Consider the following 144,179-nt stretch of genomic DNA (forward strand, 5'->3'; position numbering starts at 1 on the left):
CAGACCTATACATACAGAGAAAAACTGGTGGCTGCCAGACGGGAGATGTGGGGGGATGGGCAAGATGGGGGAGGGGACGGGGAGGCACGTGCTCCCAGCTGTGGAATGAATGGGTCACGGGCATAGCAGTCACAACACAGAGAATACAGTCAATGGCGTCGTATCGATCGTGTGGAGTCACCGTGTCGTACGTCTGAGATGAACGTAACTGTGTGCCAGCTGTAGTCACAGTTAAAATTTTTTTTAAATAAACAAATAAATAGAAAACGCAAAGTAACTGATGTTGTAAACGCTAATCACATCTACCAAACAGCTTCCAGATAGCATCTAGACGAGTGCTTGGCCAACAGCTGGGCACCACAGCCCAGACGGGCCAATCCAACACCACCCGGACCTCCAATACCTCCGCGGAACCCGTGAAACAAGGCACGGAGGCCACGCACCGAACAGGTTCTCAACAGCATCACTTCCTAGCAGAACACGGGTTTTATTTTTTTTTTCAACGTTTTTTTTTTTTTTGTTTTTGTTTTTTTTTTTTTTTATTTATTTTTGGGACAGAGAGAGACAGAGCATGAACGGGGGAGGGGCAGAGAGAGAGGGAGACACAGAATCGGAAACAGGCTCCAGGCTCCGAGCCATCAGCCCAGAGCCTGACGCGGGGCTCGAACCCACGGACCGCGAGATCGTGACCTGGCTGAAGTCGGACGCTTAACCGACTGCGCCACCCAGGCGCCCCTGAACACGGGTTTTAAAGTTGATGCGCGGTCACAGAACGTAGAAGCCCCGAGGAACTTCCTAATTCCATCATAAGTTTCCCTGAGGGCCCAGGAGGCACCCGGCTCGCTCCCCTGCCTCCCGGAAGGTCCCGCTCACCATTTCTGAAGTCCTAGAATCTCCTCCCTGACGCCTGGGAAAGGGGAAGGCGGGGGGGGGGGGGGGGGGGGGGCCTCAAGAAAAAGCGGAGTTAATATCCAATAGGCACTAATAGTTTAATAAGCTGAAATAAATTGATTCTCCATTATAAGCCAAGAGGCAACAGTCAGGCTAAATAGGCCTCCCCTTGCTTACGGCCGGCGCACGCGGTAACATATAGATGCAGCAAGACTTAATTGGTTTCCTCGAGACTGCGCGGAAGAAAGAAATCACCCAACCCAATTGCTAACGCTAATGAGACTTTCGGAAAGCTCCATTGTGAAAACAGATTACCCTCTTCCCTGGTCACTTCCCAATCTTCTGGATCCAATTTATGTACCCAGGCTCCCCGCGGCCTCCCCGTGGCCTCCCCAGCACACCCCTCCACCAGGGAAGTAACCACAGATTCTCGGCTCCGACTGACTGGCAGTGAGGACCCGGCCAGGGCGCAGTTCCGTTTGTGTGGCTCTGTGGCTCCAAGTTACAAAGGCTGCTTGAAGTCTCTTCCCCTTCTTCAGCCAAGGAGCCCACGCAACCGCACGCCGTGGTGACCCCCGGGGCCCCCGGCCCGTGGCATCATTCGGCGCTTCCGGGTCTGGCATGGGGCGCGGACGTCCAGTCTCCGAGTCAGAACGGCAGACGTTTAGAAGACTCGGCCACACGTCCCGTCCTCACGGCCAACAAACGCTCCAAGAGTGAGCCTCCCTCCCCTTACGCAGACGTCTGCCAAATGGAAGCACCACTGGGACAATGCGACTTTGCAGATGGCCGACAAAGGCCTCTCACACGTCATCCTGGCTGATTCTTCAACCTCCCTGCGAGGGAAGCTGCCAGAGTCTCGTGCCGTCGACCGGGGGACGGAGATCAGGCCATCAGTCACACAGATTGAGAACACCCGCGTGGGGCTTCAACCTACAGAATCCAAGCTCCGCTCTTGCAAGGAAGCCGCGGGAACGTGATTCCCTTCCAGCTCCTGAGTGGGTGGGAAGGGGCGAGCACAAAACCCCCACGCGGCACAACCACAAGTAACCAGAAGCTGGCCAAGATGGGCCCCCGGCTTCCTCGGCCCCTCTCGCCACAGGCACCTCACTGTCCCCATCCGCCTGGAGGGAGGACGTTGGTCATTTGTCACCTGAGTCCATAACCTCAAGCTGACTGCTTCACCAAAACGTTTGCACTTTACGTCAGTTGTTTCTAATCGTAAAACCTAAAACTTTGGTCTATTAGACATTCATCCAGAATGTGGGTAGTGTGCACCCCTTAAGCTTACACGGTGCATTACGTCAATTATGCTCAGTAACTCCGGGGGAAAAACAACAACAAATAAGGAGTCGATTTGCGGGGTGCCAGTCTGTGGGGGTGCGGAATCGTGGGGCACCTCCCGGGCCCCTCCTGGACCCTCAGCCCCCCACACCTGTCCATCGCTCTTCCCCAGGCTGGAGGGCCCTGAAAGTGCCACCAGCGATCACGACCGCTCTGCTCCTCTTTGGCTGACACCCTCGGGTCAGGAGGAAGGAAGCACCCTGCCCTGTCCCTCACCGCGCTGCCCCGATGCAGCCTTCTTCCCGTCAGTCACCATGAGAACTTCTCAACCAGTGAGCCAACAGCCTTTCCGGGTTTAACCAGGGACCGGACTTTGCTAGAATTATCACGGCATCTTAGATTCAGGCTCTCCCTTCCTGCCTCCTCCGCTCTACCCCTCCAGGCCTGTCTCCCACGTTTGACTGTGCGCACAAATCACGCGGGAGCCTGTTCAATGCAGGCTCAGACTCAGTGGGTCTGGGGCAGGACCTGCGACCCCACATCTCTGGGACACGTCGACCCTCCGGGCCACGGAGCACCCTGCCAGTAGCAAGGACCCAGTCTTCTCTGGACAATCACGCTGAGGGCCGACTCTTTTCTTCCAGGCCTCACAACCTATCCCTTTCTTCTCCTTCCCATTTTTCAAGACCCCTGAGCTACTGGAGAATTTAAAAGCTCGGGGGCCTACAGGAATGATATTGACCTAGCTAGCGCAGCAACTGGGTCAGTCAGAACAGAAGCTGTCCACCAGCCACCGTGCGGACTAGCGAGGGCACTGAACCCCTGCCACCAGCGTGGACTTGGCCGTTACTGGCTGAACTGTGTTCCCCAAGAAGCTGTGCTGGATGTCTTACCTCCCAGAACCTAAGAACAGGACCTCATTTGGAAACGGGGTCTTTGCCGATGACGTTAAGATATAAGTTAGGATGAGGTCACACTGGAGTGGGGTGAGCCCCTAACCCAATATGACAGGTGTCCTCACGAGAGGAGACACAGACAGGAGAACGTGCAGACACACAGAGGGAAAACGGCGGGACTGGAGGGACACAGCTGCACCCCAGGGCACCCCAAGGAGCGCCAGCCCCCCCCCAGACGCTGGCACAGGGAGCGTGGCCCTGCAGACCCTTGATTTCAGACTTCCAGCCTCCACTCCTCCCCACCACGTCCCCTCCCCGACGTGCCAGGTTGTGCCAGCAGCCCGGGAAATGCTCCAGGTGCGTTATTTTGTTTGGTTTGCCTTAAACAGTAGTCAGAGGGAGAGGGGGGCTAAGGAAGGAGACTGAAACTATGAGGTTGAAATGAAGGATTCTTCCCCTTCTTTCTTTCTACGGCCTCGTGCCTACCCTCGGTGAGCCGAGGAAGACAGAATTGGCTGTGTTCTCAGGGAACGAAAAGCCAGCCGTGAGCACCATCTAAGTGTTCTATTTCCTTAAGGTCAAAGGAAAGCGCCATGGAAACGCATCCGTGCACCTCGAGGCTGCCTGGACCGACTCCTGGGTAATGGACTCGAATGTCAGTACCTGTGAGACCGCAGGGCGGGCGGCCTGAAGCGCAAGGCCCAGGAAGGAGGCTCAGCCCACCCTTTTTAGAAGGAAACCTACAAACATTGATCCTTCAACTGAGCTGTGGCCAGAGACCGCTCATTACTGCCCGACGTCCACTCTCGTATTCCTTAATAATAAAACACGGGTTCTTAGCTGGGCCCGGGGCCACCGGGCTAAATGACTACATTTACCGCCATCCCATGTGACCAAGTTCCAGAAGGTGCTAGAGGGTGTGTCTGTGAGGTAACCTGAAAAGGGACAAGCATGCTCTGTTTGCCACTTCCTTCACCAGCTGGCCGGAATGCAGGTGTGTCAGCTGGAGCTCCAGCCACTACTTTGGGCCATGAGAACGGGGACCACAGTCTCGGGCTGGAAGGCCAGAACATCGGAGGAAACATGGGCCCCTGATGTCTTCACAGAAACTGTGAGCGCAGCCACAGATAGCCACATGAAAAAACAAAAAAGATCAAAAGCCCTATGTATTAAAACTACTATCGATGGTTTTCTGTCATGTGCAAAGTAAGAAGGTTCTTTCATTCACAAATGAAAATTCCACTCTTACATCAGCCCAATAAATACATGGAGGGGAAGAATTTAGACCAATTAACTATCCTCTATCCATGGAAAGCTTCTTTGAAAATAATTAGCTTCATTAAAAGGGAATATTTTCCTACTTGCCTGACAGGAAACATTACTCACCCTCAAGGAGAGGGTGCAGAGTTTCCATAACAAGAACTGTTTAAATTATTCCTTTTTTTGTCTTTTTACTGCTCTGATTCTTGGATTCGACTTACACTTCAATCTGACCGTGAACTTGGGACTCTGTCTTCCGCTGACCTAGGTAGTCTCCCCTCCAAACTCGTAGTCACTGGATAACATTTTGATTTCCAAAATTATTCAAAGAATTTGATCCTACAAAAAATACAGTTTAACTAAAGTTGGAACTAGCATTCAACCGTGTGTCGCTCCTGACAAAGGGGACAGGTGGGCCGGCTACTACCTGTCTCCTGTCCTTCCAGTTCTCTCGTCCCTGCCTTTAGACCCTGCCCTCATGTGCTCCTTCCTGGAGGAACTCGATTTGCTTTTCACTGCTTCAGAGTTCAGATGCACTCACACAGGAAAGTAAGCAACATGTCTGGAATTAGACCGGTGACAAATGAATGTTAAAGAAAAAAATAGCAAGGGTCTGAGAAAGCCTGAAGCACACTGGGCATTTCAGATGCCTTCTTCAAAGGGGGAAGTAGCAATCTACCCAGGAGATACCATCACGCGGGGGACATCACCACCCAGGGGACACCACCCACCCAAGAGACACCACCCACCCAAGAGACACGACCTACCCAGGAGACATCACCACCCAGGAGACATCACCACCCAAGGGACATCACCTACCCAGGGGACATCACCTACCCAGGGGACATCACCACCCAGGAGACATCACCACCCAGGGGACATCACCACCCAAGGGACATCACCTACCCAGGGGACATCACCACCCAGGAGACATCACCACCCAGGGGACATCACCCACCTAAGAGACATCACCGCCCAGGAGACATCACTGCCCAGGAGACATCACCACACGGGGGACATCACCACCCAGGGGACATCACCTACCCAGGAGACATCACCACGCGGGGGACATCACCTACCCAGGAGACATCACCACCCAGGAGACATCACCCACCCAAGAGACACTACCTACCCAAGAGATATCACCTACCCAGGAGACATCACCACGCGGGGGACATCACCACCCAGTGGACATCACCCACCCAGGAGACATCACCACCCAGGAGACATCACCCACCCAAGAGACACTACCCACCCAGAAGACATCACCACCCAGGAGACATCACCACCCAGGGGACATCACCACACGGGGGACATCACCTACGCAAGAGACATCACCACCCAGGAGACATCACCACCCAGGGGACATCACCACACGGGGGACATCACCACCCAGTGGACATCACCCACCCAACAGACATCACCACCCAGGAGACACTACCCACCCAGGAGACATCACTGCCCAGGAGACACCACCACCCAGGGGACATCACCACCCGGGGGACATCACCACCCGGGGGACATCACCACACGGGGGACATCACCTACGCAAGAGACATCACCACCCAGGAGACACTACCCACCCAGGAGACATCACTGCCCAGGAGACACCACCACCCAGGGGACATCACCACCCGGGGGACATCACCACCCGGGGGACATCACCACACGGGGGACATCACCACACGGGGGACATCACCACCCAGTGGACATCACCTACCCAGGAGACATCACCACCCAGAAGACATCACCACCCAGGAGACATCACCACCCAGGGGACATCACCACACGGGGGACATCACCACACGGGGGACATCACCACCCAGGAGACACTACCCACCCAGGAGACATCACTGCCCAGGAGACACCACCACACGGGGGACATCACCTACGCAAGAGACATCACCACCCAGGAGACACTACCCACCCAGGAGACATCACTGCCCAGGAGACACCACCACCCAGGGGACATCACCACCCAGGGGACATCACCACACGGGGGACATCACCACACGGGGGACATCACCACCCAGTGGACATCACCCACCCAGGAGACATCACCACCCAGGAGACACCACCCACCCAAGAGACACTACCCACCCAGAAGACACCACCACCCAGGAGACATCACCACCCAGGGGACATCACCACACGGGGGACATCACCACCCAGTGGACATCACCCACCCAGGAGACATCACCACCCAGGAGACACCACCCACCCAAGAGACACTACCCACCCAGAAGACATCACCACCCAGGAGACATCACCACCCAGGGGACATCACCACACGGGGGACATCACCACCCAGTGGACATCACCCACCCAGGAGACATCACCACCCAGGAGACACCACCCACCCAAGAGACACTACCCACCCAGAAGACACCACCACCCAGGAGACATCACCACCCAGGGGACATCACCACCCGGGGGACATCACCACACGGGGGACATCACCACACGGGGGACATCACCACCCAGGAGACACCACCCACCCAAGAGACACTACCCACCCAGAAGACATCACCACCCAGGAGACATCACCCACCCAGGAGACATCACCACCCAGGAGACACCACCCACCCAAGAGACACTACCCACCCAGAAGACACCACCACCCAGGAGACATCACCACCCAGGGGACATCACCACACGGGGGACATCACCACCCAGTGGACATCACCCACCCAGGAGACATCACCACCCAGGAGACACCACCCACCCAAGAGACACTACCCACCCAGAAGACATCACCACCCAGAAGACACCACCACCCAGGGGACATCACCACCCGGGGGACATCACCACCCGGGGGACATCACCACCCGGGGGACATCACCACACGGGGGACATCACCTACCCAGGAGACATCACCACCCAGGAGACATCACCCACCCAGGAGACATCACTGCCCAGGAGACACCACCACCCAGGGGACATCACCACCCGGGGGACATCACCACACGGGGGACATCACCACACGGGGGACATCACCACACGGGGGACATCACCTACCCAGGAGACATCACCCACCCAGGAGACATCACCACACAAGGGACATCACCGCCCAGGAGATACCACCCACCCAGGGGACACCACCTACCCAGGAGGGCAGGTAGAGGAAGCTTCTTCCTGACACACTTCATCACCCAGGCTGACACTGAAGCCTCAAGTCCAGGACACAACCAAATATTTTTGGCAACAATAGAGATACGTAGAGACGGAAAGTTTTATTCCCCAGAATGGCAGGGAGCGTCTCCCCATAACAGCAAGATGGTGTGGGCACTGGGGCTGCACCTCCAGGAGGTAAGCAACAGCACGTAGGACCACTGTTGAACACATACATGTGGTAGTGGGGGGGGGGGGGGACAGAATGGGGGGCATGTGACAGACAGGAGAGACTTCAGAGGTGTGCTTGTGGAAATCACCGCAGGGGACACACTCGACTCCGTGCCAAGCACATCTCTGTGTGTGTCCCGCACAATCGGGACGGGAAAGCTAAAGCCCGTTTCCCAGCTGGCCTTGCGGTGGGGACCAGGGTCCATCAGGGCAGGAGTCAGCGGTGGGCAAGGCTCACACCAGGAAATCTGGCCCCGGGCAGCTCTCGGATGGCAGCTGTGGGTTTTGGCCCGAGAGCCACGTGGGGGAGGGGGCCGGGGCGTTTCCGGCTGGATCCCTGACCCTGCTCCTGGCAAGCACGTCCCCGGCTGTCCTGGGATTGTGAAGCCACCTAACACTTGCTCCTTTAAAAAGCTGACGTGGAACCCCCGATACGCGGGAAAGCGGCGCTCGGAATGCAGGGTCTTGTATGCAAATCTCTGCCCAGCTCCTTCAGGAACTCCATGCTAAACCTTTCTGCAGTTGGATCTTACTTAAACCTGAAAGTATCGACAGCAGAAGAAAGCCTCGGGGCAGGTATTTCTTAAAATCCCCTTCCAGCCTCACTCTGTTGAACGGACTTTGTGTTTCCAGTGTATTCTGTTCTATCTGTGGCCAACCGAAAGTTAGAAATGATCGGCTCTGGAGGACCACCTCAGCGTGTACCAATGCACTGTGGCACAACTCCAACATGAATTAATTAACAGAAGGCTCTCTGGGGATAAAAAGACAACCTTGTGGAAGCAAAAGGTCCGTAAATGTTGTTTGAATTGATCGATGTATGGGGCGCCTGGGTGGCTCAGTCGGTGAAGCGTCCGACTTCGGCTCAGGTCACGATCTCGCGGTCCGTGAGTTCGAGCCCCGCGTCGGGCTCTGTGCTGACCGCTCAGAGCCTGGAGCCTGTTTCGGACTCTGTGTCTCCCTCTCTCTCAACCCTCCCCCGTTCATGCTCGCTCTCTCTCTGTCTCAAAAACAAATAGACGTAAAAAAAAAAAAATGAATTGATCGATGTTTGCACAAACTGTTGCCTGAAATCTGTGGACACAGTTGTTGAAATCCTGTCCTTGTTTCGTTTTACGGAGACAAGTCTCCCCTTGTAAATGAGAGCCACGTTCCATGACCACGGGGTGCACTGCCAATGCCATTTTTATATACTCATTTTCACGGAGTTGTTTAAATTCTGCACTTTCTCGCTTGTCTGATACAACTGCGGGTTTCCGCTGGATAACCGACTTGTACTTGACCAAAAGGAAAATGAACTTGAGTGAAGAACCGGTTGGGTCCATCCATCGCTGGGAGTGGCTCCATGCCCGATGCGGCCTCTGCCCCTCAGTTCGACGCCATCGACTGGTCCATAAGCTGCATGGTCTGCCCTCCCCTTTAATCTCCACCCTGGCTGAGAATGATTCTAGCGGACTCTTAACCACAGAAAACACACTGATGGTTACCAGAGGGGAGGTGGGGAGGGGGGGTAGAAACAGGTGACGGGGATTGGGTGATGAGCACAGGGTGCTATAGAGAGGTGTTGAATCACCCTAATATACACCCAGAACTAATATTACACTGTATGGTAACTAACTGGAATTTAGATAAAAACTTGCAAAAAAAAGATGATGATTCCAGAGAACAGGGACTGTGTACCATCCACCTCTCCAGAGGCCACGGGAATTTGCCCATCATGAACTAACACTAAATATGTTGTCCTAAATGAATGATTCCAGAAAGAGTCACCCGCAGGCGGTGATAATTTGCATTTGACAAAAAAGCAAGCCGTGACATGCCTCCTGGCCCCCTGCATCAAAAGCAAATCCTGACAGAGGTGAAGTCATTGCTGAGGGCTGACATCGCCCCTGATGTGTGCGTACCAAGGTCTAAGTCCAGCTAGGGGCAAAAGGAAACCCAGGATGTGTGTGGGAAGCGAAGAGACAACTGTTTGCCCGTTATATCTGCACGTAGGGGCCGCTCACAGAGGCAGTGGCTTTATTTAGCTTAAAAATCAGGGGCGCCTGGGGCCTGTTTCAGATTCTGTGTCTCCCTCTCTCAGCCCCTCCCCCACTCACACCCTGTCTCTCTCTCAAAAAGTAAACATGTTTTAAATGCCTTAAAAACTTTTGAATATAAATATAAAAAGTAAATAAAAATCATGGGACACCTGGGTGGCTCAGTCGGTTAAGCGTCCGACTTCGGCTCAGGCCATGATCTCACGGTTCGTGAGTTCGATCCCCGCGTCAGGCTCTGTGCTCACAGCTCGGAGCCTGGAGCCTGCTTCGGGTTCTGTGGCTCCCTTTCTCTTCCCCGTCCCTCCTCATACTCTCTCTCTCTCTAATAATAAATCAACATTAAAAAAAAAAATTCTTTTTAATAAATAAGTAAATAAAAATCGAACTAAGCCCCCCAGTGACCAACAATGACAACGTCCAGAGCGTGACCGCTTCCTTTCCTGGGCCAGGGCAGCTCAGGAGCCCATCACAGCGGAGGGCCCCATCGTCCGCAAGCCTGGGCTGCCCGGCTCCGCCCTCCGGACTCCCCCACGGGACCCCTCCGGGCGCCACGGCAGACACGGTGACCTGTTTCCCCAGCGGCAGCCCGGCAAGGCCCCCGCCACGCACCCCTCACTGCCCACAGCGTGGCTCATCTGCTCGGGCTCAGGGACTCCCCTACCTCGTTCCAGAAATGTGCGGAATCAGACACCCTGAGGGACAAACTTCACCAGCGGGGCCAGGAGCGGGGGGTAAGTGCTTCATCCTTACCCGCCCCGTGTGTGATTCTGACACAGGGCCCAACAGATTCCTGGGAACTCTTGGAATTTTGACCCAACAGCTCAGTCCACAGTGAGTGCTTGCAGGGTTTGGGGGGTCCCCACGACCAGCCTCGGGCTTGATCATTCACTGGAAGGACTCCCAGAACTCGCTGGAATCTGTTATGTTCGTGGCTGGGGTTCACCAGAGGGAACATCAGCCACGGGAAGAGGCTCACTGGTGGGTCCGAGAATGTTCCAAGTCGTCCTCTCCTGGGGGAGCCGTGGGCGGTGCCCACTCCTCCTGGCATCCACGTGCACACAGCACTGCCAACCCGCTCACCCAAGCCCTGGTGTCCAAAGCCCTGGGGCTCAGGGACGTGGCCGTGACCTCCAGTTGAGCACTGACCTTCAGTCACCAGCCACCCTGGGGGTCAGGCTGACACTGTGTGACCCAAGGCCCCCACCCGATCCCACTGTCAGCAAAGACCATCTGGCGTGGCCCAAAGCCACAAAGCATCCCACCGGGCACGACATTCCAGCGGCCAGAGACCCGCCGGAGGGTTGATCCTCTGCTGCTAGACAGGACACGGACACGGCGTGCCCCACGTTGTCGTGCAGGTGGGTCCAGCGAAACGCTGCCCCTGAACTTGAGGACATCTGAGCAACCCGGGCAGGAAAAATCTCCCAGGCAGCCCCGCGGCCACTCTCGCTTACTACTCAAGTGTGAAAGTGCGATGGATCCACTTAAGAAATTAAAACGTGTTTTTCGGCACATAATTGTTTCTCTTCTCCTCTGCTTTACGGGAAGACTCGTGAAATCGATAAATAGTATTTATCCACAAGCTGTTGGTCTCACTGCCTCTGCTCCTCCGAGGGGTCACAGCACTTTTAACAACAGGCATCATCAAGAAGGAAAGGAAAACAGAGCGTCAGAGCAAAGTCACCTTCATCTGGGGCGGGACTGCCTTTCGTGGTGGCCCCCCACCCCCCACCCCCCACCCCCCACCCCGAGGTGAGAGGCCTGGGCGGGCGGCACCAGGCCAGCGTCTCCCGTCCTTCGTGCATACTTCTGCGACCTGGGAGGGAGGTCACGGAACTTTGTGTGTTTGTTTCTGGGGGACTCGGGCGTTAGGCGACACCAGCCAGGGCCGGAAGGTGCACGAGCGGCCATGTGATGACACAGGACTCCACACTCAGGCCAAACCATCCGCTCTTGCCGTCTGGAAATTCTGAATAATTTCCGCACCAGGGGCCAAGCAATCGGTCAACGGATGCCAAGGGGGCCTGGCGAAGGGTCACGGTGTTGAGTGCGTGGAGAAGACTCGTACAAGGCCCCGCCCTCAGGCACGGACCCGGGGAGGGGACAGTCCCTCTGGGGCAGCAGAGGCACCAAGAGGCCGCCCCACGGCCGTCAGCCCGCAGGCCCGAGAGAACGCATGAAGGCTGCAAACTGCCTGGTCAAGCGTGGCCTGCCCTGACCTGCCGTGTCCGTGGCTTCCGAGAGGCCAGGACACGTGGTCTGCGCCCTCCAGGGAGATCAGCGGAGGAGGCGGAAGCAAGTCTGCCCTGAACCTAGACACCCACACCCCTTTCTCAGACACGCACACCCCCGTCTCCCCACGTCTACCCCAGGGGGCCCTGGCTGCATTCCCAGCAGCCTACAATCGTAGGGTCATTGCGTCCCAGGAATCGTGCTAAGCCCCGTCCATGCAGTCCCGCCCGCGTGAGGTGGGCCCCAGCGCCCTCCTTTTACAGGACAGGGTGACGGGGCAAGACCTGCTCACCACACCATCAGGTCGAGGAGCCCATGGGGCTTGCGTGGCCGGGATCAACCACATGTGTTCCCGGATCTTGCTGTGGGTTGGACTGCCTTTCCCCAAAATTCGTATGTTGGACTCCGAACCCCCAGCGCCTCCACACGTGACCTTATTTGGAAACGGGGCCATCGCAGATGGGATTCGGCAGGTTAAGATGAGGTCACGCTGGAGCAGGGTGGCCCTAATCCAATGTGACTGCTGTCCTCATAAGAAGGGGAATGTGGACACCGACAGGTGCAGGGAAATACCACGTGGTCGAGGGGAGGGGAAGGGAGAGGACGTGAGCACATCCTTCCCCAGCACCTGCGGTGGACCCGGCCCTGCCCCACCTGGATCTCAGACGTCTGGCCCCAGACTGAGAGACAATGAACTTTGGTTAAGCCGCCCTGTTCGAGCGCCTTTGCCCCGGCAGTCGCGGGAAGCTAACCCAGGTCTCCCAGCCGTTGTCCCGGGTTTCCGCGTTATCATCACGTTATCATCACAATATTCCAGGAGAGTCACGGGGTGGCCCTCATCGTATCCATTCCAACCGCACCTGAGGCCCGAGGAAGTGAAACGGTTCCCCGAGACCATGCTGCACGCCAGGAGCGGAGCGGGGGACTAGAACCCGGGGACCTCGTCTTCTCTGAGGCTCTTTCACGGTCTCACGAGGCCAGAGTCGGGAACCCAAATTGTTTTCGGGAAAACATATATTAGAGATCTATATTAGAAGCGCCTCAGATGTTTCATAAGTAACAGCAGCATCACAGCGCGGACGCAGGGCTGGGACACCAACCTTGGTATTTTGAGTGATGAAGACTGTAGACTGGCCCAACCATCCACACGTTTTTCAACATGTCACTTTTCCACCTGGGGGACTAAATATATGAACAGACAATAGCCAGACTGTATGTGACCACAGCTCTGACCCCCAACCCGCGGCCACCAGTCGGGGAAGCCAAGCCGTGGCCTGCAGCAACCAGCCCCAAACGGCCAGGCCTTGATCAACACCCGCCAGCTTCCCTCGCTCTCGCCCCCACCTCCAACTTAGGACAGACGGGGAAAGCCAAATATGTCCCCCCAGCCAACCGCGTAGGATCCTGCTCCTGGTCAGCCCTCCTGACTTCCCCACGCCCACGGCCCCCAGCGGGGCGCACCTGACCCCCTTTTCCACGGTGCGGCTCCCCTCTGCCAGCTCGGAGTCCCCACCCGGCACGGGCGATGGCGGCTGAGCCCCTCTGAAGAAAACAGCCATGACTGTTCTCATTTAGTTCTTCATTTATTTCCACACAGCAAAGCTTTGCCTTCTTTACCACGAATTTTTTCTTCCAGAGCCAAAAGGAAAGCAGATTTCATTTTATATTTTCCTCTACATTCTCCACGAGAGATGCCACCACATCACATGGCCAGAGGGCAGGCAGCCAACCACCAGAGTTCTCCCGGGCTGAGAGACCCTCCGTCGTCGAGAACCGACCCCAACCTCCAAAGGTATGAATCAAGAAAACTTCTGAACGTAAGTGACATCTAGAAACTCTTTGCCCTGACCACAAACATGATGCCCACCGAAACTACTAAAATGAACAGAAATTATTTTCCTCTTTAAGAATATTCCCCAAACTGGGGCGCCTGGGTGGCGCAGTCGGTTAAGCGTCCGACTTCAGCCAGGTCACGATCTCGCGGTCTGTGAGTTCGAGCCCCGCGTCGGGCTCTGGGCTGATGGCTCGGAGCCTGGAGCCTGTTTCCGATTCTGTGTCTCCCTCTCTGTCTGCCCCTCCCCCGTTCATGCTCTGTCTCTCTCTGTCCCAAAAATAAATAAAAAACGTTGAAAAAAAAAAAATTTAAAAAAAAAAAAAAAAGAATATTCCCCAAAGTGGGGCGCCTGGGTGGTTAAGCGTCCGACTTCGGCTCAGGTCATGATCTCATGGTTTGTGAGTTCGAGCCCCGCATCGGGCTCTGTGCTGGCACCTCGGAGCCTGGAGCCTGCTTTGGATTCTGTGTCTCCCTCAATGTCTGTGCCTCCCCCTCTTGCACTCTGTCTCTCTCTCAAAAATAAATAAAACATTAAAAAAAAAAAAAGAATATTCCCCAAAGCACAGAACTTCTAGAACACTGGCGTTCTCACTTGAAAACAAAAGATGAATCGACATAGCATCACATCACATCATTTTTATTTTTATCCTACTCATCAAAAGGGGTTGTTTTCACTAAAAACTAGAAATTAGACATCACAGCGATGACCACACCGTCAACTGCCACGCGGATAACACTGTAGGAATCACCGCCCCCCCCCCAAAATCCCTTCCCTTTGGGGCATTTTGTTTATATTTGAAATTCCAGTAAATGAAAATTGTGCCCTTAAGGAACAAATGTCTGCCTAAACGCGGTCTGAGGAGAGTAACAGACTGAACATCTGCGTTACCTCGGAGGAGTATGAGCCTAAGAAATGAGCGACCACAAAAAGAAACACGAGACAGCCATCTGTCCGTCTTTCTGCAAAGCACCAAAATAGCCACTGGAACTTAATGTCCCTCACTTACCACCAGTGACTACAAGCACCATTATGAGTTCTCTTCAGCTCACGATACAAGTAATATTCCGAAGAAAAAAGGTTTTAATTTTTTTAACTTTGTTTTGAGAGTGCGACAGAGCGGGGGAGGGGAAGAGAGAGACCTTTTTTTTTCCCCCCTAAACAAAGTCCTTTTTAGAAACCTCATCTTCTCTCTCACAGAACAGTCTACCAGGGGCGGAAACACAGGCGTCCCTCCACCGACACCCCCTCGTGAAGGCAGCTCTTCCGGGGGACCCCAAGTTCCCCGGTGGTCTAGTGGTTAGGATTTGGTGCTCCCTCTCTCCCGGGGGGACCCCACATAGACGGGTGTCCCCAGCTCTGGCCTCTGGAGCCTGGGGCTGAGAGCCATCACCCCTGTAGGCTTCCCAAGTGATTAAGAGCTCTCGGCCCTTGAGTAAAGAGACACCCTGCACCTTCGCAAGAGGTTCCCGAACATGTCTGGCCCTGGAACTTGCTCCTTCCTCTGCTGCACCGAACACGCTCAGAAGCAATCGTTTCCTAGCACGCCATGCACGGCTCACTGCGAGCAGGACTGCATAAGTCGCTGGTCTCCTCCAGGGGTCGCGGGTGGGATTCCCGTGTAGCCCAGCAGGCCTGGCACTGTCCCACGCACAGACTGGAACCCTCACGCCCGTAAGTCAGGCAGCGCAGGTCCTCAAGGGGACGAGGTCACCGGCGTCCCACAAACCATCTCTGGCACCGGGGTGCGAACACCAAGCCCCTTTCCTGCTCTGTTCAAACCGGCCACGAGCATTCACTTCTGGGAAGGAAATGAGTAGACAGAATTCCAGGATTCACAGCTGGAGGCTTTCCAGAACCATCTATGGTGAACAGAGGAGTTTAAGATTTCAAGAGAAAACTATACGCTTAAAAACGGATAGCCTTTTGTGTGAATGTATCAGTGACTTTTTTTTTTTTTTTTTAAGGAAAAGCAAAAAACAAAAACCCTGAAAAACTGTTGTGGGTTGTGGTTATTAAGCCCTATCAATATTGTTACCCCACGTCATGAAGTGAATTTCCTAAGGTGTCACCGCAAGATCAGGCACCCACACTTAACTGCGTTGTGAATGTAACTTTTCAGGACGCTGGCACCCAAATTCATTACACAGGTCACCACGCGGGGTTGGGTGACCACGCTATGTTACAGGGCACGATCCCACCTGGAAACAAGGCTGTCCATTGAGTCTGCACGCAAGAGCTTGTCGGTTCTTTTAGAAGTTAATGATCTGGGGGCACCTGGGTGGCTCAGTCGGTTAGGCGTCCGACTTCAGCTCAGGTCATGATCTCCCGGTTTGTGAGTTCGACCCCCGCATCGGCCTCTGTGCTGAGGGCTCGGAGCCTGGAGCCTGCTTCGGATTCTCTCTCCCTCTCTCTCTCTCTGCCCCATCCCCACTCATGCTCTGTCTCTCTCTGTCCCTCTCAAAAATAAACTTTAAAAGTTACTCAATTGTCGAAATGAGTCAGAGAAATGCCATGTGATTTCACTCGTATGTGGAAATTAAGAAATGAAGGAACAAAGGAGAAAAGAGAGACAAGCCAAGAAACAGACTCTTAACTATGGAGAACAACTGGTGGTTACAGGAGGGGACAAGGGTGGGGCACCGGATGAAACAGGTGGCAGGGACTGAGGACACTCGTGATAATGAGCAGGGAGTAAAGTGCAGAACTGCTGAATCACCAGACCGTGCACGTGAATCTAATGTAACACCGCACGTTAACTACACTGGAATCAAAATTAAAAACTTAATTAAAAAGGGGCGCCTGGCTCACTCGGTTGGGAGAGCATGTGACTCTTGATCTCGGGGTTGTACGTGTGAGCCTCACGTTGGGTGTAGAAATTACGTTTAAAAAAAGAATCTTCGGGCGCCTGGGTGGCTCAGTCGGTTAAGCGGCCAACTTCGGCTCAGGTCATGATCTCTCGGTCCGTGAGTTCGAGCCCCGTGTCGGGCTCTGGGCTGATGGCTCGGAGCCTGGAGCCTGTTTCAGATTCTGTGTCTCCCTCTCTCTGACCCTCCCCTGTTCATGCTCTCTCTCTGTCTCAAAAATAAACGTTAAAAAAAAATTAAAAAGAATCTTAAAAAAAGACTTAATTAAAAAAAGTTACTCAACAGTCAACCAGGACCATGAGCCGCGTATTTCTAGAAAGTTTATAATGCTGTTAATCTTTGCCATTAGGGGACATTTAAGTTGTACGTCCTACTGCAATAACCTTCTTAAACTCTAATTCAGAGAGCTGTTAATTATATCACGCAATGATGTTTCGATTACCTATAAAGTTTAATTTACTGCAGGCATAAGACCTAATAATACATGTGAAAACCTACTAATTTCGTTCAAGAAAATGGCTACATAATCAGAAATGCAAGCACACAGACTAGCCCAGCTGAGATGGGAAACATCAGTGGAAAATATCACTTAGTCGTTTGTACTTTTACAGCTCACTACTTATTTCCCTAGATGGCTTATTTCTAATTATTATGAGGAGTACTTTACATCATGCTGTTATCCTAAATTCTTTGACAGTTCTCAAGTGTCACTGGTAATGGGCAAATCACAGTCGCTCTTTTTCTGCAAAAGAAATAAAGCACCGTGCTAAGAATGCAAAAGACCGACTATTTCTAAATACAGCAAGAGAAATTATCTTTCAGTTTTTACGCTGAAAACTGCATCCTCAATTTCAAAACGTCTATTCCCTACCTTCATCGAGAGATCATAGTATCCGATTGTTCTGATTTGATTCCCCTCTGACACACCTCATCGACTTTGCCCGCTGTTTTACAGAGTAAGACATCAGACTCTGACCTTCATGCATACGTTAGCCAGCTCCAGACGAGCGTTCACGTCCAGCCGACTTCACCTCTCCTGTTCCAGGTTCGCTCAGTGACTCCAGAAAAGCTACAGCTCTGGGCACAACCTCCCAGGCGTGTCTGTGCGAATCTCATCATCCCTCTTCACTTGCTTAAGGGCTTTATTCTTAAGAGAAAGACCTGTGCTCGCTTCGGCAGCACATATACTGAAATATGTTAAGAGAAAGACCAAAACTCTCACCCCAGCCCCATCCTGGACACCCTTACGTCCCCCCTGCCTTCCACACCAGGCGTTAGTGCTGCACTGAAAACTGCCCTTGTGACCTGTTCCCGGACCCCTTCTCACCGTGGCTCACAGGCCCCTAGACAATGTGCAGTCACAAAATGGGGACCTTAGCGGAGCACCCGGAACCCAGCAACCATCCACAGATGATGGCTTTTCCCGTTTTAAAAACACCATGAGGGGGCGTCTGGGTGGCTCAGTCGGTTAAGTGTCCGACTTCAGCTCAGGTCATGGTCTCGTCGTTCGTGAGTTCAAGCCCCGTGTCAGACTCCTCACTTACAGTGCAGAGCCTGCTTGGGATTCTCTCTCTCCCTCTCTCTCTGCCCCTTCCCTGCTTGCTCTCTGTCTCTCTCTTTCGAAATAAATATATAAACTTAAAAAACATAAAAACTTGAGGCACAATGGATGGGCCGCACAAACAGAGGCTTCTATAGCCGGTTTCTATAGCCGGCAGCCTGAAGGGGTCCCCCTGGAGTTGTGAGAGAGCAGCCCCACACTCTCGTGTCACTTCCTTCACACGACAGTGTCCCCCACGGCCGTCTCTCACTTCTCCTCTTTCCAGCAAGCATCTCTTCTGGGATGTTCTGCACCGCAGGGCGCCCCGACCACGGGCTCCTGGCCGCGTTGCCGTTGGCTCACGGCTCATGGAGGCAGAGAGGGAGGTGAGCATGTCCCAAGTGGCCCAGCCGCCAGTCAGGCGCTGTGCCAGGGCGTGAACTGGGGATCTCAGACGACCTGCTCTCCGCCTTATTCTCAGCCCCGCCGCACTACGATGAGCAAATGACACAAAGGGCACCTCGCCGAAACACTCCATTATCTGGTGTCACTGCCAAGCACACACCAGAAGTGCGAAGAAAGATCACTCAAGGCCAAAGGGTATCTGGTAGGAAACTACTCAGAATACATCTGCAGTAAGTGTTAACGTGGCCAAGAGGGAGTTAAATGGAGCTCTGATCAACTGTGACGGCTGATCTGACCCCTTAATACTGAAAATACAGCCAGGACATGTCATTTCTATTTTGACACCATAAACCCCTTAGGTTTTTAATTATTAATTTTTTCATAATTTAAAGTTATATTCATTTTTTTTTCAACGTTTTTTATTTATTTTGGGGACAGAGAGAGACAGAGCATGAACGGGGGAGGGGCAGAGAGAGAGGGAGACACAGAATCGGAAACAGGCTCCAGGCTCCGAGCCATCAGCCCAGAGCCTGACGCGGGGCTCGAACTCACGGACTGCGAGATCGTGACCTGGCTGAAGTCGGACGCTTAACCGACGGCGCCACCCAGGCGCCCCATAAAGTTATATTCATTTTATCAATTAAAAAGTTCTCAAGTTTTCAGTAGCAAATACCATTAAACTAATATATATTTGTGCATACACACGTAATTAGAAATCAGCCATGGCACCCCCCGCCGAGCTAAAAAAAGGGTAAAAGTCAACCAGGGAATAAATAGCCGCTTACTTTTGAGACGTAACACAGGGCAGAAGGAACTAACATCTTAACATGAGAAAAATCTTCCATGATACCAATATCAAGCTATAGTTTCTTTTCTCCTTTTTAAAAAGATTTATTTCCATCTGACCGTGTAAAACTGACGTAATCGCCAATTAGAGCCCCACGCAATTATTTTCCCAATCAATTTACATTGCTCCTTAACAAGCCTGACAGCTACTTTTAAACGAAACATTATGAAATATTCTCCAATTAAGTAAAGAATTATTTAACAGATAAATATTCTTAATGGGGCTCTCTCGTGGTTGTAAATGAGCTGTGCACCTGATTAAACCCCACAAGCTTGTCTGCACTAGTGTAATTTTTACAAATGAGATAGAATGGAGGAATCGTAAAGAATGAATTAATCACGAAACGATCAGGAGTTCGGTCACACAAGAGCTCGTTATTCACATTGGTTAAGTTGGAGAAGGAAGTATTACTACCGTACAATATACCAAGGTCTTCAAGGTCTGTGCGGGGCAATTTCCTCCACTGGACCCTTGTCGATTCCAGTGCAGGCGGTAACCACCGTTCAGGGAAGCCCACCTTCCGAGACATGTGACAACATGACATACCCACCTTTCGGCACACGGCACATCTACCGGAGTCTCCATCCGGAACGAGATTTTCTATCGTTACAAGTCCTAAGGTCAAGGGGGGCCTGGATGGCTCAGTAGGTTAAGCGTCCGACTCTTGGTTTTGGCTCAGGTCATGATTTCACGGTTCATGACTTCCGGCCCCGTGTCCGGCTCTGTACGGACAGTGCAGAGCCTGCTTGGGATTCTCTCTCTCCCTCTCTCTCTCTCTCTGCCCCTCCCCTGCTCTCTGTCTCTCTCAAAATAAATGAATTAAATGAAATCAAAGGGAAAAAAAAAAAAGAAATCTTAAGGTAATGATAGTGAATGTCCCAGACGCTCGAAAACCAGGTTTCATATAAGGTCACCCAAACACAGAACACTTGTCAGTGCAGAGCACGCACAGCCTGGAAAAACCAGGGAGGGAGTCTCCGTGTGAACGGGAATTTATCTCAAAAGGTACTGGGCAGATACCGTGTGCCAGGTGCTGGAAGGTCCCTGGGGGTACAAAGATCAGTCCCCTATTTTCAAGGACCTCAGTCCAGGGAGGGCCACAGGGCATCACTGGAGCATGGAGAGGCTGGCCCGACGGGGGAAGAGGCTTCGTCCAGAGGGGATGCCGGAGCCCTCCGAAGGAAGGGAGCCCTTCTGGGGGTCGCTCACTCCAGGGCACCCACACCTGCCGCCGTGACCACCCAGTGACAGCCAGTCTCGGTGCACTCACCTGAGGCGTGCCTGTGGAACAAGCATAACCCAAACCAAAGATGTCCTCGTGCTGGTTATGAAAGAGAGGCTCAGAGCACAGAGCTGGGCAGGGGGACAGCAGCAGTGCAGGCAGCGGTGGCTTTTGTACGGATGTTAAAGTGATTCGATTGTATCGGCAGTGCGATGCTAAGAAGAGACCAGGTGACGTTTAGATCCTACAACTCTACACGGAGATCTTTTTTTAAAAATATCTTCTTGGGGCGCCTGGGTGGCTCAGTCGGTTAAGCGTCCGACTTCGGCTCAGGTCATGATCTCATGGTCCGTGGGTTCAAGCCCCGTGTCGGGCTCTGTGCTGACAGCTCAGAGCCTGGAGCCTGTTTCAGATTCTGTGTCTCCCTCTCTCTGTGACCCTCCCCCGTTCATGCTCTGTCTCTGTCTCAAAAATAAATAAACGTTAACAAAAATATATATCTTCTTACTGAAAGTTCTGAAGGCCATTGAATGCATGAACCGAAAATTCCCTTCCCCCACCAAAACTATTTTTTAATGCAATTGTGACGAGTAGGGCTCTCAGGACACAATAACTGCTTTAAATTTTGTTAATGTTTTTTTAAAATTTATGATTGAGAGACAGAGACAGAGCATGAGCATGGAAGGGGCAGACAGAGGGGGAGACACAGAATCCGAAGCGGGCTCCAGGCTCTGAGCTGTCAGCACAGAGCCCGACGCGGGGCTCGAGCTCACAGACTGCAAGATCGTGACCTGAGCTGAATGCGGACGCTTAGCCGACGGAGCCACCCAGGCGCCCCTCCGATAATTGCTTTATAAACAGAATAACAATGGCTAAAACTTACTGAACACTTACTGTGGGCCCATTATGGCTCTAAGTGCTCAAACTCGTTTACTTGCCTTGTGAAATACAACAAAGTCCACGCACATGATGAAACAGTATTAGCGGGGCGCCTGGGTGGCTCCGTCAGTTAAGCGGCCGACTTCAGCTCAGGTCATGATCTCGCGGTCCGTGAGTTCGAGCCCCGCGTCGGGCTCTGTGCTCACAGCTCGGAGCCTGGAGCCTGCTTCGGATTCTGTGTGTGTCTCTCTCTCTGCCCCTCCCCCATCCATGCTCTGTCTCTGTCTCAAAAATAAATAAACATTAAAAAAAAAAACAAAAAACATGAGCAAAACGTTACGAACAAAAATGAAAATAACGCAGCATCAAAACATGCTGTAAATCCTGTGTCAGTAGCTTCCTAGAACATATTCCATATCAAGGGATGTCGATGAGAGGGGGAATGTTTTCTAGCTCCTACGGCTGTCTCCAAACTCTTTTTATTCCAGCATCTCATGAAATCACTGCCCAGGCTCACGCCATCGGGTTGGACCCCCGCTCCCCCGGCTGGTCGCAGTTCTCCTCCTCCTTTTACAAGAATCAGGAAAGCACACTTTACATCAGTAATGCCTTCTCTGCTTCCTACCTGCTGGTAGGCACGCACTGAATTCTTTTCAGCCACGGTTTCCTATCTGGAAAATGGGGAGAACAGTGATGCCAATTTCCAAGAGCTGTTGTTAAGATTAAGGAAGGTCACACACGGTCCCCACTTAGCAAAGTTCCACGTGGAAGGACATGTGGCGCTCCTGCTGCCACGTGTCGGACGCAAGGGTGTGCGTGAAGGCAGACAGACCGGCCCGGAACTCAGTGCGACAGAGTGGCTGGAGAAACCACACGAAACCAGAACAGACCAGAGGTCCTGAGAAGTAGCAGGCCACCGAGGGAAAGCAGAGAAGCTGTTTGTTTGGACAAAGTAAGAACTGAGTGGTCTGAAAGTCCCCAGTGAGGAGACGAGGGTCTGAGGTCGCTGACAGTTAATCAGGAACCAGGCAGGGACGGCCCACGGCCATACCACCCTGAACGCACCCGATCTCGTCTGATCTCGGAAGCTAAGCAGGGTCGGGCCTGGTTAGTACTTGGATGGGAGGAACCAGGCAGGGATGGCCTCGGGCAGAGGAAACTCAGATTTCACCACGCTGGGAACTTACTGCTGTTCTCAACCTCGTTTCTAAACTTAAATAATAAAACTAAATGTTTCTTTATGAAGGCTAAGTTTCAGAGAATAAAACCTACTTCGTGACTTAGAAGAAGTACCATAACAGTGTCAAACGGAACGTATTACATGAAGAACGGGGCAACACTAAATCTCTTACTTTTGCCAAGTACCTTTTAAGCCAGCAACCTACTCAGCAAACGTCAGAGCAACCACTCAAAGCTCAGCGATGAGTTCTGGGTTCCAAGGAAGGGATGCTGGAAATCCGCAGAAGCACCCTCCCCGCCCCGCATCCAGAGCCCCTCACGTGAGCATCCGGGGCGCCGCTGGTGACCGAGTGGCCACTGATGGCAGGCGGTCCCCGTCATTTTGGGAAACGTCCTTCCGCGGACTTGGTACCGATCACCAAATCCTCCGGTGACGGGAGACAAACTGCAACACCCTTTGGAACAAGCATGAGCCCAAAGGGGAAACGGAAAGACCAGCACAGCACGACAGGAAATCTGTATAAAGAGTCTAACCGCTTTTATTACAACGGTGCACGGTAGCATTTCATCCAACACTCCAACGGCAAACCAGCGTCTTCTATAAAACAGTTCCAGAAAGGTCAAATAGGAAAATGAAGAGATACATAATCTGTAATGATTCTCGTACAACAGCGTTTAGTGTTGAAACTTCATGTGACGCCAGTAAAGCGTGATCATTTTCTAGCAAACATGTGGCAAAAAAGTTTGCTGTTTTGTTTTGTTTGCCTACAGACACGTCAGAACATGCCTCACAAGTAGAAACGTTTTTACAGCAACTCCAAGACACCAAAATCTATTCGTGCTTAGGCTCGGCCAGTTGTACCAAATACCAGGAAATACAAAATAATAGGAAATATAAACATCAATTTGTATTTCAAGTTTATAACGTTTTATTTACAAAAATAGGCCGGGAGGGAAAGGGGGTGCAGCCCCATATTCTTTCCCACGGGGACCAGATTGCCATCTTCTGGGGGGATTTCCTCACCATTTTTAAAGTCGCAGGTGAATTCCTTCAGAATTCTCCGCGGACTAGAAGCTCGGAGGCGGGGAGGCGGGGAGGCGGGGAGGGCGCGGGGAGGGAGGGCGGCCGTCGGACGGCAGGCACACGGGGGGCGTGCACGGAACCGCCTCATGCATTCGGCGACGCAAGCACGCTTCTCGACATCGACACTGGACGCCACTATGTACAGGAGCTGCAGTCTCAGCCCGGCGCCGCGTGACCAGGAGACGCCGTCGACGCGAACACTAGGACATGACTCCGAAGACGGGGTTGTGGCGGCAGATGCTGGGGCCATACTCCTCGTAGTCCTTCTTGGTGTGGCACACCTGAAAGAACTCGGGCTAGGGGAGGCAGCGGTTAGGAGCGGTACAGACATCTTCCGGAAAGGAACAGGGCTAGTAAACCGTCACGCAAAGGAGACCCCGGTGGTGAGGTTCTCGCCCTCTGAGGCCCGACTACGGACGGAGGTCACTTCGGTTCTTGAACGTGTTCACCCTCCGCTCGAACCAACCACACGCTCACCCTACAATGGCGACTCACTAGCTCGTCACCGAGTGAGGAGAAGACTAAAAACTACTTGGGGCAGTCATGGGAATCAATGACTGACGCAAGGTGTGTGAGGTTATTTTGGGACCCCGCTTACCCACACTGCCTACAAGCCCTAATTAGGAAGGATTAGCCGTGCGACGGACGTTACCATTAAGACGGTTCTTATATGTCACAGAATTAAAAGTGCAACTGTTGAGAGCCACACACCATTTAACCTTCACAGGGCAACGTTCATCCCAACTCAACAGAGAACGCAGAAATGAAAACAGACAACAATCTAGAAAAGGACTTACAGTCGAGGCCAGCATCGAGCCTCCAAACCACACCGCATAGCGCTGCATATGATGCGTTATCACCTGAACCTCCACGGGCTTAGGCTGCGAAAGAGAGTAAGGGACGTTGAGTCACCAGGGCGGTCGACTGGTCACCAGCAACCGCTCAGCAGGCAAGAGGACAGCTCCGCCCTGAGTGCTGACCGTCGAGGGGCCTCCTCCCAGCTGACAGCTCGAGGCCCATCCCCGATGTTCTAGTGCCTCGGTGGTGGCATCAGCCACACACAGCCTCTGACAGGAAGGGTCTCGGCCAAACGCCCCCAGCCCCCAGCCCCAGTCCCCAGCGGGGATGGTGCAGAGAACAAAGCACCCACATCAAGGAAGGGTTATTCTTTCACGAAACTAAAGGCGTTTGAAATAGTAAGAAATCCAAGCAACTAACCCAGTTGATTTTTTTTTTACTAATCCAATTAGATGTTTCAGCGTCACAGAACTAATGCCAAGCGTCCCGAAAACACCGTGAGAAAGCTGCCACCAGTCACTCCACCAGGCCAGAGGGTGTGCATTTGCTCCCGTCTACACCGAGGCCCAGCCCTGCCCGGAAGCCCAGGGAAACTCAGCAGCTCGTCAATGATTACCTTCGGGTAACACACCGAGACTCCCCGCTAAGGGTGCTTACTTTAGTTTCGTGAGAACACCTCCAAAAAAACATAAAAGACCCTCACTGTCAACTGGTCCCAACCCGGTAGATCCTGGTCATCACAAAGAAAGCGCCGGCAGGGGTGGGTCACAAAGTGGTTGGTGCCACCCCAGTAGGGACACCAGCCTTAACGACACTCTTGGGATGAGTTCGGCAGCAGTGACCCTCGAGTGTGATCTCACGGTGTGGCTGGGGAAGGGACTTGAACCCTGGTGCGGGCTCCCCAGCTGGCCGGCCGGCTCCTCGGGCTCTGTGGGAGGCAGCACAGCCAGGCGCGCTCGGGGCCTGGAGACGCCTCCTACCTTGATCCGGCCACCGCTGAGCTCTTCGCTGAGTCTCAGCCTGGCATCGACCACTCGTTTTAAATCTCTCTGCAGTCGACGTCCGAAGTCCCTGAACATTGTGGAGCCTCCTGAGAGAACGACGTTCTAGAAGACACAAAGCAGAGGGTTTCCTTTGATGAAATCACCCGCCCACACTGTTCCGTAACCTGCCTCGCCGCTTCTGTAACACCCTTCGACAACGAGAGAGCTTCACAAGGACCAAGAGGCTCAAACAATCTATAAACCCCCACACTGACTTGCTAGAATAATCTAAAGCCAAATTAACACTGGATCTTTAGCTATCTTGCCTTAATAATTACTGGGGTGGGGGAGTCTTTCGATTAATACTTGAAGCTTCCTGGAAGGGTGAGGCTGGGGAGAGAGGGTTCCCTAGGAGATTATGCGGAGAAATGACACCCTGCTGCCCACTCCCCCCATTACTCTCAGATGTCCCTAAGGGGCCAGACAGAAGCCTGTGTGGGAGGAGGAGGGAGGGGGAGGGAGGGGGAGGGAGGGGAGCTGTATTAAATCTCTTATCGGATGTTGATGAAAGACAAATACTGTGTTCTTTCAGGACACAGGATAATATTTACGACAATGAAGCAAGAATCAGGATAGCCTGACAACTTTTTTACAGAAAGTATCACTTGAGAAAACTGTGTGCAAGAAAATAAAGTAATCCTTCCCGGAGCCAGAAGCCCCGCTTCAAGACCATCTGGCGACACTAAACATTAGACCTAACCCCGCTCTCCCCGAACTCCCTGAGTAACTGCAGGAACCCCCCACCCCCACCCAAGTCCTGTCTGAACGTAAATCCCTCACCACACGGAACAGAACGGGGAAGCAGGCCTTCCTGTCGCCGGTGACCCGGGTTACAGGTCGCCTGACATGACGGTAGAACATGCCCTTCCTGACACCTGCCGCCCTTGTGCTGAACAGAGAGACCGCCCCTTCTCGTCAACGCCCACAACAGCCACCAGCACCCGCTTAGCCTCGGGGAGAGACACACAGGTGAGCTCAGAGACTGGAGGAGAAGGAGCAGGTGCACGAGAGGCCACCAGTGATCCTGTCCCCTTCCTGGGGATGTACGCCATCTCCACCCGAGCGTCCGCAGAGGGAAATGCCACATTCGCGACCTGTCCGTGGACTGCCCACCACCCCAACGCGGCCTGGGGTCGCCGGGCTGGACACACTGCCAGAGGGGGGTCTCTGAGCAGGCCATGGCCGGGGGGGGGGGGGGGGGGGGGGGGGGGGGGCGGGCCGGGGGAAGCGTCAGTAAGCAGCCAGCAGTCCAGCTAACGTTTCTGTCACCGTCAGAAGTCTCCGTCCGGCCCACTGACGCCAGCCGATCGGGGCTGGCGAGGCCGGGAACTGGGGCTGACTCTGGGCTGAGACGCCCACGGCCTCCCTGGGGGGAGAAGCGCCGTGCAGCCCAGAGCCCTGAGCAACCGCGGGGCTGCCCCCCCCGCCCCACGGCGGCCCCTTTCTGCTGGAAGGAAAGCAACGCTGAGCGCCGCAGACCCCGGAGGGACCCCCCTCGGCCAGAATCTGCGAATACACACCAGAAACAAGGAACCGGAAGGCCTTCTGCCACCAGAAGCACCCCTCACGGCCGGTCCTCACCTGTGCGCTTCAGTGTTCCCTGAGCACTGTGGCCACGGTCCCCAGGGAGCCCAGACCGCGGCCCCTTCCACCTCTACGGACGCCCCTGCAAGAACCTTCTCAGGGCGCCCCTGCCCACACGCAGAGAACCTTCTTGGGGCGCCCCTGCCCGCACGGTGAACCTTCTAGGGGCCCCCCTGCCCACACACAGAGAACCTTCTCGGGGCGCCCCTCACCACACACAGAGAACCTTCTTGGGGCACCCCTGCCCGCACGGTGAACCTTCTAGGGGCCCCCCTGCCCACACACAGAGACTGTGGGGCAAGCTGCAAACCTAGATCTTTCAAGCAACATCTTGTCCCAGAACCAGCGTCATGAATAATCACTGTTATGCTCCATCACCTTGGGGAGAAATCTCCCAGAAACAACAAGAGAGAGTCTGGCTCCTGTCAGAGGCAGGGAGGAGGGGCATCCCCCACAGCTGCAGCTTCGGAAACACAGAGCTCGGGGTCGCCCTGGGTCTGACGCTCATGCACGACAACACCCAAGGGTGAGACCTGCAGGAACCAGTCCTGGACAGACCACAGGGAAATCCTAAATGAAGCAAAACGAGGGGTTCTGACTCCATGTCCTTTCAGAGAGGTGTCATCACCTGGTGACACACACAAACTGCGCATCTGTTTGCTGTTACAGATCACAACACAGGAGGCCTGGGCGGCTCAGTCAGGTAAGCGCTGACTTTAGCTCAGGCCACGATCTCGCAGGTGGTGAGTTCGAGCCCCACGTCGGGCTCTGTGCTGACAGCTCAGAGCCTGGAGCCTGCTTCGGATTCTGTGTCTCCCTCTCTCTGCCCCTCCCCTGCTTGCACTCTGTCTCTCTCAAAAATAAACATTTAGAAAAAAATCACAACTCAATGGGGCCCCTGGGTGGCTCAGTCTTGGTTAAGCGGCTGACTCCTGATTTTGGCTCAGGTCATGATCTCATGGTTCTTGAGTTCGAGCCCCACATCAGGGTCTGTGTTGACAGTGTGAGGCCTGCTTGGGGATTCTCTCTCCCCTCTTCCCCTGCTCATGCCGTCTCTGAATGAATGAATGAATGGATGGATGAATTATGACTCAAAAGTATTCTTGAGATTTTGGTCATCGTATCCTAGAACAAGCCTCAAATGGCAACTGATCCCACTTTGTAAATGCTGGTCAGAAAGGATACAAAAATGCTGACTCAAAGAGGCACATGCACCCCAATGTTTACAGCAGCGCTATTGACAACAGCCCAAGTATGGAGAGAGCCCAACTGTCCGTCAACAAATGAACGCACAAAGAAGATGTGAATGGAGTATTACTCGGCAATTAAAAAGAACGAAACCTTGCCACTTGCAATAATGTGGATGGAATTGGAGGGTATTATGCTAAGCGAAGTAAGTCGGTCAGAGAAAGACAGATGTCATATGTGGAACTCGAGAAAGCCAACAGATGAACACAGGACAAGGGAAAGAAAAATAAGATACAGAGAGAGAGGCAGACCGTAAGAGACTCTCCAATACAGAGAACAAACTGAGGGTTGCTGGAGGTAGGGGGTTGAGAGGTGGGGAAGATGGGTGTCGGGCATGAGGAAGGACACCTGTTGGCATGAGCTCTGGGTGTTATATGGAAGCAATGAATCCCTGGGTTCTACTCCTGAAGCCAAGACCACACTGTATGTAAACTAATTTGAGTTTAAATTAAAAAAATAAATATAAATGCAGGTCAGACCAACCGACTATTTCCTGGAAAGAACTCAGCTTATACTGAGGAAGAATTAAGCAGGAGCTAGGGGAGGGACAAGGACCACACCTGTGTGAATGAAATCTGACACTTTGAAGTGTGCTTTTAACGAGTTGCTTTGTTTTTTGCTATTGTTTTTCACTTACTTTTATTTCTTAAATCCCACCACACACAACTCTTTTAAAACCCTTCCAGGGGCGCCTGGGTGGCGCAGTCGGTTGGGCGTCCGACTTCAGCCAGGTCACGATCTCGCGGTCCGTGAGTTCGAGCCCCGCGTCAGGCTCTGGGCTGATGGCTCGGAGCCTGGAGCCTGTTTCCGATTCTGTGTCTCCCTCTCTCTCTGCCCCTCCCCCATTCATGCTATGTCTCTCTCTGTCCCAAAAATAAATAAAAAAAAAAAAAAACGTTGAAAAAAAAAAAAACCCTTCCAGGCTAAGACTACCACACAGCCTTGCTCCACGGCCGTGTCACGGCATGCCCTGAGGGTTCCCGAGGAAGCCCGGGTCTGTCCATGGCTCCCCTCGGCCCACCTCAGTGTGGCCAACATGTTACAGTGGCCAGCTCCTTGAAAGTCCCAAGAAGCCCCTGTGAGCCTATTCTCCCCTTAAATGGCTGTCAAAAGATATGAACTGCTTTTAACTGAACACCCAACACGATCAACCAAGAATCTTCCGCTGCCGAATCTCAAAACTGGGTGCTTGTTATTTTGAAAGATAACCTAACGGGTATATGGTGTATATTCATGCTTCTGAGTGATCTAAATTTTATTACTACGTCACAACAGATGGTCGGAAGGCTACCCGTGTGCTCGGTGTTCTCTTGGGATCCACCCAAGGGACTGTGCGTCTGGGCTACACACTCTCGGCACAGGCCGCTCTCATAGAGACGGCTGGAGAACGTACTCTCGGCGAAGGTCTGAAGCGGCAGCTTCTCTTAGGTCTCTGTGTCAGGAAAGGCTGCACCTCTCAGGAAAACTCACTGGTTGTGATCGCACGTCTCAGAGGCCCTGTGACTTCCACGACAGATTGAGGCCTCCCTCGTTCCTCTGGCTAATGGGCCTTTCGTGAATGGCGGGCTCTGCTCTGTCCTCGTCCTGCCCTGCCATGTTAGTCTGCTACCCTGTTTTCCCTGCCCAGACGCCTTTTACATTAGACGTATTTTCCCAACCGCCTCAAACTCCGCACACCGAGGGTGGGCAGGTAGATAGCGGAAGTTTCTAGGAGCCGACAAACAGGAAAGCTGAACGCGTAAGAACCAGCTTCACACAAAATAGCTCAATGAGACTGGAGCTTATGAAAGAATGCTTCGTCTTACTTTGGACTTCCTTCCTTCCTTCACTCCTTCCTTTGTCGCACAGCAGACCTCGACAGCCTGAAGTCTGCTGTAACCAACAGTCAACTTCCTATTCCCTTTCGTGCACTTGTTGTGACAGGCGCTAATGCAAAGACCTTGCGGAGCACCGAAGAGCAGAAATCATAACCTGGGTGCTGGAAGTTCATTCACAGGCTTGAAGAAGCTGTCTGAATCCCAGGAATCCAGAGATTCTCAAAGGGGCCTGTGATCTCAAAAAAAGTTAGAAAATGTAAAAAAGTGAAACTTTAAAATGCAACTTTCTGTCATTGTGGCAGCTGACATTTTAAGAAGTTAATGTTTTGAACCTTCTAAAAGCATTTTAAAGTTGTTAATTTCATATTTTTCTCTAAAAGGAGCTGTTTGTTTCTTCCATTAAAAAACAAAACAAAACATTCTGTGACTGAAACTTTGTTATCATTGAGAGATGCCCAGCAAGGTCACTGCGCAGGGAAGCTGAAGGTGCACTGATGTGGCAGTGATTTGGCTCCGGAAGCAGGGTCCCTGGACCCCTGGTGGACCCCCCACCTCCGAGGTGCCCACTCACCACCGTTAATGAGAGCTACGTAACAGGCCCCTGAAAAAGAGTTGAGTCCTTTCAGGAGCAAGCATCCATATCAGGAGAATCTATGAGGCAAGGTCACAACCCAATGACAGGTAAAAGACAAGACAACCCTCTTTTCCATTGCTTTGTTTATTATCTGGAATTAGGATGTCCTCATTGGGAAATAAACATGAGCTCAAAATCACGGTTTGGAGCTCCATCCACATAGTCATTATGTTCTGTCTAGATCAACCACAGTTAATATGGTCAAGAACAGTGAACTTTAAAACTATGCTACAGAGGGAATCCTGAAGAAAATACCGCACGAATAATGGCAAGATTTAAGATAGTTCTATCCATCAAGAACATTCTGGAGAAGTCAGAAAATTCATATTTTCAAATGCATAAGCTCAAAAGTAATCAGCAAATGACAGAAATGTGCAACAAGACAGATAATAAAAAAGCAGAACTGAAAAGACTAAATTAGGGGTGGTCTGGATCCAGGTTGTAATGAGATTTACTGAAGTAGAATATACTGTGTGTAAATGTGTATTTAACTTCACTGTAGGACTAGAAATGAAGAAAAGCAAGTCCCTGAACTAAGTCAATTAAGACACTAAAAGTGACAAGTGGTGAGATAAACCACCAATGGGTCCCCCCTGTGGACAAGATGGCTCTCACTGACCATGGCAAGTGGACGACATGGGTCTCACTGACAACAGTAAACGGACACGATATGGCTCTCGTTGACCATGGCAAATGGATAGATGGCTCTCACTGACCGCAATTAAGTGGACAAGATGGTTCTCGTTGACCATGGCAAATGGATAGAGGCTCTCACTGACCACAGTTAAGTGGACAAGATGGCTCTCGTTGACCATGGCAAATGGATAGATGGCTCTCACTGACCACAGTTACGTGGACAAGATGGCCCTCGTTGACCATGGCAAATGGATAGATGGCTCTCACTGACCACAGTTACGTGGACAAGATGGCCCTCGTTGACCATGGCAAATGGATAGATGGCTCTCACTGACCACAGTTACGTGGACAAGATGGTTGTTGTTGGCCATGGCAAATGGATAGATGGCTCTCACTGACCGCAGTTACGTGGACAAGATGGCCCTCGTTGACCATGGCAAATGGATAGATGGTTCTCACTGACCGCAGTTAAGTGGAAAAGATGGCCCTCATTGACCATGGCAAATGGATAGATGGCTCTCACTGATCGCAGTTAAGTGGACAAGATGGCCCTCGTTGACCATGGCAAATGGATAGATGGTTCTCACTGATCGCAGTTAAGTGGACAAGATGGCCCTCGTTGACCATGGCAAATGGATAGATGGCTCCCACTGACCGCAGTTAAGTGGACAAGATGGTTCTCGTTGACCATGGCAAATGGATAGATGGTTCTCACTGACCGCAGTTAAGTGGACAAGATGGCCCTCGTTGACCATGGCAAATGGATAGATGGCTCCCACTGACCGCAGTTAAGTGGACAAGATGGTTCTCGTTGACCATGGCAAATGGATAGATGGCTCTCACTGACCGCAGTTAAGTGGACAAGATGGCTCTCGTTGGCCATGGCAAACAGACAAGATGGTTCACATTGACCAAGCCAAGTGGACAAGATGGTTCTCATTGATGATGGTAAGTGGACAAGATGGTTCGTACTGACCATCACTGAGTGGACAAGATAGCTCTCACTGTCCATTGCAAGTGGACAAAATGGGTCTCAAAGACCACAGTCAATGGACAGGATGGCTCTCATTGATAAGGTGAACTAAGCATCACTTTATGAGAATGTACTGGCTATACTGATTTCGCCCTGAATCCTTTCCCATTTCTTCCCTAGAACAGATCATCTCTATCTTGCAGATTATAAGGCTTCTTCTGTTGATTTTGTTGTGGCAGAAAAGAGATTAAATACAAAACAGTACTTGGTAAAACAAAGTTGGATTGACATTAAATCCCTGGAGTGATGCCTGAACTTAACAGTGATTCCGTCTTCCTGTCTAAGACATACAAAGGGATCTGGTGCACAGGGCTCTGTAATAATGTTAAAACATGTCAATCAAACTAGGTACTTAAAGGTACTGTAAGGAAATAGAAACTATCATCAGAAAATTTCAAATAGGCCAGTTTACCCAACAGAACTCGAAGCTGGATTTCAGAGACAGAATTTGTAACATAAGCCATCATCATAAAATACATAAAAAATTTATGGGGCGCCTGGGTGGCTCAGTCGGTTAAGTGTCCAACTTCGGCTCAGGTCATGATCTCATGGTCCATGAGTTCGGGCCCCATGTCAGGCTCTGTGCTGACAGCTCAGAGCCTGGAGCCTGTTTCAGACTCTGTGTCTCCCTCTCTCTGCCCCTTTCCCACTCACACTGTCTCTCTCTCAAAAATAAATAAATATTAAAAAAATTTTTTAAATACATAAAAAATTTGGTAGATTACATCTAGAATGACCATTTATTTTTCAAATACATTTCTATTTACATTTCAACCCAGATAAGCACAGTAACCTAGCTTTTTAAAAAAAATTTTTAAAAATCAGTTAATGGCTATTTTAATACATTTAATCCTACTTTTTTAGAAGAGGCAAATATTAATCCAACAAGTCGACATAATGGATTTTTTGTTTGAAAAGAAAAAACTTATTTGAAAATAAGTAATTTCAAGGTAGCAAAGTGGGACACCTTCATTCAGATTTACCTAACACTTTACCACATCTGCTCTATCATTTGCACTCAAAAACTCTCTCTCAACACACACACGCTTTTTTAATCATTTGAGAGTAAATTACGTATATCATGGTCCTTTACTCCTAAACACTTAGGAATGTATCTATTAAAAACCGGAATATTCTCTTACGTTACCACAGTACTACTGTCAACTTCATAAACTTGCATGAATGCAAAACTTCTATCTAATCTATTATTCCTATTCCAATTTTGTCACTTGACCTATTAATAGTCTTTATAGCATTTCTATCCCTCCAGTCCCGGACCTGGTCTAGGGTTACTGCAATTATCTGTCATATCTCTGTAATGGATTTTTTAATTAAAAAATAATCCACCAGAGTTTGAACATGAATGTTCATTATGATACTTTAGAAGCACTGCGAGGTCTTGAGTTGCCTTCAGAGAAATAATACGTAAGATCCATTTTTCATTCACACAATAATAAAAATGGCACCGAATATACGCGGTCAAATGATTTTAGACCAAGTTGCCAAGGACTTCAATAGGGAGAGGATGGTCTTTTTCAAGCAAGAAATGATGTTAGAAAAACTGATGCCCATAGGAAGACGTGAGCACTTGCTCATTACTGCACTTCACGTGCACAGAACACACAATGGATCAGACTTCAACGTAAGAGCTAGAACTATGTAGAACCTCCAGAAGAATTCTGGCCTTTTCAATCTTCATGGCTTTGAGGTAGGCAAACATTTCTTTCATAGCACATAAAAAAAGCATGATAAAAATGGGCTGGACTTCATAAAATGAAAAACTTTTGTTCTTCAAGGATACCACTAAGAGAGGCACGTGGCCGCCTCAGTCAGTGGAGTCTCCTGATCTTGGGGTCGTGAGCTTGAGCCCCACACAGGGGTACAGGTTACTTAAAAAAAATAAATTAAATTAAATTAATAAATACAACTAAGAAAACAAAAAGACAAGCCACAGAGTAGGAAAAAACATTTGCAATACATATATCTGACAAAGGACTTGTATCCAGAATATAAAAAGAACTCTTACAACTCAATAAGATAAACCAATAAAAAAAAAAAGTCAAAAAATTCACACATTTCACAAAAGAAGATCTACAAATGACCAATAAGTCCATGAAAAGATAATCAACAGCACTTGTACTAGAATCATACGAAATCATACTTAAATACATTACACACCAAGTTCAGATTAAGATATGAACGAATGAAACTTCTACATTGTCAGTGGAAGTGTAAACGACGGCACAACCACTTTGGGGACCATCTGGCAGTCTTTATAAAGTTAAACAGGGGCGCCTGGGTGGCGCAGTCGGTTAAGCGTCCGACTTCAGCCAGGTCACGATCTCGCGGTCCGTGAGTTCGAGCCCCGCGTCAGGCTCTGGGCTGATGGCTCGGAGCCTGTTTCCGATTCTGTGTCTCCCTCTCTCCCTGCCCCTCCCCCGTTCATGCTCTGTCTCTTCTGTCCCAAAAATAAATTAAAAACGTTGAAAAAAAAATTAAAAAAAAAAAAAAAAAGTTAAACACAGTGCCTGGGTGGCTCAGTTGTTAAGCATCTGACTTCGGCTCAGGTCATGATCTCACAGTTCCTGAGTTCGAGTCCCACAGCAGGTGGGCTCGAGTCCGGCTGCGGGTGAGCACGAGCCCAGGTGAGCCCCACTTCTCTCTCTCTCTCTCCCTGCCCCTCGCTCACTTGCCACCCTCTCAATAAATAAATAAATAAAGTTAAACATACATTTATCATATGATAAAGCAATCACACTCCTGGGTAATTACCCAAGGGAAAGAAAACATATATCCACACAGACTTGTACCCAAATGTACAGAAGGTTTTGTGGCAGCCAGAAACTAGAAACAACCCAAATTATATCGGGGGGGGGGGGGGGGGGGAGGGAGACACATTGTAGTGTATCATACAGCAGGTGCTAATTGGGACAAAAGTTATGAACTACATTAACCTGCAACTTAAAAGCACGAACCGAGTAAAAGGAGCCAGAAACAGAAGACACGCCAGTAGGAGTCCACTCACACTCGTCCCTGGGAAGTCCAATCGGATCTGCAGTGACAGAAAGGTCAGTGCTCTCCAGCAGCTGGGGAGGGACAGGGATGGCCGGGGAGAGGACAGGGGACCTTGTACAGGTGACGGTCATGTTCTGTATTTTAACTGTGGTGTTGACTATACGGGTAGGTAAACATGTCGAATCTCTTCAAACCATACTTAAAATGGGTTTATTTTACTGTAAGTAAATTAGATCTCCAAGTAGAATTTTTAAAAACAGGGCAACAGCACGTGATAGAGGAAGGGCTACGGTGAACTGAGGACCCACTGAACGGGCAGCCCCCTAGATGCACGGAGCAAGGAAGCCAGAGGGGGGCGATCCCACTCAGGAGGCCCGGTGTCTCTAACCCCTCACTGCCCTAATGTACTCCGCCCACATGAGGAAGGAGGCGTAGAGCCAAATCCAAGTTTATTGAACATGTAACTCCCAGGCGCTGCTGTGGACAGCAGAAACACGGGCTCTGTGGCCCAGGCCCCGAGCAAGCTCCAGGCCTCACCCCGGTTCCACGCCGTGCTCGGAATCGAGAAATTCTAATGTGACCCAGTAATCTCAAGAGACTTACAGAGGACCAACCCTGGATCTCAACCCGCTCGCCTACAAGTAACTGCCCACCCTATCCTTCTGCCTCTGAACACACACCTGTCATCCTCAACCCCCGCTTGGATGCCCCCCACTAGCAAGCACCTTCCTTCACGGAGACCCACGACAGAGGGGCCGGGCCGCAGGGGGAAGTGTGCAGTGCCCCGGCCAAGGCACTGGTCTCTCTCTCGTGTTCGGCTCCTGCCTAGGCTTCTGAGCACCGAGCTATTGGGGGCACGTCCACACGTATGCTCCACGCACGCGTGACGGGATCGGTGGGTCCCGGAGCCCGGCAACGACTTGGGGTCGGTAACACTGCACACCCCTAACCAGAAGCTGCAGGCCCAAACTGGAGCCTTACTCTGCCTGGCGACACTTCTAGGCTGCTGTTCTCGACTCTCTCATTCTAGCAGGCTGCACTTCTGCCTATGACTACGGGTTTCCCTGGGACATGAACTCTACCTCCAGGCTAGAGAGGCGTCACATGGACATGGGAAGGCACCGCGTGGACACGGGAAGGCGCCGCGTGGACACGGGAAGGCGCCGCGTGGACACGGGAAGGCACCGCGTGGACATGGGAAGGCTGCCGAGTGGTCATGGGAAGGCCCCCACGTGGACATGGGAAGGCTGCCATGTAGACATGGGAAGGCCCCGTGTGGACATGGGAAGGCTGCCGTGTAGACATGGGAAGCCTGCCGTGTAGATGTGCGAAGGCCCCGTGTGGACCTGGGAAGGCTGCCGTGTAGACATGGGAAGCCTGCCGTGTAGACATGGGAAGGCTGCCGTGTAGACATGGGAAGGCTGCCGTGTAGACATGTGAAGGCCCCGTGTGGACCTGGGAAGGCTGCCGTGTAGACATGGGAAGGCTGCCGTGTAGACGTGCGAAGGCCCCGTGTGGACCTGGGAAGGCTGCCGTGTAGACATGGGAAGGCTGCCGTGTAGACGTGCGAAGGCCCCGTGTGGACCTGGGAAGGCTGCCGTGTAGACATGGGAAGGCTGCCTTGTAGACGTGCGAAGGCTGCTGAGAACAGAGCTGCCCGGCAGGGGCGTCCCACTGATGCAGCCTCTGCTGCCCCTAGATGGCCGCAGCCTAACAACGCCCACCCACAGCCCCCCCATGCCGACCCCGCTGCGACGCCTTCCCCAGCCACACTGCCTGCTGCCGGGTGGGACGGAGGGCACAGCTTTCAAAGGAAGACACACCAGCCGCTTACACTACACAACGCAGAAAGCCGGGCTCTGCATGAACCCCCGCCCCACAGGAACAGGAGGCAAGAGCACGAAAACAGCATCCTAAAGATAAACACACACTCATGTGAGCGACCCTGTTTCTGGAGCAGGCAGTCCAGGCCCTTCCCGGTCTGAGCGCTGGCCCGTGCCCCCTCCACTGGAGCCAGAGCGACAGCCCCAGTGGGGCTCACACTCTTCTCTGCTGGTTTTGAGACCAACAAGCAAATCATCTTCTCCTGAGGTCTGTAAGGAAATCGAGGAAGGTAACACACGGGCAGCACGTGGCCCGGGGCTGGACCCAGGCATGGGCGCTCTCTCGCGGAGGCCTCACGACACCAGTGGGACCATACCCCCACCCCCCGACACACACACTGGGGACTGAGCAGGGCAAGCCCGCCCACACTCTGCGCCGCGTCACTGGCACAGCGCACGGCCAGCGGCGGCTCCCCGGCGAACATCTGGGGCCGTGGGGGCAACAGTGAAGGATGTCGCTTTCCTCGGCTCTGGAACAAAGGGGGAAAGGGGAGGAAAAGACTCCAGCAAGTAATTCAGGAGCCACAAACAGGAGTGACCACTTCCACGGACTTCCTGCACGGCGGTCCTCTCACGTCCCCCCAGTGCACAGGTTCTCGACCAGGGACGATGCGCACGCAGGGGGCACCCGGGACTGTCCGGAGACGTCTGCCGGGGTCAGGAACGGGAGGGTGGGATGCCCCTGGCACCCAGCGGTAGACTCCCGCGGTCCCCGCAGGACGGGATTCTCTGGCCCAGCATCCCTGGCACCGAGACTAAGAGCTCCGCTCCCGTGTTAAGAAACCCAGAGAGACGTGTGCCCCTCTCAACCCCCAAAACAGCAGCCGCTGCAACGAGAAAGCACAGAAAACTGGGAAAGACCCCTGGGAACTTTAACTTGAAGACGAGAAGAGGCCACCAGCGGGAGCCCACCGGGGCACGAGGCGCTGTCCACGGGGCACAATGTGGAGCGGCACCTGGAACACTGCCGGCAGTCACGGGAGGGGCGTCCGCCGAGTTGCAGGCCCCGCACCCGGCCCGCAGCAGCGTCACTCGGGGACACTACCGCCCCGCTGGCCCAGCCCGAGAGGACCCTGAGGCCCCGAGAGGTGGAGCAGCCCCCGCGGAGAGGGCTCAGACCCAGGGAGCGCACGGGCCATCCCTCCCTCCCGGGCCCCGCGGGACGGTCCCCAGTGCCCCACACCCCCCACTGGGCCTGCTCCAGCCCTGGCACCCATCTGCACAAAAGCGCCAACAGAGCTCCCTACTGGGTCTTCCCTCTCAGGTCACACAGCACCACTGACTGCCCCAGCCTTCCGGCACACGGGGCTCCCCAGGACCCGGCGACCCTGCTCCGGAGAGGCCGCAAGATTTGATATCAAGCCTCTAACAACGTGCCCACCACACACAGCAGAGGACCACCCCATCGACGCAGGGTAAAGAAACTCTGAAGGGGAAATGGAGTCCTGCCCGGGGCGTGGCGGGAGGGGTGGGAGGGGCGGCAACCAATGTCAACCAACAGCATCTCCTAACAGCAGAGAACAATGGTGGCAGGAAAAGCACCACACCCACGGCAGCAGGAACTAGAGGAAAGCTCTGGCACTTTTCCGGCCCCTCGGGAGTTGGCAGATTCTTATAATCACCAACCAGGTTGTACGTTACAAAGAGGAAATCAAAAATTCAGTATTTCCCTAACTAACCCAGGAAACCTTTCTCAACATTCAACTACAAAAATACACCCTTCCCGTCACCCCAGGCACAATTCGAATGGAAAAAGCTCTTTTATAAAGAGACCAGAAGGCCCACCCCGCCGCACCAGCAGCCCCTGGGCCGTCCGCACTGTCCACAGGCGGGGCCTGTGTCGCCCCGAAGACGCCAGAGATGAACCACGCGAGGAGCCACAAGGTGCCACCGCAAGGCTGGTCCTCGGCCCCTCGGCCAGGCCTCCCCCCCCCCCCCCCCCACCATTCCTCCGCGGGACAGCATCCTGCTTACCGACATATCACCCACTCTGCTCTGAGAAGTGGCTCCCGACACGTGTCAGGCAGGACTCCTGACGACAGGCCAGACGCGAGATGCTGGCCGGGAGAGGCGGGGAGCCGCCGGCCGGCCGGGCGCAAACAGGACCCGTCTCCTAACTGGCGTTACGAGAGAGGTACAGTGTTACCCAGACTTCCTATTTTCAACCCAAGTGAGTGCCCAGAGAGCCATCCTGACATTTATGTCTCGCTCACAGGCATCATCTGTTTGGTTTACTACTTCTTTCGCTTTCAGAGTGAGAGAAAAACAGAGACAGAAAAAGAGAAATCGGTGAAATGACCGATAAATACAGTCTCGCCATCTCATTTCAGAGTGAAGCAACAGCACCCATTACAATGAATCTGTGCCTCAGAAACACCAACATTTACCTCAAGGATCAGAAACCAATTCCCACTTGGAAGAGTGAGTAAACGCTGTTCTAAGGGCACCAAAAATAATAAAACTTTAATATTCTAAAGTCAAACCCCTTACAGAAAAGAAACAGACCCATGGAACAAATTATCGTAACACACGAGCAGGGACAGAAGGCTCACAGCCGAGCACCAAACACAGAGAAAGCATCTTAATGTGCCCTAATTATCTAATATCGTATTCGAAGTTACAATAGAAACAGTGTAGACCACTACTCTCACTGTAAAGCAGTCAACAGGACCTCTTAAAATACAATTTTGAATTTAGTATAAGCGTTTTTTTAACGTTTATTTTTATTTTTGAGAGAGAGACAGAGACAGAGTGCGAGCAGGGGAGGGGCAGAGCAGGAGGGAGACACAGAATCTGAAGCAGGCTCCAGGCTCCGAGCGGTCAGCACAGAGCCCGACGCGGGGCTCGAACCCATGAACCGTGAGATCATGACCTGAGCCAAAGCCGGACGCTCAACTGACTGAGCCACAAATACAATTTTGAACTTAATGTTTCCTTTAACAGTTAAATATTTACTGAGCCTACTTCCCTGAGTACTTTTTTCACTAAGATTCTAGATTTGGTCTTAATTGAGCCCAAACTCCTTAGGAGCGCACACCAAACCCCTCTGATCTCACCCCAGTGTCTGCCCTGCCTCCTCGTGGTCACGCCCGCACGGCCTCCGCAGCTCTGTGATCTTCCCTGCCTCCACACAGCGGGACCTGTGCCAGAACCCCAACGTGCCTCCCTCCGGGTCCGGCAGCACCCCCTTCCCTGCCTCGGAGCTCCCCAAGCTCGACGTACTCTTGTGCTTCGCCCGGCAACATTTACTGAGAGCCTGCCATGGTCAGTGTTGAACCTGACAGGTCAAAACAGAGAAGACAGCGGCCATACACACGGAGGAAAGTAACAGGCGCGGCAGAGGTAGGTGGTGCACAGGACACATTAAGGCAAGGGAGTGTGAGATGGGGTTTAAGGGACAGGGCGGAGACATGATCTTTAGCAGGCTGGTCAGGAAGTCTCGTTAGAAGAGAACATTTAAGAGAGGACTTGAAGGCACCAAAGAAGTGAGTCAAGTAGATACCTGGAAGAATTTCCCAGGCAGAAGGGGCAGCAGGTACAAAGGCCCTGTGGTAGAAGTGTGCTTGGCGTGTTTGTGAAACAGCAAGGAAGGAAAGGAGGAGTCCAGAGTGAGGCAAGGCAGACAGGAGGAGCGTGATGTGAGCTCCTAAATTAACGGGCCAGGTCACCTGGAGCCGTGCAGCCCTTCCAGGGCCAGCAGCTTGGACCCCGAGTGAGCTGGGAAGGCTCTGGAGGGTTTTTCTCGCAGGGCCTGATCTGAGACGTCAACAGTATCACTCTGGCCACTGCGTTGACAGTGAAGTCAGAAGGGAGACCAGTTACGGATACTATTCTCGTTGCACTGGCGAGAAACGACGGTGGCTTGACCTGGGGCAGCAGGGGACGCGGCAGTGAGAGACGCTTCCACGTACCTTTTGAGAACAAAACCAGCGGAACCTGATGACGGGGTGAATGTGCAGTTGAGAGAAAAAAGGAACCAAGAAGCCGATTTCCAAAGTTTCTGGCCTGAAATCCAACTGAAAGGCTGGAGCTGCCGCTAACTATGGTGGAACAGGTCTGCAGGGCCAGATGGGGCGCTCTGCTCAGGGGACCTGGAGTCCGAGGGTCTGCCAGACACCCGTGGACATGGGAGAGGACCTGGTCTGGGCTGCAGGCACCGAGCGTGGAGTCATCAGAGAATAAGCAGTGAGGAAGGCAGCCGACAGACACAGAAGGGGAGGGTCCAGGACCACCCCCCCATCTTACCCCGCACAGGAAGCAGTGGGTGGCGAGGCAGAAGGGGGTGGGCCACAGAAGGGGAGGGTCCAGGACCCCACCCTCCCGCCCCCTGCACAGGGTCAGCTCGGGGAAAGCCACGAGGGTGAAGTTCTGTCTGGAGGTACCAAAGTGAGAAGGTGAGGACAAGTACACAGAAAAGCCGCACAGGACTTCTGTCAAGGAGAGCGGAGAAAGGAAGGCTGGGAGGACAGAAGCGGGGTGCAGAGGGCCTCTTAAGGCAGCTTTGAGAAGTAACGGCCTGTTCTAGGCTGTTACTGGACGCCATAGCGAGGGGGGACGGCAAGAGTGACGTTCAGGCGGAGGCGTCCTCAGGTGTCCAGGGAGGGCGGCTGCAGGTAAGAGTGGGAGGGGCTGCTAGGGCAGGAGGTCTGGATCTCGGTGAGCCACGCACCCCTCCCCACAATAATGTTGTTGTGTCGTTTGTTCTTTAGAGGGAGAGAGAGTAAGAGAGAGCGTGAGCAGGGGAGAAGGGCAAAGGGAGACGGAGAATCCCCAGCAGGTTCCACGCTCAGCTCGGGGTCCAACACAGGGTTTGATCCCACGACCCTGGGATCATGACCTGAGCCGAAACCGAGAGTCGTACGCTCAACCGACTGAGCCACCCAGGTGCCCCCACGATAATATTCTTAAAGGCATAAAATGTGCAGGATTACAAAGGAAACCAATTGGGCTGAAACACAATTATCAAAACTCAAAACTATCTGGGGCACCTGGGTGGCTCAGTCGGTGAAGTGTCCGACTTCGGCTCAGGTCATGATCTCGCGGTCTGTGAGTTCGAGCCCCGCGTCGGGCTCTGTGCGGACAGCTCGGAGCCTGGAGCCTGTTTTGGATTCTGTATCTCCGTCTCTCTCTGCCCCTCCCCCACTCACCCTCTGTCTCTCTCTCTCTCCTTCAAAAATAAAAAAACATTAAAAAATTAAAAAAAAAAAAAAAAAAAAACCCTCAAAACTATCAAGAGAACTCTGCAACCTGTGGCAGTAACTCCTGTCTCCCGCTGCGCAACCAGAGCCGCAGGTCTTTGGAAGGTGCGCATAAAACAGCAGGTCACGGAACCCACCACCACCACTGGAACGTGGCAGGAAGCCCTCCTGGATGTGACTGGCGATGACGCCACGGGCACTCCGCCTGGTTCATGACAGCGTCTGCTTCTGGTTGCTGAGTCACGCCTTCACTGCTCTTCCTCTCACGTTGCACTTCTACTTCCCAAAACCCCGATGGCTCCGCCCCCAAAGTATGGCCGAAACCCGACCACTCCCCACGACCCCCATGACTGTGTCCAGCTGGGTGAACCTCCCAGCTGGTTCCTGACTTCAGTCCGGACCCCCATCCCCCGCTTCCAACATGGCAGTCATGACCGTCAAGTTACAACATGTCCTGTCGGGTCACTGCCATGCCCAAACCCCTCGATGGCTTCTCAGCTCTCTCAGGGCCTAAGACAAAGCCCTCCCTACACTTCGCAAGACCCAGGCTGCTACGCAGGTTGCGCGCTGCATAATTCCAGGGCGACCACTGACTGAGACCAGGGGTTGGCAACTCCTTCCGGGGCCAAGACTGGGCCACCGACTCTTCTGGTACAACCTATGAGGGGAGAATCGCCTTCACATCCCTAAAAGGTTGGGGGGAAGAAAACAAAAGAGCAATACTTCACAACACATGGAAATCGCAAGTCAGGGCCCCCACGGCACCCACCCCCTAGTGGAGACTAACTCCTCATTCCCCAACTATTGCTAGGCCTTCCTCCTTAGCACATATGCATTTTACCCGTTTGGGTTTTTTTTTAATGTTTATTTTTATTTCTGAGACAGAGAGAGACAGATCGTGAGTGGGGGTGGGTCAGAGAGAGAGGGAGACACAGAATCCGAAACAGGCTCCAGGCTCTGAGCTGTCAGCACAGAGCCCGACGCGGGGCTCGAACTCACGGACCATGAGATCATGACCTGAGCCGAAGTCGGACGCTTACCCGACTGAGCCACCCAGGCGCCCCTACCCGTTTGTTTATTTTTGTCGAATGCCCCACAAGAGTGTAACCAGCATGACGGCAGGGAATTTCTTCCTGTTTCGGTCACAGCTGACCCCACAGCGCCCAGAACAATGACCAGCACATAGCAGCTGCCGGTAAGTACTGCTCAACGAATGGGTCCTGGGTCAGAGCCCCCACAGCCAGCTCCGCTCTGGGGACACCTTCCCAACCAGGGCCTCCTGCAGGCCCACGCAGGATTTCAACTGAAAATCCAGGAGTGATCCCAGACCCGGTGACCCAGACGGGCACTGCCGCCAGGCAGCACACACCCTCCCGTCAGAACCGGCCTGCTCAGAAAGCGTCACCGGCGACCCACCACCCGGAATGTCAGACTACATCCTGGGAAGAAAGATCTTGACCTAAGCCACAAAGGTATCAAAAGCTTAATGCAAGAAAAGAGTCGGATACTGACAAAAACAAAGGATGGAGCATTAGGTCACATTAAAAATGTTTTGGGGGGCGCCGGGGTGGCTCCGTCATTGAGTGTCAGACTCTTGCTTTCAGCTCAGGTCATGATCTCACGGTTGTGGGATCGAGCCCTGTGTCTGGGCTTGGGATTCTCTCTCTCTCCTTCTCTCTCTGCCCCTCCCTCACTCACGCGTGCTCTAAAAATATAATAATAATAATAATAATGTTTTTAAAGAATGTTAACTTAAGAAAATGTTCACAACATAATGCACAGGATACAAAATATAAAGGCAGCATAATATATCTACCTATTCACATTTCAAAGATATAAAAAGGAAAGGTAGTCAAAGCAATAAGCAATGATTACAGAGAACTGACTCGTTTTATTTTTTTAATATAATTTATTGTCAAATTGGTTTCCATACAACACCCAGTGCTCATCCCAGCAGGTGCCCTCCTCAATGCCCATCACCCATTTTCCCCTCTCCCTCACCCCCCATCAACCCTGTTTGTTCTCTGTATATTTAAGAGCCTCTTATGGTTTGCCTCCCTCCCTCTCTGTTTGTAACTTTTTTTCCCTTCCCCTCTCCCATGGTCTTCGGTTAAGTTTCTCAAGATCCACGTATGAGTGAAAACATACAATATCTGTCTTTCTCTGACTTATTTCACTTAGCATTAATACCCTCCAGTTCCATCCATGTTGCTACAAATGGCCAGATTTCATTCTTTCTCATTACCAAGTAGTATTCCATTATATATATAACCACATGTTCTTTATCCATTCCTCAGTTGATGGACATTTACGCTTTCCATAATTGGGCTATTGTTGCAAGTGCTGCTATAAACATTGGGGTACAAGTGCCCCTATGCATCAGCACTCCTGTATCCCTTGAGTAAATTCCTAGCAGTGCTATTGCTGGGTCATAGGGTAGATCTATTTTTAATTTTTTGAGGAACCTCCACACTGTTTTCCACAGCAGCTGCACTGGTTTGCATTCCCACCAACAGTGCAAGAGGGTTCCCGTTCCTCCACATCCTCACCAGCATCTCTAGTCTCCCAATTTGTTCATTTTAGCCACTCTGACTGGCGTGAGGTGCTATCTCAGTGTGGTTTTGATTTGCATTTCCCTGATGAGGAGTGACGTTGAGCATCTTTTCATGTACCTGTTGGCCATCTAGATGTCTTCTCTGGAAAAGTGTCTAATCATGTCTTCTGCCCAATTCTTTCTGGATTATTTGTTTTTCGGTTGTGGAGTTTGGTGAGTTCTTTACAGATTTTGGATACTAGTCCTTTATCCATTATGTCATTTGCAAATATCTTTTCCCATTCTGTCAGTTGCCTTTCAGTTTTGCTGATTGTTTCCTTTGTGGTGCAGAAGCTTTTTATCTTCATGAGGTCCCAATAGTTCATTTTTGAACTATTCATTTTGAACTATTCATTCCCTTGGCTTTGGAGATGTGTTGAGTAAGAAATTGCTGCAGCCGAGGTCAGAGAGGTTTTTTTCCTGCTTTCTCCTCTGGGGTTTTAATGGTTTTCTGTCTCACATTCAGGTCCTTTATCCATTTTGAGTTTATTTTTGTGTATAATGTAAGAAAGTGGTCTAGTTTCATTCTTCTGCAGGTTGCTGTCCAGTTCTCCCAGCACCATGTGTTAAAGAGGCTGTCTTTTTTCCATTGGATCCTCTTTCCTGCTTTGTCAAAGATTAGATGGCTGTACATTTGTGGGCCCAATTCTGGAGTCTCTATTCCATTGGTCTATGTGTATGTTTTTGTGCCAATACCACACTGTCTTGATGATTACAGCTTTGTAGTAGAGGCTAAAGTCTGGGATTGTGATGCCTCCTGCTTTGGTTTTCTTCTTCAAAATTACTCTGGCTATTCGGGGCCTTTTGTGGTTCCATACAAATTTTAGGATTGCTTGTTCTAGCTTCGAGAAGAATGCTGGTGCAATTTTGATTGGGATGGCACTGAATGTGTAGATAGCTTTGGGTAGTATTGACATTTTAACAATATTTATTCTTCCAATCCATGAGCACGGAATGTTTTTCCATTTCTTTGTATCTTCTTCAATTTCCTTCATAAGCTTTCTATAGTTTGCAGCATACAGATCTTTTACACACCTTTGGTTAGGTTTATTCCTAGGTATTTTATGGTTCTTGGTACTACTGTAAATGAGATCAGTTTATTTCTCTTTCTGTTGCTTCATTATTGGTATATAAAAATGCAGCCGATTTCTGTACATTGATTTTGTACCCTGCAACTTTGCTGAATTCATGTATCAGTTCTAGAAGACTTTTGGTGGAGTCTGTTGGGTTTTCCATGCAGAGTATAATGTCATCTGCAAAAAGTGGAAGTTTGACTTCTTTGCCAATTTTGATGCCTTTTCTTTCATTTTATCGTGTGATTGCTGATGCTAGGACTTCCAACACTATGGTAAACAACAGTGGTGATAGTGGGCATCCCTATTGTGTTGACTTGTTTTCCTTATTGAAGATTTTGGTATTTTTCAAACTTTCTAAATGCATGTTAAGTTGGAAATCATAATCTCTGCTCATCTACAGAGTGTAAATTTTCTAGACTGAAGTTGTATGCACGACGCAGGCTCGACTTGCTAAATGGCCACGAATCCTAGCTGCACAGCACGCCTCTCACTCAACGTGACCGCACGATCCATTTATTCAGCTCACTGTGTTGCCTGGATTTTTCAGGAGCCCTCAGCAATCATAATAATGCCTTACTTACCTGGCCGCACAAATGTTTGTTTCATGATGTCAAATAGAAGTCTCGATTACACAATACCTCTAAAAACAGAAAGGCCCTGTCTTTATGCTAGGAAAGGCCACTGCAGCACATGCCTTATAACACTGCACGTAACCGGTTAGCCACCTGAAGCCTCAGTCAGAAAGATGGAAATACGGTATGTATTACCAGTAAGTTCCATTAATTAATACCTAATATGGCATTAACAATGACAAAGTTATGGGGCTCCTGGGAGGCTCAGTCGGTTGAGCATCCAACTCTGGCTCAGGTCATGATCTCGTGGTTCACGGGTTTGAGCCCCACGTCGGGCTTTGTGCGGACAGCTCAGAGCCTGGAGTCTGCTTCAGAGTCTGTGTCTCCCTCTCTCTCTCTGCCCCTCCCCTCTCACGCTCTGTGTCTGTCAAAAATGAATGTTTAAAAAAATAATAAAATTGGGGTGCCTGGGTGGCTCAGTCGGTTGAGCATCCGACTTCGGCTCAGGTCACGATCTCGCGGTCCGTGAGTTCGAGCCCCACATCGGGCTCTGGGCTGATGGCTCAGAGCCTGGAGCCTGCTTCCGATTCTGTGTCTCCCCCTCTCTCTGCCCCTCCCCCGTTCATGCTCTGTCTCTCTGTCTCAAAAATAAATAAACGTTAAAAAAAAATTTTTTTTAATAAAATAAATAAAAAAATAATAAAATAAGATAAATAACATAACATAACATAAAATAAAAAATAAAGCATGACAAAAACTCCCATTTCTGTCATGCTAGCAGATGCCATGCTAGAGACTCTAATCTCATCTTAACTCAGTTTGACAGACATACACTGCCACCTACCCACCATCCTGTGTAACTTTAACCCACGTTCCCAGTTCATTGGGTTTGCTGCAGCACAAAGTAAAATGTTCCCAGGGGAGTCTCTGCCCGGCTGCTCACTGCAGGTGAGAAAACTCCATCAGAAGCTCCTGGGAACGACCCCTACACTGTACTCTTGAAAGGCTGGCCCTCTTTAGGGACAAGAGCTTCTGGACTCAGATGGAACCCAGAGACTGCAATCCCAGCAAAGTCTGAACAAGCCTGTTTGTGAAATATGGAAATAAGGGCTGCAGGATGCCCCCCAGTATCCTCGAGAAAATCCAAATGCCTCTCCGGGGTTGGCTCTAAACAGCTGCCTGATCTGGGGGACGAAACAACTAATGACAAATGTCTCACAAGAGTGTCTGCACATCCTCTCTCCCCCTTGTGAGCCCTCTATTCCCTGCAGATGCTGTCATCTGGCCTCTGCCCAGCTCCTCCCGGCCTCTTCTCTGAGAGCCCAACGGCCACCTCTCCACCTTCATCGGCGTCACCTGACCAGGCTGATAACAGCTGTCTTCCCTTGCCTTCCACAGTTTTCTTTTTTGAGAGAAAGAGAGAGAACGCACATGTGCACGCACAGAGAGAGAGAGACGGAGAAAGAGAGAGGGAATCCCCAGCAGGCTCCACACTGGCAGCACACAGCCTGACACGGGGCTGGATCCCACCAACCGTGAGATCATGACCTGAGCCGCTCAGGCACCCCCAGAGTTTTCGTTCTTTCTTCAGCTACTCCCTCTACGCTTCTGTGATGGTTAATTTTATGAGTCGGCCCGGCCTGGCTACAGCACTGGCGACTTCATCAGCACTAGCCCAAGTGCCGCTGTGAAGGTATTTCGTCGATGCGGTTAACATAACGAGCACCCTCGGTGACATGCATGGGCCTCACTCGCACGGATGAAGACCCGCCTGAAGAGCAAACACTGAGGTTGCTGGAGTGGACGGAAGCCTGTCACTAAGGCTATGGCGTCAACTCTTGCCTGGGTTTCCAGCCTGCTGGCCTGCCCTGTGGATTCCGGACCTGCCGGTCTGAAAGCAGGACGGTTTTTCACAATGAATCTTATAGAGAACTAAAGCAAGATCAGATAGATGATTAGGTAGATATAGATATAGACATACAGGGATAGAGATACAGAGATATAGACATACGGAAATATAGATATATAGAGATATATAAATACAGACATAAACATATATAGATGATTAGATAGAGATCTAGAGATAGAGATATTGAGATATATAGATTACAGATACAGAAATATATAGAGATATAGAGGTATAGTTATAGATATATAAGCATAGATATATTAGCTATAGATACACAGATATATATAGATATACAAAGATAGATACGCAGATATAAATACAGATAGATATAAACACGTCTAGACACACAGACAGGTATAGACACAGATATAGAGATATATACAGACACAGACATACAGATAGAGACGGAGGGGGGATATCCTATTGACTGTCCCTCAGGAGACCCTGACTGATGGCCTCATTGGCCCCCCTCCTCTGCCCGCCCCTTACAATCTGACCTTCCTGTCTTGTCACCGGCACTCTCTCCCTTGGTGACACTGATGATCCCCGAAAATCTCAGGTCTTCTTGATCCTCCACAGCCCATGATCCAAGTCCACGTCACTGGAAGCTGGAACTCGTCTTGTGACCCCTCAGTGGGCTCCCCTTCTCCTGCATTTGCTACCCTGGTAATGATATCCCCGTCGTCCCAGATGTGCAAGAAACCGGCCTCATCGGAACATCATCAGACACCGCGGAGCCCGTGTCCTCTCTCTCCACCCGCCCGCCCGCCCTCTGCCCTGTCTGCCACCGCTTGCTTCCCCAGCCTGGGTGCCGTCCCACCCGGCCCGTGGCCTTTCTGGCCCCATCACTTCTTCACTTCTAAAACCTGAACTGGATTGTGTCTCCCCCCTCGTAAAACCGTCAATGCCCTTAGGGTAAGCTGACTCCACACGAGGCCCCTCCCTCCAGACCCACCACACCACCCTCCAACCCCGCTCAGTACCAGCCGCCCGCAGCGCCCCCTCCTGTGGGCCCCGCGCGCGCAGCCCCCACCCTCCAGTGTCAGGTCGAGATGCGGGAGGCCCTCCGGACACACAAATGCCCTGCTGTCCTTCTCCCCTGGCCCCGCGAACAGACTACGTCCACCAGCCGAACACCCTTCCCGCCTGCTGACCAGGACGCCATACCAGCCTTCGGGACACAGAGGGAGTCCCAGCAGCCAGCAGCCATGCGTGGCCGTTTGTGCTTAAATTTTAAGTGAACAAATTCTAGATGCTGTTCCTCAGTCGCACCAGTCACGTTCCAAGGGCTCAGCAGCCACTACAGCCAGTGGCAGCTGCGCGAAAGGGCACAGATACAGAACGTGTCCACCACGGCAGAAAAGTGTGCTGAGAACACGGGCTCAGACGCTGCCCACCAGGAGCCTCCCTCGCACCCCGTCGGGGGGAGTGCCCCTTGTGCCCTCACAGCCCACCGCACCCCGCGATGGCGGTCTGCCCATCTGTGTCGCCAGTGGCCTGGCCTTGTGCGGGTGCTGGGTGAACACGCACTCAGCGCTGTCCGGGGGACACCGTCACCCATTTCTCCCCCACTCCAGTCACAGCGAGGTACTCAAAGTCCGGGGGTGGGAGTCGCTGTCTCTCCCGGGTGACACCACAACCGTGCACTTCCGGAGACGTCCGCAGGAGACACCGCTGAGGGTTATGGGGGATACAGGCACAGAGTCAGGGCTGAACCAGCAGAGCTCTGGAAACTTCTCTGCCCACCGCCCTGCCCCAAACACAGCAGCTGCCTTTTCTCTGTTCACGTGTCAGACTTGAATCAGGACTTCATCTGAATAAGAGGCTTATTTTGAAAAGGGCTGGAAAAAAAACAGTATCCTAAAATATGTATTTTTCTCTCTCTCAAATACTAAAGATATTTGAACTGATTCAACATTAAGAACGAATATAATAAATATAATTCATTTACTCTGCAACGTGCCTCCTGATTTAAAAGGCCGTACCATAATTAAAATACATATACCCAATTCAAACAGTTTGTTACAGAAAAATCATTCCTTGAACCGTTTCAAGATGTATTCGCACCTGCCTGACAAACGTAATAAGACTTAACAACTCCCAACCCACCGCTAAGGCACGTTTAACAATATCTTGTCACTAGCCCTGCCTGCCCTCCCTCCTAGATTGGTTTCTGACTGCCTTCAATACCACCTGAGAATCCACCCAAAACAGATTTCTTTTTTTAAGTTTATTTATTTATTTGGGGGGGTGGGGGGAGAGAGAGAGTGCATGAGCGTATGCACCCATGAGTGAGGGAGGGACAGAGAGAGGGAGAGAGAGAGAGAATCCCAGGCCAACTCCACGCTATCAGCACAAAGCCCAATACAGGGCTTGAACTCAAACCCTGTGAGATTATGACCTGAGCCGAAGTCAGACGCTTAACCGACTGAGCCACCCAGGTGCCCCGCAAAACAGATTTCCGAAATACGTGCCCTGCTCTCCCACCGCAACCTGTTTAGTGCCCTCCCCCGCCGGCCTCCCCGCTCATCTCCACAAGCCGAACCTCAGACTCTGCTCAACTGCCACCTCTGAAGGCTTTCATGATCCCATCTCATTAAATGCAATCTGCCCCTTCCCTCAATTACCAGAATTTGCATGACTCACTTGAATGACATTTAGCTTGCAGGGGTTCCATTCGAATTGTCTCGGTATTATTTGTGGCTTTTGGAAGCTCTTGAAGACAAGAACCACCTCTCATACACACCCACATCCTCTAACTGAACGACAATGGAGTCCTGCAGTTAGCAGGTACCCAGATACCAGATACACAGAATTCAGACGTAGAAGACACTTAATTGCACTACAAAGCAACTCAAAGTGGCTTTGCCCTCAAGTAAAGCATAAAAGTCACAAAACACTGACTAATCCAGAAGAGAACTAGTTGCTAACAGTGGTTCTCATTTCGCTGAGCCTTAGAATCATCTGGGAAGCTTTTACAATCCAGATGCCCAGGCCAATTATATCAGAATCTCCGGACAGAGACCCAGGCATGTGTATACTGTAACGCTCTGGAGGTGTTGGCGTGGTGGCCAGGGATGAAAACTTGTTTCCAGAAGCACCTGCTCCTTGTCATAACCTGGTCTTTGGGGGAAACCACGGGACTACCAAGACTGGACCCTCACACGAGCACCCCTCCAGCCTCCCGCCTCCATAACGTAGCAGCTGAACTAAAAAGGGAGGCAGGTAAATACCTACCCTTCTACTCTACAGGCCAGAATGAAATAAAAACTTAGGGACGCCTGGGTGGCTTGGTCGGTTGAGCGTCCGACTTCGGCTCAGGTCACGATCTCGCGGTCGGTGGGTTCGAGCCCTGCGTCGGGCTCTGTGCTGACAGCTCAGAGCCTGGAGCCTGTTTCAGATTCTGTGTCTCCCTCTCTCTGTGACCCTCCCCCGTTCATGCTCTGTCTCTCTCTGTCTCAAGAATAAATAAACGTTAAAAAAAAAAAAAAATTTTTTTTAAAAAACTTAGATTACGACTACTTTTGTCTAGAAAATTGTCTTGCCTTTTTAAAGATTCTAAATTGTCAAAGCCACCTATCATTCTCATTCTTCCACCATCTCTGCTTTCTTGTCTACTAGCCCGAGCAAGGTACTAGCTCAATGGCCAGCACTGTCTCAGGTGCTTCCAACAGAGCCCAAAGTAAGCCTCTTCCTGCTCTCCTCCTCCCCAGAAACCACCGGCAGTGACCGAGGCTGGGCCTGGTAAACATCAGTCCTGGCCTGGCCGGTCTAGACAGCCCTGTGAGGAGCGCGCTGGGTGAGGGGAAGACGGCCTCCCCTGAAGCCAAGGGCAGACCCTCAGGGCACCCAGAGTCCTGCTGGGTCTCCAGGGTCCCACAGCCGCCCGTGTGAGGCTGTGGGGTCTGCAGGGACGACGCACGGCGGCCACGTGCTCAGGAGCCCAGCGCCCACACCCCGGAGGGGCAGCGCACCCACACGGCTAATCCTCCAGGGCTCGGCACACGCACCGCCTCCTTCCCAGTCCTGAGTTCCGCGGTCCGGACCGTGTCTCCTACTTGTGTCCGGGTCTCTCCGTCCTGCTGGAGCCGGGGCAGGTGCAGGGGCCGCCGGAGCTGGCCGGGCGGGGAGGCAGAGGAGCAAGAGAGCAGGGAAGCGCGCGTGGCCCCAGACACTGACCCGGCAGCTCCCTGGAGCGAGGCCACCGCGTGCTCCCCTCAAGTTTTCGCAGCGTATCTTCCAACTGAGAGATTTCAGGCAACTTTCGTAAACCTACAAGCCCACACGTGTGCGTGCTTCCCCAACACAGACGCCGGCTGGCGGCTCTCTACGTGACAAGGCCACGGCCACCCTGACGAGGAGGAGGAGCAGTGGAGGGGGACCAAAAGAACAGGGTGAATCTGAACCACAAAGCCCCAGGAGAGCCCTTCACGGCCCCACAAGGGGTGACAGCGGGGGAAAGCTCAGCAAGCACCGGCCGAGCAACCCGGAAGTGAAAAGGGCCTGACAGTCAGCTTCCCGAGGGCAGCAGCGGCCGCCGGTAAGCAAACACGCAGGCCAGAGGGCCCATCGGCCGGGCTCCTGGCTCTCTCGTGCCTGCAACGGACCCAGCTCCCAGGACACAGCACCTTCAGTCGCTCGCGTTGCCTACGGCTGCTGGGGCAGGACCGAGGAAACGCAACACAGACCGAATGGCCTGAAAAGCCACAAGTATTCACCGTCTGGCCCTTTGCAGAAAAGTCCCCATGAGGGAGAAGCGCTACGACAGCCAGTGCCTGGCAGGTACCCCCAGGCCTCTACACGGAGCTTCAATGCCCATCGAGCCCTGTGTTCTAGAAACAAGTTCCTTTCACGGTGGCCGTGGCAGAGGCACTGGTGCCCACAGACCCTCCATCGCCCTGCCCACCCCCAGTGCCTGGCGGTACAGCTGGCCACGTCACTGTGCTGCCCGTGGCCTGCCACCCCCCACCGGACATGTCCCCTGAGCAGACATAGATATCAGGGTTAAGTTTTCCGGTAACATATTCTAGTCCACCCTGATATCTTACAAAGGGACAAGGGGGTGCGGTCCCATCTGTGTCCCTCTTTTCCCCACAGGGCATGGAGCCTCCCCCTCTCAACCCTACCCGAATCCTAAGCCAACTACGAGGCCGCGATGACACTGCAGAGGCCACGGAAAAACTCGTGTGGCTCACAGAGCGCAAGACGCACTCGGCACAAATGTGACAACCACGGCCGACTAAACCCTTCCCAAAACCACAGGGGAGAAACGACAAGCCCAAAGGTGACGTGGTCAGGGACGCAATTTCTCTTTGGAGGATCATCCTGCGTCACGTGATGAAACACGCGTGAGTTTTCCAAGATGTGGGACACAGCCTGGACTCCAAACCCAACTGCACCACTTAGCAGCTCGTGACCTCACGTGCCCCCAACTGCTCTCAGAGCTCAGTCTTCTGATCTGTAAAGGAGGATATCATCGTCCTCCAGGGATGTGTGTGAGGAGGGAAAGACCAACAGCCTGCGCGTGACGGGCCCCACCAGACACAGCAGGGCTGCCTGGAGCCAGCGGCCACCTCGGGTCCGTCTGCGGAATGGGGAGAGAAACCGCAGCCGCCCCAGGCCACAGCTGTGAGGAACATGCTTAACCCAGTTCTCAACGCGTATCAGCGCTCAACAAAGGAGCCGTGGCTATTTATTAAATGATCATTTAAAGTCTGCAAATAACATGATTTCTTCGAGAGAAACCTGTTCAGAGATGGAGACGCCCCAGGCTGTTTCTGAACAAGGTAAGGGGCACCTGGAGAACAAATTAACCAAAAAAAGGAAATCTGAGATTTCCTATCATTTAAAAAATTTCACTGAGAAGCTCAATCACTTTCTCCAACTTCCTGAGTACAGTGCTGACAGAAATCTGAGATTTTAAAACGATGTTGGGAGGGGCGCCCAGGTGGCTCGGTCCGTTAAGCGTCCGACTTCGGCTCAGGTCCTGACCTCACGGTTTGTGGGTTTGAGCCCCGTGTTGGGCTCTGTACTGACAGCTCAGAGCCTGGAGCCTGTTTTGGATTCTGTGTCTCCCTCTCTCTCTGCCCCTAACCCACTCGCATTCTGTCTCTGTCTCTCTCAAAAATAAATAAACATCAATAAAAAAAATTTTATTTTAAAACAAATGTTGGAAAACACAAGTAACTGGGCTAACGCCCTGCTTTTGTCCCGCTGCCGGTCCTGACCCTCCCCGGGCCGCATTGCACCCTCCACATCCCATCACCTGCCCACCCCTTGACCCCGGGCTCTGTGCTCACCTCCTCCAGGCTGCGGCCCAGGGAGTAGGTGTGCACGGCTACCAGCACCAAGGGAAGCTCTCCCCACGGCCCTCATCCACCACGATGACCCTGAAGCGATGAAACTAGCCAGTACCTCCTCTCACTCTGTGTCCCCAGGCCGGACCGGCCCGCAGCTACTGGTGACAGCAGAAGGACCCTCAATTTAGGAGACAAAACGTAAGCAGCGACTTGCATGTGTAGCTACTGTGATGGCTACAGGAAAGTCACGTGGAAGCGTCCAGAAAGCATCGGAAGTGGAGGCTAGATCCCCCTAGTGGTGAGGAGGCAAAGTGCCGGGAGCTGAGCCACCTCTGCAGACTCTCTCGTTCCCAGCCCCCAAAACCTGTTTTCCCTCCTCCACTTTGGAAGTGATATCCTCTCCAGCTTCTAATCCTCCTTCGCTCCGATGACTCTGTTATTAACCACTTAAAACTTCCACGCCTGGAAGTGGCATCCCAGTGCAATTACTGGTCAGAAGAGAAGGACCAGGCACCCTACAAGGGAAGAGACAAGAGGCCAACCCCTTCCGGTGACCCCGAGCAGGTTAGCGTGGTAAAAGGAAAGACCGTCTTATCTTTTTTGTCACTCCTGCCCAACCTCGCCAGTTCAAGTCACAGAGATTAAGGAACCTGTCCTGGGACAAGACACACAAAGCAGGACCAAAGAAAGCCTGAGACCGATTTGCTCCAGTTCGCCCAGGTACCTCCTTCTCCCATGTCTGGGGCTCAGTCCACACACTCTCCAAAGGCCATTTCTTCTTCGAGAATCCTCTCAATCCACCGAATGTGAACTAAACTGTGCAGAGAAAAATCTCGCCCCGTATCTCGAGCGACCCGTAACTGCTGCACGACTTGCATTCCCGTTATGGTGCAATGAAGACTAAACAGTGGACACCTGCTCCTCACTTTCACGGATGAGAAGACACAGCTAGTGTGGGGGGAGAGTAACAAGTGGGAAGAACGCCGCGTGCTACTCCAACAATAAAAAGATGAAGCCTCAATACTGCCATCTGTCTTGTTTCCCTTTTCTTGCACACTTTACTGGAGGAGAGAGATGTAAAGAATATGCAACAAATAAAAATAGAATTGTAACTTGTTTTTACCCATAAAAAGTTGTCTATATAGTGAATTTTTCCAAATAATAAAGATAACATCTGTTGGGCCACCTTGGTGGCTCAGTCGATTATGCGTCTGACTTTGGCTCAGGTCCTGATCTCACGGTTCATGAGTCTGAGCCCCGCGTCGGGCTCCGTGCTGATAGCACAGAGCCTGCTTGGGATTCTCTCTCTCTGCCCCTCCTCCACTGTGTGCTCTCTCAAAATAAATAGACTTAAAAAAAATTTGTTAACCATAAAATTTCTAATAATTTTAAACACAAAAAGTAGAAAGTACAATCCATTCCTCACCCCCAGTATTGTGTAATCATTCAAATCCTTTTCTCATATGCAACTAAGAACTCCATTTTTACATAAAATGACATAATACTATACGTAAATTTTATAACTTGCTTTCTCACTAAACAATACACACTGTTGACATCTTTTCATTTGAACTGACATTGATTTACCTCACTCTCTTCAAAGACTGCAGATGAAACAAAATTTAGCAATGAGCCCCCTCGACTGAGCCTGATTCCCTCCTCTCTCGCATGCAGTACTGAGCCTGATTCCCTCCTCTCTCGCGTGAAGTACCAGAGTCTGAGGAAGGCGGGATAAAGTGTGAGGCAGTGACGGGGTGACACACTCAGGCAGATGCTGACACTGAAGGCCACCCGACCACCACCTTCTGCTCCCAGCATGCGGCTGTCAGCCATATTTCTTTATCCTGTAATCACACGGGCTAGCTTTTTGTCATTTCAAGTTTCAAAACTCCTTATAAAACAGAACTTTGGAGAAAATATTACATGAGCATTTTCTCTTTGTTTCGTCTCAGGCTCTACCTTCTCCCGACAACACCTCATTTGACACCGAACTAAATATGCATGAAACAAGACGAGTGGAATTCACGAAAAGCATGAGGGGAAGTATCGCTTTTATCTTCCCATCAGTACATGTGGTTAAGACTGTCCAACTTAACACAGCTTGCCAGATAAGAAGATACTAGAGTATTCACATTAACTATTTCTGGTTAATGAGCCTATTTCCAGACATTTAGGTCATCCCCACTCCTCTAAGAAAAATATTTTACTGCCACAGTGGCCTTGAACAAAGCCTATCGAACAAGAGTGAAATGGGGATGTGTGCTGAAACGAGGTCAAAGCACCTTACCCAAGCGGCTTATACCTTATACAGCGGGCGGCGCACGTCGATGGGGCAGTTCTGTATTACTTCATCAACGACATCCGAGATGGACTCCATAAAGTCTGGGTTGGCAAACTAAATTTCATACAAATGTAAAAGAAACATTATACATTTCTGTCAACAGGACAAAAGAAAAACTCTTCTCAAAAAGTAACTTTAACAAATACAGAATTCACCATTCCTTTAAAAACTTCACTTTGGAATGTTCAATGTGTCAAATGAATCCCATGTGACTGTGTGTAGTGATGATGACATATGTCCCCTTAAGAGATGAGACGTGTGATGGGGCGCCTGGGTGGCTCAGTCGGTTGAGCGTCCGACTTCAGCTCAGGTCATGATCTCACGGTCTGTGAGTTCGAGACCCACGTCGGGGTCTGTGCCGACAGCTCGGAGCCTGGAGCCCGTTTCGGATTCTCCGTGTCTCCCTCTCTCTCTGACCCTCCCCTGTTCATGCTCTGTCTCTCTCGGTCTCAAAAATAAATAAACGTTAAAAAAAAAAAGATGAGACACGTGGGTTTAGTGAGGGAAAGTGATCAGGCTGACAAAGAGACCAGCTTTGCATTAGGAGCACACGCGTGATGTGTGGGATATGTAACAAGGGACACGGTGAGTACATAGTAACACTTACGAATATTCATAGTATGAAAAAATCAGCCAAGATATAACAAAAAAAAACACAAAGAGCAGAGTCAATGAAAGATCACTGCAGCGGGCTAGAAGATGGGGGGAGGGGTACATCTGTGATGACGGTGGCTTTAAAATGACACAATCAACACGGTAACAAGCAAGCTGAGTGAACAGCCTTAGATTTAATTCTACAACTTACGTAAGGTGAAGTATAAATAACTCGGTTACATTGCATTTTAAGCATGTTTTAGAATCAAGGAAAGCCCGAATGTACAACAGTCTCAGGGACCCAGGTGCTCAGCGGCTCACCCGACACTGTCACCTTTATGGCTGTTCTAAGTTGGTGTCGTCAAAGGCAGGAGGGAATGAGCATGATGTGACTAGATTGTAGGAACTCGTATGTGTGTGACATCCCCCTACACAACAGTCATATACACAACTAAAAACAGGCAGCAGTTTGTAACCTAGGGAACATAAGCTGAATTAGGCAGGAAAACAGACCAAAATACGAGTAAAATGCCTTTCTTTTAAACCTTAAAATGCTGCCTCATAATCACTGCTCCTGCAAAACTAGTAATTCTTTGTGACTAACAGTTAAACTGATGACGTGTGTAATTCTCAAGCACTACGTAACGACAGACAAGGCCAGCCCTCGGGAAGCTTAACCCGCCCTGCAGGATGGACTGTCCTGGGCTAAAACCTGGGATTAGGAAGGATGGTCACGAAAGAGGGAAAGGCCACGTGCACCCCACTTTTAAAAAGAGGCAACTTTTTGGGGCGCCTGGGTGGCGCAGTCAGTTAAGCGTCCGACTTCAGCCAGGTCACGATCTCGCGGTCCGTGAGTTCGAGCCCCGCGTCAGGCTCTGGGCTGATGGCTCGGAGCCTGGAGCCTGTTTCCGATTCTGTGTCTCCCTCTCTCTCTGCCCCTCCCCCGTTCATGCTCTGTCTCTCTCTGTCCCAAAAATAAATAAAAAACGTTGAAAAAAAAATTTAAAAAAAAAAAAATAAAAAGAGGCAACTTTCACTTGGTCCCTGAGAGAAACTACTTTCCGCAGCAGCGTGAGCTCGCTTTGAATTCCATCACCTTCTCTGCTCTCCCCAACCGCCTGCAGGCCAATTGGTCACCGGCTTTTCGACCACAAGGTCTGTGCGGAGGCAGAGGGCAGCAGCCACGCAGGCGGGGCGGCCTCCACCCACACGACATGTCAGTCCTGCCACGCACGCCTCGCTTGTGCACTCTCCGGGAGCAAACCTCTTACCTCTGGGTGAAAGAAAATTTCAGGCCCCAGGAATCTTTCGTAGCCAACGTCTATAATGAACTTCTTCTGGTTGATCGCATTAATGCCCGTGTACTGCTTGATCCACTTCCGGGGATCCACGTCATACTTGGCAAATTCCTTGACTATGTCCGGGCAAATGTAACAGTATTTCTCCTGGAGACACGAGCACAAAGACGTCACGAGGCATTAACCGCGCAGTCTCGTCCCTCCAGCAAACGCCCAGTGAGCCCAAGCACTGAACACAGCAGGACGCCAGTGTGGACGTGCCATCGGGCCTCACACTCGGTCACCTTTCACCGCAGACACGACTACGCTCCTATGTCGGACGTGTAAATCTGCTCTCTTTGCAACTCAGCTATGAACCAGTCTCACTCCAATAGATTTTGTCGCCATTCTGTCTGGAACCATGTCTACACGTGTCTACTATGCGTCCTGTCTCCCGTCTCCTCCTCCCTTATGCCTCTGAGGCCCCCACATGGCCCTGGCCCGGGCGCTCCTGCCGTCGGCCTCTGGACCAGCAGGCCCGCGCCGAGTGCAGGAGACTGATCCTGACGCCTGCCATGATCAATCCGTTGGTCGTTGACCTGCCGTGCAGTCGGACACGGCCCGGTCATGGGCCCCGGGACGAGTACTTCCCGAGTGCCGAGGCGTGCAGGACGTGCAAGGGATCCCTGGCCGCCAGAGCACACGCGCTGGCTGAGCGCCGCACAGTTCGCCACGACCACAACAAAGAGGTCAATGACACAGTATGTTGTGTGGTGGCAGGTGCCGCCGAAAAAAAGGCAGACGCGGATAGGGGGACGGGGGTCCTATGCGCCGCCGCAAGAGAGAACCGCGAGCGGCCTTCCCCCGGCATCGACAGCCAACCGGAGACGCGCAGTCGTTCCCTCGGCATCTGATAAGGCCTGACGGGGAACCGCCGGGTGGACCATCGGTCCTCAGAGCCGACCTCAGCACACCAGCAGGTGGCACTTGGGTACCAGCTGCCGAAAGGAAGCTTTCTGTGGGCAAGAGCCAAGTGGGCGCTGCGTCAGGCACGCAGCTGGCGCTCATCACGGATTCCGGAAGGACCTGTGCAGGTGTTTCCCTGACATTAAGATCAAAGTTTCTCAGAATCCCTGAAACGTATTCTAATGCCATCCTTGATATGCCCTAGCAGAATTTTCAGACGGGACGGCAAGATCTGCTACACATCCCTGTTCCCTGATGACAGAGGGAGGGGGCGTCAGGCAACACGACTTTAAATCCACCGGGCTGCGGACAGAGACACCGAGCTGTCCTCAGAGCCTGGTCCGTTTCTCGCGGCATCTGCCCTGGCTTAACCGATGGCGTGAAATGCCTCATAAAGCTGGGCGGAGTGCAGCAGTCTTCATCTTAAATTCTGGACCCAGGCTGCAAGGACGCTGTGTGCCACGATCTATGCAGTCTCAGGCCTGCTCATGGCCACGGGAGATGGCCACAGTAGCACCACGACACTGGGGCACCTCTCAACCAGGATCTCTTGGGGTACCTCTCAACCAGGATCTTTCCAGGATCTCTTCCTCTACACAAGCAGAGAGGAGGCGACAGGCAGCAGGTAACCCACACGCAGGGCCAGTACGGCTCATCTGGAGGGTCAGGGAGGAGTCTCCTACTCCGGCCCTCACAGCTGAGCAGGACATCATCATAACCTGAATGGCCCACTCCAATCTCAGGGTCTGGACCCCGCATAGCCTGTGAGTAAAGCAAACACCACCACAAGGACCGGGAAGGCACCAGTCACCACACTCAATAATCTTTACGAGAAACGGAACACTCACACCCCCCAGAGGGACCCCTAAGTGTCAGGGACAAGAAGTTCGATTCTGATTCACATTAGCAACAGACTTGGGATGGCGAGGAAGCATGAATCAAATACCCAAATTTCCTTCATTGAAGACAGGCAGGGAAAGAGGGAAAGCCTTGGAAAATACTTTAGCTTAAAAAAGAGTCTTGTGAGACTTCTGTCAATTCTGCCCCCAGGTCTGCCCAGAGCTGTCCTGTTCTGGCACCAAGAGCACTGAATCCCGGTCGCTCGTTCCCCTCAAACGCCTCTGTGGCTCAGAAAGTGTGTGTCCCGTGAGGAAGGAGATGCTCAAGGTCACACATCCCACCTCACAACCTCGCTCCTCTCCAAAAACAAACCCTTCCCTCTTAATCCATGTGATAACTATCCTTGCATCACTGAAATCTCTTGCATTTGACTCAAACAATAATTTGTTCTGATTCTGAAACGTAATAAGGGAAGTTCCTTCTAAAAGGATCTTTTTTTAGAAGGAACACAGACGAACCGAAGGGTTGGGCCCAGCGGACACCTTAAGTGAGGACCCATGAGCCATGTTTCTTCCAAGCTTTAAAACCCCCCGTAACTTCTCCAGCGTGGTAACTAGAGGCCAGAAAATACAGATGGGTTTTAACGATTCTGGACCCTAGAAAGGCCTCAGTCTCCACGTTATTCTCAGGGCAAGGAACCTCGCACAGCAATACCCGACAGGAGTCCGAGCCCTGGCTGGCTTCGCAGACTTCCTAACACCGCTGTGGCTGCTGTTTGCTGCTCATTCCAGACGTGAAGCACATGCACTTAATTGAGGGTTCCATCTAATTAGGCTCCAATTAAATGATGCTGTACTACATGCGCCTGTGCTCAATACCCGTTATCAAGCTGTTCTCATTTACAGCTGGAGCTTCCACAGCATTTATGCTCAGAGGAAAAGGCTGAGCTTTTGAGGCTTTCTGCGCCGCAACTCAAGTGGTAAACAGAACCGGAGACCCACGTCCTCGGGGAGAGGAAGGAAAGCGGGAGCAGGGGGATGGTAGCAAGGGGAAGGGTCGGAAACACCATTTCTCCCCCTCCCATTCCCCCCCACCCCCTCCGCCCAAACCAGCCCATTTCCCATCTGTTTTTACCTTGATGGCTTTTGCGGTCTCCAATGACTGCTCGGGAGGGATTCCCACCTCCCTCTCCCTTAGCAGCTGCTGAATGAAATAGGTAATATCTCTACCTGCAATCGGGATGTGTTTGATGCAGCTTCCAATTACATAACCTTCTGCCTAAGGAAGAAAAGAGGCAGAAGGACCAGAATGAGTAACTCCAGTAGGGCAGAGCTCCCCGGACCCCGTGTCCCACCCCCTCACGGCACACCAAGCGTTTACTGAGTCCCCACTGTGCACAAAGCCCAAGACTGGAGGTCTTTTACAGTGACTGCATGCACAGTTCCATGAATATAACCTGAGACTCTCTGTAAGCAAGCAAAATGATGATTGTGTCAGGAATGTGAAAGGAAAAGCCGGTTCATTTCCAATAAGTCATGTTGTCAGAAGAGGAAACTGTTTTATGTTCGTCTAACAAAAAGGAAAAAGTTTTACCTATGAACTATTAAACCAACCATAAACCTACTTATATTTAAGAGTCAACAATTTGGTTAAATACACGGGGCTCAGACAACCTGCATTCGAATCCTGGTTCCACATCTGTCAGCTGGGTGACCACGGACCAGTCTGTCACCACGTTTCAGCCCCATAGTATGGGGTGAACAAGACCCCACGGGGGTTTACAATACAGACTTGAGGAAGGCAAGCACATAGCACTGTTTCTGGCACGTACTCAGGACTCAGTAAATAACCCCATTTATTGCACGAAGAGCTACACTCGCTGGGAGTAATTCTGGCGAGTTACCCCCCAGCCTGCGCATTTGGAGGCCAGTGCTGGTCAGGACAGGGACCCCTCTCACTCAACTGCTTTCCCAGCAGGTGAAGCCTGCCCACCCGTGCCCAGAAAGAAACTGTGGCCGTGCCCAGAGCTCACACACCCACAGCGTGCAGTGTGGCCCAGGTCCCTCGCCAGCCTTCCCGGGACACACGTGCCCCGCTCACTCTCTGGGGGCTGGCGGCCAGAAGGGATGGCTTCCCGCCATGGTCCCTGCAGGAAAAGAGTCTGGCCACATGCCCGTGTGACATGGGGTGGAGGGGACAGTCCACCTCGCCTACAGTTGATCGAGGCTAGTGGTTACCAGCACTGCACAGTCAGCACTAAGCTGTAAGGGCACGTGACTGAGTTCCTGGCGTGGTTTTTCTCATGTACCTGAACTCTAGAAGTAAGAAAAGATTTGGCCCCTCCACAGAGTCCAAGCTATTTATAAAATATCTTAGTATGGAAATAAAAGTCATGTATAAATTAAAGATCAATCTAAACTCATAAGAATACTAGCTGACACAAACCACTCATAATTATCATATTGCATGCCTCACTCGTAACATTTTCTACCAGGAAGTCAACCAGTGTTAAATAAGTATCAGCTCCATCATAGCATTAAAGACTTTAAAAAATAAAAGTAAATAAAGAAAAAAACCTAGACGTCCAACAACAGGAAAGCCAATGAATGAATTATCCCAAACCCACGTGATGGGGTACTAGGCAATTATTAAATATTCCTTCACAGAATATTTAAACACAAGAAAAAACACTAGGCAGAGATCAACATGTAAAACATAAGTTTAGAATCCTATGATACAGTTAGAATACAGAACCAGACATAGAATATTCCAGTTTTGCTTAAAACATACATATGTGTGCACCTAAGCAAAAGAACATGGAAAGCTCTCCAGACAAAAAGCATAATGCAGTTCTCTGGGCATGTTTCTGGGTCATGTTATTTTCTTCTCCACATTTCTGTTAGTTTAGTACAACTCGTACAACAAATGGAATTTTTATAATCAGAAAAAAAAGGATAAACAGACAGAGATAAAAACTTCTACGACCACTTTCTCTGTGGGCCTGCACTCGGCATGAAATGTTTCCTCCTCTTCTCCTCACCTGAGACACGGGCCAGGCCAGGCCACAAGGTCCTCTGCCGCCTCTCCCCGGGGGCTCAGTCTGTACTCAAGGTCAAGGGCATAACCTCAGGGAGAAGCCGGCGCTGGAACCTGCCAGTCAGCGTCACACACCAGGCCTCCTCGGGGACCCACAAGAGGAGTGAGTGTGCGGAGACCGGCCCAAAGGTGCAACCCGCACCGGACCTGCAGGGACCAGCTGCCCCGGCCCCAGCCCCCCTACCCCGACCCGGCAGGGGCCCGAGGAGACAGCACGGGGCAGATCTGGCTTTGCTTCTTCCTGACTGCAGGTGTCTCCTGAAGCCTGAACTAGGAATCACTTCTCTAACGTTTTGAAAATTAAAACCAACAAGTGACATCACAGAGCATTCTGCAAGTCAGAATGTGCCTTCTCTGCTGCTCACTCCTGAATACATTTGAAGACAGGAAGTCATTCCTCTAAAGCATGAGCTGCTCAGAGGAATACAACCCTGTCACAGAACGGCGATAACCCCTCAGGTGGCCAGGCACCACGCCTACAGTCTGGAATCCAAGATGACGTCTGTCCCAACAGCCCCGCACGTGGGCCAGGAAAACCTCCCTGGTGACGCAAACGCCTGGAGGAGCAAGCGGGGGCCACGGGACCAGACCACGGCCGTCGTCCCCACTGCAGGACCTTGCCACTCACAAGTGCTCACAAGGACCAGCTCACAAGTGCTGACACCACGGCCCAGGGGCGCTGTCCTTTCTCATCTACCGGGTGTAAAAGCTCTTGCTACCTTTCCTAAGCACAGCCGTGACTTTTAACGTGGTGTTTTGATTACAGAAAGCGTGTCTTCTTTCATTTCTTCCCTTACCTCGAAATCAGGTGAGGCCTACAGAGAGTGAAGCACTGAACATCCTGCTTACCACTGGGATGGCGTGAGTGACCCCGTCCCCGCTGTCGATGACGATCCCCGTTAGCGTGCGTTCGCCAACTTGCCGAGACGTCCAAGATGCAGCCAAGGCCAGCACCGCCTGGATAAGAGACGCGGAATCGTCAGCACACAGGAACGTTTCTCAAGTCGCTTGCCGTCAGGCCTATCAATACGCTCTTTTTACTTAGTCCACGTAACTCTCCACCTCCCCTGTCCGCCACCCTCCCCGAAAATTCAAATTCCAAATTGAACTTAAGGATTGAGTATGAGGTATTGAACACACTTAAGCTGAATGAGCCAAGTTTCCAATAAAATAAATCAAATCTGTACAAAGGAAAGCCCATGAGAAAGGAACTTTATAAAGGAGTAAGAAGATTTTAATCTCTAAGCCACTAGTTCCCAATGGGCTGCAGTAAGGGATCACTTGTGGAGTTTATAAAAATTTTTTTAGCGTTTATTTATTTTTGACAGAGAGAGAGAGAGAGAGAGAGAAAGAGCACATGAGCAGGGGAGGGGCAGAGAGGGAGACACAGAATCCGAAGCAGGCTCCAGGCTCTGAGCTGTCAGCACAGAGCCCGACGCAGGGCTCGAACTCATGAACTGTGAGATCATGACCTGAGCCGAAGTCGGATGCTCAACCGACTGAGCCACCCAGGCGCCCCACTTGTGGAGTTTATAAAAGAAGAAAACACCGGTTACCAAGCCTCACACCCAGGAACTCTCATCTGGCAGGACCAGGGCAGTGGCTCTCAACCAGGGGCAATGTCGCCCCCAGAGAATCTCTGGCAACATTTAGAACCACTTGGGATTGTCACTCAGGGAAGGAGAGACAGGTGGTGGTGCTGCTTCTAGTGGGTAGAGGCCACAAAGGCTGACAAACATCCTGCAACACACAGGGCGGCCCCCACCACAGAGAACAGCCCATTCCAAAGCTCCGGGGCTGAAAACCTTGGTCTGAGACGAAGCCTGAGAATCTTATATAAAATGCCCTCCAGGCAGCCTTGATGGACTTGGCTGTGGTTCAGGGTTTTCTAAAAAGTCTCCCTAATCCATGCAACGTAAATAACCTATGAGAAGAGCAGATTTCTGGTTGAATAGATGTGGAAGTGTTGGGATGAACAGACCTCTTCAACGCAGGCATTCTCAGGGCCTTTACTCTGCTACCCACCGTAAGTCACCACATGCAGGCTACAGCACATAGGATCTCCCAAATTATTCTCCTATGCAACTCCTCTTCCTTTTCCTTAAAAATAAGGGACCAAGTATCATGCAGAAAACATTTTGGGAAACACCTATCTCAATATTCCCCCAAATTTCAGCCAAGTTCTTTATACAGGATCACAAACAACTGCCAAAACCAACAAAACTCCCCACACCGTGAACAAGAAGTTTCAAGAGAAGTTCTGGAAGTTTGTGGAAACACAGGAGCCCAGATCCATAGGGGCGACCCTCTAAAGGTGTTTGTTTTCTTTTTTAACAGACTCCATAGTATCTTTCCTCTACTATGATCAAAAGGGAGAAAGGCCAAAAAGAGAACCATATCTATATCTCAATCTTGTCACCCAAAGAAAACACGTTAGATTGTAAGGCATGTAAAAAGAGCCAGATACGTTCTAGATCAACAGTGTACATATAAAAACATAAATCATGGAACACGTTCTTTACAGTGTCTGAATGGGGTGGGGGAGTTGTGTTCAGGGAGTGGGAAAATGAGAACACACAGCACACTCCTACAGCAGAGAGCCTTTGGATTCACCATTTCCTCCACGGTTACGCAGCTAAGGTCTGTGGGGAACTGTAAAAATAACTTTGCCCTTACCTGAACTGCAATGTAGAGTCCTGGCACGTTAAATGATTCAAACATAATTTCTGCAAGATATTCTCTATTTTCTGGTGTATTCAGTGGAGGCTCTGTCTGTAGGAAAACATTTGCTATATTTAGTGATCACCCAAATTTCCTGTAATTACATCAGAACCATAAAAAAATTAACCTAAAAGCATGTTAATTAGGATGCTGTATAACTCCCTAATTTTACAGATAGAGTACATTTACAGTGATTAATTAAAGAAATCTGGCTGTGAGTCGTAAAAGCTTTAAGATGGCAAAGACTTGGGGAGCCTAGGTGGCTCAGTTGGTTGAACATCCGACTTTGGGTCAGGTCATGATCTCACAGTCTGTGAGTTCGAGCCCTGCGTCGGGCTCTGTGCTCACAGCTCGGAGCCTAGAGCCTGCTCGGGATTCTGTGTCTCCCCCTCTCTCTGCCCTTCCCCCACTCATGCTCTGTCTCTCTCTGTCTCAGCAATAAATAAAAACATTTAAAAAAAAATTTAAAAAAAAGATGGCAAAGACTTCTCAAAACATTTCTGTTCTTATTACCACCACCCCCAAAACAGGAACAAGTTACAGCAAATAAGATTCTTTCTTCAATAACGTAACACCTGAAACTGAACGGGTCTGCCTCAAGTTAGTTGCCAAAGGCAGTAAAATCTCAAGCGAAGACTCTGAAAGAGGACAGCAGCGACTTTGGACCCCAGGCGAAGTACAGAGCTCTCCCCAGGAGAACAGAAGCAGAGAGCCCTTGTTTGGAACAAGAGTATCGGTCTGAGCAGATGAGCCGAGGAGCCGCCCAAGCCCCACCTGCTGCCAGAGCACAGGACACAAGGTCAGAAGCAGCATCTCTGCCGTCGGCCGTGAGGGAGAAAAATCCAGGGGAGAAGAAGCGGCTTCCCCCAGACACTGCCCTGCCCCTGCCCCCACCCCCAGCCCCAGCCCACGCTCACACAGGTCCAGGAAGAACACCCTCCATTCAAAAGACGAGGGAAAAGTGCACAGAAACCAGCCAGAGACCATATAAAAATACTAAGAGAAGAACAAGAGGAGAGGGGAGAGAGAGAACAGGAAAACACATGCCCAGAAAAATAGAAAAACAAACGCAGATACAAATCAAGACCAAAATCATCTCAAAAAACTCAAATGTCTATTTTAAAATCATCACCATTATCAAATTGGAAGATTAGAGAAAGATAAAAAGAATAAATAAACCTGCTCTTGGTCATTCAGCAATATGTTGTGAACATTTTTCCATGCCAATAAATATGGTCATACATCACATATTTAAAGCTGCAAAAAGAAAAAAAAAAAAGAATAAATAAAAATTCTCTGGGCCTTTCGGCAAAAAGAGAGTCCACAATACCCTTTGTTATAGACTGAACTGTGTCCCCAAAATTCGTATGTTGAAGCCCAACCCCCAAAGTCACCGCCTTTGGAGATGGGGCCTCCGGGGAGGTAATTCAGGTGCAGTAGCATAGGACTGGGCCCTAATTCAACAGCACTAACGTCTCTGTAAGAAAAGGAACAGACACCTGAGAGCTCTCCCTGTCTCTCCACATGGGACCACAGAGGAGAGGCCATGTGAGGACACGGCGAAAAGGGGCCACCTACAAGCCAGGAAGAGGGCCCTCACCAGAAACACGCCTTACCCCACCGGGATCTTGGACCTAAAGCCTCCAGAACTGTGACAACACAGAGGCCTATGGTTGAAGACGCCCAGCCTGTGGTCTTTCGTTACAGCACTTGGTGCAGACCTCGCTACCCTTCCAGCGGGAAAAGTTCAGCCAGCCCCAGCCATCAACATAGCTCCATTTAACACTGGGACATGCGGGGACTCCTGGGCCTTACAGTCTTCCAGGCAGGAAGGTGTGGCCCAAGAATTCTACATCTGGTCACACTGCCAGTCGAGCGTGTTGCGAAAACAAAATTTCTTTAACACACAAGAACGCAGAGAAGCCCTTTGTGGATGAACTCTATTAGAAGATAACGTTCAGCCAAAGCCTTACAGTGAGCACTTAATCCTTTCACGACGCAGCACCGAAGATTGCTCTTTTCTGGGATTTACAGAACAGAATGTAAATGTCATAAATTAAAACAGCAGAAATAACATCAAGCTGAAAGGTATAAAGGAAAAGGAGAGAATACAAAGACAATGATATCCTCTTACCATGGACTCAAATACATCGCTTTAAACTGATCGGGTATTAGAGGCATTAGTACATACAACGTTATGAATGCTGACATCAGAACAAGTTCAGTAACAATCAATCAAAAGCAGGAGGCAGATGAAAGGAAAAGGAAGTAAGAAAATGTGGAAATGTACCGACTTGCTCACTTATCACAGTAGGAAATAGTCAATCACCTCCAAACAAACACAGAGTAAACAGATGCAATTAGTTGTATTAAATTATGTTTTAATACCAAATTAGAAAGAATACACACTCACTACAAAGCAAAGAGAAAACTAAGCCTGAGATTTAAAAAATTAACACATAAATAAAACACATTAAAACCAGAAAGCATAACACAGTGCAAAATAGCTCATCGAAGAGCAAACGTGCCTGTCCTGTAGCAACATACTAGACCAGCATAGTCCAAAGGAGAGTTCTGAAGTCCCAGCGGTTGGGTTAAATCCCAGCCTTTGACTCTACTGTGGATGGAAAGTGATTTTCTCTCTCTGAGAAATGAGCACTGACCTCACAGAGGTGGAAAGATGGACGGAGTGGAAGTGCTTACAGTAGCAGCACCTGGCACGCGGAATGTGCTTGATGAGAGTGAATTATTACAACTAAAATCTTCAGCAAACACAAGTGAGAAACTCACTTACTAAAAAAAAAAAAAAAAAAAATGTCTCTCAGCGAAAACCATGAAACAAAATAAAATTACATTGTGGAGACAAGAGACCCATCTAGAGCAAGATGCTCCAGACAGGTCAAATGTCAGCACTGTCTGTATCAGAAGAGGAGAAACCACCTAAATGCCATCGTGAAGGACACAATTAAGTGAATGACGCCATATCCATAAAGGAGAGCACCTGCCCCAATGACAAAGAATGAGATCCGTATGTGCTGCCATGAAACCATCACGACAAACTGTTACATGAAAAGGGAAAGGGGTCTCCAGAACCTCTACATTCTGTTTTTTGTTTCAATATTTATTTTTGAGAGACAGAGAAAGACAGAGTGCAAGCAGGGGAGGGGCAGAGAGAAAAGTAGACACAGAATCCAAAGCAGGCTCCAAGCCCCGAGCCATCAGCACAGAGCCCGATGCGGCTCTCGAACTCACGAACCGTGAAATCATGACCTGAGCTGAGGTCAGATGCTTAACCGACTGAGCCACCCAGATGCCCCCACCCCCGCCCATCTACGTTCTTAAATATTCCTCTGTGCCAGTAACTTCTAACGAAAACTTTTTAGCAAACGAAGAATTGTTCCAGGGGAAATGACCAGAGCTCTGACAACAATGTGAACACAGTTAACCCTGCTGAACTATGCATTTAAAATAACAATTAGGAGGGTAAATTTCATATTACATTTTGATCACAACATTTTTATTTTCTTTAATAAAAAGAAAACAAGGTGGGTATTTTGATGCCACTTATACAAAAGTTTATGTATAATCCACATGTCTGCACACAATTACCTCTGGAAAGATACACCATTAACTGGTTAAGAACTGATAAAGGTGGTTTCCTCTCCCTCCCCCTTAGAAGGTCTGGGAACCGGAACAGAGGTGAGAAGGAAACACACTTAGCCCTGGAAGCCCTTGGCACCTTCTGAATCCTGTGCTGTCTGCGTATATTACCTCGTCAAACAAACAATCTAGCTATCAACCAGCTGCAGGCTTTGGTTTAAACTCTTGTGCAGCAACTGATGCAAAGCTCAAACACAGGGCCATGAGAAAGTTTTAATCACCGCAATCAGAATCAATATATTCCCTGGATGGGAGAGACAGAGAGCAATCTTAAAACACAGGAGAAAAATAATGAAGTCATACACAAAAGCAGATCATACATAAGGGATCTAAAAGTCACTCAACAACATATTACATATTTTAAAGTCCCTACCTCAAAGGGTTGAGGTTAAATTTGCTAATACCTGCAAAGTGCCCAGCCTATAGTTAATGCTATAAATGTGGCTGATTACCGTTAAAGACTTCTTTTGGTTAAAGCACACAAACAAGGCCTGCAGATTCCAACAGGATTGGCCACAATCTCTCTCTCAGAGAACCTATCAATCCGATCAACCTGAAAAATGGGCCTAATAACCACCCACCTCAAGGTTGTTGGCGGAATTAAAGAAATATAGGTAAACACTCGGGGAGGGTGGGGGGAGCCTGGGCACAGAGCAATTAATTATCAATACATGCACTGCAAAGCAGCAGAAATCACATACATTAACTAAAGGAAGCTATAGTTCTCTCTCACCTTGAACGGGAACCCACATACTTGAATAACTTAAATTTATAAAAATAAATAATAATAAAGTATTTACGCTGCATAGAAGTGGGTCAGCATCAAGAGAGAAAGGTGTAGAGGGTCTGGAAAGTACGAGCATAGTCGGGCAGTGTTTGGTCCGGAGCAAACACCAAGCCTATAGGAAGACATCACCAACAGGAATTACGGTAACCCGGGGTGCCTGGGTGGCTCAGTCGGTGAAGTGTCCAACTTCGGCTCAGGTCACGATCTCGTGGTTCTCTTGAGTTCAAGCCCTCCGTCGGGCTCGCTGCTGTCGGCACAGAGCCCACTTCAGATCTTCTGTCCCCCTCTCTCATCTGCCCCTTCCCAGCTTGTGCTCCCTCTCTCTCTCAAAAATAAATAAATCTTAAAGAAAAAAAAATTACAGTAACCCTGGCTCCCTGGACTTTTCTGGAGTTTAAGTTCAGTGTCAAATATGTTCCAAATAAACCCCAAATGGATGAAGATTAAGTATAAACATCAAATGGAAAAAGAGTCACTACATAAAAATTTCGAGCTATAGATGTTCAAAAAACATAGGCAAAAAAAACACAACAGAATAAAAAAACATGTGCTGACAAAAGTCTCCTCCCAATTACGTGAAAGAGATCACTATATAGACAGAATGCAGTACGTGTATAAAACGCGGTCTCCTCGCCCCAAGAAGGAAGGATGCTCTGACAGCTGCCACACCATGCTGAGTGAAGGAAGCCGGTCACAGAAGGACAAATACTGGGTGATTCCACGTGTACGAGGTTCCAGGAAGGGTCAGATTCACACACACAGAAAGTGGCGGGGGGGGGGGGGGGGGGGGGGGGGGTGCGGTGCCAGGGGCCAGGGGAGGGGCTGGGGGTTAAGTGTTTAACGGGGACAGAGCTTCAGTTCTGGAGACAATGGGGTTCGCGGCTGCACAACAAGGTAAATGTACTTACTGTTAATGCCACCAAACTGTACATTCAAAAATGGTTACAATGATAAATTCTATCAGAAAAAATTTCTAATTCAGAAAAAAGCTCATAGAAATCCCAGCAATAGGGGGACAAAACAGAGGAGACTCATAAATATGGAGAACAAACAGAGGTTACTGGAGGGGGTGTGGGAGGGGGGATGGGCTAAATGGGGGAGGGGCATTAAGGAATCTACTCCTGAAACCATTGTTGCACTACACGCTAATTTGGATGTAAATTTTAAAAAATTAAAAATAAAAAAAACCCCACAAGATTCTTCAGTGGCTTCTCAAGACCACCTGATAAGTTCAATAAAGGAGTCTATTTGGGGAAAGAAAAGAAAAGAAAAGAAAAGAAAAGAAAAGAAAAGAAAAGAAAAGAAAAGATCCCAGAAAAAATACAAGCAATAAAACACTGATATCCACAAGAGCACGGGACATGAACAGGAAATTCACAACAGGAAAGAAAACTAAGACACGTGTGAAAAAATGTTTAAGGTCAAAGTTGTCAAGAAATGCAAACAAAAACAAGGTGATTTTTTATTCCGTCAACTAATCAAAAAGGGTCTCAATGAATGCTGACGGGAGTCCACACGGTGGCCTCTGTATAAATGCAGACAGAGCACGAACAAGGGGCTAAAGGCTCAGAAGGCTAGTCATACTTCTGCACCCCAAAATCAAACGCTGCTAGTTCTTTTTATAGGGCTTACTTATTTTGAGGGGGGAGACGCAGAGAGAGAGGGAGAGAGAATCCAAAGCAGGGTCCACGCTGCCAGCGCAGTCGGACGCAGGGCTCGAACTCATGAACTGTGAGATCACGACCTGAGGCAAAATCAAGAGTGGGACACTCAACCGACTGAGCCACCCAGGTGCCCCTGGTAGTTCTTTTTATAGAAAAAAATGCTCTAAATAGAGGGCGAAACCGTATGAGCAAAGACTGTATTGTTTCTTATAAAATCAAGAAACTGGAAACACAGTCAACGTCTAAAAGGAGCCAAACTGCTAAGCAGACAGGAAGTACCCACTGGATAGAGGACCACACGGCCACTGAAACAAGTGATGGCAGCTGTGCGAGAAAATGAGGGGGTGGGGCACGCAACAGTGAGTGCAAACCATCTAGAAACAGGAATGGAAAGATCAGATGAAACTATGCCCAATGTGAACAATTAAGTTGCTACGACCGGACTGTGGAGAGTCCCAGAGATGTCCTCCCAATGTTCTGCCATACTTGCAGTTCTGCAATGGAAAAACATCGCCACCAGAGGCCTGAAGCCCCGGGTCACGGCCTGTAGGGGAAGCGCCACAGGAACTGCTATCACAGCCTCCTGACTTAACGCATCCGCAGACACACAGCACAGGAGGGGGAACAGCACACCGTGACAGGGCTCTGCCCTGCCTGCTGGCTCCCCGGAGGATGACATGCTCCGCACAGGCAGGACCCAGCCACGGTTCTGAAATCGGCTCAGTTCTTGTTCTGCCACCGTGCTCATGCCTGCGGTCACGTCATACCCAGCATCCATTCTGCCTTCTGCCACACTGACAGAGCACTGATCAGTCACAGGAGGTGGCAACAGGCCAGAGGAAAAGCATTTCCCAGACTTCACCTTGTGGACAGGGCTCACCAAGTGGGTACATTCCGGCCAATCAGAAGCAAAAGCTGGGGAGCATGGCTTCTAGAAAAGCTCTGTACAAGGTTGGGACTTAAGTAGTAGTCTCCCTCTTGCCCTTATCCCCTCCTCTCCTGGAACACAGACATGATGACTGGAGCAGCAGTAGCCAAATTGTGATCCTGAGGTATCCTTAGAACGGAAGTCATATGCTAAACATAGTGGAGCCCAGAGGTCCCTAATGACACTAGAGAACCACCACACCAGCATTGCCCCCCCCCCACTACTTCTATTAAAGAAAGATAAAACCCCTAATTTGTTTAAATGACTGTTTTTTACACTTTTATTATTCACTGCCAAACAATTCACCATCTGTGAAGAATTTACACTAAAATCTATGTATTTCCATTTAAGGGAACGTTTATGGTATAATTAGGCTCTCCTGGCTCTTGAATCTGGTTCAGCATTAAGGGCAATACCCTCAAGGATTCGGAGAAACGTAACATAAATCTGTCTTCCTCCGTCCTTCATTTCTTCTGTGCTTCCTAGCCACAGTTGTTCCTCTGGGACAGCAATTTATCTTTTTTTCCAACAAGGAACACTTCACGAGTCTGCGTGTCACCCTCACGCAGGGGCCGTGCTGATCTTCTCCGTATCGTTCCAATGTTAGTGTGTGCGCGACGAACACAGATCAACTGAAATAAAACCTTCCCGAACCAGTACGTATAACAATATCTAAAATGGCAGTATTGAGTTTTTCTTACTTTTTTTAAATACTGAAGCATATGATTGAAACAGCACATAAATGCAAGCAACGTAAACATGCTTATTCATAACAATGGTAAAATATCATCTGGTATTGATTCAGAGATGAATAATTAATCAGTACCACAAAAATCAATCCCTATTTCTGGAAAAAGACAGCAAAATGAACACACGTACCTACATCACTCCATTCCCACATGCCTCTGTAACTGCAGTAGAGAAACCTCAAAAACACAAATCCTCAAGGCAGGGAGAGTGGGACAGCAGATGATAAGATACCGGAAGCTGGAAAGCGCACGGCCAGTGGTAACTATAGCTCGGCGAACCCAAGGAAGCCAACCTGTGCACTGGCCGCCAGCCACCGTACTGGGCAGAGCGGGTCCTAGTCATTCTCAAGAATAGGAAGGAAACTACGGCAGCGAGACAGGACATACTGCGCGTGACGACTAATTCTCAGGGATGCCCAGAGAGCTGGCTGAGCATTATTTCTGGGCGTGTCACGAGGCTGTTTCTGCAGGAGATTAGCATCCGGTAGACCGAGTAAAGAGATCTGCCCTCACCGATGTGCGTGGGAAAGGCGGAGGACGGGCGGCATATCCTCCTCTCGTCCCTGCCCCGCCCCACTCGAGCCGGGGTGTCCGTCATCCCTGCTCCTGGACACCGCAGCTCTCCGCTCTCAGGCCTTTGTGAGCAGCACGTGCTGCTTGCTTGTTCCGGCTTGATTCGTGTTCAAAATATGTGCACATCTCTCCTGAAGTTATAACTCCACTTCCACTCAAGGGCACTGCAACCCTCTAAAACACATGACTCTATTTTGAACCCCGGGCAACTCGGTACTGAACAGAGGACAATTCTCATTTACTGTCTCCTCGGTCCACATGACCAGTATGACTTGAGACTCTGAAACTTCTTGAAAAACAGGAGCCGTCACGAGCTCATTCTCACCCTGTATGTTCAGATGTCTGCTCGCAGCAGAAAGAAAGAACAATTCTGTGAGCTACCAAGGGACCTATAATTTAGACCTCTGAGACTCTCTAACACCAAGAAGCTCTCATGTGATGTAGCAGTTGAGCAAATGTCTTCAATTAACTTCTATGACTTGGCCATAAATCTCTACACTTGCTTTCCTCCGCTTTAACTATTCCATTAACTGATGATTAAGGGTATAAACCTGAAGGAAACTTACCATTCTCATCACTTTCTCAGTCACCGCCTGCAATGAAGTGACTTACAGAATTCAAAGCACAATGTACATAATATAATATTTTCCTATCTTTAATAAACTTGATTTTTTTTAACATTCATTATAGATACTCGTTTTTGGCAAATGGACTTCAGCTTTTCCATAGTCAAAGCAAACACCTCCGATTCCTTCCTGGCAAGTGGCTTTACCTCACTAGCCTCTAAACATGCCAAAAAAAAATGATTTTAGGGAAAACTTCCTGCAGGCTGCGTCCTGGTGGTAGCGTTTGCTCCACAGGCCTGCTCTGTGTGGAGTGAAAGGGAGGAATCCTGGCGCAGAGAGCTGAGGCAGACAGAAGGAAGCAGCTGGGCACGGTGCCTGGTCCTACAACCCCATCCAACAGGTAGTTATGTGATGTGCTAGAGAAGGAAACATGCCAAATGTGACAGGTGGGAGCCTATGATTTGTTTTGGCTATAAAGACAAAGCCACTCAGACACACTGTCAGTTTCCTGGCTTCATTTATTTTACATAAACCACTGTAGGTACACAGGATAGAAAATACACAGTGGCCTGTAAAACACATTACCCATACTTGGCAATTCCCAGTTGCAAAGATACAGCCAGAAAAACGATCAGAGCACTTTCAAGGACTTGCCTTAATAGATATCAAATATATAGATTCCACAAACTACCACAATAGCCTTGCAGTTAACATATTTTAAGTCAGATAATTCTAAAGCACACTCCATATTTAACATTAGAAAGAATTATATAATTGGATCTGGGACCATTTGACAATATCCTTGCATGGAGAAAATCCAAAGCTAAATTATGTACGTTTTAATATGCAGCTTATGTTACATGCAATTGCTCTCTATAAAGCAAGCGTTTTGAACATGTAATTAATTTTAACTTAAAAAGAACATTTCATGGAAGGAAATACATAATGTTGAGTAGAACAACTAGAAAAGATTCCATAACCAAGAGACATTTCTCCTCATTTCTCTGTAATGTTTTATTCTATTTGAACAAGATCAATTAAGTGCCATAATCAGGACCCATAACTAAGCTCAGTCTTACTTTATAATAAGACTTAAAGCCTGGCAAAATAGTGGCTTCACTGGTTTCCTCTGCTACAAAGCAAAAATCCTAGCCCTCCAGCTCCATCAGGAGGGCATCGCTACCCACACATGGTCCCCCCGCCCCAATCTTCCTCGCTGACGCTGACGGAGTCTGTTTAGGTACTCACCCTCCTGGGGCCAGGCCATCAGACACCGTCCCCTCCCCAGCCCCCAGGAAGAAATCAGATTAGTCTAAACCCATCAATGTAATTTCATTCCCCCTGCTAGTGACCAGGCCAGGCAGGGACAGATGGGACACACAGGCTGGGAACATTCCCGGGAAAGGGACTCTTCATTCTTACAAAGCGTTTCTACCTCTAAGAGCGTCTAAAGCATGAGGTGGTGCCATCCTGGGGCCTGTGGGGAACCAAGGCCGCTCTAGTGCCCTCAAGTGGTGAGCCCTGCAACCACCCAGCTCTGGCCTTGCTGTTCTGACGGCTGATGATCCCCTGTTGACTTCAGACATTTTTGATGAGCCTTCTGTTATGTGCCAAGAAAGCACCGGAGTGATACAAATGGCTTTACAGGAATTTAAAACTCTCCAGGGAAGAATATCTTGAGTTTACAATCTAAGTAATCTGGGGGCACCTGGGTGGCTCAGTTGGTCGAGCATCCGACTTCGGCTCAGGTCATGATCTCACGGTTCGTGGGTTTGAGACCCGCGTTGGGCTCTGTGCTGACAGCTGGGAGCCTGGAGACCGCTTCGGATTCTGTGTCTCCCTCTCTCTCTGCCCCTCTCCCACTCACACTCTGTCTCTCTTTCTCTCAAAAATAAACAAACATTTAGAAAAAAAATTTTTTTAATCTAAGTAATCTGGAAAAAGAAAAATCTAAGTAATTCGGGATTTTGAGGATATGTTCCTCTCAGGTCTAGTTACTCACCATTAAAAAGTAATGATCCTCAGGTTCAGCTCGAAGGTATTTAAAAATCACTTGTTCCATGAACCTTTCCATTAGATCCCAGTCTTCAATTATTCCATGTCTTATTGGCCACTACAGCAAGAGAAACCAAAATACGTCAGCCTTCAGGTCACAACAGTAAGAGTAAGAGTCCAACAATGCCAGCCCAGGACGGACTGGGTTAGAGAGGAGGGCTGCCAGCACAGGGACGGACCTCACTCACCAAAGGAAACAGGCACGTGGGCAGAAAGATTAAGCCATGCTCCTGTTTCCACTCTGCAGCCCTTACTTCCAGGTACAAGGAAGTGCGTTAACGATGTGTAACAGATGGGGCACCTGGGGGTGCTCAGTCGGTTGAGAGCCCCACTTCGGCTCAGGTCATGATCTCACAGTTCGTGGGTTCAAGCCCCACATTGGGCTCTGTGCTGACAGCTCGGAGCCTGGAGCCTGCTTTGGATTCTGTGTCTCCCTCGCTCTCTGCCCCTCCCCCACTTGTGCTCTGTCTCTCTCTCTCTCTCTCTCTCTCTCTCTCTCTCAAGAATAAATAAAATGTAAACAAAAATTTTATTTTTTTTTTAAATTTTTTTTTCAACGTTTTTTATTTATTTTTGGGACAGAGAGAGACAGAGCATGAACGGGGGAGGGGCAGAGAAAGAGGGAGACACAGAATCGGAAACAGGCTCCAGGCTCCGAGCCATCAGCCCAGAGCCTGACGCGGGGCTCGAACTCACGGACCGCGAGATCGTGACCTGGCTGAAGTCGGACGCTTAACCGACTGCGCCACCCAGGCGCCCCATAAACAAAAATTTTAAATACCCCCTTCAAAAACAACAAAACTGGGGCACCTGGGTGTCTCAGTTAAGTGTCTGACTCTTGGTTTCTGATCAGGTCACAATCTCACATTTTGTGAGCTCAAGCCCCACACCAGGCTCCGTCAGCACAGAGCCTGCTTGGAATTCTCTCTCTCCCTCACTCTCTGTCCCTCCCCCGCACTTGCGCGCGTGCCTGTGCACGCACATGCGTACTCTCTCAAAAATAAACTTTAAGACAAATTTGTTTTAAATAAAGTTAAGAAAGAAACTTTTTAAACATAAAAATAAAAATACATCCCTTAACTCCTAAGTACAGTTTCTAGACCATCTGCCATTCTGCACTCTCCCTTCTACTGTTCTGTTCTCGGCTCCACACTAAGGCAGCAAATCCCTAAGGGGAGCTCACCTTTGTGGCATACGTGGGCTTATCGATGGCCTCGTCCCCTATGAAAAAGTCCAGGTCATCGACTCCTCTCAACACCCTCCTCTGGGCTTGGTCAACTACCTTTGCCGACTCCCTGATGGCAATACCTTAAAAAAAAAAAAAAAAAAAGCACAAAGATTTCCATCACTATTCATATTTATCTGAATGATCAAGAAAGGATCATATAATCCCCATGTATGTACAAATACATTTTCAATGTTAGGGTTTTATATGGGGTGGGGTGTTCATAGAAAAGACACTATCAACGAGTACGTAAAATACAGAAACAGCTTTTATGTTGCAGTATTATTTTCAGAATGGTACAAAGGAACTTAGCTGATCTGCTTTTAATGCTGACAGAAGCTATATCACTATATTTCTCAATTTTATCTGGAAAAATCCCACAAGACAATAAATGAAACGCCCTTGGGGTATGTATCAATAGGTTCCAAATTTTAAAATACAATATAGGAGACAAATTAAAAATATAATACAAAAAAGAAGAGTAAACTGAAAAATAACACCTATACACTCTCCAGTCCTTTTTTTAAATAAAACTCTGCATCAGATAGATTTAAAATATATTCTTTTAATCTTGCTATAGGAAAAAAACTGACTTCACTCAAAGAAACAACTAGGAGGCTGATGGCTAATATCCATCACAAAAAAGAAAAGTACAATAAACAAACAACTGCATTACATAAAAATGCCAATGGCTTTCTGATACATCATTTTAATAAGGGTTAACCGTGACGTTTGAGAATATACTTAGTAAAAATCACATAGAACTTCACTACAGAATTTAATATTTAATGAAATGTGGAAGCTTGACAAAGATAAAATTTTCCATTTACACTCCTAACCCTTGGTCATACTCCGAGCTCCCATAAACTCACCTTCATCAAATTTATCCCAAAACAAATTAGCAGACACATGAACGTATTTTTTAGAGCAGATCATCTGAAACCCCCAAATCATTACGAATGAAGGGTCGCAAATGTCACACGAGTGAATGTGAACCCTGTTTGTGAGAAAGGTGTTTTGCAGCAACAGGGGCAAGAGGTAAAAAGGAGGAGTCCGGAGTAGAAGTCACTCTGTCCACCTCTTCTCACTCCATCCAGCTCACTGCCACACTTAGACTCAAAGCCTTCCAGTTACAAAAGGTGGCACAAATCTAGGGGACGGGATTTCTGCAGGACTCAAGGAGCAGGTATGGCGTGGAAATGCTGGAGACAAAGCCCAGCAAGCAGTCAGAGGTGGTGAGCATGTCCAGAGCCCTGAAGCTGGTCACAGGGCAGAAAAGTCTGCTGGGCCCTAAACAACTGAAGCAATCTACAGAAACAAATAAAACCACCTCTGAAAACTGAGCAGGCCACTCAATGGCACACTGACAAGCATCACACAGGATCATCTGACGCACACGTCATGCACGCAGAGGGCCCCTGGCAGCACGGCTCGCAGCAGACCGCAAGGTCCTCGCACAGGGTGCCAGTGTGAGTGACAGATTCTATCCTCTGGGCAAGATCAAACTTAATTATGCATGAATTTATAATTAAACTGCCAAGTCAAAATAAAAGATTGTGAAGACACAGGGCAAAAAAATTCTGCGATTCATTCCATCATTCAACTTTGCCAAGAATTTGGGGGCAACATATTAACCAGAAGAAAAATCACCACCCTGGGGTGCCTGGGTGGCTTGGTCAGTTAAGCATCCGACTTCAGCTCAGGTCGTGATTTCATGGTTTGTGTGCTCGAGTCCCTGCATCAGGCTCTGCACTGTTAGTACAGAGCCTGTGTGGAATCTCTGTCTCTGTCTCTCTGCTCCTCTCCACTCACTTGCATGCATGCACTCTCTCGAAACAAATAAACTTAATTCAAAAAGAAAAGAAAGAAAAGAAAAATTACCACCTTGAAGAAAAAATACTAAACTTAGTGAGGTGACACTACCACACTCAGAAATACAAATGAAAACCAAGTTAATCCTATCCCTCCCAAAAAGGTAATCAAAGTACTCTGGCCCCAAATCATGGTAGATGTATGTTTTAGTGGCCATGAGAAATAAGAAAAACACAAACAAAACAAAAACGAAGTATACTTCTTTTTTTTTTTTTTTTTTAACGTTTATTTATTTTTGAGACAGAGAGAGACAGAGCATGAATGGGGGAGGGTCAGAGAGAGGGAGACACAGAATCTGAAACAGGCTCTGGGCTCTGAGCTGTCAGCCCAGGGGCCCGATGCGGGGCTCGAACTCACGGACCGCGAGATCGTGACCTGAGCCGAAGTCGGCGCTCAACCGACTGAGCCACCCAGGCGCCCCTGAAGTATACTTCTTTTAACTATTACTACCTATCATACATGAAGCAACTGAATCCACGAAACAGAGTAAAGGCACATAGAGCTTATCTTCAAACTCTTTTGCGTAAGCCTACGAAAAGCAAGAAGTGGTCCACACGGTCCTTATGAAGATGATGGAGAAATGCACCTAAGAGAGCAGCTATCAAAGACCATCTATGAGCTTTCACAGACTACAGGACTCCTCACAGAGAAAGGGTCCGTGCCACCCCAGCAGCGATCTCCAACCCACCGCCGCCACACACAGTAACAGGTGTCAACACAGGTGACACTGAGATGGGAAGGACAATAAATAGAACAGATAATGGAGTCAACGGCGAAACATTCCAACTGGTTACACACAGGTGGCATCTCCACACGATGGAAAATCAGGAGGCCACGAAAAAGAAGCCAGCAGGTGTTCATATGCCAATCTAGAAGGATGACTGAGGTGTAGCGCCTTGACAAAAACACAAGGTGCAGAGCAGTGTACGTGAGATGCCACCACTGTGTGAAAACAGATGCCTGTGCGTATCTGCTGGGATTTGCGGAGCATCTCAGGAAGGAAACACAAGGAACCAGGGAGAGGGGAAGTGGGTGGGAAAGAGTTAATTTTCACTGCGTCCTATTATACCATTTAACTTCTATGGCAGACGAATATATTTTCTACTCAGAGTTAATTAAATTTGGGCTTCCGCTTCTGCAAGGACAGAGTTAACCTAGTTTTCCTGCTGCTCTAAGTACAGCCAGAACCCGGGGACTTTCTAGAAGAAAGAAACACAGAGGCCAGAAGGTAAAGAGCGGACAGACTGGCTGGGGACCACAGGACCCCGGGAACAACATAGCCGTGAGTCTCCTGGGTCTTCTTTTTGTCTCCTGTAGCCCATACTGGTTACCCTAGAAACACCGATGAGCTCAAAACAAAAAGGGTGTACCCCCAAAAGCCTGCTACCTGCAACCAAAGAAGATAAAAGGGGCAGTCTAAACAATACCTGCTGAACTCCAGTCAAACACCTCAAGAAAACCACCCCTCCTCCTCAGTGCAAAAGCTGAACGTCCACCCCACCCAGCGGCATCAATCTGTCCCCTCTGCTCTCACACTGGGCTTTCGTCACAGGAGGCCGAGTGACAAGTCAGGACTGCCACCACCACCAGCAGTAACAAGGCACCCCTGTCCCTCCCGGCCAGAAGGCTACTTGCTTAGGCCTAATGCGGAGGCTGAACTCCCACCCACAATTAGCAGTAACATGGAGCCTTCCCCCACCCAGTGTCAACAAAGGCCAAGAGGAGACCTTGAACTTCAACCCCAAACTGGCATTAACAAGGGGCATCCCCCTTTCCTTACTGGAGCTGTATCAGAAATAACCTGCTGAAACATCAGATTTAAACAAGATCCAGAATCTCAGACTATCTAAAATGTCCAGGTTTAGGGGCGCCTGGGTGACTCAGTTGGCTAAGCTTCCGACTTCAGCTCAGGTCATGATCTCACGGTTCATATGGTTCATGAGTTCGAGCCCCACGTCGGGCTCTGTGCTGACAGCTCAAAGCATGGAGACTGCTTCAGATTCTGTGTCTCCTTCTAATCTCTCTGCCCCTCCCCCCACCAAAAAAAATAAACATTTTTTTAAAAAATTTTTAAATGTCCAGGTTTCAATAAAAACAATCCCTCACCACAGCAAGAACCAGAAATATCTCAACTGAAATGAGAAAAAACAATCAACAGATGCCCACCCCAAGACGACACAGATAACAGAATTATTAAGCAAGATTTTAGGAGCAATCATACGATGCGTCAATCTACAAACACACTTGAAACACTGGAAAATACAAGAAAGTCTCAGCAAAGAAGCACAAAGTGAAAGCAAGGATAGAAGATAGAGACAAAACTGCATGGAAATTTTGGAACTAAAAATATACAGTACCTGAAATAAAAATCTCGGTGGATTAGTTCAACAGCAGGAAAGGACAGAGAAAAGAATCACTGATCTTGAAGATATAACAATAGAAGTTACCCAGCCTGAACAACAAAGAAAACAGATTGAAAAGCAAATGAACTGGGCCTCAGGGACATGTAGGATATATAATAAAAGCGCTAACATTCATGCATTCCAAGGCCCAGAAGGAGAGGAAAAAGGAAAAAGTATTCAAAGAAATAATGGCTAAAAATCTGCCAAATTTGACTAAAAAAGAAATAAGCCTACAGATTCAACACTGAACAAACCTCAAACAGGATAAACCCAAAGAAATCCATGCCAAGATACATTACAGCCAAACTTCTAAAAACTGAAGACCAAAGAAAAAATTCTAAAAGCCTCCAACAAATTTCTCATCAGAAATCAGGGCACCCAGAAAGAAATGGTACATTTTTCAAGTGTTGAGAACTGTCCACTCGGAATTCTAAATTCAGCCCAAATATCCCCCAAAATGCAGAGCAAATCAAGACATTCGTAAACAAAAGCTAACAGAATTTGTCATCAGCATACCAACTCTTAAAAAATGGCTCGGAAAGTTTTCTAAACGGAGAGGAAATTATAAAAGTAGGAATCTTGGGAGGTGCCTGGGTGGCTCAGCCGGTTAAGCCTCTGACTTCGGCTCAGGTCACGATCTTGCCGTTCCCAAGTTCGAGTCCCTCGTCAGGCTCTGTGCTGACAGCTCAGAGCCTGGAGCCTGAGATTCTGTCTCCCTCTCTCTCTCTCTCTGCCTCTCCCCCACCTGTGCTCTGTCTCTCCCTCTCTCAAAAATAAATAAACATTAAAAAAAAAAACTAAAGACAAAAAAGAAGAAGGAATCTTGGAACATCAGGAGGGAAGAAACACAGAAAGAGCAAAAATAAGCATAATTACTTTCCTTCTCCTCTTGAGTTTTCTAAATTATGTTTGGCAGTTATAGCAAAAATTGTAACACTGATGTCCTTCTCAATGTACGTAGAAGAAATATTCAAGACAATTATATCAGAAATGTGGAGCCTTTCACTCAGACTGGTAAGGTGTTAACACAGGAAACTAAGAAAAGTTATGTACAGGAAATGTAATAGACCAACCACTGAGATGCTACATTAAGAGATGCACTTGGGGCACCTGGATGGCTCAGTCGGTTGAGTGTCTGACTTCGGCTCAGGTCATGATCTCACAGTCCGTGAGTTCAAGCCCCGCATCAGGCCCTGTGCTGACAGCTTGGAGCCTGGAGCCTGCTTCGGATACTGTGTGTCCCTCTTTCTCTGCCCCTCCCCTGCTTGTGCTCTGTCTCTCTCACTCACAAAAATGAATAAATGTTAAAAAATAAAAAATAAAAAGAGATGCACTCAAAAACACAATACATAAATCAAAACAAAATTCTGAAAAAATGCTCAAATAATCCCCAGGAACTCAGGTAAAACAAAACAAAGGAATAAAAAAAAAGAACAAGCAGAAAAACCACTAATCAATAATTACAATAAATTATGTGATCTAAATACATTAATGAAAAGACAGAGATTGGCAGAGTGGATTAAAAGAACCTGACTCTTCACAGGGCACCTGGGTGGCTCAGTCCATCAAACGTCTGACTTCGGCTCAGGTCATGATCTCAGAGCTTGTGAGTTTGAGCCCCACGTCGGGCTCTGTGCTGACAGATCAGAGCTTACAGTCTGCTTCAGATTCTGCGTCTCCCTCTCTCTCTGCCCTTCCCCTGCTTGCACTGTCTCTCTCCCTCTCTCAAAAGTGAATAAAAACGTTAAAAAAAAAAAAAAGAAAAAGAGAAAGAACCTGATTCTTCAAATATAAGGATATATGTAGGTTGAAAGTAAAAAGACAGAAAAAGATATCCACACAAATGTTAATCAAAGAAAGCATGATTGGCTATATTGCCATCAGAAAAAGTAAATTTTATAACAAAGAAAGAAAAAATTGAAAAGAACATTAAAAAAGATAAAGGGTCAGTCCATCAAGAAGACACCGTAATCCTAAATGTGCACGTAACAAAGAATGGAAGCGCAAAGTACTGGAGACAAAAACTGATGAGAAAAACAGACGAACCCACAATTAGAGCTGCAGACCTCAATGCCTCTCTCAACAAGTGATAGAAGGACAAAAGAGCTCAACAATACCATCAACCTACGGGAGCCAACCAACGTATACAAAATACTCTACCCAAAGAGAACAGAGTATATACTGTTTACAAGTGCCCGTGGAACCAAAATAAACCTTATACGGGGCCATAAAAGAAACCTTAATAATTTTATAATCATTGTAAAACCATACAGTCGGTTGGTTGTACAGGTTGGCTCAGTCAGTGGCTCAGTCGGTTAAGTGTCCGACTCTTCATTTCTGCTCAGGTCATGATCACTCAGTCATTGAGATCGAGCCCCACATCAGGGTCCACACTGAGCAAGGAGCCTGCTTGGGATCCTCTCTCTCTCTCTCTCTCTCTCTCTCTGCCACTCACCCACTTGTACACACGTACCCTCTCACTCTCTCAAAATAAACTGTAAAGAATAAATAATTTTATAAGAGTTATACAGAGTATGCTTTTTGACTACAATAGAATAAACCCAAAAATCAATGACAGAAAGGTTACCAGGAAAATCCCACAAACATCTGGAAGTTAAACAATGCAGTTCTAAATGTGTCAAAGAGGAAATCTCAGGGAAGTTTTTAAAATACATGAATGGAATGTAAACAAAAATACAAAATATCAAAATGTGTTAGACACTGCAAAAGCAGTGATAACTGGGAAAATTTTAACACTAAAAGTTTACATTAGAAAACAGAAAAACTTGGGGCGCCTGGGTGGCGCAGTCGGTTAAGCGTCCGACTTCAGCCAGGTCACGATCTCGCGGTCTGTGAGTTCGAGCCCCGCGTCAGGCTCTGGGCTGACGGCTCGGAGCCTGGAGCCTGTTTCCGATTCTGCGTCTCCCTCTCTCTCTGCCCCTCCCCCGTTCATGCTCTGTCTCTCTCTGTCCCAAAAATAAATAAAAAATGTTAAAAAATAAAAAATAAAAAAAAAAAAAAATAATAAAAAGAAAACAGAAAAACTCTCTGGGATGCCTTGGGTAGCTCAGTTGGTTCAGCCTCCCTCTCTCTCTGCCCCTCCCCCATTCACACTCCATGTCTGTCTCTCTGCCTGTCTCTCTCTCTCTCCCAAAAATAAACATTAGAAAAAAATTTTTAATTAAAAAAAAAAAAGAGAGAGTCTCAAATCAATAATCTATGTTCCTACCTTAAGAACCTAGAAAAAGAAGAGCAAAACAAAACCCAAAGCAAGAAAGAAGGATGAGAGCAGAAATCAATGAAATTTAAAACAGAAAAACAGAGAAAACCAATGAATCTAAAAGCTGGTGTATCAAAAGTTAAACCTTTTGCTCTGCAGAAGACCCTATGAAGAAGATGGAAAGAGAAGCTCACAACGGGAGAAATTGTTTGCAAACCATATATTTGACAAAGGACTCGTTATCTAGTATATATAAAGAACTCTCAAAACCTCACAGTAAAAATGTAACAATTAGAAAATGAGCAAAATACACAAAGAGACATTTAATAGAAGAGGATTCTCAGATGGAAAATAAGCACATGACAAGATGTTCAACACCACTGGCCATTACAGAAATGAAGATTCAGACCATGACAAGATACAACTACACACTTATGAGAAGAGCTAAAATAAAAAAACTGTGACAACACCAAATGCTGGCAAGGATGCAGTGACACCAGCTCTCTCATACACAGCTGGTAGAAATGTAAAATGGTACAGCCACTATGGGAAATACTTTGGCAATTTCTTAATAATACTAAACATAAACTTGCCATACAATGCAGCAATTGCACTACGCAGTATTTATCTAGAGAAATGAAAAATTATGTCCGCACAAAAACCTGTACACAATTTTCATAGCAGCTCTATTTATAATAGCCACAAAGCGGAAATAATCAAGAAGTCCTTCAGTACATGAATGTTTAAACAAACTGGTACATGCATACATTGAAATACGACTCAAATAAAAAAAGAAACTATCTGTCAATACATACAACAACTCAGATGGATCTGAAGGGCATTATGCCAAGTGAAAAAGCCAATCACAAAGGACATATCCTGTATGGTTCCGGTTATAAAACATTCTCAAAAAAAAATCCCACAAAATTATGGAGATAGAAACAGATTAGTAGTTGCCAAAGGTTAGGAATGGTGGGGGGGAGAGTCAAGTGTAGTTATAAAGAAACAGCTCAGGAGAGACTGTTGTGGTGATATGATGGTTCTACATCTTGACTGTAGTGGTAATCACAGGAATCTACACATGGGATAAAAGGACACGGAACTACACACACACAGACACACACAGACACACACTGCACCAATTTCTATTTCCTGGCTTCAATGCTATAGTATAACCATGTAAGATGTAGCCCTGGATGAAACAGGGAGAAGGGTACACAGGTCTCTCCAAGCTATCTCTTACACTGCCTATGAATCTACAATTATCTCAAAATAACGTATTTGAAGACAAATAAAATATAGTTTGTAAATTATTTAAACAAATTAAAAAATAAAACCCCTCAGTTAGCTTAATGACAAACCAAAACTCGTAAGATTAAACTTAGTAAAGAAAAATGTAAAAGTTCTGCAGATTAAAAAAACTGTAGGAGTATAGAATGTGGGTAACCAGAAGAAACAGACTATTTTCCAAATGTTAAAAGGTCATCTGAGGGTAATCTAGGGAAGATTATCAGAAAGGTGCTCAAAACTTACATATAAATTCTAGATCTTAGGAACATTTACTACAGTAATTACCAGACAACAGTAATTTCTTAATTAATACATCCAGTATATTTTCCAAAAGAATGTCATATATTTGATGAAACCTTCAAGAAATAATAATTCCTATCTTACTTACTGTTCTAAAGTACAGAAAAGAAAGCTGAAAAACTCATCTCCAAAAGCCAGTCTAATTTTGATATTCAAACCAGACAAAAATGTACAAGAAAGGTAAATTATAGAGTAATTGCACTTTTAAACACTGATGCAAAAACCCAAATAAATATTTGCAAATACAATTCAACATGTAGTTGGTACTTCATAACCAAGTAGGGATTATCTCAAGAATGAAATAAATGACTATTTAATACTTGAAAATATATTAATGTAATTCATCGTATTATAGGACCTTAACTGTCCAAAACCATATGATCAGCTCTCAGTAAACTAGAAATAGAAAGGGCACTGTATTAACCTGAAAAAAGCATTTCCACAAAAACCAAGAGCAATGACTAGTGGCACACTAAAATCACCGTCTTTAAAATCAGACTGACAAAAGCACCCACTACCTCCAGCTCTAGTCACTCCAGCAGAAGTTCTAGCCAGTACAAAAGACCAAAAAATATATATAAAATATTGAGATTGAAAGGGACAACCATTACTTGCAGTTAATAGTCTGAATAGAAAACTTACAAGAATCTGCAAGCTAATAGAACAAATAAGAGAAGCATGTAAGGTTGCTGGATTAAAAAACAAAAAACTCAATAGCATTTCTATATGCTAGCAATTACTAGTTAGAAAATGTAATTTCAGAAAATTCACAACAGCAACAAACACATAAGGGTACCTACAGTTAAATCTAGTAAAAGGTGTATGAGCTTTATGAAGTCTATTACAAAAACATTACTGAAAAACACAACAGCCATTAATAAAGATCATATATACCATATTCATGGATAGAAAAACTCAATTCATAAAGATGTCAAATTCTTCCCCAATTAATCTATAAACTGAATGTGTCTCTAATCAAAACCCCATTACAATTTTTCATAGACCTTAACTAATTTTAAAATCTGTAGTAAAGGGGCACCTGGGTGGCTCCGTCAGTTAAGCGTCCTACTCTTGATTTCAGCTCAGGTCACGATCTCTCTCTCTCTCTCAAAATAAATAAATAAACATTTTTTTAATAAAATAAAATAAAATCTGTAATAAAAAGTAAGGCCTAAGAATAGCCGAGGTTATTCTGAGAAAAAAGGGAAGAGGAACCACACCTACCAGATATCAAGACACTGGCTAAAGTAATAACATTTAAGACAGCATGAATTTGGAGTGAAGATAAACAAACGCATAAATGAAACCAAATAAAAACACCAGAAATATTCCCAAGCATATATGGTACCTCAATATGATTTAAAAGGCATAACAAATTGGAATGTACTCTTCAATAAATGGTGCTGGGACAAGTGTCCTTCCATTCAGAAAATAAGTAAAATAACTATCTGACACCATATTCAAAAAGTAAACTCAAAATTGTCACAGAAGAAAATGCAGAAAGTCCTTATGACTTTGGAGTAGAAATGCATTTTTCAAGATAGAAACAAATTATAAATGGAAAATGCGTACTGAATATTTTAACTATATCAAAGTTTTACGTGTCTAGATTCAAAAAATCATTTAAAAAGATGCCATAAAATAGAAGACAATATTTGCAACGTATTAATATTCAGAGTACACAAAGACAACTGCATAAAACTCCGTAAAAAAGATTAAAAAAATATGCAGTAGAAAAAATGGGCAAAGATACGAACAGGCAATGAAAGGTGCCCCACCTTACCAGTCATCAGAGAAATGCAAACTTATAAAATGACGCATCGTTTCACATTCGTCAGACTGGCGAAAATCTAAGTCTACCAATGTCAACTTTTGTCAAGGCTGCGTGGAAACAAAAACCCTTTACTAGCACCTACGGGAGTTTCACTGTGCACAAGCACTCAGAAGAGCAGCCTGACAGCAGCTGAGAAGGCGAAGAGGTGCGCACCTGCACGACGAAACAACCACACTTCTCCTCATTTTCTCTTGGGAAACTAGCGCATGTGCGTAAGGAGGGGTTTACTGCACCATTTTGTATAACAGAGAAAACTGGAAAATGCCCAAACGAAAAAAAAAAATTGAGATTCAAATGCTAGAACTCTGATCAAGAACTGTGTATATCAACATTGCTAAATCTTAAAAACCTATTTCCGGGGGGCGGGGTCCTTTATAAAAAGACAATGCTGAAAGTGATTTACAGTACGGTGTCATTTAGGAAGGTCTATACCGGCAGAACAAGGCCACATACAGGTAAGGAACCCTGTTCCCATAAGGTCAGGAGAGAACACACCGGCCACAGGAAGTTCCCGGCAGAGGAGGGAGAGCAAGAGGGGGGAATGGGCTGGAGGAAAAGGGAGGACCTTGCCCACGCTGATGCATGGGTTCACAGATTTACAGGATGAAATCGTGTCAGCGTTTGCTCCTTCTGAGTGGTGGGTGGGTACGCAGGTCTGTGCTATATTATCTTTTGCAACAGTTTTTAGCTGAAATAAAAATTTTTTAAAACCTCTATGCAATAGGGGCGCCTGGGTGGCTCAGTCAGTTAAGCGTCCGTCCGACTCTTGATTTCGGCTCAGGTCATTCTCTCACGGTTCGTGAGTTCGAGGCCCACATCCAGCCCTGCGCTCACAACACGGAGCCTGCTGGGGGTTCTCTCTCTCTCTCCCTCTCTCTCCGCCCCTCCCCAGCTCACTCTCTCTCTCAAAAATAAATAAACTTCCACAAACTGCTCTGTAACTATCCCATTAAAAGAAAAGCCAAAAACATCTCTGGGCTCCGTCCCCACCTCCCGTGGAGACGCTCCTCCGAGCAGGAAGCCCTTCACCTGATGCCAACGGGACCTTTACACCGAACTCCTCCGACGCCCGAAGGTCGAACACGTCCTTCCTTCCTCCCGACCCCTCCCCGCACCTCCCTCGCGCGCCTTCCGCGGACACGGTCACCACACACATCCTCACTCCTCTGCCGGAAACTTTTCAATGACTCTCAACATACTGCGACAACTTACAGACCAAAAAAGGCCGGGAAACCCTCCACTCGAACGATCCTGCACACGCTGCCCAGAAGCGCACGCCGGACACGGGCAGAGCCGCCTGGGAAGAGCCGGACGGGGCGCGCGGCACCTCGCCCGTCCGCTGGCTCAGGCCTGAGGGAGCCCTTCGGGGAACAACGTGGAAATTCCCGGGTGCGAGATGAAAGTAAAACCCCTCGACAGGACAGAGTCTGTCGTCATCCGGCCCTCCCCCACGCTCCCGGCCGCGTTCCTGGCCACTGTCCGCCGAGGGCCGTGACCTCCGGCACGACGAGGGCCCGCCCGCACGCGCCGCGCCCACCCAGCGGGCCCCGCCCATGTCCGCCAGCGTCGTCGGCGAGCTGACGCACATCCGCACGAGCCCCACCTCTTCTCTGCGGGTGCCACGTCGGCACGTGCGTCTCGAACTTCACCTTGTGGACGGAGCCTCTAGAGCCAGAAAAATGATTCAGCTCCCGGAACGAAGACGAGCAGGAAAGCCGACAGCCCCGGGCGACCGAGGCCCTCCACCCAACCCAGCATCCTCACCCGGGCCCCCAAATCTTCTCACCCCGCCTCCCGGGACTTCTCCGTCCCTTGCAACGGACTCAGCCGACGATACAGCTGTGGCTTTCCTCCCACTTCTCCGACTTTTTATGCTCTGTCTAGCTTCTGCTACTGTGAAGGTTCTGAAAGCACCAATCTGAGAGCCGCCTTGCTGTCTGGCGGCGCATGAAATCCCGCTAATAACTGACTTCAGTTCTCCTCCCTGTTGATGATGACGGGTTGAACGGGCCACCGGCTGAACGCTGCTGACAGTTTGAAACGGCAACGCATTAAAGCAGGAGGTGCAAGGTCAGCCTTTCAGAGCCGTGGCACTTAGCAAGGTTAAAATCCAATCTGCTTTGAAAAGTCAGAACGTCCGATTTATCAATCCAACATGGAACGATCAAGTTCCGGGGCATTCGCAATAATAAAATTCTCAAAGGACTGACCTAGCCTACAAAGCGCCAAGCGTGATAGACCTAATTGCGTCTCCTAAAAATTCATACGTTGAAGCCCTCGCCCCCTGTGAGACTGCGTTCGGACGTGGGGACCGAAGGAGGTAATAAAAGTTAAATGAGGTCGTAAGGTGGGACTTAATCGAAGAGAACTGTTGTCCTCATAAGAAGAGGAAGAGACCACAGAGATCTCTCTTTCGGTTGTGTGCAGAGAAAAGGCCATGTGGGGACACAGTGAGGAGGTGCTGTCTGAAAACCAGGGAAGGAGGCCTCACTGTGAACCAATCCTGATGGCCCCTTGATCTGGGACTTCAAGCCTCCATTCTGGGATCCAATACATTTCTGTTATTTAAGACATCACTCTGTGGTATTTTATAACGGCAGCACCCAGCAAACTAACACACCAAATTATGAATCCTAAATAAAGAACACAGCAGACAAATTGTGCCTGTTATTAAGGACACCCCGCCATGGTACCAGGGTGTTCAGACCTAGAAATCAGATTCGTGATCAATTATACAGCAAGCAAGGAAGGAAGGAGAATGAGGTAAATAACATGTGCTCGAGGAATCTGGGGTACACTTCCTAGTGAGGTGAGTACCCATATACACCAAAAAGGCCTGCGCCTTCCCTGGAATAAACGCTAAGCCTCCTCTCCCCAGCTCTCCCAAGCTGCCCATGTTCCATAATGTTCCATACTGCTGACAAGGGCCTACCCTCACTGGGTCCCTGGCCCCGCACCACCTTACAACTTCTAAGATCACAATTCATCGCACAAGATCTACACTTAGGAGGCAGTGTTTCCCTTCCCCCTGGACTGATACAAGTTAGTCTGTAAACGGTCTCCAAATAATAACCCGGAATTTAAACAATTTCAGAGAAAAATTCTACCCTAAAAACAACTGACCTGACCTTGGAGGCTCCTGTGGGAAACAAAGAGTGGGTAGGACGTACTCTTGCCAAGATGTGAGAACATTTCTTCTTTTACGTCCATCACTCTCTACTGACCAAAATTTAAACAAAAGCAGACACTCTGAACACAAACAGTCATCAGGCCTCTCGTGTTTTGGGGTTTTTTTTTAAAGGGCATTCAATAGAGTGAACAGTGTAGCACAATGGATGCTCAGTCCACAGAGTCGCTAAGTTAATAAAACTGTACTTACTTAAAATTACAAATGAACCTTAAAGGACCAGATTTCTTCAAGGCAGCTCAGACATTTATGACTGAAGGAAAAGCCCCAGCCAACCACCCAGGCTGAAACTCCAACAATGGTGACAAGGGGCTTTCTCAGAAGAGGACCAAAGGGCCAGAAAGTTGGGGGATTTTAGGCCACAGCTACGGTCTATAGCAATATTCAGGACTAGGTGTCAAAATCAATAACCCTCCCCAGTAACCAGGACAATCTTCTAAAAGCAGATGGCAAGTCAATGAATATGCTTTGGAAAACAGAATCACAATGCCGAGAACCCCGGTCCTTCACACACGTTGAGGGTGGGGCTGTACTTACATGAAGGAATAATGAACTGTGGCTCAGTGTTGCCTGCGTAGCCAAGCTTGGTATACCTAAAAGCACAAAGTCATCAACACAGGTTTAGATAATAATACTGTCCTCTGGATCCCATTAGTGTCTTTTATCATAAGCTCTCCAAGTCCTACAACATCAAGCCTCAAAATATTCACTTGGAAAAAAAAAAAAAAGCTTATGATGACTGAGAATCAAACACTAATTTCAGATAAGCGAGCTGTTATTAAAACATTAAAATGTGAAGCTTCTTTCTACTGGCAAAAAATTTTGCACACATGCATTAACACATAAATTACATTTGTGTGTCCCTCACGGCTTTAAACGTGCTTTTACACTCTTTTCCTTTTCACAAAAGTCCTGCAAAGGGAGTAGCCCTTGTCCCTATTTTGCAGATGAGAAAACTGAGGCATTGGGATGTTCGTTTGGCTGCCCCGAGCCAAGCAGCTGGTGAACAGAGAAAGAACCCGAATCTGAATGAGCAGGCTAAACTCCAGAGCTGGCTCTCAGAGAAGCACACTTACTTCTCAAACTTCATGAACTTTTGAAGGGGGGGGGGGGGGGGGGGGAACGCACTTAAAAAATGATTATATAATTTTCTTAAAATGTCATGGCATATGTCTAGAAACAGCCACTGCCACCTCCTGAGAATATCTGACAGGAGCATCTCTTTTTCATCTCATTTCAGAACGAGCCCATTTTCTGTCAAGATACTCTGTGTGATGGGTTCCAAAAGTCTTAACTAAAACAAATGCCAAAATACTACTATCTGTTCCAAAAGCATTTGCTAATCCCTTAAATAAAAAAAAATTTTTTTTTTAAAAAGTGGCAGGGGGGGACCACCACGGAGAACCATCTGCTGGAAATAAAAAACTGAAAATCGAAAAGACTCATGAGCCCTTCCTTCCTTATTAGCCGACTGTAATGAACAGTAAAGTCTGGACAACTGAGCCATCATCCTGCAGTAACGCTCATAACGAAGAAAAACACTTCCCAGCAGTGTTGAAAGTCACTTTGTTAATTCATTCCATTTTTATAAATTATTTCAAGATGCTTGATACTCAAATTTTTTGATGTGGTACTACATTCCAAATTCTAATAAATTAATTTTATGATTTGTAAATGTATTTTTACCATATGCTAATTTCACTATTTTTGAACACATAGTGAATGAATAAGGCGTGGGGAGCCCAAAACGGCAAGTTCGCTCCGTTTAAATCACGCCTTACTGCTCAGTCTCCAAGTTCTTGGTGCCACAGGAACTTGGGTGAGGCTGGGCTCTGAAAACCATCAGGCCATGCCAGAAGTTTCTGGGAGCCATCTGTGGGCCCTCCAGGTTCCACAAATTACCAGATGCACAAACCAAGTGGACCCCACTGTAGGGCTCACCAGACCCAGAGGAAGGTTTCAAAGCTGACCCAGACCTGGGGACTTTCCAGAAGGAAAGCAACATATACTGAACTTTAAAAATGCCCAATTCGACCATCATTCTGGAAGTATATTCCAGACAATAAATACAAATGAACTGAATTGCTGACCCAAGGCTAAAGAAACCTAACAAGCAGGTCAGAAATCACTAAAACCCTCAAATTTAAGACTGTGGTTTTTTTTAAAGGCCACATCACTCACCCATCCCCCCGAAATCATGCAGCTTGCACTCAGATTATCTGCCTGCCCGCGTGGTGAGATTATAGCTTGTATGATGACAGAACGCAGTTCTTTTTCTTGACTGTACCTCCACCCCCAGCACAGTGCCTGGCATGTGGCCGGCACCCCATAAATATCTGCTGAATGAGTTCTTACCCTTGTAAGGAAAGGGATTTACTGCCAAACTGCGGGGGAAAGGGGCAGTGTTAGAAAGGGGGATGCTGAAGGTCAGAAACACAATGTGATGGGCCACATAAAGACCAGGGCCATCGTCTAAGCACAATCTGTCATCTACACGTGAGAAAACACTTGTTTGTGTGATGAAGTTATTAAGACAAACAAACAAACACAGTGAAATGTTAACCTTTATTAAAATGAGGTGAAGGTATCATTTCTATCTGTTCCATTATATTTTGTATTTCTGAAAGTCAACAGAGTGCATTGTATTGGTCAAGACCATGCACTCCGGCACCAGACTGCTTGGATTCAAGTCCCAGCTCTGTTATTTGCCAAATGTGTGACTTTGGGCACGATGCTCTACCTGTCTGTATCTCAGTTTCTCCATCTGTAAAATGGGCATAATAATACAACCTGTTTCCTAGGCTTAGTGAGTTTTATATATAAATAAGGAAGCAGAGAAAGCCCTAGAACAGTGCTACCTATACAAGTTACATTTTTGAGGGGGAGTGCCTGCATGGTAAGAACAGCTTGGATCCTGGAGCCTGCTTCAGATTGTGTCTCCCTCTCTCTGCCCCTCCCCTGCTCGCTCAGCTTCTCTCTCTCTCGCTCTCTCTCAAAAACAAATAAACATTTAAAAATAATAGTAAGTTTTTTGACTGTTATTTTTCTGTGTGTTTGAAATATTTCCTAACTTGAAAGTTTTGAAAAGTTCACAACATGCACACAGCATGTTCTGTGGCCTCGTTCAGTCCCTCTGCCGTACATGACTCTACAGCACAGACACCCCACTTTGCGTTGTGGTGGAAATAAAATGCACAAATGGTAAACCCAGCAGATAGAAGACATCCTTCCACAATTGTGTCTTGTACCCTGAAATTGTGAGCCATGGCCCCGAGAAGCAAAAGGTCAGGCTGCAGAGATGGGCTGGTGCACGTTTAGACCAAAATTCAACTGAATACTGATGATGCCACCAGCACATGCCCCTCGACAGCAGCTGCGGGTATGCGGAGACCCTGAGGCCACGGTGGTCTCTCAGACAGCACGGCCCTCAAGGGAGGCCTCTGTCATGGAGTCACGCAGGTAACGTAGCATCGGTAACAGTAAGCGAACGACAATTTTCATGACTGAGGCAAACTAACATTAAGATATACTAATATTCAGGGGCGCCTGGGTGGCTCAGTTGGTTGAGCGTCCGACTTCAGCTCAGATCATGATCTCACGGTTCGTGGGTTTGAGGCCTGCATCGAGCTCTGTGCTGACAGCTCAGAGCCTGGAGCCTGCTTTTGATTCTGTGTCTCCCTCTCTCTCTGCCCCTCCCCACTCATCTCTCTATCTCTCTCTCTCTAATAAACATCAAAAAAAAATTTTTAAGATTCTTTTAAATATTTTTTTAATATTCTTATGTATAAATAAATTACTATGAGATCCTTCCTTTACCCTCCTACCAAAACTGAAACCATTAAAAACAAAGGCAAAAGTACAAACCATTCAGATCACTTATGGTAACTTAATGCCTTTAGTTTTTCTGTGCTACCCCTTATACAGCATCAAACACACTTGAGGTTTAGTTTCTTTGAATAACCACAATGTAACCAATGTCTAACAAGATTTTTTTAAAGAAACATTCAAATTTCAAATGTTAATAAAATTTTCATCAAGCCAGGCTCATACCAAACTTCAGTGAGAACCTATTACCTAGAACCCAGTACATTTAAGCTGGCAAGTGCTCATTCTAAAACTCCCTCCTAGGACAATCCAGTGCTGGACTGTTATGTCCCGTTAGAGATGATGTTAGAACAGCTCAACTATATAAACAGCAGGACCAAAAAAAAAAGATCAGCAAGTAAAACACAACTCTTAAATATGGACCACGTCCCAGACACCATTTATGAAAACAAAGCAGCATTATTTTATTCCCATCAGTTTACTAGCCAGAAACCATGCATGTAGCAGCCATACTCTAAGGATAATGAAGAGGGAGGCAGAAAGCATGAGCCCACCCTCAAAGACCTCCTCAAAATGTTTACCTTTTAGAAACAGGATTTCAAATTGAGTTTTTTCTTGCAGCATGGCCTACTTTCTCCGGCAGGCCAGTTTAACATCATCTGGGTAGGCTTCCAGAAAAAATGTAACAAGCCTGCTGAACAGATCGCGGAGAAATTTCTAAAATACAAATTCCCAGTGCCTGTCCCAGAACCATTAATGGGAACCTGCAGAGAAGGAGCCTGGACACCTATATTTTTAACATTCCTTGTCCCAACCCCATGGTTCGGATGGTCAACATGCTTAGAAATCACTAGATAATACAAATCACAAAGAACTAAAGAAAAGGAATGACGCTGGGAAGGAGAAGACAAAAATTTACTTGTAAACGGTAATTGCAGACCTGGAATATCTAAAGAAATTAAGTAGAAAATTAAAGGAAATAGGAAATTCAGTAGGATGGCCAGTTATTAAATAAACAGACAAAAATCAACAACTTTCCTACCTAACAAGAACAAGTGAGAATCTATGCTGTATGAAGAGATCCTAGTTGCAATGGCAACAATTTACCTTTACTATTTACCTTTGCTATTACTAAAGGCAATAATATTACCTTTAGGACTAAACTATACAGATAAATGGATAGAGATACAGAGATAGGTAAATGTGTGTGAAGAACTCTCAATATACAAGCAGGCAAATAAATTGAGAAAAGTCTTACTCTCACATGGGAAGAGTAATATTCTTTTAAGAAACATCAAATATCATTGGGGAGCCTGGGTGACTTAAGCGTCCGACTTCAGGTCAGGTCATGATCTCACAGTCCGTGAGTTCGAGCCCTGCGTCAGGCTCTGTGCTGACAGCTCAGAGCCTGGAGCCTGCTTTGGATTCTGTCTCTCTCTCTCTCTCTCTCTCTCTCTCTCTCTCTCAAAAATAAATAAACGTTAAAAAAAAACAAAGAAAGAAAGAAACATCAAATAGTAAATCCAGCTACAAACTGATTGCAAGACCATTCAAAATCTGGGCCAATACTGAAGACAGTGGTAGTAAGTTATACATGGGTGACAGTAAAAGGTTGAAGAGTCATTATACACACGTTTCACATTATCTATCAGAACTTTAAATGCATTTACCCTACTGTCCAAATGGCACATTTCTGGGAATTTACCCCAATGAAGCACTTTTAGATGTATGCAAAAAAAGACAGGAACAAAAAAATATTCACTACAGCATTATAATAGCAAAACAACAAAACACTGGAAACACTCAAATGCCATCAATTTGATGTATGAAGTAAATTACAATAATTCCATAAAAATGCTATACAGCCATCAAAAATGAAGATTTATGTTACTGCCATACACAGACAATGTGGTTTGAAAGAAGCTGCAAAATAGTATATGTTTGTGATGTAAGGGAGTTTAATTGGACTCACAATGCTGGGCTCAAAACACAGCACTATGTTACTTCAGGCAAGTAAGTTAACCCCTCCATACTTTAATTTCTTCATCCATAAGAGGCAAATGATAATAATCCCCCCCTAATGTGAAATATTACCATTTCCAGAAAATATTTCCTAATTCAAAAAGTAAAAGAATCCCATTATTTGATAACTTTGTTACTATTAAATGCTATCTGAGGCATAGTAGCCCTCTATGTTTTTCCACATACGACCCTTCAATAATTTTCTGCTACAGCTTTACTACCTTATCAATTTGTGCGAGCCCTTACCTATTGAGGATGTGAATGCTTGCTCATATACGTCACCCATTTTTCCCAGTTATACATTTCCTGGAATATAACTGTCGACAGTTTAGATGATCAAATCTACCATTTATCTTCCTGAACAACTTCCTGTGTAGTTTCTACTTTGAAAAGTCCCTCACTTTACTAAAATTTCATATTACTCCTCTTCCAGTGCTATGTATGTCTTTTCATCCAAATGGAGAGAGCTATGTCAATCAACTTGTCCCAAATATGTGTACATAAGGAATCAAGACCAACAACTTTTACATTAAAAGCCCTTGGTTTTCTGTTTGAACACGATCTTCCGAAAGGACAGCCAGCATAGCTGAGGTAGGCATTGCTTCCAAAAATGCATAAACTGGGCCACATTCTCAAACTCAATGCCACATCCATGCATCCCCTGACCAGAGACCCTTTCTCACATGGAAACAGAATGAAAAGCTGCATGAAGCAATACCAATACCACTCTGCCTTTTAAACAAATATGTTCTCTTAGCTCAAACTTCCAAACACCAAATCTCACTCCCAGGCCGACACTGCCCACCCCACCCCTGCTTTCTACCACCTCCCATTCTTACGTATCCTTCCACAGTCTCTTTCTGTCAATACAAAATATCCTCATTTGCCCCAAACATTTTAAACAGCTCTTGGGCAGAGCCTCTTTCACTCTTCCGTTAAGCGCCACTATTTTTCCACGGCAGTAACACAGACTTTTCAATTCTGCAGTCAAGAGAATTAATCTGTCAACTCAACATATTTATATATAGTTAAAATTCCTCCTACAACCATGTGTCTAGAGCAGAAGGTGACAATTTAAGCTCAATTAATCTATGTTTAAAAGTGGAAATGTCACATCCTAGAACAGTGTTTTTCAAACCATATCCTATAGGGAGGTTCTTTTAAGACCCCTTATGAGGTCCAGTCTCAAACCCCAAACTTCAGCCAAAATAGCTCCCCTCCTTCGTAAGGTCTTCAGTTTAAAAAAAAGGGGGAGGGACCACAACTGCCTTAGAATATGGTTCTCAGGGCACTAAAATTATCCTCATGTCTTAATTATAGTTTCTAAGTAATATACACCCTCTCGATACTGTAAATTGGCACATGATCGAGGTCTAAGGTCTTCAAACACTCCTTGGGCTACTGAATAGAAAAGGGGAGTCTCTGTTTATAGGACAAAGAGTTCAATAGACAAGTTCAAATGTATTAATTATTTCATCTAAATCCAATATCCTTCTTTTGTCTGTTGACCTGTGAACCTGACCACATACACTTGTCCATTTGTCCTTCTATCAGGGGCATTTTTTGCCCTAGTTTGGGGAAACAGAACATCATGAGGTATGGTCTCTCTGTGGATTTTGATCTCTCTCTAAAGGGAACTTTAACTTCCAGATTAAAATGGTGGACTAAACGTATGATTTCATTATTTCACTTGGTCCCAAAGCCCCACAAAACTCAAAGCAAAATGACTTTTTAAAGGTATATCGATCCCCAATGACGGGAAGAAAAGAAGGGGACACAACAGCAAGAGTCTGGCTCCGGAGAGCTGAGGACCAGTGGTGACCGGCCTGGGGAGAAGAAAACCAGCAGAGGCAAGAGCTGAGGACCAGCCCGGCACGCACGCGTGTGTCCTGAAAGGCTCCAGACATGGGAGCTGCACGGGCTCTGGGGAACTGAGACCCGAGGGCCCAAACCAGGGGGTCCGAGCAAGACTCCCCTCTGTCCACAGCTGGGCCACGGCTCCCCCGTGACCCCAGCGCACTCTGCACGTGGACTCTCTGGAGACTGTAAGGCAAAGGGCCTCCACCGGCAGTCACTCAGCATGGGGGACACCAGCACCAATCAGAAAACAAAGGGTCGCCTGACCATGTACACGGCAAAAGCTGAGGGCTCAGACACCCTGTCCCACCACTGCTTTCTCCCCGCTCTGCTCTCAGAAGCCCAGCACCCAGGCCCGGCCTCCACGCGGAGGACCCGAAGTGTAGCCTCTGGGGAAACTGACCAGTCCAAAAGGAAGAATCTAAAGACGCAGACGCCAGAACATTCCCCAACAAACAACCTGCCTACATCACCCCTGGTGACATTCAAAATCAATACGCAAATCTACACATTCAGAAAGTCCAATGAGCTTTTCCATTTTCTGACTTTTAATCATAAGCAGGCAGCCAGAAATTACCAACATCTGAAGAAACCCTTTCTACCGCGGAAAAAGATGAAAACTCAGAAGAAACAAGACAGGGGCACCTGGGTGGCTCGGTCGGTTGAGCATCCGACTTGAGCTCAGGTCATGATCTCACAGTTCGTGACTTGGAGCCCCACATCGGACTCGCTGCTGTCAGCCTGTCAGTGCAGATCCCACTTTGGATCCTCTGTCCCCCTCTCTCTCTGCCCCTCCCCTGCTTATGCTCTCTCTCAAAAAATAAATAAAACATTAAAAAATGTTTTAAAAAGGAGAAAAAAACAAAACCTATATAGGGAGATACAGCACCAACACCACCATAAAAACACCATCATCAATACCCTACAAGAAGATACTACATTCAAAAAATAAAACGAGATACTATTAGTAAAAGAACATTTAGAGAACAAAAAGAATTCTTGGAAATTTAAATAAGAGCAAAAATGGAAAAAACTGAAGAGAAGGACTAGAAAATAAGGCAAGGCATATCCTAGAAGGAAAAGAGACAGAATGATGGAGAACAAGAGAGAAAGAGTAAGAAAATCAGAGAAACAGCCTAAGAATTCAACACGTGAACAGGTGTTCCAGAAAGAGCGTGCACATGAGCACGTGCACTGACACACACACACACACACACACACACAGCAAAGGAAGAAACATTTTTAAAGTTTTACCCAGAATTCAAAGATGCCAGCCTTCAGACTGCAGGAGCTCACACAAAGCCCAGCACAACAGAGGAAAACACACTCACTTCAAGGCACGTTGTTGTGAAACTTCAGAAACCAGAGACAAAAAGGAAACCCTAAAAGCTTCCAGGAAGCGGAGTAGGGGAATCAAAGTCATTTACGAAGTCTTCAGACTTCTTAGCAGCAAAGCAGAAGCAAGAACACAAAGAATCAGTGTCTGAAAAACTGAGGGAAAATTACTTCCCCAACACTGAATACTACACCCAACGACCAACCAAGTGAAGGGTTAGAACGAACACGTTTCGGACAAGCAGGAAAGGTAAACATCTCCCTCCCGCACACCCTTTCTCAGAAAGCTACCGGAGGACGCCCTCTGCCAACACAAAGGAGAAAACCAAAAAAGACAACGACGTGGAACAGAGAACACACAGGAGAGAGGCTCGTGCGCCCCCAGAATGATGGCAGGAGACGCCAGGATGACAAAGGTGCACCCACTGGAGAGGAGGGACAGGACGAGGGACACGGGCATGTCAAAAGCACTCACTGTGAATCCCTGCACCCACAGGTGCCTCCCAGCCTCACAAAGCTGGCTATTGGAGGGCCACCAGCAGAGAGGAAAGCAAGCAGCCAGAAGGCAGGATTCAGGAAACGGACTCAATCCAGGAGAAAGGCAAAGGAAATGCCTAGAAGGTTATAAGCAAAGTCCCAGGCTGTGCGGCGGGCAGGCCTGGGAAGCAACCGCCCCAGAGAGAAGGGCCAAAGTCTGCAGAAGGAACATCTCCAAAAACAAACTGACTGGTGGGATCTATAACGTAATTAACCTTGTGCAAAACTGTAGTGAGAAGCTGGCTACTCGAAAATATGGAAAGTCATTAGCAGTGGATACAAAGAAACCCAAATAAAGGCGGCAACCATGAGCTTCCATAAAAACCAAATTTAAGAGAAAAAATAATCATGGCACACTTTTACTCCATGAGCAAGTACATCTGCACACGCGTGGTAACACAAACACGCGTCACAAACTAGCTGGGAAATGTAATAACCCCTTTTGGGAGAAGAGGGAAGGAGAAACAGAGGGCAAAGGCAAAATGAGAGAATTTAAGCCTTTTCTTGTTTTAAGTTTATTTATTTGTTTTGAGAGAGACAGAGAGAGCACAAGTGGGGGAGAGGCAGAGAGAGACACACAGAGAGAGAATCCCCAGCAGGCTCCGCACTGTCAGCGTGTAGCCCGACGCAGGGCTCGAACTCACAAACCATGAGATCGTGACCTGAGCCGAAATCAAGAGTCTGTCCTTTAACCGACTGAGCCCCCCAGGTGCCCCAGGATGAGAGAATTAAAGAGATAATGTGAAAATTTGATAATCAAAAGACAGATTGATGTGCATATTATTTAGAAACACTGAAATCCATAAATGCTGAAAGATACAGAATTAAGAGCTGAAAGCAGCTGTTTCTGAAGAAAGAGAAAAGCAGGGAGGACAGCACCCATGTGTCTTCACATAAGCCCCTGAGCTCTATCTGACCTTTAATCAGTATGCATATTACTCTGATAAGATGAAAAATTTTTACATAAGCCCAAATATAAATGATTAAATGAACCGCTTGCTTCCTTTAAAGCTTAAATAACACTCCTGCTGTTAGTCTGGCATGTTTTTGACCATCCTTTTTACTCTCTGACAAAGTAGAACTGGGACTCCCAGGGGACTGCAAAACCCCCTAAAAACAGGACACCCTCACAGCACTACAGTCACAGCTCGGGGAGACACAAACTGCTGACACAGAGGTACCCGATGGGGCAGCACCCCCTTCCAGAAGGCCAGGGAATTAAGGGCGCAAGACGTAACACACCATTCTCGGGCCGACACAGAGTAAGCGGGAGAGACCCGAAGGCCCGGGGAACATCGTGTAAGTAGCTCACACAGGCAGCTTCGCTTCAAACTCTGGACACACTAGCAGAAAACACAGCTGCACGTCCGTGCAGAACATTCACAAAACTGACCAGGCCTTAGACCCCATGAAGTCCAAAGAACAAAAATAAAGCAAACAGCATTCTCTGTGGACATACTGCAACAACACCAGAAATTAAAAGCAAAATAAAAAACCAAACAGGCCTTTATACCTGAAAATTTTAAAACATGCTAGTAGAGAAATACTGAGTTATGGGGAAAACTCAAAACAAAAATACAGAAATTTCTTGAAAATTATAATGCAAAAAATAAATCCAAGTCTAAGGGATACATACAGCCTAAAATATATCAGTCAAAATTTTATGGTAATAAATGCCTTTTCAAGTAAAGGAGAAAATAAAAATAAGTTTAACAACCAGCTCAAAAATAAAAAGATAAAATAAAGGAAAGCAAAAAAAAAAAAAAAAAGGAAAGACAAAAGCAGAATGAGTCAAAATACACAAAACTAACAACTAAGAAGTAAACCCCAAAGCTCATTGTTTGAAAAAAGATCCACAAGACAAGTCACTAGGTAAGCCAAGAAAAAAAGGATGAAAACAAAACACATAAATTTGAGTGACAAAAGGAAAAATAACCATAAAAGCGAGGACACTTTTTTAAATCATGAGGCTACTATATACATACATTTGAAGAATCTGGATGAAAAGAATTGTTTTTAGACAAACACAAAACAACACAACTGATTCCACTAGATGGAAAGTTCCACAGGCTTCTAATAGGGTGAGCAACAAAACTCTCCCCACAAGAAAGCACTAGGCTCAGACAGTTTCACGGGGGAATTCTACCAAAACCTTAAAACTCAGGTAATCCCAATACTATCCCAGGCCGTCCCAGAGCATAGAAGGAGAAGGAAAACCTCTTAATTTGTTTTAGGAAGAGAGCGTAATGCTGACTCCAAAATCTGACAATGATTGCACCAAAACACTAAGCCATTAATCAGTCACACTTACATTGAAGCAAAAATCTAAATAAAATGTTAACAATCTACCTACACATCAAAAAATAATGCATCATGATCAAATGGGGGTTATCCCAGAATGCAAGAGGGGTTCAATATTAGGCAATCTGTTAATATAACCCATCATACTAACTGGCTAAGGAAGAAAACTACCTGTTCCATTTACGATAAAGATACCTGACAGGGGCGCCTGGGTGGCCCAGTCGGTTAAGCGCCAACTTCGGCTCAGGTCATGATCTCATGGTTCCTCAGTTCAAGCCCCGCGTCAGGCTCTGTGCTGATGGCTCAGAGCCTGGAGCCTGTTTCAGATTCTGTGTCTCCCTCTCTCCCTGACCCTCCCCCATTCATGCTGTCTCTCTCTGTCTCAAAAATAAATAAACGTTAAAAAAAAAAAAAAAAAAGATACCTGACATCCAACACCCATTCCTGTTGTAAACATTCCAAAAAACAGAAACTGATTAATAACATGATACATGTATGCATATGTGTACCTACGTGTATTTGTATACATGTGCGTGCATGCGCATACATGCGTATATCTGTATACTTGTGCGTGCATGTCCGTACACGTGTCTCTGCGTGCTTTGCGTGCATGCGTGTACACGCGGGTCTCTGCGTGCTTGTGCGTGCATGCGCATACACGTGTCTCTGTATGCATGTGTATGGATGGTGTGTACACGTGTGTCTCTGTATGCTTATGTGTGCATGCGTGCATGCACACGCGTGTATTTATCATGTGCATACGTGCATGTTTGTGTGCTTGTGTGTGCATGCGCATGCATGCGTGTGTTTGTATATGTGCGTGCATGTACATGCATGTATTTGAATGCTTGTGCGTGCGTGTGCGTACATACATATATTTGTATACTTGCATATGCATGTGTGTATGTAGGCACATACACACACACACAAAGTAGCCTAAAAGCCAGCATATTATTTTGGAAACACCAGAAGCTGCCCCACTAAAGTAAATAACAAAAGAATAATGCCCACTAACTCCATTCCTATTTAACATTTTAGAGGCAATGGTCATTGAAGTGTCAAAAAAACCCAGAGTCCTTACCAATAGAAAGAAAAGGGGAAAACACTCTATTTGCCAAAGATTTTGTATCTGGAAAACCCTCAAGATCAAGGAAAAAACTCATACAAACACAACAGTATCTTTTAAAGTAACAAGTTACAAAATTAACACGCACAGAAAACTAATACCCTTAATGTGTTCGAGAAAAACAGAAAACATAATGAAAAAGAAAACACATTGGGGTGCCTGGGTGGCTCAGTTGGTTAAGTGTCAGACTTTTGAACTCAGCTCAGATCTTGATCTCAAGGTTGTGAGTTAAAGTCCTGCGAAAGGAAGGAAGGAAGGAAGGCCACCATTTATGACAGCAAAACAGAAATTCCATACCTATGTGTAAACTTAACAAGAAATCTACCTAAGGGAAACACTATTCCTAAAAGACACAAACAGACTTGAACTAATGGAAAGCTACGCCATGTTCTTCCACAGGAGGACTCACCATCATAAAGATGTTGGCCCTCATCGGGAATTCAAGCTGGTGTAGCCACTCCGGAAAACAGTATGGAGGTTCCTCAAAAAACTAAAAATAGAACTATCCTAGGACCCAGCAACTGCACTACTAGGCATTTATCCACAGGATACAGGTGTGCTGTTTCGAAGGGACACATGCACCCCCATGTTTTTAGCAGCACTATCGACAATAGCCAAAGTATGGAAAGAGCCCAAATGTCCATCGATGGATGAATGGATAAAGAAGATGTGGTGTATATATATATATATATACATTGCCGAGTATCACTCGGCAATCAGAAAGAATGAAATCTTGCCATTTGCAACTACGTGGATGGAACTGGAGGGGATGATGCTAAGTGAAATTAGTCAGAGAAAGACAGATATCGTACAACTTCACTCATGTGAGGACTTTAAGAGACAAAACAGATCAATTTAAGGGAAGAGAAACAAAAATAATATAAAAAACCGGGAGGGAGACAAAACAAGAGACTTTTAAATACGGAGAACAAACAGGGTTAGTAGAGGGGTTGTTGGAGGGGGGATGGGCTAAACGGGTAAGGGGCACTAAGGAATCTACTCCTGAAATCATTGTTGCACTATGTGCTAAGTAATTTGTCTTTTTTTTTTTTTTTTTTTTTTTTTTTTAATTTTTGGGACAGAGAGAGACAGAGCATGAACGGGGGAGGGGCAGAGAGAGAGGGAGACACAGAATCGGAAACAGGCTCCAGGCTCTGAGCCATCAGCCCAGAGCCTGACGCGGGGCTCGAACTCACAGACCGCGAGATCGTGACCTGGCTGAAGTCGGACGCTTAACCGACTGCGCCACCCAGGCGCCCCTGTGCTAAGTAATTTGGATGTAAATTTTTAAAAATAAAAAACTAAATTAAAAAAAAGACGTTGGTCCTCATTAAATTAAGTTATAAATTTAATAGAATCCAAATAAAAATGCCAGGAGGCATTCTCCCCCCCCACCCCATGCCCAACTAGAGAAGCTGATTATAAGCTCATTTGGAGGAACAACAAGCAAAAATCTATCAGAAAGACCTAAAAAAAGAATGGGATGTGTAGGAGAGGCCGGCCTCCCCAGGTATTAAATCATCCCAAAGCCTCAGTAATTAAAACCCCGTGGCGGTGGTGTATGAATAGACCAATTAATGCAACTCAAAACAAAATCTAGAAATAAAAACAACTGCACATATTTAGTACATGATAAAGACAGCATCTCTAAGCACAGGGATTTTTTCATAAATGATGTTGAGATAAACGACATAGCCAAATGGAAAAAAAGACAGGAATCGTTCCAACTGGGTCCTTTCCTCATACTACATATCCCAGGATACATTCCAAATAGATTAAGGATTTAAATGGAGGCTGGGGGGAGAAGAGAGGAATGAAACCATCAGAAAACACAACACCAAATAACCTGCGAACAGGGGGAACAAAACTTTGACTCAAACTCTATAAACAATAAGGAAAAGATAAATGTGATTGCTTAAAAAAAAATCTTTGCAGGGGCGCCTGGGTGGCTCAGTCGATTGAGTGGCCGACTTCGGCTCAGGTCACAATCTCGCGGTCCGTGAGTTCAAGCCCCGCGTCGGGCTCTGTGCTGACAGCTTGGAGCCTGCTTCATATTCTGTGTCTCCCTCTCTCTCTGACCCTCCCCTGTTCATGCTCTGTCTCACACTGTCTCAAAAATAAATAAACATTAAAAAAAAAAATCTTTGCAGAGCAAAAGACAAATGATACATAGGGAAGAAAATGCCTTTGCAACTGACACCATGAAGAGCTAACACCCTCACGTGCAGAAAAGAGTCAACAGGCTCAAGATGGCTCTCTTGAGACAAGTCCTGCTTGCCAGCCAGGCCTCTGACTGGCATCTGGGAACTCGGGTTTCAGGAGGGTTCCCCCCCATTCCCTAAACGGTATTCACTGTGCCTAAGCCGTGCAAACAGTAGTTGATGCTGAACATCTGCTTCCCTTAGGGGGTTCTGGAACTTCGGCATGTGCTAGGCAGGGGTGAAATGGCCAGGCCCAGTAACACCGGGCACCGTCTTTAATGAGCTTCCTTGGTGTGCTGTCAGACTGGGTGCTGACTAAGCACGTCCGTGTCACTCCACTGACACTCTGGAAACTTGCTCCTGGTTTCCTCCCGCCTCTTCCCTTGGCTGTTTTTGCTTTGTACTTTTTTACTACAGTCCTGTAATTGCTCCTAGAAAATCACTGAAGCCAGGAGCGGTCTGTGTGACGTCCAACACATCCTAACACACGAAGAGCTTCCCAAATCAAAGAAGCACGAGACCAAAAACACACAGAAAAATGGGCTAGAGAAATGATGAGACAGAAATGTAACGCCTCTTAACCACATGAAGAGATACTCATCTCCCCACATGAGAAGAAACTCAAAACTCTAATGTCACTGGGGTGCCTAGGTGACTCAGTCAGGATTCTGACACTTGATCTCGGCTCAGTTCATGATCTCACAGTTTGTGAGCTCGAGCCCTGCATCGGGCTCTGCACTGACAGCACGGAGCCTGCTTGGGATTCTCTCTCTCCCTCTCTCTGCCCCTCCCCTCGCTCACTCTCTCTCTCCCTCTCACAATAAATAAATAAGCTTTAAAAAACCTGTAATATCACTTCTTACCTTCTAGACTGAAAAAATCAAAATCTTTGACAATGTACTCTGTTGGTGAGTCTATTAAGAAGACACAAGCCCTTTCACACATTGCTGGTAAGGATACATACTGCTGAGCGGGATTTCGCACTGATGGGCAAACCCGCATATGCAGTTACCCTCTGACCCAGAAATCCCACTTCTAGAAATCTATCCCAGGGAAACCCAGGAAAACACACAAAAAGATGTATGCATGCACAAGGCTATTGCTGAAGTCTTCAGATAACAGCAACATGCTCAAAAAAAGAGGGGGACAGGTCTAAAGAACACCAGAAACAGTTTGCATGGGCCTTCATTGGCCAAATCTGGAACAATTTAAGCATCAAAACAAATAATGGCAATAACAGACAAAAACCTTTTGATTATAACAGATTATTACCTTTTGAATAAAACAACAGCCCCTACATACTGAACCTGATAAATAGATGACAACGATGGAAAAGTGTGCTCTTAGACTAAAACATTAATAAAAGTAGAAATGAAGCTAGAGTTTAAACTTAAATCACAATTTGGCGACCCCACTGCAATCATCAATTAAGGCAAAAATCACCAGTGGACACTAAAACTAATGGGTGAAAGTTTAAGGAAAGAACAGGTATTTATTTGCATAATCTCAAATCTCTCTCTCTAAATGATATTAATTACAAAGGGGAAAACTGCAGTGGAGAAATCTAGCGGACATCACTCTATCCAAATAACCCAAGCGAGGGGCACCTGGGTGGCTCAGTCGGTCGAGCGGCCGACTTCAGCTCAGGTCATGATCTCGCGGTCTGTGAGTTCAAGCCCCGCGTCGGGCTCTGTGCTGACTGCTCAGAGCCTGGAGCCTGTTTCAGATTCTGTGTCTCCCTCTCTCTCTGACCCTCCCCTGTTCATGCTCTGTCTCTCTCGGTCTCAAAAATAAACGTTAAAAAAATAATAATAAAAAAATAAATAAACAAATAACCCAAGCAAGCTTCATCCAAGAGGAGACAGATCACTCACTATTTTAAGCCTTCTGACTAGAGGCAGAGGTTCTGAGGATCTAACGTACAGCGTGGTGATTACAGTCGATAATACTGTATCATGTACTTGCAAGTTGCTAAGAGAAGAGACCTTAAAAGTTCTCACCACAAAGAAGAAATGGCAACTATGTGATGTGAGGGAGGTGTTGGCTGAAGCTACGGTGGTAATCATTTTGCAACAGATAAAATGAATCGAAATGTTGCACAACTTGAACTTCTACAAGGGTCTCTGTCAACTACATCTCAACCACACTGGGGGTGGGGAGATTCTGGTAGGATGCACTTGGATAGAATGGCGCCTTGTGTGGTATTCCTGACCAAAATGCACACGTGTCCTGAATCTATCCTGCGGAAACACCAGACAAGCCTACACCGAGGGACGATATACGCAGCAACTGGCTTCCAAAAATGTCAATGTCCTGAAAAACAGAAAACGGCTCCGGGACTTGTCCGGTTGGACGAGATCTGAAAGGCAGGCTGGTGACAAAACACAACGTGCGAAGCTGGACAAAGGATGGAAGAAGAGGCCACAAGTCATCATGGGACAGGCCCTGGGGATCCAGGCTGTGTGGACAACACCACTGCATACATCTTAGACTCTTTCACATTAGTCATCGGTCTGTGATTACAGAAGAGACAGTCCCTGTATGCATTGAAGTATTTTGGTATAAAAGGGCACAAGATCTGCAACTTACTCTCAAATGGTTCAGAAAAATACTATGTACAGTTAATACCCAGAATGATGGAAGTGATGTTAACAGCTGGTGAAGCTAGGTGAAGGATACATAGTAGTTTGGTACTCTTCTTGTAGCTTTCCCATACTTCTGAATTTGTTTTTCAAAATAAGTTTAGAAATGCAAGAAAGGGACACCTGGCTGGCTCAGTCAGTGGAGCGTGCAACTCTTGATCTCAGGGTTGTGGTTTCAAGTGCCCCATGCTGGATGTAGAGATTACTTAAGGTCTTTTTTTTTTAATGCAAAAAAAGTTAAGAGAAGCAAGACTGGAATTTGTGGAATATTCTCTTAAAACTCTGTAACCCACTAGTACCTTTAAATAAACAAAGCTTTATCTTCGGATTAAACGAATACCTTGGTCCATATTCTCCTGGCCCCCAGCACACTTGTGCTCACTAAGGTGATCTCAGGGACTATTAGAGGAGGATGTGCGGTCACAGAGATGAAATTTATTTGCTATGAAAAGAAAAAAATATGTATATATACACTATTCGGTACACTGCTAAATCACTACTGTTCACTCTGTACAGTTCCACGTGAATTTTTCTTTTAGAATTTAATACTAGATAAAAAGCTTTTTCAGGGGCACCTGGGTGACTCAGTAGGTTGAGTGTTGGACTTCGGCTCTGGTTATGATCTCGCGGTTTGGGAGTTCGAGCCCCATGTCTGTCTCTGTGCTTATACCTCGGAGACTGGAGCCCACTTCGGATTCTGTATTTCTTTCTCCCTCTGCCCCTCCCCCGCTGGTGTGCACTCTCTCGCACTCTAAGTATAAACATTAAAAAAAAAACCATTTTTTTAAAGAAAAAAAGCTTTTTCACCTGAGAAGCAGGTATGCCTCTGCCTTCCTAATGACAACAATTACATAATTGACAATGACTCTCTCGTAACTGTCAGGCAGGGAGACTAAGGCCAAATGCGAGGCCCAACTACGGCAGCCGCTGGTCTACAGCGTAGGAGGACTCCCCTTGGTCCTGGTTCATTTTAGGTGCATTTTTATTTAATCCCATTTTGAGGCTAAAGTCAGTTCACAAATAGTTTTCACTCTCTGGGAGACTACTACTGATACACTTAAGTGAACTTAAGCCTTCCCAGGCTGCTCCTTCTGACCACATACTGGGCCCTGGAAATTCCTGATAAATCAGTCACTTCCATAACAGAATATGTCCGTGCGGAACCCACTGGGAAGATTCCCTGCCACTGTCTACAACAGACTGCCAAAGCCTACGACAGACAAAAAAAAAAAAAGAAAAAAAAAAAAACTGCAAGGAAGTGGGGTCACAAAACAGTGACATAACTGAAGTTTTATCTCCAAGCGAGCTAAGTTACATTTATCACTTACCTCCAAAGGTCAAAACTGAGCACCATGTTGTAGGCATTTATAGCAAGAACGATGAGTAAGGTTCCCGTGTCACTAACAAAGGTATGACGAACTCCGTGGGCATTATCTTAGCGCCAGCTACCAAGAACTGCTTTAGATTTCACTAGGTTTACAAGACCAAAAATACAAAAGCAAGGGTTTCACATGCACGTGTGGGAATGAAAAATACATCTCCCTGTGGCCTTCACTCTTTGACACGACCACAGCTCGGCTGGGCATGGGATGCAAACAGATGTTGCAGGGGGAACGAATGTGTCAGACGCCAACAATTAAGGGGCAGGTGTTCACATCAATTTTGATTTTGGCTTCTGTTTGGGGTAGCAAAACAACTTTTAAAATAAAAGGCCATGTGACTTCTGATACGAATGCTTATTTCAAAAGGAATTAGCACAAGCCAAGTGGCACTTTTTCCCAGCCTGTAACCCATGCTAGTGGCTTCAGCAGGAAAAGGAAAGCACGATCAGTAGGAGATGGACTGTAACAAATTAAAGACACCCCCACAAGGTTGTCAAGGAAACCAAACCAAGTGCAGTTTTCTACAGAAAAGAATCAAGGTTAAGGTGAACATGCCACCAGAAGATTTTATGGCAAAAATCCTTAAAATCCCGTGTCGAAAAATCTTTACGAGACTCAATTTTAGTTCCAGGCTATTTTACCAAGCACATCCTCTGTAACGCAAAGCAGGCATGCTTGAATTTCCAAAGCACCAGCTGGATGGATTCACCTTCCTAACTAAAATCAGCGAAGCTTGGGACACTGAAAGTACGGGAAATTTCCTAAGGTCTTTCTCGCACGTCGTTAACAACATCAGAAGAAACTATCTCAACCGAAAAGTAAAGAAGGGAAAAAAAAAAAGAAAGAAAAGAAAAAAAAAAAAAAACTAGACCACAAAAAAAAAGGCTTTCCCCAATTTAGACATTGTTTTCCAAAATGGAGGCTTTTTAACATCATTCTTTTTTTTTTTTTTTTTTTTAAGCGAAAAGGCAAGTGAACCGGCCAAGCGAAGCAAGAGCTGAGGCTGAGTGAACCGTTCGACACCAGGAGGGAGCAAAGCGAGCTGCACAAAAGGTGTCAAGTTGGTAGAGCGACGTAAAAACCTCCGCGAGTAAGTGCTAAAGCATTATTGACAAGAAGGGACATGCACTTGGGGGGCACAGGACCAGGGCCGGTCTCGGGCAGGGGCACGGGCCGGCGGGTGGAGGGGGCAGGTAACGTCAGGAGGGGCCGCAGCGGCCCGGCGCCCGGGAGGAGTGGGAGGCGAGGCGGGCGGCGCCCGGCACGGTGAGCAGGTGACCGGCGCGCGGCCTCCGCGGGCCGGGAGGAGGGGGCGGGGCGCACAGGCGGGCGGCCGGGAGCCGGGCCCGGGCCCCGCGGCGGGGCGCTGTGCGGCCGCCAGGTGAGACAAGGCGGGCCGCGGAGCAGGTGCTCGGCGCCGGGGCGGGGGCGGGCCGCGCGGGAGCGGGGCGGGCGCCGGCGGCTCTTACCCGGTGCCGCAGTCCACCACGCAGGGAGGCAGGGAGCCCGCCATGCTCGGCACGCGTGCCGCTCGGCCCACGCGGGCGGCCCGGGAGGCGCCGCCGCCGTCCGCTCGCCGCGCCGCCCGCTCCCGGGAGCCTCCGCAGCGCCGCCGCCGCCGCCGCCGCCTCCGGGGGGCCCGGATGCTCGGCGGCCGCCCACGTGACGCTGCCCGGCCGGCCAATCAGGCCGCGGGCACGCCCCGCCCCGCCCTGCCGCCCGCCCGCCCGCCATCTTTAGTGCTGGCGGCGAGGCCTGCTCGCGCGGACGTCAGATGCCGCTGCTGGAGAGATTGGGAGTTATTTTTATCTGATTTACGGTGAACGTGACCTCGTTGCCGGGGCCTGTCTCCTTCTCATCCCGTAAATCTCGGCTGGAATGTCACCTTCTCAGGAAGTTGTCCCTAATCATCCTAACTCGGTCTCCTCCCTGCACCTTACTCTATCTCAACAGCCTACTGCTCTCTTTGACAAAGCTTGGAGCAAATTTTTAACGTTAATTTCTTTGTAGTTCCCCCCCAGCCCCACCCCATTGGACTGTAGGGTCCATTAGGATAGGGCTCGTGTCTGTCTTACCATTGATGACCTGGTGCTTAGCATGGTATTTGTGCGTACATGGGAAGCACCCAACTCTTTGTTGAGTGAGTGTATAACCTTCACCATAAAGACAAAACAATCAATGACCTTAGATGGAGTTAACGCTACAGCAAGATCCTCATGGGAAAATGTTTTTAAGCATCAAACATGAGATGACCCCCAAAGTTCTTACTGAAACTAGGGACGGCGGGGGGGGGGGGGGGGGGTGCCTGGCTGGCTCAGCGGGTAGAGCATGTAGAGATTACTTAAATAAATAAATAAATAAATAAATAAACAAACAAACTTTTTTTAAAAAGTGGGAGGGACCAAAGCAGGCAAGCACCTACCTACTATGTTATGAAGGTGCTGAAAGTCCCATTTGCTTCCGGCTCCTGCCCTATCATAAATTTGTGACATTAATTTTTAGGAGCTTTCTGGAGACATAGTTCCATACAGTTTAGTTTTAAAAGCAATGTGCTTTTTTCCCTAGAAGAAGTAATAGATTAGTTGGTCATTCTAGGTAACCCATGATCATCCCCTACCCCCACCCTACCCTCACCCCCACCAAGGGAACTAGAGAGAGAAATAGAAGATGACAGGGAAATGAAAGGTCAGGAGAATGGAAGAAGCCCAGTATAGGACCTCAAAGCCAGGGACAAAGACTGACTTGCCCACTTTGCATTTTGCCAAGGGCCGGCCCAGCTCCCACTTTTTCAAGGCCCTCGTCAGAATGTTGTAGGTAAACTACAGACTGCAATTTGTCACTGCCATGTCTCTTATTTTCATTCACTTAGTATAGTGCCTACTGTGAGGTTTTGTTACATATGGCCCAGTTTGCTTCACCAGAGAAGACGCCTTAATGGAATTGGGACTAGCTAATGATAAAGCATGTGCCTTTGTGGGGGTGCCCCCTCTGCATAAGACTAGTTGGGAATGGTGGCCATGATCGGCAGCTGGTAGGAAATAAAAGATTTCCTGACCTCAATATTCCCTCTTGATACCTCTTGGTGGATCAGCTAAGATGTTTTCATATGCAGATAACAGAAAACTTAAGGTGGCACAAAGAACGAGCAAATTTTATTTCTTATGATAAGAAATCCAGAAACCCCAGGGGCGCCTGGGTGGCTCAGTCGGTTAAACGTCTGACTTCGGCTCAGGTCACGATCTCACACTCCGTGAGTTCAAGCCCCACGTCGGGCCGTGTGCTGACAGCTCAGAGCCTGGAGCCTGCTTCGGATTCTGTGTCTCCCTCTCTCTGACCCTCCCTCGTTCATGCTCTGTCTTTCTCTGTCTCAAGCATAAGCACTAAAAAATATTTTTAAAAATTACAAAAAGAGGGGCGCCTGGGTGGCGCAGTCGGTTAAGCGTCCGACTTCAGCCAGGTCACGATCTCGCGGTCCGTGAGTTCGAGCCCCGCGTCAGGCTCTGGGCCGATGGCTCGGAGCCTGGAGCCTGTTTCCGATTCTGTGTCTCCCTCTCTCTCTGCCCCTCCCCCGTTCATGCTCTGTCTCTCTCTGTCCCAAAAATAAATAAAAAAAAAAACGTTGAAAAAAAAAAAATTACAAAAAGAAAAGAAATCCAGAAACTCCAGGATAATTCAACCACTCGATGACATATTGGAGGCCTGTACATCCCTTTCTACCAGGCTCTGCACAGCGGGCTTTGTCTTCAGACTTACCACCTCACCGTTACAAGATGGCTACAGCCACTCCACATAACGGTAATGGACAGGGACAGGGGGAAATGTCCCCGTCTTCTTTCCTTTCTAAGAGCGAGAGGAAGGAAGCACTTTCCCAGAAGTCCCTAGCAGCTTCCCCTCATGTTTCATTAACCTGACTCAATTTGTTTCCTAGGGCTACCGTAACAAAGCCCGCAGACCGGGGTGCTCAAAGCAACGAACATTTATTATCTCACAGTTCTGGAGAAAAGAGGGCCAAAATCAGGTGTTGGCAACACTGTGTCCTCTCTGAAGACTCCAGAGGACAATCTGTTCCGTGCATCTCTCTCAGCTTCTGGTGTTGCCAGAAATTCTTGGCATTCCTCAGCTTATAGATGCATCACTCCAATCTCTGCCTCTGTCTACTGTCACACGGTGTTCTCCCCATACACATCTACATCACCACACAGCATTCCCCTCTTCCTATAAGGACACCAGTCATATTGGATTAAGGCCCACTCTAATGATCTCATCTTAACTTGATGACAGCTGCCAAGGTCCTCTTTCCAAATAAGATCATATTCACAGGTCCCAGGGGTTAGGACTTCAACATGTCCTTTTAGGAAACACAGTTCAACTCATGACACCAGCCCGCGCTGAAAGCAGTCATTGGCAAGGGGAACTGATGCACTCTGATTGGCCTCCACGGTTAAAGATGAACCCCTTGGGCTGGAAAGGGACCCTGTGTCCTCTGAAGCACGTGGCTGCCAATTCCTGGCTGAAGTTGGGTTTGAGCAACAAGAAGGGGAAAGGCAACCCATAGTGGCTGCCCTGCTCATAATTTTTCTAATTAAACCAGATTTGCTCCCTCATTCTGTGCCTTTCCACTCCTCAGCCTCTGCTTGGAACTGGCGCTGAAGCAAGTTATTTTTGTCCACCCGGCTGGTGCGACACCCCCTCTGTGAAGCCCTCCTTCCGCTCCATCATTCTCTCCTCCATGCTCCCTCCCACCTTTGCACTTATTTGATGGCAAGGTAACGGTGATGCTTCCCTCAGGCCCGTATACCAGGAGCTCCCTGACAGTAGAATTATGTCTTCTTTATATTTCCATCTCCAGCTCATCGGACCCTACCTAGCATCTTGTAGCCACTTTCAACGAATGAGCGTTGAGTAGATAGAAGTCATCGGAAAATACTTAGAGCTCTCAGGTGCACATAACATTGGTTTGCGTTTACTTTTTTGTTGTCGTCAGAAGCAAATGAAAGCCAACAATGAGGCAGAGTTTCTGTGTCCGCGCGGTCTCCGTTTTTTCCATATATCACAACATGTCCCGTGTTATTCTTCTCAGACCGTAAACCATACATCAGAGACTGAGGGCATCGCTTTTGACGGTGTTAGGACAAAACGCCCACGGAGAAATAAATTTCATGTTCTGTAAGAAGCTTTTCAGGTACAATCTCTATTGATCATACTGCCAAAGAGGCTTGTTTCCTCCGATATGCTTCTATTTGTAGTTGGCTTTCCTAAGCAGGAAGAGATATCTCTTTATTGCGCTTCTCCCCAGAAATGGGGAAGGCAGAACACTTCCTGTATAGAGTTCAGCATTTCCTCCATGGCCCACGATGTGACTGTTCACGGCTGCTATCCTGAGTCCTGAATAACTCAAGACCACCTTCAAAAGAACTTGTAACAAACATCTTTTGAGGCTGGGAATGATGCATATTTATGCATATGGAGACAACTTTAAAGCAAAATAATCAGGGCTTAGAGGGTGTCGATCTAATGCAATTTAGTCAGTGAGCACCCAGACAATGGGATCTTAATTTCCTGTGTTTAACTAGTTATGCTGGGCCAAGAAGGAAAAAGAACACAAAAAAAGGGCTGTCTTCAAAAATGCCCATCCAGCCGCACTGTGAATCTTAAATGGTAGAGCGGTAGGCAGGAGCGATCTGTGTGTTCTCCGTTGCCATGAGATCGCAAATAGAGAAGAGTACCAAAAAATTAGTGCCCATTCCTTTGAAATTAGCTGGCATTCTCCCTCAAGAGGAAGGGCCTGTCACCACACTCAATGGACTTCCCGGAGGTCTTGGCAACAGCTGGAGAAAATGGTCCAAACCAGAGCTGATCGGCCAGAGCGTGTTGAGCATGTCAGAGAGTCGGTAACAGACCCCAAACCACAGGCCCGGTAAGGAAATCACCGAGAACGTGAACATGTTCAGATCAACTCTGCTGTGCTTCTGCGTCTGCCCAGGCACCCGCTCAGCCAGGAAACCGTCCTCGGCTGCTCTCCCGTGCTGCTCCTTTTCCAGGGCCTGCTCGTTCAGTCCGCTCACTCAGCCTGCGTCTGCAGCCCGGCTTTTGATCCCACTGTCCCTCTTGCTGAACCACCCGGTGCCTTCACACTAGCCAGCCTGTCTCCATGCTTTGCCTGTCCAAGACCTCTTTGGGCCAAGCGGCACCGCCGTGAGAGGTGTGGTGGCAAAACACAGAGGGTTTGTACGTCATGCCAGCTTCCTTCCCCACAGCCTTCAACAAATCCCTAGGAATGACTATGGAATTCAATCCAAACCCTGACTGTGGCCTTCAGGGTCCTCCACAAGCTACTCCTGAATTACCTCTCTAATCTCATCTCGCATTACGCCCTTCACACATCAGGGCACGCCGACCACATGCCAGACACTCTGCATTGTCAGGTCAGCCTAGAACATTCTTCTTCACCTACCCCCATCCTCTTCCTCCTTCAAGATTCCATTCCACTCATCCTTCGAGTTCAATTCAAAAGCACTTCCTTTATTTGTTGGACAAAATAGGGCGAATGCTCCTTTATGTCTCTAATCAGATCATAGTTGTTTTTTTTTTTAATGTTTATTTATTTTTTTAAATGTTTATTTATTTTTGACAGAGAGAGAGAGAGAGACAGAGAGACAGAGCATGAGCGGGGGAGGGGCAGAGAGAGGGAGACACAGAATCGGAAACAGGCTCCAGGCTCTGAGCCATCAGCACAGAGCCTGATGTGGGTCTCAAACCCACAAACCGTGAGATCGTGACCTGAGCCGAAGTCGGAGGCTCAACCGACTGAGCCACCCAAGTGCCCCTATTTATTTATTTTTGAGAGAGAGGAGGGTGAGGGGCAGAGTGAGACAGAGAGAGAGAATCCCAAGCAGGCTCCATGCTGTCCGCTCAGAGCCTGATGCAGGGCTGGATTTCACAAACTGTGAGATCCTGACCTGAGCAGAAATCAAGAGTCTGACGCTGAACCGACTGAGCCGCCCAGGCGCCCCTGAGATCGATCACTAGTTCTGGGTCTACCAGTCAGAATCTAGAGTTAAATCTACGGGTGCACATATTAATGAGGTTCCCCGTTCTACCGAAAAGCACTATAACTTTATTCGTAACACTGTCCTAGCCAACTCTTACAGAGAACTGAACTACAAGAATATCTTAGTTTATAAAGCATATTCAGTACATCATCACATTTACTCTCCATAACATCCCACAAGGTAGATATTATAAATACCTCCTTTAATCAAATAAGAACACTGGGGCTCATACTTTTCAAATTAGGATATATTGAAAATTCAGCTCTGTTTGGGTACCTTCTTTAGGCCCTCTTAGGAAAACAGGGAAATGCTAACGTGTCACAACACCAGTATGTGGGAAGCACGGAGATCATGTGGGTCCCAGTCAGAGCCAGGAGGGATCCCGACAGCCTGCCCTTCGGACCGACCTGGTCCCACGCTTTGAAAATGGTGAGCTCTTCACCCAGAATGTTTTCTATTTCCAGCAACAAATGCCCACGAACTTCCATTAGGCAATCACTATATGTCCTAGGGACTGAGTAGCATCCAATAAAACTCTAATTGTTTTACCGAAAGGAAGGAAACTGCTGAGTGGCAGACTTGGATGCCAAGCACTCTGGACAGAGTGTACTGCCAGCAGCGAGGTCTCTTGCCATTGTGCAATCTCACAAGCAACAGGTTTCGGAGGAGTTGGCTTCCCAGGGGCCTCCCCTTTCCTTACTGATGCTCACTCTAGAACGTTTTTTAGGAGCAACACGACAGGAACTCTTATGGAACTAGAATGAGCGAAGCAAGACTGTGCCGCTTCAAAACATCCTCCCCGGGTGTTGACCCGGTCCCTCTGGGCCCGAGAAGGGGTGCGGGCAAAATGAGAGTTCATAGCGAATGATGTGGAGAAACTGAACGGTGGTGGGTGGAAAGCCACGGAGTGAGAATCCAGGCCAGCTGAGTTTGAGTCTTTTCTTTTCTCTTTTATTTTAGAGAGAGAGGCTGAGAGAGACACAGAGAGGGCAGGGGAGGGACAGAGGAGAGAGAGAGAGAGAAAGAATCTTAAGCAGGCTCCTCGCTGAGCACGGAGCCCGACCTGGGGATCCATCCCACGAGCCTGGGATCATGACCTGAGCGGAAAGCAAGAGTCAGACGCTCAACTGACTGAGCCACCCAGGTGGCCCAGAGTTTGAGACTTTTCATCCAGCCGGAACTCTGGTTGCAACCATGTGTATCTGAACCATGTCATCACTTACTTTTTCTCGTGCTTACCTTACTTACCAAGGTGCAAGATGAATTCTAAGCAAGATCGGTTTGCAAAAAAAAAAAAAAAAAAAAACAACCCGGAGTCACTGGGTTCCTGATACATATAGCTGATAACAAATAGCTTATCAGTCAAGGTGAAAATCACGCTGTGCTCTTAATCCAGACTGAAAATGTTGTATCAGTTTATACCAATAAAAAAAATGTATAAAATTAATTTGACTTTATTAGAGTATGGAAGGAGCCCAAATTTTGAAGTCTTTCCGAATGTGTTCAAATGCCATTTCAGAAACTTAAATATGTTTCTACATATTTATGAGCTTTAGTTTCCTTATCCGTGAGGAAGGGTTTTTCTGAGCTGTACAGTCAGTTTATAAAAATGCCAGGCACTGTAACATGGAAAGCGTTCAATGTCCTCGCTGCCCTGGTTCCCGGCACCTGCTTCTCCTTCTGGTTGGTAATTCTCATATACTCAGATTTGTGTGGCCACAATCACGCAGCTCTAATCTGGCTATTTGGATGATAACTAAGGTATAAAAAAAGGGTTGAAATAGACTGATCCTCACTATTACTTAAGATTTGAGACATTTTTCCATCCGTGGAGGTGACCTGTGTTGAATCGTTCCTGCTCTCTCACCAGCTGTGACCCCAGGGACACTTAATTCTTACGATGATAAAGCTTTTCTAATTCAGAGCTAAATAGTCTAGACTGGTAAAAGGTATAGGCTTTAAAGCCAAATGGACTGAGTATGAATTTCAGCGCTGACTTTACGAGTTTGTGACCTTAGGCGACTTATTGAACCTCCCTATTCCTCAATCTCCATCTCAGTAAAATTAAGGAAATAATATGACCTGCTTCATGAGGGCTGGTGTGAAGAATGAAGAGATGATTTATGTAGAAACCCTTCCAATGGTGCCTGATACCTAGGAAGTATTAAGTAAATGATAGTTATTGTCATTATAATTTTTTAATTATTATTGCTGTATGGGAATCAAGATATTCCAGGTGGGCTTCAGTAGAACTTAGTTTTTAACCCATCCAGCTAGAGGAAAACTACCACTGGGAAATTTTCCAGTCATTCTAAGCTGAATACCCCATCTCTGCCTTAAAGAACAAAGTAAGCTCTATTTAAAAGTACTTAGTACTTCGGTGTCTGGGTGGCTCAGTCAGTTAAGCGTCCAACTTCAGTTCAGATCATGATCTCACGGTTCGTGGGTTCGAGCCCCGTGTCTAGCCCCACATCGGGCTCTGCACTGACATCTCAGAGCCTAGAGCCTGGAGCCTGCTTTGGATTCTGTGTCTCCTCTCTCTGTTCCTCCCTGGCTTGTGGTCTGTGTGTCTGTCTGTCTCCCTCTCTCTCAAAAATAAATAAATAAACTTTAAAATCATGTAAACACTAAATCATTCAGCAGTCTTCCAAGCACACATGGAAGAGGGGACTGGGGGGGGGGGAAGGGAGTGCCTTGCATGACCCCACCCTGCAGACTGACCCAAAACCCCTTCTACTGGCTCACTTTCTCAGTCTGACGGCCCAAAACTCCAATTCAGCCCACACAGACCCATTCCTCCTACCATTACCCATGTCTTTCAAAACACTTGCAAAAAAAATACCCATCTAGCTCTTGAGTTTTGTCTTTTCTCCACAAAACAAGTAATGAAATGGCAACAAGTACATACCCATCAATAATGACTTTGAATGTGCACAGACCGAACATCCCAATACAAAGACATAGGGTGACTAGAAGAGATTAAAAAATAATAATAATAAGACCCATCTATATGCTGCATACAAGAGACTCATTTTAGACCTAAAGACACCTGCAGATTGGAAGTGAGGAGATGGAAAAACGCTTCTCATGAACGTGGGTGTCACAAGAAAGTCGGGGCAGCAATACTTAATTGGACAAAATGGACTACTTTTTTTATTAGTAGGCTCTGCGCCCAACGTGGGGCTTGAACTCAAGACCCCCATGATCTAGAGTAGAGTCCCATGCACTTCTGACTGAGCCAGCCAGGCACCCCAGACGAAAGAGACTTGAAGACAGAGACTGCAACAAGAGCTTTGTCTTTTCTGTTCCCGTCGCACCTAGAAGGAAATGGTTGGTGACAGCAGTAGTGTGTTCCCAACGCTCCCCTTGTGGGGCAAAGAGGAGGTTGCCAATGTTTCCTCCACCCCACAGTTCATTTGCAAACACGAATATTTATGCCACCATGATACAGGTTTCTCTAGCACTCAGCAGTTAGCATAAGTGAACTTTCACACTTTGGAAATGGCAGGATATTTAATTTCACAAGAGGTCCTGGTGCCCACAAACCTGCCTGGAGCCGGTCACCTGTGATTTAGTAACCGTGACCCTGTTGCCGATGCACGGACGTCTCACACTCGCATGTACAGCTGCATTCGGAACTCGGCTGGCTCACGGAATCATGGCCAATGGGATTCTTGCTGGCTGGTTCTGGAAAACGGCGTCTTCATTCAAGCATCAGAACTTTCTCTCCTTTCTCCACACCCCCCTCCCCACAGGCGTCTTCCTCCCAGCCTCTCTCCTGACCCAGCTTTGGTGCCTGGAAATCAGATCGTGTTCTCCCCTGTAGAGAATGATAAAATCCTGCAAGGATGACAGAAGTCCCTTTGAGATGTGATTCTGCAGCTCGAATCAAGGGATCAGGAGACTTCCTATAGGAAAACAGACAATGGGCCTTTTGTGGGTGATTAGTGTGAACGTAAGCCTCAGTTTCTCTCTCGTCTTCTCCCCTTCCTTTTGTTACAGCCTCCCTCTGCCTTCCCCACTTGTTCTGCCCCTGGGTCACTGGGCAGGAACCTAGTGCATGGCAGGGCTGGCTTTGCTGGCTGCCCAAGACGGCCCCGTGCCTGGTTTAATGCCCCACTGCTGCAGCCACCCTGCAATTCTTTTTCTTTTTTTTTTTTTTTAGTGTTTATTTATTTTTGAGAGAGAAAGACAGAGAGTGGGCAGGGGAGGGGCAGAGAGAGAGAGGGAGACACAGAATCTGAAGCAGGCTCCAGGCTCCGAGCTGTCAGCACAGAGCCCGACACAGGGCTCGAACCCATGGACCTGAGATCATGACCTGAGCCCAAATCGGACGCTTAACTGACTGAGCCACCCAGGCGCCCCCATCCTGAAATTCTTTGTCATCTTTTTAACAAGGGGCCTGGCATTTCCATGCTGCACTGGTCATCCTGGTCATCCTGATTTACACCCCTAGTCGGCAGGGGAGAAGTAGGAGATCAGGCTCCTGGACACAGGGATCCTACCCTGCCCATCCCCAAATCAATCCCCAGCACCCAGCAGGGACCTGGCACACTGTGGAGGGAAGGGGAGGGGAGGGGAGGGAGAGAGAAGGGGAGGACAGGGAGAGGGGAAGGGAGTGGGGGGAGGAAAGGGAGAGGGGAGGGGAGGAGAGGGAAGGGAGAGGAGGAGAGGGAAAGGAGGGGGGCAGAGGGGAGGGGAGGGGGGACAGGGAGAGGGGAAGAGAGGAACAGCAGAGGGGAGGGGAGGGGAGAGAAGAAAAGGGCTATAGGATTCACTCAAGCACCATTTCCACTGAACCCTCCCTAAATGAAAAGAATTACTTACGCTTCCCGCTTCCCGAGCCCCTCTGTTGAGTGAGGGGAGAAGGAGAAGCACCACCTACCCCTGAGAGTGCACACTCAGCTTCCAGTCACCCCCTCAGCCGTTTGAGGTGAATCCTCCCTTAAGTCCATGTAAGTGGCGGGTATTTGGCCACTGAGTGGATTTTTGTAGCAACTGGTATGAAGGCCGCGGCACACGTCGGGGACGGGCCCCCTGCAGGCCCGCCGTGGTCTGCACAGGCCACACGCACCTGCTCGATGGAAAGTACCCTCTCCGGCCACACAGAGCCCCCTGAGCTTAGGCTCCGAATGTCCCTCCTCAGCTCCCGCCTTCCAGACTCACTTGCGGAAGCTTCCCGACCTCTCCCTGCCCCTCCTCCGGCCCTGCCCTGACGTCACTGGCCTCTCGGCTCTCCAGGCCACCGGGGCTCCCTCTGCCGTTGGTGATGCGGCTGCTGCTTTCCCGGCCCGCGTCCTCCAGGAGGACCGGCATGCCGCCCCTCAGCTCTCTGGCCCCTGTGCTGACCCTTCTGTCTCCTCTGCCGCAGCCAGAGTGCTAACGTGGCCTGGCCCCGGGGCTAACTTGTCACCGTTCCCTTCAGGTGTAGCCCGGAGCCCCCTACTGCTGTGGGATTATCTTGAGACGGCTGTCACATTAGCCTGTTATCCACCCTGACTATTGAGTAGGAATTAGAATGAGGTGCATCACTTTCTCTTCATTTTTGTATTGATTTATTTTGAGAGAGAGAACAAGCAGGGGAGGGGCAGAGAGAAGGAGAGACAAAAATCCCAAGCAGGCTCCATGCCATCAGCACAGAGCCCGACTCAGGGCTCGGATTCACAAGCCGTGAGATTCATAAGACTTGGGCTGAAACCAAGAGTCACCAAGAGCCACCCAGGGGCCCCAGACTCCCTTTGGACAGCAAGTGGAGGCAGCACAGCGGGGGGGACAAGGCTGGGCCCCACGCTGGGAGCTTGGGGCAGGCGAGGAGTTGCCCACGAGGCAGCACAAAGGGCCATGTGTCTAGAAGGGAGGATTGTACACTGAGGGACATGAGAGCCGTGAACGTCAACCTTTGCCCGGTTGGAGGCGGAGGAGAGGATGACAACGTCCCTCAGTCCTCTTAGGTTAGCGGCAGCACAGGCACATTAAACCGGCAAAAGACAGGTGGACAGGAGAGAGCCTCATATTCACACAGGGGGCCTCACAGAAAAGAGGGAAGAAACCCTAGAAAGCAGTTAGGCCCGGGAGTTTGTATATCGTTTCAACAGAGGGCAAGAGATGGTGGTAGAAACGTGACAAGACAACGAAAAGAGGTTTGCGCTTCTATGGGCAGTAACCGATGGGAAGGTAAATAAATGGGGGAAATTAATGGTTTGTTTATGCAGACTCATCTCGGCGCTGACTTTTGTTTTTTAACGTTGGTTTATTTTTTGAGAGAGAGACAGAGACAGAGTGCAAATGGGGGGGAGGGGCAGAGAGAGAGGGAGACACAGAATCCGAAGCAGTTCCGGGCTCCGAGCTGTCAGCACAGAGCCTGACGAGGGGCTCGAACTCACGAACCGGGAGATCATGACCTGAGCCGAAGTCACATGCTGAACCGACTGAGCCACCGGCACCTTCGGCGCTAACTTTCTGTCTCTCGGGATAGTTTTTCCCTTCCTCCTGGCTCGGGAGAGGGCGCGGGGCAAGGGAGGGGATGCACCTGCGCGAAAGGGAAGTTATGCCCTGCTTTGAAGCAGAAAGAGAGGGGGCAGAGAGTTCCTCCCGCATCTGCCGTGTCGCCATTGGCTTCGGCTCAAAACAATCCCATGCCAGGGGGGCGTCTCCTGGGGTGGTAGATTCCGGTCCAACGTCAGAGATAGGAACGAAGATTCCCCCAACACACAGCCGCCCTCCGCCAAAATAAAAGATTTTCAACACATTTTATAAACTTTTATCAAGTCCCTTTGAGATGCTGGCAGCCAGCCGAGGGGTTGGGGTCCAAGAATGAACACCGGCAAGTGTGTGGGGAGAAGGAGGTGTGCACACGTCAGTGTGTGAACAGGCTGGACAGAGTGGCGGCATTTTAGGGAGCACCAGGGAGAGAACAATTAATTCCGAGTACGAGAGCTTGCACGAGTTCCACCGAGGGAGAAACATTTAAAAATAAAATAATGAGGGGTGCCTGGGCGGCTCAGTCGGTTAAGCGACCGACTCTTGATTTCCGCTTGGGTCGTGATCTCATGGTTGTGGGATCAAGCCCCACTTTGTGCTCTGTGCTGACAGCATGGAGCCTGCTTGAGAGTCTCTCTCTCCCTCTCTCTCTCTCTGTCCCTCCCCCGTGCTCTCTCTCTCTCTTTCAAAATAAATAAACATTAAAAAAAAAAAAAAAGATGCGGGGCACCTGGGTGGCTCAAACAATCGAGCATCAGACTCTTGATTTTGGCTCACGTCATGATCTCAGCCCTGCCCGTCTCCCCCTGCCAGGCACCTGCCTGGCTTTTTACCCGCCAGATCTCTGGCATGGATCCCAGTTCCAGTTGTTCGGTCCCACTTTCCCCATAAATTTATCTGTACTTGTCAGATTAGGTGTCCCGATTTTTGGCCTGAACAGTACGAGAACCCTAGTCATCAGTTATCCCTAACCCGCACGTCCTGTCACTGGCTGGAATACATTCCGCGGGGACCACATGTCATGCGCGATCCCTGGTATAGCCACTGAACAAACACACACTCCCCCTCAAAAGGGCCCGATTTTTCCCGGGTCCCTCCACCTTGCAACCATCTGGAAACCTCCCCGGGCTCTCTCGAAAAACTGCTTTAAGGATTCGGAGAAGGGAGGAGGTGATGGAGAGGGCGAGGCCAGCCCCCCGGAGAGAACCCCCAGTGAAACTTCTGGGCACAGCTGGTCTGCTTCCAAATACCTCCAGCAAAGGGGTTGTGTCAGAAAACAGAGGCGTGGACAGCTAACCCCGTCTGAGGAGCGCCAGACTCTCAAAACCGTGTTGTAGAAAGGGCACCATCAATATCCCGGGGCTGCAGATACTGGGCTCGCTCTCTATGTCACCGCCTGAAATTCTAGATTCCATTTCTTTAAAAACGTAAACAACTTTGGGAAGGTTAAGGGACTGGGGCATTCACATATCATCATAAATTAGTGGTCGCTTTCCCGAGCCAGCTACCGAGGAAATGGGATATTTGATGCAGGGCGCAGAGGGCAAAGGTGGCCGGGAGAAGAGGGCTGTTTATTTTTTTAAGGTTTGGACAACTGCCAGAGGCACTGAATATTTAATTAGTGCTGCAGGGAGAGAATAACTAAAGCAAGAGGCTGGCCGGCCGAACAACAGGGGCTGAAGGCAGTTTGCGGGCTCTTGGGCTCAGCACCCTAAGGAGAACATCCCTGAGGTGCAATAGAGGGGGCCCTGCCCCCCCTACGCTTCAGAGTCCCCCTCTCCCCCCCACCCCCCTTCTGGGATGCAAATCCAGGCCCACACTCCCGTCAGTGACACCAGGTAGTATTTATGGGTAATCAATGAGAATGTCGAGTATTCTTTGTTTTTAATGTTTATTTTATTTATTTTGGGGGGGAGGTCGAGTGGGGGAGGGACAGAGAGAGGAGAGTCACCACGGAGCCCAATGTGGGGTTCCGTCTCACAAACCGAACCTCAAGACCATGACCTGAGAGGCAATCAAGAATCGGATGCTTAACCGACTGAGCCACCCAAGCGCTCCGAATGTCTAATATTATTTACATGGGCAAATATGTTCTTAGTTCAAACAACAGAATGTAAAATGAACTTTCTTTAATAGTTTTTAAATTTAAAAAAAAAATTTCCTTAGTGTTTAGTTTTGAAAGAGAGAGACAGAGCAGAGTGGGGGAGGGGCAGAGAGAGAGGGAGACCCAGAATCCGAAGCAGGCTCCGGGCTCCGAGCTGTCCGCGCAGAGCCCGACGCGGGGCTCGAACTCACAAACCTCGAGATCGTGACCAGAGCCAAAGTTGGACGCTCAACAGACTGAGCCACCCAGGTGCCCCTGGTTTTTTGGGTTTTTTGTTGCTTGTTTGTTTGTTTTTGAGTGAGAGAGAGAGAGTACAAGCAGGGGAGGGGTGGAGAGAGAGGAGAGAGAGAATCCCAAGCAGGCTCCAGGGTGTCAGCTCAGAGCCTGACATGGGGCTTGAACTCACAAACTGTGAGATCATGACCTGAACAGAAACCAAGAGTTGGAGGCTGAACCGACTGAGCCGCCCCTGAATGTAAAGTGAATCTTTGGAACGCCATCCATGTGTAAGTCGGGAGATGTCTAGCAATAAAAATGGCTAAGTTTTGGGGCGCCTGGGTGGCGCAGTCGGTTGAGCGTCCGACTTCAGCCAGGTCACAATCTCGCGGTCCGTGAGTTCGAGCCCCGCGTCAGGCTCTGGGCCGATGGCTCGGAGCCTGGAGCCTGTTTCCAATTCTGTGTCTCCCTCTCTCTCTGCCCCTCCCCCGTTCATGCTCTGTCTCTCTCTCTGTCCCAAAAATAAATAAAAAACGTTGAAAAAAAAACTTTAAAAAAAAAAAATGGCTAAGTTTTTAAACACTTACTAATCACTCTGCTATAGGCCCTACATGGGTAGTTCCATTTCATTGCCACCACAGCTCTGTGAGATTGGCGCATTTCTGCTACGCTCATTTTATAGACACGGAGGCAGGGTTAGAAAGCAAGTGGGGGATCCCGGACTCAAATGCAGTGATCAGACTCCAAACAGCACGTTCCTCGCATGCGCCCCTTGTGTTCAGTTACAGTCACGTGTTTCATTCCGGGAAGGGGAAAAGATTGTCAACCCTCAAGGCAACTCTGGACGCTGTCTTCACAGGAGGTGGTGTGAGAAGTGAGTAGGATAGGGGCCTTGAACCAAATGGACGCGGGTTCAAGTTCTGACTCTGTCACCGATCGGCCAAGTTACCCTGGGCAAGTTTCTCGTGGTCTCTGAAATTGAATACAATCGCCTGTAAAACAGGGGGACGATGCCAACCGTATAAACAAGATAGGAAGGTAAGGAGGACATTAGAGCATCTGGCTCTGCAGAGTGTGAGCTCTGAGTTGAGGACCAAAGATTCCACCAAAACCCCAGTCGGAAAATGCCTTCTTGTTCTTCCCTCGATTCTCGGGAACCTTGTCGTGAGGTGTTACGTAGGATTTCCCCACCAGCAGTGCACAGGCTGACACAATTCACCCAGCCGACAGCAACAGCCACGGTCACGGTAATGCAGTTACATTTACAGCCTTCGCTGGGATTACCCACAGCTGACCAAGGGCAAACACAGCCCCAGTTCTCCAGCTCAACTGGTGGGTCGCCGGGATCAATGGCTAGGTAAAAAAAAACAAAAACAAAAACAAAAAACAGCCTCTCCTTTTATTTCGTTTTGCTATTTTGTCCAAGGAATGGAAGGTACTGGGCTACAGAGGCAAAAATACACAAGCCTAAAAACTATTCCAGAAAACTGGTGTTACGTCTTCAGAAGAATACAGGTTTCGCAGTCACCCACACTAGCGATACGAAGCTAGGTTTCCAGATGGGGCTCTACCCCCGCAAGCTCTCTTTTGCCTCTCTGGGTGTGCCTGGGAGGGTTGCACACATGCATGAAAAGTTGGGAAGGACCTTTCCTGGAAGTGGGATCCGTGGAGGGTGTGAGGGTACCAAGGGTGCCGGTGACACTCATGTTTCCGCTTTATGAAGTCTGTCTTGTTTGACGCTAGAACCCTCTGAGGGTGGCATTGTCATCATTTTATACACGATGGACCCAAGTGCCAGAGAGGTTACGATATCGCCCCAGAGCACGAGGCTCACTAAGCAACAGAACAGGAATTTGACAAGGTCCCTCCTATTCCACACTTCCGAACACTAACGCATGGGGCAAATGTAAGTTGTTTAAACTGTCAGGGAGGAATACCTCAAGGAATATCATTGCTCTTTTTTTTTTTCTGCCTCCCAGCCTGGTATTTTGGCATCAGTAACCAAATGTTGAATCCACCTGTAGGGACTCGAGGTCAGATATCATCATTGCAAGGCAAGATGAGTAAGAACCAGGGACACCAGCGAAGGGGACAGAGCTGGGGCACAGTCTCCAAAGGTTTGACTGAATACTGCTATTAAAAATTTTTGAGGGGTGCCTGGGTGGCTCAGTCGGTTAAGCGGCTGACTTCGGCTCAGGTCATGATCTTGTGGTCCGTGAGTTCGAGCCCCGCGTCGGGCTCTGTGCTGACAGCTCAGAGCCTGGAGCCTGCTTCAGATTCTGTGTCTCCCTCTCTCTCTGCCCCTCCCCCACTCTCTCTCGCTCTCTCTCAAAAATAAATAAACATTAAAACAAATTTTAATGTACAAGAATGAAATAATATTTTTAAATAATTCTCATTTAATTTCATGTATTAATGGAACAAAAAGCATTTTACTTTGTCATCGATTATGCTTCACTGTGTGATTTCACTTCACAAGATCTTTATTTAACACCACGACAATTATTCGAAGTCTGGTGTCAAATTCGGTTTCCTTCTGTGCTTGTTTTCATTACTGAAACTTGCCTGCGTTGCTGAAAAAGATATTTCACAAAAACGGAGAAGTGAATGGCTTGTCTTTAACCTCTAAGATTCTTTGAAGTACTCTGCAATGAAATAGCCACGGGACCTAGGTGCGGTACAAAATACTTTCAGGATCTTTCCCCATGGCATTTCAAAACTTTTGTGAGGATCCACAATTTAAGATAGTACAATCCATTGGGCTGCCTGGGTGGCTCAGTCGGTTGAGCGTCTGACTTTGGCTCAGGTCATCATCTCACGGCTTGTGAGTTCGAGCCCCACATCGGGCTCTGTGCTGACAGCTCAGAGCCTGGAGCCTGTCGGATTCTATGTTTCCCTCTCTCTGCCCCTCCCCTGTTCACACTCTGTCTCTGTCTCTCTCAAAAATAAATAAACATTAAGAAAAAAATTTTTAACAAAAAAATAAAAGATAGTACAATCCATAAACCCCGTGCACATAAACAGCAGACTTCACGACGACATGTTAAAAACCAGGAAGCAAGATGGGGCCCCCGTCAGTCCCTGGGAGGAGCTTTTCACTTCCCTCCAGGACCCACGACCAGCTAAGACTTGGACCTGTGTCCACCAAGCTATTAGAAATTAGCAAAACTGTGTTTTGTGTCTGCTTATGTAAACTAGGTACAACTTGGTTCCCTGCAACCTCATGATTGACTTACATATACCTCAGTTGGACACCAGCGCTCCAAGCAAAGGAAGGGCTCAAGAGCTCAACAGGTTGCAAAGGCTTCGTGCACCAAGCCTCAGGCCTGTCACCCAATATGGTAGCCGTAAGGGTCACTCCGAGAAGTTGCCTGGCAGGCTGACAAACCTAGAGCAGGAAAGGCAGTACGCCAGGTCCCAGGAGTGAGGGCAACTGAAGAAATTCTTCCCTCAACCACCAGAGAGGAATGGAACCCTAATCGTTTTTTAGGGGTTTTTTTCCTCATTAACTCAGGAATTAGGCGGGACCAAACTTAATGCCTACAGATGTTCAATGCTGCAGTTGGACAGAGCTGTTTATAAGCAGGGACTTACAATACTCAGTCACTGAGAAAATCATTTTGAACGTCCTTTATCAGATTCAAAATATGGGACCTTAAGCAAAGCACGTAGCCCCCCCCTGGTCTTAGCTTCCTTGTTTGTAAAGTAAAAGGGTCAGAGGGGGCGCCTGGGTGGCTCAGTTGGTTAAGTATCCGACCTCAGCTCAGGTCATGATCTCCCAGTCTGTGGGTTCGAGCCCCACCCCCGTCGGGCTCTGTGCTGACAGCTCAGAGCCTGGAGCCTGCTTTGGATTCTGTCTCCTTCTCTGTCTGCCCCTCCCCTGCTCGTGCTCTGTCTCTCTGTCTCTCAAAAATAAACAAATGTTAAATATATATATATGGGGTTGGAAGATGTGATCCTTCTCAAATCCCTTTAATTCTACAAAATAAAAAGATAGCCCATGCTAAGTACCTCTGGAAATTTAGTTCCACTCATAAATGTTATCTGTGCCTTTGTAACCCTTTGTTCAAAACAAAGCAAAGAGGAAAATCTAATTCTTTTCTACAATCCTTTGTCCACACCCTGTAGTTCTAGGTGTGTTCAGAATTCAGAACTGTTTGCACTTTAGAAAGGAAATGATGTACAGATAGACCATGACGTAAGAGCGCTCGGGCCTGAAGCAGGACCCTGTCATCAATCACACTAACGTTTCTTTTGGTTTTTTTTTTTATTTTATTTTTTAACGTTTATGTATTTTTTTTTTTAATTTTTTTTTTCAACATTTTTTATTTATTTTTGGGACAGAGAGAGACAGAGCATGAACGGGGGAGGGGCAGAGAGAGAGGGAGACACAGAATCGGAAACAGGCTCCAGGCTCCGAGCCATCGGCCCAGAGCCCGACGCGGGGCTCGAACCCACGGACCGCGAGATCGTGACCTGGCTGAAGTCGGACGCCCAACCGACTGCGCCACCCAGGCGCCCCACGTTTATGTATTTTTGAGACAGAGAGAGACAGAGCATGAGTGGGGGAGGGGCAGAGAGAGAGGGAGACACAGAATCCGAAGCAGGCTCCAGGCTCCGAGCTGTCAGCACAGAGCCTGATGCGGGGTTCGAACTCACGGACCACGAGATCATGACCTGAGCCGAAGTCGGCCGCTTAACCGACTGAGCCACCCAGGCGCCCCCACACTAACGTTTCTGCAGTGAAATAGAGGAGTTTCCACACTAACGAGGATACAGACTAAAAGTAATCTCACATCAGTTCTGGTCAAATTTTACAGCCAAAAACTTTCCCACATACTTAACAAAAAACCACCTGTTTTCAGACCCACCGTGGCCTTCAGATTTGCTGCAGTGGATTGCAGACCCAAGGCATGTCCCGACTCATGCTAACTCCTAGGTAAACCTTTTTCGTGCTGTAAATCAGCCTAATAGTTAATAACTTCCAAATACTTCACAACCTGCCACTACTTGTATTATTCAGAGTTTAAAGGCAAAACTTCACCGTAATGAAATGTCTCATACCTGTTCCAAGTCCTTCTAGCAATCACCATCGTAGTAGAAAATTACGACTGGTATGAGGAACTAGGTCCTTTACAAAACCAACATTTGAAAATGTTGTCTAATCCCCATACAGTTAATACACAGTGTTATATTAGTTTCAGGTGTATGACAGAGCGATTCAACAATTCTCTGCATTACTCAGTGCTCATCATGATATACGAAGTCTTAATTCCCATTATCTATTTCGCCCTTTGCCCTACCCCCCTCCTCTCCGGTTACCTTCGATTTGTTCTCCATAGTTTAGAGTCTGTTGGGGGGGGTGCCTGGGTGGCTCAGTTGGCTGAGCGTCCAAGTTCGGCTCAGGTCATGATCTCACGGTCCGTGGGTTCGAGCCCCGCGTCGGGCTCTGTGCTGACAGCTCAGAGCCTGGGGCCTGCTTCAGATTCTGTGTCTCCCTCCCTCTCTGCCCCTCCCCTGCTCACACTCTGGCTCTCTTTCTCTGTCTCAAAAATAAATAAACATTTAAAAAAAAATTTTTTTTAAAGAGTCTGTTGGGACACGTGGCTGGCTCAGTCTTTAGAGTATATGACTCCTGATCTCAGAGTCATAAGCTCAAGCCCCACACTGGGTATAGAGATGAGTTTCAAAAAGAGTCCTTTTTTTTTGGTTTGTCTTTTTTTCCTTTGTTCATTTGTTGTGCTTCTTAAATTCCACCTATGAGTGAAACCATATGGTATTTTCTTTTCTCTGACTGACTTATTTCACTCAGCATAATACTCTCTAGCTCCATCCATCTTGTTGCAAATGGCAAGATTTCATTCTTTTTTTTATGGCTGAATAACATTCCATTGTATGCATATATACCACATGTTCTTTATCCATTCATCTATTGATGGACACTTGGGCTGCTTCCATGATTTGGCTATTGTAAACAATGCTGTGATAAACAGAAAACGATGCGTGTATCTTTTTGAATTCGTGTTTTCATATTGTTTGGGTAAATACCCAGTAGACGAATTAGTGGATCATCTGGTGATTTTTGAAGGAACCTCCATACTGTCCTCCACGGTGGCTGCACCAATTTTTGTTCCCACCAACAGTGCACAAGGGTTCCTTCTCCTCCACACCCTCGCCCACATTTGTCGTTCCGCAACATTTGAGATTTTTGCAAGTGGCTTTAGGAACATTTTCAGAACTGAAATTAAATGGACTGGACTGTAATCTGTGGTTGTACTCTGTCTCCTCCTTTTTTTCTCTTTTTAATGTTTATTTTCTTTATTTTTGAGAGAGCAGGGGGAGGGGCAGAGAGAGAGGGGGACAGTGGCTCCAAAATGGGCTCGGCACTGACAGCAGAGAGCCTGATTCGGGGCTTGAACTCGTGAACTGTGAGATCTGTGACCTGAGCCGAAGTCGGACCAGGTCAACTGAGTTGAACCAGCTGAGCCACCCAGGCTCCCCTCTCTCCTCCTTTTCTAAATTCAGGCGCTGCATTTGTCTACGGGCACCAGCTCTGCCCCCTTTGGATTCCCAACAACTGATGCCCTTCGTGATCTTATATCCCTCAGGTTCCTGGCAGGGAGTTAATCCAGAGGTGCCACCAGACATTCAACATGTCAACAGGAGATATGGGCACCTCACCCCGATGGAATGAAAACAGTCGGGAGAAAATGTGGACAAAGATATTCAAGAAGTGTCCTATCTTCTTCTGCTGAAGGAAGCCTTCCCATAGTTTCTGGTTCCATCTCTCAGTTTGTGAGTTCAAGCCCCGCGTGAGGCCCCGAGCTGACAGTGCAGAGCCTGCTTAGGATTGTCTCTCTCTCTCTCTCTCTGCTCCTCCCCCACTCATGTGTGCGCGCTCTCTCTCTCTTGCTCTCTCTCTCAAAATAAATAAACTTAAAAATATATGAAATTTAAACACTCCATCAAAATCGATTATTACGTATCTGTTGCTTCGTGATATCTAGCAATCAAAACAGTCACTCCATTGAAGAAGAAAATTAAAATCCACTGACAAGTCTTGTTCTCGTAATTGTGCTTTATAATTGATTGATTGATTTCTGTCAGCCATTGATATCACTCTACTGTCGGTCAATGTCTTAGATGGATAAATGGAAAATTACAACATGGAATTAGTTAATATGATTACTTACAAGGATATAAGTAAAATTCCACTGAAATAGTACAATATTTCCTTAATCACAAGGTGCACCCTCAATTGACAACAGCTTTTTATGGGGGGGGGGAGCGGGAAACTGCCTTAAATAGTGTTTAGGAAATTGAATGAATGAGAAAAAAAAAAACCCGTATACTTAAAGAAAAATGTACAGTGCCTATTCCTGAAAAGTGCCAGCATGATTCTAGTGCCTTACCCTTGAGCGTACCCAGTAAGAAGCCTGAGCCCGACTGCATTTCCCCCGATAGACCCTGGGTGAACTCTCACCCCTCTGCACCTTTGCAAGGCCATACCACTCACCTTTTGACGCGATTTCCAAGTTTGGGATAATTTTTTAAATAGTCTCCCTGCCTTTGTGAAGACAACCCCTGCAGGTCATTTTTGGATAAGAAGCAAAGCCTGGTCCCCTTTAGTCTGATGATTACACGGTTGCAGCAGAGAAGTTGTATTCATTTGGTTAAGTGCAACCCCCCAAATATCTGTAGGTGGAAAGCAATTATTCTGCTGTGTAATTTGATTTTAAAATTACCTGGAAGACTCTCCATCTCAGGTGTGTGAAGCCTGAGGGGCACTCCATTCCAGGGTGGGGAAAAAATTTTCAATTAGCAATTGGCATAGTTTCGTCCTGCCTCGGTGTATAGCCAACCTTGCTCAGTGGCTTGTTTAGAGCCCCCAAGTTTCCAAAACTGTCGCAGCCTCACTCCCTAAGTTCCCTCCTCTCCTGTCTGGATGTCCCAGGGGCACCTCCAGTTCCAGCACATACAAAGAGATGAATCACTGTCTTCACCAACAAACGTAGTCTTTTCTCTGTGGGAAAGTATCACTCTCTACCTCGTCACTGGAGCCACTTACCCAGTCACGCATGTAAGTCGACTAAAGTGCGATTTTCCAAAAGATGAAATCGCGACTGGTGTGTAAATGTAACATGAACGCCTGTCAAATATTTTATTCAACTCACTAATTACCACACAAGAACGTAGATGAATCTCACAGACTTGCTAAGCAAAAGAAGCCGGACACAGAAGTACAAACTGTGGGCTTCCGTAGGCAGAACCAACGGCTATAGAATTCAGAATAGCTCCTAGCTCTGGCTGCGGGAGGGTGGGTATGGACAGGGGAGGAACACAGGAGAACATTCTCAAGTGCTGGAAATAGTCGAGATCTTGTTCTGAGTGGCGATTATGTCGCTGTACGTACACACAAATTCATTGAAATGTATATACTGAAAATATGTTATATCCCAATAAGAAAGTTATAAATAAAAAAATGACTTAGGGGCACCTGGGTTTCAGTCTAGGTTGCTAGGTTGCTTAGGTTGCTAGGTTTCAGTCGGTGAAGCGTCCGACTTCGGCTCAGGTCATGATCTCGCGGTTCGTGAGTTCGAGCCCCGTGTTGGGCTCCGAGCTGTCAGCACAGAGCCTGGAGCCCACTTTGGATTCTGTGTCTCCCTCTCTCTCTGCCCCTCCCCCTCTTGTGCACTCTCTCTTTCTCTCTCTTTCTGTCTCAAAAATAAACATTAAAAAAAATTTTTTTTAATGATAAACTTAAACACATTTCCAATTCTTACCACGCTAAGGTATTCTTATTCATTTCTTTATTAGCATATCATATTTACCCTACAGATTTGTCTGCAACTTGGGTTAAAGTTTGGTTACATTTTGCCTTATCTTTTACTCTAAACAAGTCTGCAGTCTCCTCCCTACCCTGCTTGGGTAGAGAGTCCATGACGAACAAATCAAAACCAAAACCAAAACGACCTTTCTAGATGAAGGACCCAGACAGTGGAAGTCAACAGAAATGGTCACATCTTGGCACATCTTGGTCATCAACTAACAAATGGAGGCTTTAGCCAAGTCCCTTCATCCTCATGTGCCAAAAGGAGAGAATATAATAACCACGACGTTGGCCCATCTCAGGGGTCATGCGATGAAGTAAGAAATGATTAAGAACCCGCTTTAGAAACCAGTGATGCACTTGCCTCATGTAAGTCTATTAGAGTCTATCAGAGTCTAGGGCACAAAATGAAAGCTCACTACATAGTTGAATTCACCAGCCAGCCAGGAACTTCAGAAATCCCCATAAAGACACATAGCGACCGCAAATTATTTTAAAACATTTCATTGTCAACACCAGTACCATATTGTCCATCTGGCTATGTTTCCAAATCAACCTTAGAAAGAGTTTTCACATGAGAGTCAAACACACGACTGATCTATTCAAGTGGGTAATGGGCCAGGGTGGCCAGGGTGAAGTCAGAGAAATAACTGAGCAGTTAGGTGGGTGTGGGTGGAAGGCAATTCTCCCCGCCTCACAGCAGGTTGATAGCCTGGAGGAGAAAATGGAGGCCCCCGGGGGGGACCGCAGAGGGTTCTGATGAGCCTCATAGAGTAGATGGGTCCTCTCCCTCAAAGTTGGCTCAACTCTGGCTGCTGCACAGAGATACTCTTTTCCCACGTGCATGCTTTTGTCTCTTTGAGGTCACAGTTCTTAATGTTGAAAATACCCCCACCATTGAAATTCTAGTTGTTCTCTATGGTAATATTAAAAAATCTAGAGGTTGAGGGGCACCTGGCTGGCTCAGTTGGAAGAGCATGCAACTCTTTCATTAATTTTTTTAAAATTTAGCATATAGTGCAGTAATGATCTCAGGAGTAGACGCCAATGATTCATCCCCTACGTGTAACACCCAGTGCTCATCCCAACAAGTGTCCTCCTTCTATGCCCCTTGCCCAATTAGCCAATCTCCCCACGCCAAACCCCTCTGGTAACCCTCAAGTCATTCTCTGTATTTAAGAGTCTCTTATGGTTTGTCTCCCTCCTTGTTTTTATATTATTTTTGCTTCCCTTCCCTATGTTCATTTGTTTTGTATCTTAAATTCCACATATGAGCGAAGTCATATGATATTTGTCTCTCTCTGACTAATTTCTCTTAGCATAATACCCTCTAGTTCCACCCATGTTGTTGCAAATGGCAAGATTTCATTCTTTTTGATTGCCAAGTAATATTCCAATGTGTGTGTGTGTGTGCGTGTGTGCGTGTGTGTGTGTGTGTGTGTGTGTATTACACATCTTCTTTATCCATTCATCCATCGATGGCCATTTGGGCTCTTTCCATCCTTTGGCTATTGTCGATAGCACTGCTATTAACATTGGGATGCGGGTGCCCCTTTGAAACAGCACACCTGTATCCCCTGGATAAATACCTAGTAGTGCAGTTGCTGGGTCCTAGGGTCGTTCTATTTTTATTTTTTTGAGGAACCTCCACACTGTTTTCCAGAGCGGTTGCTCCAGTTTGCATTCCCACCAGCAGTGCAAGAGGGTTCCCCTTTCCGCATCCTCGCCAACATCTGTTGCCTGAGTTGTTAATGTTAGCCATTCTGAAGGATGTGAGGTGGTATCTCATTGTGGTTGTAATTTGTATTTCCCTGATGATGAGTGATGTTGAGCATTTTCTCATGTGTCTGTTCACCATCTGGGTGTCTTCTTTGGAAAAGTGTCTTTTGCCCATTTCTTCACTGGATTATTTGGGGTTTTTGGGGGGGAGGTGTTGAGTCTGATAAGTTCTCTATAGATTTTGGATCCTAACCCTTTATCTGATATGTCATTTGCAAATATCTTCTCCCATTCTGTCTGTTGCCTTTTAGTTTTGCTTATTGTTTCCTTCACCGTGCAGAAGATTTTTATCTTAATGAGGCCCCAGTAGTTCATTTTTGCTTTTGTGTCCCTTGCCTCCGGAGATGTGTTGAGTAAGAAGTTGCTACGACACAGGTCAAAGAGGTTTTTGCCTGCTTTCTCCTCTAGGATTTTGATGGCTTCCTGTCTTATGTTTAGGTCTTTCAGCCATTTTGAGTTTATTTTTGTGCATGGTGTAAGAAAGTGGTCCAGGTTCATTCTTCTGCATGTTGCTGTCCAGTTTTCCCAACACCATTTGCTGAAGAGACTGTCTTTATTCCACTGGACATTCTTTTCTGCTTTGTCAAAGATTAGTTGGCCATACATTTGTGTGTCCACTTCTGGATTCTCTATTCTGTTCCATGGATCTGTCTGTTTTTGTGCCATACCATATTGTTGATGATTATAGCTTTGTAATACAGCTTGAAATCTGGAATTGTGATGCCTCCAGCTTTGGTTTTCTTTTTCAGGATTGCTTTGGCTATTTGGGGTCTTTTCTGGTTCCATACACATTTTAGGATTGTTTGTTCTAGCTCTGTGAAGAAAGAGCATGCAACTCTTGATTTCAGGGTTGTGAGTTCAAGCCCCATGTTGGGTGCAGAGATTACTTAAAAATTAAAAAATCTTAGGGGCACCTAGGTGGCTCAGTCAGTTAAGCTTCCGACTCTTGATTTCAACTGAGGACATGACCCCAGGATCACAGGATCTAGCCCTGCATCAGAATCCATGCTGACCTCCACTGAGCATGGAGTCTGCTTAAGATTCTCTCTCTCTCTCTCTCTCTCTCTCTCGGGCACCTAGGTGGCTTAGTTGGTTAAACACTGGACTTCAGCTCAGGTCATGATCTCAAGGCTCATGAATTTGAGTCCCAAAGGGATGAACTTGAGCCTTGCTTTGGGTGAGCCCTGCTTCTCTTCTCTCTCCCTCTCTACCTCTCAAGGGATTGTCCCTCTCTCCCTCTCTCTCCACCCATTGCTCACTTGTTCCCTCTCTCTCTCTCTCTCAAAAAAAAAAAAAGACTTTCTGTCTCTCTCTCTCTCTCTCTCTGCCCCTCTCTCCCACTCACACACTCTCGCTCTCAAAATAAATATATCTGAAAAAATTTTTTAATAAAATTCAAAAAAATCTAGAAGCTGACTATCATAAGAGGAGGGTATAAATTTGAAACACGGATGCCCATTGCTTTTGTAAAACTAATATATTTCGCTTTGCACAGGTTTGCACAGCTGATATTTGATCCCTGTTAATAGAAATTGTTCTCTCCCTTTCCTTTCTCTCCTTCCCTCACCCATCCTCCTCTTACCTCTTCTGTTTCCACCAGTCCACTTACAAAAGGTTTTAACGTGTTAAAACATACTGATAATTAGCAAGACTTCTTAGCATCCACTTCTTTCTTAAGCAGACCCGAAGACTGGAATTTTTCTGCCACTCATTAGCTGATGGACGCTGATCAACTCACACATCCTTGCTGTCAACAGGGGCAGCTAGCTAGCAATGCCTCTCTTCTCCACCTGAAAGGATTATTGGAAGGGCAGGTGAGATAGACGTGAAAGTGCTCTGGTGAATTGAGCACAGCGATAGAAACAACAGGTGTTATTATTAATAATTCACGAACTGGAACGCTGACTTATAGACTCCCTAACCAGAGAGCAAATTGGTTCTTGGAATTTGTTTTTATTCCGTTTATTCGTATGAGGCCATACTTTTTACTAAGAAGTGGAGGGGTGGCTCATTCTCAACAAGTTGTTTGCACGTAAGACACTATAAATTGAAGACTTAATATGTCAACAGAGACAATCAACTCAAGGCTAAAGCCTATTGTACAACATCCAAAAAAAAAAAGTTGGAACAGCAGGCTTTTAAGAATCTTCTCCATGGAAGCTTTTGGGAAGGTGCTGATTGCCGTGGGGAATCAACAGTCATTTAGCGGGATTATATGACATCAGTCTGAGTCATGCTAGTATGTAAAACTAGTATGAGGTCATTGTAAGTAATCAAATGGGTGGCTGGAGAAAGGTGCCATTCACTATTTATGACCTCAACCAGAAACAAAAGGACTGGATTTAGTTAATGGAAACCAAAGGCTTAATGAATCAGACTAAACAAGGAGGGCGGGGGTAATTGTGTCATTAAGGCCTTAATACTGAGAATCTGTCTACTTCTTATGTTGGCCCGAAGGCAACTTTTCCAAAGGTGATCCTATGGTCATTAAAAGGCTTTCTGCTTTCAACTTGTAGAGCTCTTCTTATAGCAGTCACTGAAAAGTGGTTTCTGGGTTACTGAGAGTGTGTTCTGGGTCATTGGGAATGTTCATTATTGGTCTGCAAACATGATGGTAATGCCCATCAAATTCTCTTCCAATGGCAGGTGTCTGCTCGGCCGGTTGATGTGACTATAAAAAAAAAAAAAAAAAAACTAAACTAAAGCTGATTATATTGAATGGCTTCTGGAAACCAGTCTCCTTCTCTTAACTGGGCCATCACGTCAGACAAGCACACGAATTATTACAATTCAAAGAAGGGACCATAAAAGGAGCATAAAGGGCTGGGGGGAGGGGAAGACGAAAGGACATTTTGTATACCTGATTGGTGGGCTCAAGGAACCACCCTTTGGAAAGATGACTCTTCCAGCCACTTGGAGGGCAGCTCGAAGGAGATGAGAAGGGAAGGGGGAGGGCTGGAAGTGGTGAGAATCTGAGAAGGCTGGTGTTGGAGCCGGGAGAGCAGGGATGGATGAAAGAGAGCTTCTGCACAGCAAAGGGACTTAAAACTTTGGCTCCCAGTTTGAGTGTGCAGGAGAGAAGGGAAATAATTCGCCCAAATGAAGGAGTGAGGAGAAGGGCATGTCTGAGGTGGGAAAAGATGACTGGGGTTTGGGATGTGCCCCCCTGAAGTGGCACAGTTCCCAGGTAGAGAGAAGACAAAAAGGCAGGGACCTTGACCTGGACCACTGGGCACATCCCGACAGGGGAGGAGTAAAGAGCCCATGATTCAACAAGGGACCGTGGGAGGGTCCCAAGTCTGGGTTGCCAATTTCAGGATGTAGAGAGCGGGGAAGGCGGCCCAGGATGGGGTGACGGCGGTTTGGAACAGCAGGTCTCACCCAAGCAGGAGCTTGTCCTGGGAAGGGCTGATCCACAGAGAGGACTGGGCTCCACCTCAGAATCTCTGATTCCGTGGGTCTGGACCCGGGCCTAAAAGTTGCACTTCTAATCGGTTCTAACGTGCCGGCCTAGGGCCCACACTTTGAAAACCACTGGTGAAGGCAGCGTAGGTTTTGGATCCAGAAAGACACGATACCAGGGGTGCCTGGGTGGCTCAGTTGGTTGAGAGTCCAGTTTCAGCTCAGGGCGTGATCTCACAGCTCATGGGTTCCAACCCCACGTCGGGCTCACTGCTGTCAGCACAGAGCCGGCTTCAGATCCTCTGTCCCTCTCTCTCTCTCTCTCTGCCCCTCCACCACTCACACATGCACACACATTCTCTCTCTCTCAAAAATGAATAAACATTTAAAAAAAAAAAAGGGGGGGCGCCTGGGTGGCTTGGTCGGTTAAGCGTCCGACTTCGGCTCAGGTCACGATCTCACGGTCCGTGGGTTCAAGCCCCGCATCGGGCTCTGTGCTGACAGCTCAGAGCCTGGAGCCTGTTTCCGATTCTGTGTCTCCCTCTCTCTCTGCCCCTCCCCTGTTCATGCTCTGTCTCTCTCTGTCTCAAAAATAAATAAACGTTAAAAAAAAAATTAAAAAAAAGACATGAGACCAGTTTCCAGCTCAGTCACATCCCCTAGCATCTCTGAAAGCTTCAGTTTTCTCGAGTGGAAAATGAAGGAAAAAACTGCTTATCTGGGAGAGTAAAGGGCGTGTGTGTAAAGAGTCTCCTAAGAGCGTCTGGCACGTACCTGGTGTTCAGTGTAGGATCTGGCAGTCAGGTCGGTAGGAAGACGACTGGACGGTGGGTCAGTAGGATGATAGGCAGGCGGATAGGCAGTCACGTGGGCGAGCAGAAACCTGCCAGACGTGGGCAGGGAGAGAAGAAATGACAAGGAGCACGAGGAAAGTTGGGATCCAAAGAAGATGGGGCAGAGTAGTTCCCCCGTCCGAAGAGTGACCAGCAAACAGGTGCTTTTGTACCTGGTGCCTCGCTTTGCCAGCGGGGTAACTGTCTCAAGAGACAGCCGAGGAGCGAGAATAAACACAGTCGCTGGACGGGATCCAGCTCGTGGTGATCAAACGAACGCTGGTGATGCGTGAGCCTTGCCATCCGGGTCCTGGGCCGTCGTGACCACTACAGACCCTCCTCAGAAGACGCAGGCTCCTGGTCTCAGAGGCTGGGGCTGGGAGACAAAAGATGGGTCCAGAGACCCTTCCCCGTTTTTCGGGCAAGCTGTGGGGCACCGCCTGGCCCCAGGAGCACAGCATGGGCAGGGAATGGGGGGAAGAGAAAAAGAGGCAAAGGCAGTCAGTTCTCTCAGAGGCAGGACCAGCTACAGAATTTGCAGGTCCCCGTGCAAAATGGAAATGTATGAAGAATGTCAAGTGGGTGTCAGCAGTGACACTCCGAGAGTGGGCCCACCGTCGTCACGGAGCCCTGTTTGCCCAGGTCACCCACCCGTGGAGCCACCCGGGTTAGCACCGTCGCACCCTGGTACCCTCACCCTGGGAAAACAAGCGGCCCGTATTTGCAGACTTTGTAGCTCAGTTCACAGCTCTGGCAACGTCCCAGGGACGCCCCAGTTAGAATCCTGTAAATGCAAACTGGTGACTTGGAGCCTGAAGGGGTCCTCAGGAGTGTCCGGGGGCTCCCACGACGTGTTAAAAATTGAGGACAGAGAATTCCTTTATAAGGGACGTGCCTTGGCCACGGCTGCTGTGATCATGAGTCTTACCTGCCGGGCTCAGGACGGCGTGTGAGTTTGTGGACTTGGTTTG

General features: G+C 48.1%; 1 protein-coding gene, 1 long non-coding RNA gene and 1 other non-coding gene across 9 annotated transcripts; all 3 read right to left on the reverse strand.

The window, feature by feature from the left end:
* Positions 1–14,873: 14,873 nt before the first annotated feature.
* On the reverse strand, positions 14,874–16,880 carry LOC131508692 (uncharacterized). The gene is made up of 2 exons (XR_009260106.1): positions 15,978–16,880; positions 14,874–15,638 (listed from the first exon to the last, which is right to left on the reverse strand). It is a non-coding gene; the product is annotated as an uncharacterized LOC131508692 (long non-coding RNA).
* Positions 16,881–23,230: 6,350 nt separating this feature from the next.
* ACTR3B (actin related protein 3B) lies at positions 23,231–114,152 on the reverse strand. Of its 7 annotated transcripts, none has more exons than XM_058723706.1 (12): positions 113,982–114,141; positions 93,822–93,877; positions 79,138–79,262; positions 77,902–78,012; positions 66,928–67,023; positions 65,101–65,208; positions 62,290–62,433; positions 59,344–59,517; positions 57,440–57,532; positions 25,578–25,703; positions 24,597–24,680; positions 23,231–24,095 (listed from the first exon to the last, which is right to left on the reverse strand). In XM_058723706.1, the coding sequence occupies exons 1-12, from the start codon at positions 114,023–114,025 to the stop codon at positions 24,000–24,002; spliced, it is 1,257 nt and encodes a 418-aa protein (XP_058579689.1). In that variant the 5' UTR covers positions 114,026–114,141; the 3' UTR covers positions 23,231–23,999. The 7 variants fall into 7 exon arrangements, with proteins under 7 accessions (XP_058579689.1, XP_058579690.1, XP_058579694.1 ...); XM_058723707.1 differs by lacking the exon at positions 113,982–114,141 and adding an exon at positions 112,459–113,056; XM_058723711.1 differs by lacking the exon at positions 93,822–93,877 and having other exon boundaries at positions 113,982–114,152.
* Positions 74,536–74,638, reverse strand: LOC131511200 (U6 spliceosomal RNA). Its single transcript, XR_009261403.1, has one exon. It is a non-coding gene; the product is annotated as a U6 spliceosomal RNA (small nuclear RNA).
* Positions 114,153–144,179: the final 30,027 nt, after the last annotated feature.

Source organism: Neofelis nebulosa, chromosome 4 (genome assembly GCF_028018385.1).
Source record: "Neofelis nebulosa isolate mNeoNeb1 chromosome 4, mNeoNeb1.pri, whole genome shotgun sequence".
Classification (NCBI taxonomy): domain Eukaryota; kingdom Metazoa; phylum Chordata; class Mammalia; order Carnivora; family Felidae; genus Neofelis; species Neofelis nebulosa.

Excerpts from the sequence above, each read along its gene's own strand:
- ACTR3B (XM_058723706.1), bottom strand. The coding sequence starts at position 114,025 with ATGGCGGGCTCCCTGCCTCCCTGCGTGGTGGACTGCGGCACCGG. Across the intron at positions 79,263-93,821 it reads ACAGTTCATTATTCCTTCAT|GTATTGCCATCAGGGAGTCG; the intron begins GTAAGTACAGCC and ends TTTTTTTTTAAG. Across the intron at positions 25,704-57,439 it reads TGCGCCGCCCGCTGTATAAG|AACGTCGTTCTCTCAGGAGG; the intron begins GTATAAGCCGCT and ends TGTGTCTTCTAG.